Source organism: Bubalus bubalis, chromosome 23 (assembly GCF_019923935.1).
Source record: "Bubalus bubalis isolate 160015118507 breed Murrah chromosome 23, NDDB_SH_1, whole genome shotgun sequence".
In the NCBI taxonomy this organism is placed as follows: domain Eukaryota; kingdom Metazoa; phylum Chordata; class Mammalia; order Artiodactyla; family Bovidae; genus Bubalus; species Bubalus bubalis.
In genome coordinates this window covers 2,899,156-3,043,334 of record NC_059179.1, presented here as the reverse complement: position 1 = coordinate 3,043,334, position 144,179 = coordinate 2,899,156, and the positions used below count along the sequence as shown (strand labels likewise).

General features: G+C 38.1%; 1 pseudogene; it reads left to right on the top strand.

Annotated features, from left to right (window-relative positions):
- The first annotated feature begins 57,133 nt into the window (after window positions 1–57,133).
- LOC102406648 lies at window positions 57,134–113,544 on the top strand (annotated as a pseudogene).
- Window positions 113,545–144,179: the final 30,635 nt, after the last annotated feature.

Genomic DNA, 144,179 nt, shown 5'->3' with positions numbered 1-144,179 from the left:
TGCATTGGCAGGTGGGTTCTTTACAACTAGTGCCATCTTTAGTTTTTTTCATTTCTGTATGTTCTAATTATTTACTGCTGAATAGTAATCCCACACCAAAAAAACTTTCAAATGATAGTCATTTTATCTGAAATTTATTTCTTCAAATACCCTTGACAGTGTTTTTTTTGTGAGGCTGCATTCAGCTATTAGGCCTTTTAGGGGATGAGCTCTGCTGAGTCTCTTAGATGGCTGAGCTTCCTCCTCTTTTCACTGTAGCCCCAGAACCTAATTTTCTCATGAAATCTCTCTTCACTTTGTATCTCCAGTAAGGTATCTGAGTGCAAAAATGTATGCTTCAGGCCTTTTTTTCTCTTAAGCAGAACCTGGACAGTTGTTTTCCCCATATTTTAAGAGTTCAAACAATGCATAAACCCAGTCTAACTTCAAGGGGAGGAGATAAATAGGTCACAAGAGCTAAGATATGCGATTCATTCAGAGCACCAATGCAATATACTTCCAAACTAATTAGTTAGATATGAAATTTTATAAATAAGCTCCAAATCTGAAAATATTTTGGCTTAATATTTGACTTAACATTCTAACACAGCCAACTCGAGATAAAACAACACAATGCTATTATGAAACAATATATGTATTCAATACCATCATCTGTTAATGAACTTAAGTAGTGATCAGAGTGAAGGTAGAAGATATTAACTTCAATGCCTGAATTCATTTCCAATTCCATTTTAAAATTAGATCTCTATATGACTATCAATATTTAATAACACTCCAAACTTAACTTCATGCATCTGAATTGATACACTCTTCTTAATAGAAAAGTAACTAAATTTGCTGTGATGATCAAATAATAATATTCTTATTCTCAGAGTGCACATGGTAATTAAAATCATTACAGTACTGTAGTTCACTAACATAGCTATCAATGAAACAAAATAAAGTAACAGAAAACTTAGGCAGGAGGTCCTTTAATTTGTTTAACTCAGTGACAAATGTAGAATTTTGTTAGAAGTCAAATAGCAAAATCATATTTTTTCTTTACAGATATAAAATAAATGATTAACTCAGGGATTGCAGATATTCTTTCCCTATAAAAGAAATTGTCATTTTCTTCTTAAATTGTTTTGACATCAACTAGCTTTATATGGGGTAGACTTTACATTCAAACACATGAAACCTAAGGCTAGTCATGTGTGTCAGTAAATTTCTTGAGAAAAAATCATCTGGACTTTGAAGCCTCAAGTTTCTTGGATAGATCTGACAAGGGTGACCTCTAAGAACAAAGTTAGAAACAGATTGAACAGGCCAGTGAAGTAATTCCTAACTAAATAGTGAGAGGAAGAGAAATATTGTTCTTAGTTAGAGGAGTTTCACTTGGAATCCAGACAGCAGCATGGTCAGAAAAAGGGACAAAAAAGAGGTCCATCATTGCTGTTTGGGAACTGGTCTTGAATTATTCCAATATCTGTTGAAGAACTTCTGTTCCCTTTTAAGCTTGACATACTGCAATTCAAACCACCTATTGTCTAGCCTCCATGCTTGACCTGCCTTTCTACATTTAAAGAGCCAAACTCTTCTATGAGTCTTCCCTTTTAATATTTTTGGCTCTAACAGTAATCCCGGCAAGTGACAAAACCTAGGAAGGCCACTGTATAGTCCTGTGTGCCCTGTGTGTCCTGCACATCCTGGTGACTTATGACAGAAAGTCCTCATTTCCACTAGAGATTTTTAAGATGAAATAATGCAGTATATTGGGGCGTGGAGACAGCGGGTGCGACCAGCGCACTAAGCGCAGTGGTGGCTGCGACCGGTGCACTAAGCACGGCCAAGAAGAGCTACCCCACGTCCGAGGTCAGGGGCAGAAGCCGGGAGGACCCCATGCCCAAAGGGCGGCAGCCAATTGGAGTTACCCCATGTCCGAGGTCAGGGGCAGCAGCCAAGAGTGCCAGGCTGCAACAGTGCAGGAACGGCCGAGAAGAGCTACCCTGCGTCCAAGGTCAGGGGCAGCGGCCAGGAGTGCCAGGCTGAAACAGCGCAGGAATGGCCGAGAAGAGCTACCGTATGTCCGAGGTCAGGGGCGGTGGCCGAGAGGAGATACCCTGCGAACGAGGTCAGGGGTGACAGCTGGGAGGAGCTACCCCATGCCCCAACACCCGATGCCAGGGGCAGCGACCGGGAGGACCAACCCCACGTCCAAGGAGCCATGGCTGCACGGGCGCAGGAGTGCCTAGAGGAGCTATCCGTCAGGAAGGGCGGCAGTGAGGAGATACCCCCTGTCCAAGGTAAGGAGCAACGGCTGCGCTTTACTGGAGCAGCCATGAAGAGATACCCCACACCCAAGGTAAGAGAAACCCAAGTAAGATGGTAGGTGTTGCAAGAGGGCATCAGAGGGCAGACACACTGAAACCATACTCACAGAAAACTAGTCAATCTAATCACACTAGGACCACAGCCTTGTCTAACTTAATGAAAGTCAGCCATGCCTGTGGGGCAATCCAAGACGGGCAGTCATGGTGAAGAGATCTGACAGAATGTGGTCCACTGGAGAAGGGAATGGCAAACCACTTCAGTATTCTTGCCTTGAGAAACCCATGAACAGTATGAAAAGGCAAAATGATAGGATACTGAAAGAGGAACTCCCCAGGTCAGTATGGGCCCAATATGTTACTGGAGATCAGGGGAGAAATAACTCCAAAAAGAATGAAAGGATGGAGCCAAAGCAAAAACACTACCCAGTTATGGATGTGACTGGTGATAGAAGCAAGGTCCGATGCTGTAAAGAGCAATATTGCATAGGAATCTGGAATGTCAAGTCCATGAATCAAGGCAAATTGGAAGTGGTCAAACAAGAGATGGCAAGAGTGAATGTCCACATTCTAAGAATCAGCGAACTAAAATGGACTAGAATGGGTGAATTTAACTCAGATGACCATTATATCTATGACTGCAGGCAGGAATCCCTCAGAAGAAATGGAGTAGCCATCATGGTCAACAAAAGAGTCTGAAATGCAGTACTTGGATGCAATCTCAAAAACGACAGAATGATCTCTGTTTGTTTCCAAGGCAAACCATTCAATATCACAGTAATCCAAGTCTGTGCTCCAACCAGTAACGCTAAAGAAGCTGAAGTTGAATGGTTCTATGAAGACCTACAAGACCTTTTAGAACTAACACCCAAAAAACATGTCCTTTTCATTATAGGGGACTGGAATGCAAAAGTAGGAAGTCAAGAAATACCTGGACTAACTGGCAAATTTGGCCTTGGAATACAGAATGAAGCAGGGAAAAGACTAATAGAGTTTTGCCAAGAAAATGCACTGGTGATAGCAAACACCCTCTTCCAACAACAAAGAGAGGACTCTACACATGGACATCACCAGATGTTCAACACCGAAATCTGATTGATTATATTCTTTGCAGCCAAAGATGGAGAAGCTCTATACAGTCAACAAAAACAAGACCAGGAGCTGACTGTGGCTCAGATCATGAACTCCTTATTGCCAAATTTAGACTGAAATTTAAGAAAGTAGGGAAAACCACTAGACCATTCAGGTATGATCTAAATCAAATCCCTTATGATTATACAGTGAAAGTGAGAAATAGATTTAAGGGACTAGATCTGATAGATAGAGTGCCTGATGAATTCTGGAATGAGGTCCATGACATTGTACAGGGGACAGGGATCAAGACCATCTCCATGGAAAAGAAACACAAAAAAGCAAAATGGCTGTCTGGGGAGACCTTACAAATAGCTGTGAAAAGAAGAGAAGTGAAAAGCAAAGGAGAAAAGGAAAGACATAAGCATCTGAATGCAGAGTTCCAAAGAATAGCAAGAAGAGATAAGAAAGCCTTCCTCAGCGATCAGTGCAAAGATATAGAGGATAACAACAGAATGGGAAAGACTAGAGATCTCTTCAAGAAAATTAGAGATACCAAGGGGACATTTCATGCAAAGATGGGCTCAATAAAGGACAGAAACGGTATGGACCTAACAGAAGCAGAAGATATTAAGAAGAGAGGGCAAGAATACACAGAAGAACTGTACAAAAAAAGATCACAACCCAGATAATCACGATGGTGTGATCAATTATCTAGAGCCAGACATCCTGGAATGTGAAGTCAAGTGGGCCTTATAAAGCATAACTACTAACAAAGCCAGTGGAGGTGATGGAATTCCAGTTGAGCTATTTCAAATCCTGAAATATGATGCTGAGACAGTGCTGCACTCAACATGCCAGCAAATTTCAAAAACTCAGCAGTGGCCACAGGACTGGAAAAGGTCAGTTTTCATTCCAATCCCAAAGATAGGCAATGCCAAAGAATGCTCAAACTGCTGCACAATTGCACTCATCTCACACGCTAGTCAAGTAATGCTCAAAATTCTCCAAGCCAGGCTTCAGCAATATGTGAACCATGAACTTCCTGATGTTCAAGCTGGTTTTAGAAAAGACAGAGGAACAAGAAATCAAATTACCAACATCCACTGGATCATGGAAAAAGAAAGAGAGTTCCAGAAAAACATCTATTTCTGCTTTATTGACTTTGCCAAAGCGCTTGACTGTGTGGATCACAATAAACTGTGGAAAATTCTGAAAGAGATGAGTATACCAGACCACCTGACCTGCCTCTTGAGAAACCTATATGCAGATCAGGAAACAATAGTTAGAACTGGACATGGAACAACAGACTGGTTCCAAATAGGAAAAGGACTACGTCAAGCCTGTATATTATCACCCTGATTATTTAACTTCTATGCAGAGTATATTATGAGAAACGCTGGACTGGAAGAAACACAAGCTGGAATCAAGATTGCCTGGAGAAATATCAATAACCTCAGATATGCAGATGACACCACCCTTATGGCAGAAAGTGAAGAGGAACTAAAAAGCCTCTTGATGAAAGTGAAAGAGGAGAGTGAAAAAGTTGGCTTAAAGCTCAACATTCAGAAAACGAAGATCATGGCATCCGGTCCCATCACTTCATGGGAAGTAGATAGAGAAACAGTGGAAACAGTGTCAGACTTTATTTTTGGGGGCGTTCCAAAATCACTGCAGATGGTGAGTGCAGCCCTGAAATTAAAATACGCTTACTCCTTGGAAGAAAAGTTATGACCAACTTAGGTAACATTGAAAAGCAGAGACATTAAGTTTGCCAACAAAGGTCCATCTAGTCAAGGCTATGGTTTTTCCAGTGGTCGTGTATGAATGTGAGAGTTGGACTGTGAAGAAGGCTGAGTGCCGAAGAATTGATGCTTTTGAACTGTGGTGTTGGAGAAGACTCTTGAGAGTCCCTGGAACTGCAAGGAGATCCAACCAGTCCATTCTGAAGGAGATCAGCCCTGGGGCTTCTTTGGAAGGAATGATGCTGAGGCTGAAACTCCAATGCTTTGGCCACCTCATGCGAAGATGACTCATTGGAAAAGACTCTGATGCTGGGAGGGATTGAGGGCAGTAAGAGAAGGGGATGACAGTGAATGAGATGGCTGGATGGCATCACTGGCTCGATGGACATGAGTCTTAGTGAACTCTGGGGGTTGGTGATGGACAAGGAGGCCTGGTGTGCTGCGATTCATGGGGTACACGCCTGAGTGATTGAACTGAACTGTATGCAGTATATAGTAAGATCAGGAAATTTTACTGGGGAGAGAGAGAACAAAAATCTCCTTTTATAAAATCTTCAGGGATCACTACTTATACAATTGCTTACTGGTCTGAGAGACTAGATTCCTGGCCTCTGATGATGATTGATGTCTCTTAATCAATCAGTTGGGCTTCCCAGGTGGTACTAGTGGTAAAGAACCCACCTGCCAATGTGGAATACATAAGAGACCAGGGTTTGATCCCTGGTTTGGAAGATCTCCTGGAGAAGGGCATGATAACGCACTCCAGTATTCTTGCTTGGAGAAACCTATACACAGAAAAGCCTGGTGGGCTACAGTCCTTAGGTTTGCAAAGTTAGAGATGACTGAAACGACTTAGCATGTACATTCAATCAATCAATGCTGAATAATGGCAGAAGGAGTAAAAAGGAGCTGTGTTATATTTTCAGGGCTTGCTCCAAGTTTTTATTCTCTGTTTATTTCTTTACCAAGAACCATAATCCCATTGCACATATAAATGGGTCTTATTGATAGATTACTTCTAAGAAAGACCAAAAAAAAAAAAAAAAAAAAAAAAGACAAAGTAACTTAGTAACTTAAAGTCTGTTAGCTAAGGTTTTCAGTCTCAAATAGATCAATAAGCTCCCAAGCCTTAGGAATAACTGTAGTAATGAAAATGTACACAGTGTTCATCATCATATAACCAATACAGTAAATAAACTGTTTGACACATTTTTTTCTGCCTGTTTCCCTTTTACCTACTCTAATACCACCAAAGGTCCAATTTCAGCCAGCTCAATCACTGATCTTTTTTTTAATCTCTCCTACTTCCCATGTTCTAAATCAGTCATTGAATAAATATGTTAAAGGTAAATATAGATATGTAACATTTGTAGATGATAAAAAAAGAAATGTATGCAGTCATCCCATTGTATCCTTGGGGACTGGTTTCAGGAACCCCTTGGATACTAAAATACACAGACACTCAAGTACCTAATATAAAGTGGCAGAGTACAATTGGCCTTCCCTATTCATTAAGGCAGCACTCACAATCAAGGGGCAACTCTCTCTCTCTCTCTTGCTCGCTCTCTCTCTCTCTCTCTCTCTCTCTCTCTCTCTCTATATATATATATATATATATACACACACACACACACACGTATAGATAGATAGATAGATAAAAATACATACATACAGAATTGTGATCTCCTATCTGAGATTTGTTACTCAAAGTAGTGTGGAAACAATTATAGTTTATAGAAATATTGTCTCTCTCCACACCAAAATATTAAACATAAGAATTTCCTACCCTTTCTCTTCATGAAAGGAAGTAATGAGACGAGGGATTTTGTTTTTCTCCACATTCGTTTTTAATTCTTCCACAAGAGAGAAGGGATAATCTGTCTGGTTGATTCCTAATCAACATAAATGGATAGGTCACCATGCTGTGAACCAGAACTCATTTGGAGCACTTTCTCTTTCTTTCTGACTGCTCTTATACTTCCTGCTGCCACCTAAGGCAGACTGGCTCTCCTCATTCTTCTAGTGAGACATGTAAATTGAATTGGCATTCTCTATCGACCTGGTCCTATTTCTCTCATTCTTTCTCAGGCATACCCAAATATGTCTTTGCAAAGATTTAAGAATGAGAAAGAGAGAATAAAAATAATTTAGTCTGAACTATAAAATGTGAATTTTAATTTAACCTTAAGAGTTTTCATTGAAATATCAAACATTTGATCAACCAGCATTTCATTATGGTTTGGTTTGCTACGTTGAAAGACTTTGGTTTCCTATGGTAAAGGTGAAGGAGTGAGAATTTAAGCCTTAACAATGAGGACTTCAGTTAAATTTTTTATCTTCAAGTCAAATAAAATAAAATAGCAATAGAATAATTAAAAGATGACTATAAAGAGATGGATGTGTGACTGATAGTCTAGGTTGCATTCCCAGCAAGCATTCCTCCACTTATAGATTTCCAGTTGCATGCAACTTATATTAGTTAAGTCTTCCCTGTTGGCTCAGATGGTAAAGCATATGCCTACAATGTGGGAGATCCGGGTTCAGTCCCTGGGTTGGGAAGATCCTCTGGAGAAGGAAATTGCAACCCACTCCAGTACTCCTCTTGCCTGGAAAATCCCATGGATGGAGGAGTCCATGGGGTCACAAACAGTTGAACATGACTGAGCGACTTCACTTTATATTAGTTACCCATTTGATTCCATACCAAACTGCAGAAGGAGAGAACACACCAGTTAGAGCATTCCAGTATCCTGGCCAAGGATGACATTTTCAGATTAGACATGAGTCTAAGCTGCTCTAAAAAGAATGAATAAGAGAACTTTTGGTGGTAATACTGATACAAAGGTATCTGTGTCTAAGAGCTTATAGTAACCATCTTGTAATCAGAAGCACAGCCCTCTTTTGAATCAAGCTGCATTGCAGAGGCTGAGCAGAGGGACATAAAGTAACTGAGCTCTTAGAAACATCATTAAATTGTTGGATTATACCAAACATACCTTTGGGTTTTTCGTGTATGTTTTCTCTCTGTATTATTAAATACATGTTCAACATGGTCTGGGTCAGTTTTTTTCTATTACCTTAACCACTACTGTGGAATTGATATGTTTTCAGAGAAGAATGCTTATTGTTCTTCAGATAAGACGAAACCAATATCTCTGATATAGTTGAGTTAGAATCTTTTTCTTTTCTTCAAATATCACCCTCTACTCTTTCAAATTTGTATTGCTATATTGGGAACTGCAAATGTATTATGTTTTTACATAACCTGGCCACAGATAATTGGTCCTGGAGAGAGTTCCTGACCAATGGCAAATTATCTGAGTCATTTTTTTCCCTCCTAACTGGAAATTAAGAAAATTAGTGGTAGTGGAAGCCAAGAGTTATGAACCTCAAGAGCTCTTTATTACTACTTTTCCTGCCATGTATCTGAATGTGCTCAGTAGGAAACTGATACAAAGATGAGTGCAAAGCTGAGAGTGGAATAAGAGTCCTGGCAGAATCAAGCCGATGTTTTCACTGATCCCTGGGGTCTGGTGACATCCTCACTCTTCCCAGTGATGGGAGTAAACAATCCTCACTATGGAATTAAGTTTCCATCATTTGAAACCACAAATACATTGTAAATTATTTAAATGATAATTTTACTCATAGTTCCTCACTACAAATCACAGAAGTGTGATATCTAAAATTTAGATAACAAACTCCTTTCCTTCTTTTTAATACAAAAATTTAAATGACAAAATTTATATACCTGTATATCATTTTAATCTTCACAGTTGGGGAAACAAATACAAGTATGTAAAGGAAATATTCCATGAGAACATTGGGCTGGAGGAAGCACAAGCTGAAATCAAGATTGCCAGGAGAAATATCAATAACCTCAGATATGCAGATGACACCACCCTATGGCAGGAAGTGAAGAGGAACTAAAGAGCCTCCTGATGAAAATGAAAGAGGAGGGGAAAAAGTTGGCTTAAAGCTCAACATTCAGAAAGCTAGGATCATGGTATCCGGTCCATCACTTCATGGCAAATACATGGGGAAACAGTGGAAACAGTGGCTGACTTTATTTTTCTGGTCTCCAAAATCACTGCAGATGGTGACTGCAGCCATGAAGTTAAAAGACGTTTACTCCTTGGAAGGTAAGTTATAACCAACCTAGACAGCATATTAAAAAGCAGAGACATGATTTTGTCAACAAAGGTCCATCTAGTCAAGGCTATGGTTTTTCAGTGGTCATGTATGGATGTGAGAGTTGGACTATAAAGGAAGCTGAGTGCAGAAGAATTTATGCTTTTTCACTGAGGTGTTGGAGAAGACTCTTGCGAGTCCCTTGGACTGCAAGGAGATCCAAACAGTCCATCCAAAAGGAGATCAGTCCTGGTGTTCATTGGAAGGCATGATGTTGAAGCTGCAACTCCAATACTTTGGCCACTTGATGCGAAGAGCTGACTCATTTGAAAAGACCCTGATGCTGGAAAAGATTGAGGGCAGGAGGAGAAGGGGACAACAGAGGATGAGATGGTTGGATGGCAACACCGACTCAATGGACATGGGTTTGGGTGGACTCCAGGAGTTGGTGATGGACAGGGAGGCCTGGTGTGCTGCGGTTCATAGGGTCACAAAGAGTTGGACATGACTGAGCAACTGAACTGAAGTGAACTGAAAGTAAGTATTGCAGTGCTCTATTTTTTTTTCAAGATTTTAAAACCAGTAATAAAGCACTCAAAATATGTTATTTATAAAGTCACCAGAAAACTATGAAGTGAACTACAGAGTTTTGTGGGTACAGTAAGACCATCGATTACTATTCTATGCATAAACATCTAGTATTTACCAAGCATCAGGCAAAACCTTTTTCATAAAGCCATGTATATTTAAGAATGTTTTGCTGAGAGCATTACAACAAAAGCATGAATAGTTTGATCAAAATCACAGAGCACTCAGTTAACTACTTGGAGAAAGGCAAAGTTTGGAGAATGGATATTTATTTACCTAATTCACTTTCAACTTCCTTCTCCAGACTAAAAATAAAATGTGAAAATAACATCTAATGAACAGTGAACTATCAAGTGCGGCAAGTGATTCTTATTCTTTCTTTTTACATGAATATAGTAGTTGATCACATTTTATGACTTTTTTCCCCCCAAAAAATGCTGAGTTGGTGCTTGTTCTTCGAGAAGGAAATGACAACCCACTCCAGTATCCTTGCTTGGAGGATCCCATGGATAGAGGAGCCTCCTGGGCTGCCGTCTATGGGGTCGCACAGAGTCAGACACGACTGAAGCGACTTAGCATGCATGCATGCATTGGAGAGGGAAATGGCAACCCACTCCAGTATTCTTGCCTGGAGAATCCTGTGGACAGAAGAGCCTGGTGAGCTACCGTCTATGGGGTCGCACAGAGTCGGAGACGACTGAAGCGACTTAGCCACAACAGCAGTAGCATGCTTGTTGGCCAAATGTTTTTTAACATAGCATGCACCTTCCTTACATCCTGGTTTATTTGCTCACACTGGGTGGATGTTTTAATAGACTGAAATTTCAATAAATAATTTACCATAAAAAAACTAAACAATGAAATAATAAAAATAAAAATTATCCTAGGATTCGGTAAATATATATAATGTATAGAAACAATTTATTCCTCTCAGAAAATGGTTAATATTATGAGAATTTGTAGGATGAAAAATCTGACCTTAAGATAAAAGTTTAATCCTAATAACTATGCAATTTGAAAACTGAAGTCAACATAGTTTCCTGTCTTTATGTTGGACAACACTCAGAGTGGACATGCTTTCCTATTTATATGTCAAATAATATTGAGAATAAGCAAAATCACTTTTGTTACTTTTCTCAGAAAATACTTGCTCCTGAAAGATAAGACTGTGAACCCACTGAAATAGCTTACTTATCCGGACTAATTGGTTGCTTATCAAGAATTGCTTCAAAACATTTGCTCACTATGCCAACTAATGCAAAGCTATTATGCTATAATTACACAATCTTAACCAATTCTCTTTCCTGAAACACCTTCCTTAAAATCACTAAGGTCTGGCTCTGAAATTTTATGAATATACTTCTCTGATGTTACCCTTCTAGGATACTACTAAGATTCTATCCAGGTAATATTATCCTACTGCAGTAATGCAATATGATTAATACATTTAATTTCAGTCATTCAGTGGTGGATTTTTTTTCTTTTTGTCTTTCTTTCTTTTTCTTTTTTGTAATTGTAGAGTGGTGGTGTTTTTCTTTTGGTCTATCTGTCTTTCTTTGTGTCCGTCTGTCTTTATTTTTGTTGGACTTTTGAGACATTTCAGGTTGATAAACCTGGAGATTTCACTGATATTCAATACAAAATCCTTGTTGCCATGGTTAAAATTTTTCAATACAATTTTTAAAATGTGTGTCCATATAAAAATGTAGCTTTGTAGTTCTTTGACTTCCTGTATTCTACTTTTGTCTTACACAGAAGGAGACAGGGGGTGTGTGGGAAAGGTTTAAATTCATTTAAAGTAGTAATTATTGTGAAAGGCATCCCCAGAGAGAGCTTCCCTGGTTGCTCAATGGTAAAGAATCTGCCTGCACTGTGAAAGACCCAGGTTTGATCCCTGGGTCAGGAAGATCCCCTGGAGAAGGGAATGGCAACCCACTCCAGTATTCTTGCCTGGAGAGTTCCATGGACAGAGGAGCCTGGAGGGCTACGGTCCATGGGGTTGCAAAGAGTTGGACCCAATTGAGCAACCAACTCTGACTGACAGATCCCCAAGGAGGGATAGAAAAAGGGGATTACAGAACTGTTGTTACTACTGTTCTTCCAGTAATTTAGATAAACTTGAATGCCTTTAGAATTGATTCAAAAAGAAGAACATTTTTTGACTTTTCCAATTACGGATTTTATTAACAATTATTAATTATTTCCTTAATTCTATTGCATAAATAAAATGAAAATGGATATAGCTAAAAATCTTCTCCCTAAGTCTACTCTACAAGTTAACTTTCAGATATTGAAATAATCATATGGTTACTACATTAGAAGAATTCTTATCTATAAAGGTGTGCTTTCTAACTACCTTTGTATGGGCCAATTGACCTAACACAATATTTTATTTTGTTACAAAATATTTTAACAGCTTGAAAATTTTCTTAAAACATTAAAAGTCTTGGTTGTTTTAAATATTCTGCCTGTGCCTCAGCCAGAGGTGGTAGGCAAGTACTCTAGCCCCTGTAGCTCCGTGACGATTGACAGGCATGAAAAGTTCATTCAGGGGCTACTCCTTGAATGCCAGACGTTGGTGGCCAGGTCAGAAACAACTGGAGAGACAATTCAAGAGACAACCAAGTCAGGATAAGATTAAACAATGAGGTTTATCTCCTATACAAGGCCAATCTTTTGAGAGTGGGGGGCAATAGCTATCTTATACAATAAATAGAAACAAACACAGACAAACTGTTGGAAGCCGTGTTAGGCATTACTGACAAAATGGAGGCACAGCCTCAACTCCCTCTCTTCATCCCACAGGCACAGTCCCGGGATGAAGGAGTTAGGTTTTGTGATTCTGATTTGTTCTTTCTTTTCTTGGGCTGAGTTGGCTGGAAAGAATGTTAAGGTGCTTATTGTTCTTGAGAGAAGCATGAGAAAGCACAAAGCCTTCTGCAATTGTGCCCAGAAAATAATCTATAAAGTAACCATTGACATTTGTTCAAGGATTTTTACAAAGAATGTCCCAGGATGAGCCGCAGCTTGAGGCCATGGGAAGGACTGTTATCTGACACCTGTTTGTGAGGGAAATATTTATGACAAAGAAGTGTGCTGAGCTTAGGGTTTAGGAATAATTAAGAATAGCTAGAAGCCTTTTTAGGAGATAGTGATCTTAAGATGCTAGGGGCAAACAGGATTTAGAAAGATAAGAAATAAACTGAGGAATGTAGCATGAGTTACAATGTAATCACCAGCTAAGTATAGGACACATAAGAGGAAGTAGATAATAGATAGTAAAACCGATTCTGAGAGAATCACTGAAGCAGGAGGTCTGTTTGTAGGGCAACAATGATTTCTGGAGACAATAAATCTGGGTGGGGGGGGGAGGACTAAAAATGTCAAACGTCTGACCTAATGCTTTTGTCAAAGTATAAAGGAAAACCTGAAGCTTGAAATAAACATGTAGTCCTGTACTTTGAGTCAGAGGCTACACCAGTCCCTGCCGACACCGTTCACCCCTTCAGGCTAATTCCGTGGCTGCTGGAGTGGACTCTGACATCAAGCAAAGTGAAGAAACTGAGGAATATGTCAAAACAAAAGTATAACATGAAATCCCAAAAATGAAAATCAGTAACTAACCTGATAGAGAGTTAAAATTTATGATCATAAAAAGGATTGAACTTGGGAAAACAATAGGTGATCACAAAGACAAATTTATCAAAGATGTAGAAAATATAAGAATGCACAACCAAAGTCAAAGAGCTGAAGAATGCAATAAGTAAATTGAAGAATACACTGGTGGAGTTCAGTAGCAGACCAGATGAAGAAACAAAGAACAGGTGGTTTGGAAGACAGGGCAGTTAAAATCACCCAAACAGAGCAGCAAAAAGGAAAAAAAAAAAAATAATAAAAATAAAAAAAATAAGGTGATGATTGCTTAAGGGACCCTATTTGAAAATAAACAGAATAACTTTCACATACAAGTGTCTCAAACGAGAAGAGTGAGAGAAAGGGGTAAAAACTCATTGGAAGAAATAAACGGCTGAAAACTTTTCTGAAATGAGGAAAAACACAGATATCCAGATCTAGGAAGCAAAGACAGTTCTAACTAGGATGAAACCAAAGAAACTCACACCAAATAACAGAATTTGAAAATAAAATAACAGAATTTGAAACTAAAGAGAGTCTAAAGAGCAGCAAGAATAAAGCAATTTGTTACATAAAAGGGATACCCCATAAGATACCCCAATATTTGATGATCAGAATATTTCTCATCAAAAACTTCACAGGTCATAAAGGAGTGGTATGATATATTTTAAGTGCTGAAAGAAAAAACTATATTATAAGGAAGAATACCCTGCCTGGTAATGTTATAATTAAGAAGTGAAGAAAAGATGAACAGCTTTCCAGACAAACAAAAAATAAAACAGTTCATCACCATTAAACTAACCTTATAAGCAATGTTAGAAAATTTCTTTACCTTGAAAAGAAAATGCACCAATTTATAACAAGAAAACATATAAAAATAAAAATCGCATTGGTGAAAGCAAATATATGCTAAAGGTAGTGAAGTGATCACTTGTAAAGCTAGTATAAAGTTTAAGCCACAAAAAGTAGTTAAAAGAACTATAACCACAAGAATTAGTTCAAGGGACACACACAAAAAAAGATGTAAAATTTTATAATGAAAACAAAATATGTGTTTGTTGAAGGAGAGGGCAAAAATGCTGAGTTTTAAAATGCATTCAAGCATAACTTGCCATAACTGAAGATAGATTGTTATGTGAAAGTCTCATGGGAACTATGAAGCAGACACTTATAGTGGAAACACAAAAGATAAAGAGAAAAGAATAAAACTTATCCAAGAGTAAAACTACAATAATTTCCTCAAACTACAAGAAGAGATAGCAAAATAAAGTAACAGAGAGAAATTGCAAAATAGCCAGAAAACAATTAGCAAAGTAGCAATAAATTCAAACCTATAAACATAATTTAAGTGCAAATGGAATAAATTATTCAATCAAAAGACATAGTGTGGCTAAACGTGTACAAAATAAGGCTCATGTATAAGTTGCCTATGAGTCTTACTTCACTTCAAATCAAAAAACATGCACGGACTGAAAATGCGGAGTGGGAAAAAGTTATTCATTGAAAATGGAAAAAAAAAAAAAAAAGTAGGGTACAAACACTTACATAAAACAAACAGATTTTAAAACAAAGACCGTAACAAGAGACAAAGAAGGACACTACATAATGATAATGGGAATCAATTCAACAAAAAGAAGAAACATTTGGAAATATATATATATATATATATATATATATATACATACATACATACACACACACACACACTCAACATAGTCTTACCAAAGTATATAAAGCAAATATTAGCAAACATAAAGGGAGATGTTGACAAAAACACAAAAAAAGTTAGGTACATTAACACCCACTTGCATCAGTGAACAAATGATCCAGAGAGAAAGTCAAGAAGGAAACATCAGTCTTGAACCAGATGGACTAAATAGACATATATAAAGCATTACATCCCAAAGCAGCAGAATGCACATTCTTCTCAAGTGTACATGGAGCATTCTCCAAGATAGAACATATGCTAATTGCAAAGAATGTACAATAAATTTAAAAAGATTGAAATATCAGTCATATTTTCTGACCACAATGGTATGAAACTAGAAATCAATTACAAGAAAAAAACTGTAAAAATGACAAACATGTGGAGCTTAAACAACATACACTTGAACAACCAATGAGTCACCAAAGAACAAAATTCAACATACATTTATGATAAAAACTCTCCAGAAAGCAGGAATAGAAGGAATATACTTCAACATAATAAAAGCTATATATGACAAACCCACAGCAAACATTATCCTCAATGGTGAAAAATTGAAAGCATTTCCCTTAAAGTCAGGAACAAGACAAGGGAGCCCACTTTCATCACTACTATTCAACATAGTTTTGGCCACAGCAATCAGAGCAGAAAAAGAAATAAAAGGAATCCAAATTGGAAAGAAGAAGCAAAACTCTCACTGTTTGCAGATGACATGGTCCTCTACATAGAAAACCCTAATGACTCCACCAGAAAATTACTAGAGCTAATCAATGAATATAGTAAAGTTGCAGGATATAAAATCAACACACAGAAATCCCTTGCATTCCTATATACTAATAATGAGAAAATAGAAAGAGAAATTAAGGAAACAATTCCATTCACCATTGCAACGAAAAGAATAAAATACTTAGGACTATATCTACCTAAAGAAACTAAAGACGAATATATAGAAAACTATAAAACACTGGTGAAAGAAATCAAAGAGGACACTAATAGATGGAGAAATATACCAAGTTCATGGATTAGAAGAATCAATATAGTGAAAATAAGTATACTACCCAAAGCAATCTATAGATTCAATGCAATCCTTATCAAGCTACCAGTGGTACTTTTCACAGAGCCAGAACAAATAATTTCACAATTTGTATGGAAATACAAAAAAACCTCAAATAGCCAAAGCAATCTTGAGAAAGAAGAATGGAACTGGAGGAATCAACCTACCTGACTTCAGGCTCTACTACAAAGCCACAGTCATCAAGACAGTATGCTACTGGCATAAAGACAGAAATATAGATCAATGGAACAAAACAGAAAGCCCAGAGATAAATCAACGCACTTATGGACACCTTATCTTGGACAAAGGAGGCAAGAATATACAATGGATTAAAGAAAATCTCTTTAACAAGTGGTGCTGGGAAAACTGTCAACCACTTGTAAAAGAATGAAACTAGAACACTTTCTAACACCATACACACAAATAAACTCAAAATGGATTAAAGATCTCAACGTAAGACCAGAAACTATAAAACTGCTAGAGGAGAACATAGGCAAAACACTCTCCGACATAAATCACAGCAGGATCCTCTATGACCCACCTCCCAGAATATTGAAAATAAAAGCAAAAATAAACAAATGGGACCTAATTAAACTTAAAAGCTTCTGCACAACAAAGGAAACTATAAGCAAGGTGAAAAGACAGCGTTCAGAATGGGAGAAAATAATAGCAAATGAAGCAACTGACAAATAATTAATCTCAAGACTATACACGCAACACTTGTAGCTCAATCCCAGAAAAATAAAAGACCCAATCAAAAAATGGGCCAAAGAACTAAACAGACATTTCTCCAAAGAAGACATGCAAATGGCTAACAAACACATGAAAAGATGCTCAACATCACTCATTATCAGAGAAATTCAAATCAAAACCACAATGAGATTCCATCTCATGCCAGTCAGAATGGCTGCTATCCAAAAGTCTACAAGCAATGAATGCTGGAGAGGGCGTGGAGAAAAGGGAACCCTCTTAGACTGTTGGTGGGAATGCCAACTAGTACAGCCACTATGGTGAACAGTGTGGAGATTCCTTAAAAAACTGGAAATAGAGCTGGAAATACAACCCAGCAGTCCCATTGCTGAGCATACACACTAAGGAAACCAGAATTGAAAGAGACCTGTGTACCCCAATGTTCATCACAGCACTGTTTATAATAGACAGGATATGGAAGCAACCTAAATGTCCATCTGTAGACAAATGGATAAGAAAGCTGTGGTACATATACACAATGGAATATTACTCAGCCATTAAAAAGAATACATTTGAATCAGTTCTAATGAGGTGGATGAAACTGGAGTTTATTATACAGAGTGAAGAAAGCCAGAAAGAAAAACACCAATATGTTTACTAACGCATATATATGGAATTTAGAAAGATGGTAACAATAACCCTGTATGTGAGACAGCAAAAGAGATACAGATGTATAGAACAGTCTTTTGGACTTTGTGGGAGAGGATGATGGTGGGATTATTTGGGAGAATGTCATTGAAACACGTATAATAACATATGTGAAGCGAACCGCCAGTCCAGGTTCGATGCATGATACAGGATGCTTGGAACTGGTGCACTGGGATGACCCAGAGGGATGGTATGGAGAGGGAGGTGGGAGGGGGGTTCAGGTTGGGGAACACGTGTATACCCATGGCGGATTCATGTTGATGTATGACCAAACCAATACAATATTGTAAAGTAGTTAGCCTCCAATTAAAATAAATAAATTTATATTAAAAAATAAAAATAAATAAATAAAAAATTGTGATAAAGCACACATACCAGAAAAAAAAAAAGAAAAATATCTTAAGAAACATGAACATGAAAATACAACATAATAAAATCTATGAGAAGCAGCCAAAGCATTTCCAAGAGGGAATTTTACAGGCCTACATCAAGAAGCAAGAAAAATCTTAAATAAGAAATCTAGTATTACTCCAAAAAGAACTAGAAAAACATCAAAGCCCATAGATAATAGAAAGAAGGTGATAGTAAATATCAGAATGGAAATAAGTGAAATGTAGACTATAAAGACAATAGAAAACATCAATGAAACTAAGATTGGTTCTTTGAAATATCAACAAAATTGACAAACCTTTCTTTAGCTAGACTCAATAAGAAAAAAAGAGAGATGGTTGTAAATAATATCAGAAATGGAAGAGGAGAAATTACAACTGGTACCAAGGAAACATAAAGTAGTATAAGAGACTACTATAAATAATTATACACCAACAAATTAGACAATCTAGAAGAAATAGATAAATTCCTAGCAATAAAGATTCTTCTAAGACTGAATCATGAAGAAGTTGAAAATCTCAACAGATGATTACTAGTAAAGAGATTGAGTCAGCTCCTGATATACAATGCCCAGGACCAGAAGGCTTCAGTGGCAAATCCTACTAAACAAAATTTGATAACTATTCTTCTCAAAATTTTCAAAAAACTTGAATAGACATGAATGCTTGCAAACATATTTTGCAAGATCAGCATTACACCAACACTGAAACCAGACAGAGACACAGCAGAAAAGAAAAACTACAGGCTAATATCACTAATAAACATAGATAAAAAATTCAACAAAATATTAACAAACCAAATTCAACAATATATTAAAAATCATACACCATGATCAAGTGGGGCTTATCCCATAAATGCAAGGATGGTTTAATAACTGCAAATCAATCAATGTGATAGAACACATTAATAAAGTGAAGATAAAAATCAAGTTGTTCTCAATAGAGGCAGGAAAAACATTTGATAAAATTCAACATTCATTTTTGATAAAAGCCCTCAACAAAGAAGATATAGATGGAACATATATCAGCATAATATAGGTAAAAGCCCACACCTAATATCATGCACAAAAAGCTGAAAATTTCTTCATTAAGAAGCAAGACAAGGAAGCCCACTCTCATCACTTTTATTCAACACAGTACTGGAACACCTAGTCACAGCAATCATACAAGAGAAAAAAATAAAAGGACTCTAAATTGGAAAGGAAGAAGTAAAACTTCATCAAGGATGACTTGATACACTACAGAAAACCCTAATGACTCCATTTAAAAAAATGTTAGAACTGATAAGTCAATTCAGTAAAGTTGCAACATACAAAATCAATATACAAATATTGGTTGTGTTTTTTTATTTATATTTGCACCACAAGTAATAAAATACTTAGAATAAATTTAACCAAGAAAGTTAAATATCTGTACACTGAGTATCATAAGATATTGATAAAAGAAATTGAGGAAGATACAGATAAATGGAAAGATACATTCTGTTCATGGATTTTGAGAATTAAATTGTAAACATACACATATTACTCAAAGTAACTTACAGATTCAATATAATCTCTATCAAAGTTTCAATAACATTTTTCACAGAACTTGAACAACAATCCTGAAATTTTATGAACCCCCAAAAGATTCCCAAAAGCCCAAGTAATTTTCAGAAAGAATAAGTTTGAAAGCATCATAACCTCAGATTTCAAACTGTATTACAAAGCTACAGCAATCCAAATAGTATCGTATGTACATTAAAATCAGACACATAAGTTAATGGAACAAAATAAAGAGCCCAGAAATAAATCCTCATATATATTTCCAATTAACTAACAACAAAGGAGGCAAGAATACATAATGGAATAAGTACAGTCCTTTAATAAATGGTTGGGAAAAATGGACAGTTTAGATACATAAGAATAAACCTTGATCACTGTCTTACACCATATACAAATTAACTCAAAATAGATGAAAGATTTGAATGTATAACCAGAAATCATAACATAGGCAGTGTTTATATATATACATGTATTATATATATATTCATATATAGTGTTTGGATTTGAAACCAATTGCAAAGGCAACAAAAGCAATAATAAACAAATGGGACTAAATAAATCTAAAGAGTTCTTCACAGTGAGGAAATCTTTAAAAGAACAATCTTTAAAAAAAAAGAAAAGGAAACCTACTGAATGGGAGAGTATATTTGCAAACCATATATCTGATAAAGGATTAATACCCAAAATATATAAAATAAACTCATACAACTTAATAACAGAAAAAAGGTATCTGACTGAAACATGGGCAAGAGATCTGAACACATTTTGTTCAAAGAAGATATATACATGGCCAACAGGCACATGAAAAGATGCTCACCATCACTAATTATTGGGGAAATGCAAATCAATACCACAATGAGATATCACCTCATACCTGCCAGGATGGTTATTATCCAAAGAATAAGAAACAACAAGTGTTGACAAAGATGTGGAGAAAAGGAAACCACTGTGAACTGCTGATGGGAATATAAATTGGTGTAGCCACTTTGGAAAACAGTATGGAGGCTCCTCAAAAAATTAAAAATGGAACTACTGTATAATCTAGCAATTTCACTTCAGAGTATATATCAAGAGAAAATAAAAACATGAATTTGAAAGATATATGTATCTGTATGTTCACTATAGCTTTCATTCCAATAGGAAACAACCTACATGCCACTGATGGATGGATGGATAAAGATAGGATAAAAACAAAGTATGACTCAGCCATTTAAAAAAAAAAAAAGTTTGTCATTCATGACAACACAAGTGGACCTTGAGTGTATTATTCTAAGTGAATAAATCAGACAGAGAGAGAAAAATACATATGATTTTACTTATATGTGGAATCTAAAAAACAAAATAAACATACAAATGAACTCATATATACAGATAAACAGATTGGTGGTTGCCAGAGAAGATGGGTAAGGTTAAGAGGTAGATGATATTGGTGAAAATAATCAATAGGTACAAATTTCAATTATAAAATAAATGTCATGGAGATAAACAGAATGGTGACTATAATCAATAATATGGTACTGCATATTTGAAAGATCTTATCACTATGAAAAAAACTCTGTATCTTTACATGGTGACAAATGATAATTAGACATGGTGGTGATCATTTCTCCATGTATACAAATATCAAGTCATTATGTTGTACACCTGTAACTAATAGACTGCTCTATGTCAATTTATACCTCAATTTTAAAAAGAGGTGAAAAAAAAGAGACAAAAAAAATGTTGGTGATCTTGCATACTAGATTTGCAGTCCCATTCATAAATAGTCAGCTAATATGTGGTGGGTATATATTATTCAATATTCATTGGAAGGACTGGTGCTGAAGCTGAAACTCAATACTCTGGCCACCTGATGTGAAGAGCCAATTCATTGGACATCAGTTTGAGCAAAACATCATTGACTCTATGGACATGAGTGAGCAAACTCCAGAAGATAGTGTAACCAGGAAGCCTGGGATGCTGCATTCCTTGGGGTCACAAAGTCGGACATGACTGAGTGGCTGAACAACAATATACAATGTCAGGCACAAATTTTACATATAATTTAATTTTTAAATTTTGTGAAATTAATCACAATAAACTGGAAAATTCTGAAAAAGATGGGAATACCAGACCACCTGACCTGCCTCTTGAGAAACCTATATGCAGGTCAGGAAGCAACAGTGAGAACTGGACATGGAACAACAGACTGGTTTCAAATAGGAAAAGGAGTGTATCAAGGCTGTATACTGTCACCCTGCTTATTTAACTTATATGCAGAGTACATCATGAGAAACGCTGGACTGGAAGAAGCACAAGCTGGAATCAAGATTGCCGGGAGAAATATCAATTACTTCAGATATGCAGATGACACCACCCTTATGGCAGAAAGTGAAGAGGAACTAAAAAGCCTCTTGATGAAAGTGAAAGAGGAGAGTGAAAAAGTTGACTTAAACTTCAACATTCAGAAAACTAAGATCATGGCATCTGGCCCGATCACTTCGTGGGAAATAGATGGAGAAACAATGAAAACAGTGTCAGATTTTATTTTTGGGGGTTCCAAAATCACTGCAGATGGTGACTGCAGCCATGAAATTAAAAGACGCTTACTCCTTGGAAGAAAGGTTATGACCAACCCAGATAGCATATTTAAAAGCAGAGACATTACTTTGACAACAAAGGTCCTTCTAGTCAAGGCTATGGTTTTTCCAGTGGTCATGTATGGATGTGAGAGTTGGACTGTGAAGAAAGCTGAGTGCTGAAGAATTGACGCTTTTGAACTGTGGTGTTGGAGAAGACTCTTGAGCATCCATTGGACTGCAAGGAGATCCAACCAGTTTATTCTGAAGATCAGCCCTGGGACTTCTTTGGAAGGAATGATGCTAAAGCTGAAACTCCAGTACTTTGGCCACCTCAAGCGAAGAGTTGATTCATTGGAAAAGACTGTGATGCTGGGAGGGATTGAGGGCAGGAGGAGAAGGGGATGACAGAGGATGAGATGGCTAGATGACATCTCTGACTCGATGAACATGCGTCTGAGTGAACTCCAGGAGTTGATGATGGACAGGGAGGCCTGGCGTGCTGCGATTCATGGGGTCGCAAAGAGTCGGACACGACTGAGGGACTGAACTGAACTGAATATCATAATAACCTCAATTGACAGATTGGGAAACTATTACATGGAATAGGTCATGTTAGAAACTTGCCCAATCAAATTTCAGGAATAAACTGAGTAAATCTGACTGTAGATTTCATCTTATAAATCAATCTGTAGTCTTATCTTTTAGATTCCACACGTAAGTATGACAGAGAAAAAAACACTTTATTGAATCTTACCTCTCCCTGTCTATTCTTCTTGAGGTAATGGGCTTAGAAAATAACGATATTTAATGCAATGATGGGCTTCTCTGGTGGCTCAGAGGGTAAAACATCTGCCTACAATGTGGGAGACCAGGTTCGATCCCTAGGTCGGGAAGATCCCCTGGAGAAGGAAATGGCAATCCACTCCAGTACTCTTGCCTGGAAAATCCAATCGACTGATAAGCGTTGTAGGCTACTGTCCATGGGGTCGCAAAGAGTCCGACATGACTGAGCGACTTCACTTTCACTTTCAATGCAATGATTGACAGGCTTATTCACTGATGCTTTCACATGGTACAGCGTTCTCTATGTTCCTAGAATCTCCTAGTTTCCCCCATCTCAGATAACATCTGTTCCTGTTACTTTGTGTTTCCATCCTCTGCCCTCACATTTCTACATTTCTGAAATTGTATTTATTCAGTCCAACTGAGAATCCACTGTAAAATATTATCACTAGTGTTCCCCAAAACCACCCTCAGCCTGAGATTCACTGTACAAACTCACAGAAATCAGAAAAACTATTATATTCATGATTATAGTTTCTTAGAATGAAAGGGTACTGATTAAAATCAGCCCAAGAAAATGGCACATAGTATAGGGCTTCCCTGGTGGCTCAGAGGTTAATGCATCTGCCTGCAATGCAGGAGACCTGGGTTCGATCCCTGGGTCAGGAAGGTCCCCTTGCGAAGGAAATGGCAACCCACTCCAGTATTCTTGCCTGGAGAATCCCATGGACGGAAGAACCTGGTAGGTCCGGGGTCACAAAGAGTCGGACACATCAGAGCGACTTCACTTTCACTTTTATAGGGTTCAGGATAAGGAAAATATTTGTTTCTATTTACTCTCTCCCAGTGAATTCATATGAATAGCACCATATTCTTTCAGCAGTGATGCTGACAGCATACTCTCATAAGCATATAATATTTCCAACCAGAGAAGTTTACCAAGTCTTGGTGTCCAGTGGGACTAGTCATTTAGACATGGAGTGCTCACGTGGTTGATCGATTTACTCAATTGCCAGCCTCTCCTGAGGTCAAACTAACACTGTGTGGCTCAAGGCCTTCACCATAAACCACAATTTTAGCATAAAGCTGGTTAACAGTCTGGCATATCTCAAATTCCCAGGTAAACAACAACTCTTAGCAGGCAGGATATCCCAGGGATTTAGCAGTTATCTCCTAGAGGCTAGTCAAGGGCAAGACCCTTCTTTGGAATGTGCAAAATTCTAACAACCCAAGACTGCTGAGTTAGTCCTCTGCTGCACAAATGTAATTTACTGCATGAGCCACCACCCCCATTATCTCTACCTAAAATAAATTACTTCACTTCTGAAATATCATAGCACTTTATTTCTTATTGTATATGTCTGCAGGCTGAGAAAAATTTCTGTGGTTTAGATTATGAAAAGGAGGAAGTTGGAATGACTATGAGATAAAGAAATAGATGTTAAGCCTTAATTGTGTAATTGAAGGGAGAAACTTGGAGAGAGGATAAATGGCTCATTGGGAAATTTAAGCTGTCTTGCTTCCCATGTAAATTTTAACAAAATTCATTTAAATTACAAGTCCTTGGAGAGGAAGAAGAAATAGGTAAAGGAACATTCTGAGAAAAATGGGATTCAGGCAAAACTCTAACACAGCCAGCCATGTTGATGCTACATATAATGGTTCAAGTAAACTCATGATTTTTCTTTGAATTCTTAATACTTGAGAGAAGATCCTGGTGGCTTAGCGGTAAAGAATCTGCCTGCAATGCAGGAGCTGCAGTAGATGCAGGTTTAATCTCTGAATCAGGAAGATCACCTGAAGGAGGGCATGGCAACCCACTCCAGTATTCTTGCCTGGAGAATCCGCATGGACAGAGGAGCCTGGCAAGCTACAGTTCATGGGGTACCAAAGAGTTGGACATGACTGAGCAAAAACACATACCTAGCATGTTTTTTGGTATACAACTTAATAGCTTTCATCTTATAATTAGGATGTATCAGAAACTATCCTAAAAGTTATATGCAGTGTATAATTTAATACTGTGAGGTAAGAATTTTTACATAGTAAAAAACTGAGGCAACTTAATAAGTACTCAAAATCCAAAACTAATGAGTGGCTTTAAACTTAAGATTGGTACAGTATCAATAATTTTAAATACTAAATAATACTGAGCCTTATATCACTAATTGCTAGATTGTTACACTCAATTAACAATGTGTTGATCAAAAACCTGCTTAAAAGTTGATATTTAAGTTAATTGCTATTTCAGGTCAGATCATAAGGGAAATTTAGACCTTCATATCAGAACATTTTCTTGTTAAAAGCAGAATATTGGGCTAGAATGAGTGACAGGTTTGACTTAGAATATATATTGTCTTTATTAAAATTTGAACTTAAGTTTCAACAAATAAAACATATTCACCCTCATATTGTCATCAATAAGAAGACATAGTAAGTAGTGAAAACTAAGTCATAATTTACTGTTTAGCACAAACAAGAGACCTTCAGCAAGACCATCATTTTCCTGAAAACTGACTGTCAATACTCACTGAGAAGTCATAATGAATAATTTGACTGTTTAATGCAGTGGGAGAACAGTTGGTGGTAAACTCTGAAACAGGAAATAGGTATATATTATCTTCTTCCTTTTACAGTTCTCATCCACTTAACTATTTCTGAGAAATAAGAGATCAGAGCAGAATATACCCACAGACAAAAGAAATCAATTCAAAAATGCAGTGAAGCAAATAGAAAGAAAGCAAAACAATTGATAGGAACTAAAGCAGACTGTTTTGGTCTCCAGGACCAAAGTAATCAAAAAGAAAATAGCTCAGCTGAGAACAGGGACCCCACAAGAGACTGAGCCAGAACTGCCTTTAGTGTTTGAGTGTCTCATGTGGAGGTATGGGTCAACAGCGGTCTTCCACAGGGACAGGGGCTTTGGATACAGCAGACCTGGGAGGCACAGCATGTGGCATAAGTCTTCTTGGAGGAGGTCACCATTAACCCCACCAGGGAGCCACTGAGCAGAAGACCCAAAAACTGGAGAACAATTATAACAAAGAAGTTCTCACACTATTACGAAAGTTCTAGGACCCACAAGAGAATTCCTAACCTCGGGATCTGGCAAAGGGAATGAGAACCCTTAGGGAATTTGACTCTGGAGGCCAGTCGGATTTGATTACAGGACATCCACAGGACTAGGGAAACCGACTATTGGAGGGCACAAACAAAACCTTGTGCATACCCAGACCCAAGAGAATGGAGCAGTGATCCCCACAAGAGATTGATCCAGACTTGCCTGTGAGTGTCCAGGAATCTCTCGCAGAGGTGTGGCTGACAGTGCTTACCATGGGGTCAGGGGCACTGAATACACCTGTGCTGGCATTACCACCATCACCCCTACTATAGTTTGGCCTCAGGACAAACAACAAGGAGGGAACACTCCCACCCATCAACAGAAAATTGGATTAAAGATTTACTGAACTTTGTCTTGCAAATCAGAACAAGACCCAGATTCACCCACAGCAAGTCCCTCCTACCAGGAAGTTTTCACAAGCCTCTGGCTCTTATCCATCTGTTCAGTTCAGTTCAGTCACTCAGTCATGTCTGACTTTTGACCCCATGAACTGCAGCACGCCAGGCCTCCCTGACCATCACCAACTCCTGGAGCTTACTCAAACTCATGTCCTTTGAATTGGTGATGCCATCCAACCATCTCACCTCTGTTGACCCCTTCTCCTTCCACCTTCAATATCTCCCAGCATCAGAGTCTTTTCAAATGAGTCTGTTCTTCACATCAGGTAGCCAAAGTATTGGAGTTTCAGATTCACCATCAGTCCTTCCAATGAATATTCAAGACTGATTTCCTTTAGGATGGACTGGTTGGATGTCTTTGCAGTCCAAGGGACTCTCAAGAGTCTTCTCCAACACCACAGTTCAAAAGCATCAATTCTTCAGTGCTCAGATTTTTTTATAGTCCAACTCTCAAATCCATACATGACTACTAGTAAAACATAGTAGATGGACCTTTGTTGGTAAAAGTAATGGCTGCTTTTTAATATGCTGTCTAGGTTGGTCATAGCTTTTCCTCCAAGGAGCAACTGTCTTTTACTTTCATGGCTGCAGTCACCATCTGCAGGGATTTTTGAGCCCACAAAATAAAGTCTGTCACTGTTTCCACTGTTTCCCCATCTATTTGCCATGAAGTGATGGGACCAGATGCCATGATCTTAGTTTTCTGAACGTTGAGTTTTAAGCCAACTTTTTCACTCTCCACTTTCACTTTCATCAAGAGGCTCTTTAGTTCTTCTTCACTTTCTGCCATAAGGGTGGTGTCATCTGCATATCTGAGGTTATTGATATTTCTCCCAGAAATCTTGATTCCAGCTTGTGCTACATCCAGCCTGGCATTTCTCATGATGTACTCTGCATATAAATTAAAGAAGCAGGGTGACAATATAGAGCCTGGGTATACTCCTTTCTCAATTTGGAACCAGTCTGTTGTTCCATGTCCAGTTCTAAAAGTTGCTTCTTGACCTGCATACAGATTTCTCAAGAGGCAGGTCAGGTGATCTGGTATTCCCTTTTCTTTCAAGTTTTCCACAGTTTGTGGTAATCCACATAGTCAAAGGCTTTGGTGGAGTCAATAAAGCAGAAGTAGATGTTTTTTTCAGGAATTTTCTTATATTTCTGATGATCCAATGGATGCTAACAATTTGATCTCTGGCTCTTCTGCCTTTTCTATATCCAGCTTGAATATCTGGAAACTTATGGTTCACATACTATTGAAGCCTGGCTAGAATTTTGAGCATTGCTTTGCTAGCATGTGAGATGAGTGCAATTGCATGGTAGTTTGAACATTCTTTGGCATTGTCCTTCTTTGGGATTGGAATGAAAACTTTCCAGTCCCGTGGCTCCTGCTGATTTCCAAGTTTGATGGCATATTGAGTGCCACATTTACAGGGCATCATCTTTTAGGATTTGAAATAACTCAACTGGAATTCTATCACCACCACTGGCTTTGTTCCTAGTGATGTTTCCTAAGGCCCACTTGACTTCACATTCCAGGATGTCTGGCTCTAGGTGAGGGATCACACCATGATGGCTATCTGGGTCATAAAGATTTTTTTTTTTTTTTTGGTAGTTCTTCTGTGTATTCTTGCCACTTCTTTTAATATCTTCTGCTTCTGTGAGTTCCATATCATTTCTGTTCTTTATTGTGCCCAGTTTGCATGAAATTTTCCCTTGGTATCTCTAATTTTTTCAAAGAGATCTCTAGTCTTTCCCATTCTATTATTTTCTTCCATTTCTTTGCATTGATCACTTAAGAAAGCTTTCTTATCTCCCCTTGCTATACTTTGGAATTCTGCATTCAAATGGGTATACCTGTCCTTTTCTCCTTTGCCTTTCACTTCTCTTCTTTTCTCAGCTATTTGTAAGGCCTCTACAGACAACCATTTGGCCTTTTTGCATTTCTTTTTCTTTGGGATGGTCTTGATCACTGCCTCTTATACAATGTCTCAAACTTCTGTCCATAGTTCTTCAATCACTCTATCATATCTAGTCCCAGGACTCTATTTGTCACTTCCATTGCATAATCGTAAGGGATTTGATTTAGGTCATAGATTAATGGTCTAGTGGTTTTCCCTACTTTCTTCAATTTAAGTCTGAATTTGGCAATAAGGAGCTCATGATCTGAGCCACAATCAGCTCCCAGTCTTGATTTTGCTGACTGCGTAGAGCTTCTCCATCTTTGGTTGCAAAGAATATAATCAATCTGAAATCAATATTGACCATCTGGTGATGTCCATGTGTAGAGTTTTCTCTTGTGTTGTTGGAAGAGGGTGTTTGCTATGGCCAGTGAGCTCTCTTGGCAAAACTCTGTTATCCTTTGGCCTGCTTCGTTTTGTACTCCAAGGCCAAATTTGCCTGTTACTCCAGGTATCTCCTGACTTCCTACTTTTGCATTCTAGTCCCCTATAATGAAAAGAACATTCTTTTCAGTGTTAGTCCTAGAAGATATGGTAGATCTTGATAGAACCATTCAACTTCAGCTTCTTCAGCATTACTGTTCGTAGCATAAACTAGGATTACTGTGATATTGAATGGTTTGCCTTGGAAACAGAGATCATTCTGTCGTTTTTGAGATTGCATTTAAGTACTCAGACTCTCTTGTTGATTATGATGGCTACTCCATTTAGTCTAAGGGATTCTTGCCCACAGTAGTAGATATAATGGTCATCTGATTTAAATTCACCCATTCTAGTTCGTTTTAGTTCACTGATTCCTGAAATGTCGATGTCCACTCTTGCCATCTCCTTTTTCACCACTTCCAATTTGCCTTGATTCATGGACATAACATTCCAGGTTCCTATGCAATATTGCTCTTTACAGTATCAGACTTTACTTCTGTCACTAGTGATGTCTCCAACTGAGTGTTGTTTTTGCTTTGTCTCTGTCTCTTCATTCTTTCTGGAGTTATTTCAGCACTCATCTCCAGTATTATATTGGGCACCTACCGACCTGGGGAGATCACCTTTCAAAGTCCTGTCTTTTGCCTTTTCATGTTGTTCATGGAGTTCTCAAGGCAAGAATACTGAAGTAGTTTTCCATTTCCTTCTTCAGTGGACCACGTTTTGTCAGAACACTCCACCATCACCTGTCTGTCTTGGGTAGCCCTACACAGCATGGCTTGTAGTTTGATTGAGTTAAATGATGCTGTGGTCCATGTGATCAGTTTGGTTAGTTTTCTGTGATTGTGGTTTTCATTCTGTCTGCCCTCTGATATATAAGGATAAGAGGCTTATAGAAGTTTCCTGATGGGAAGGACTGACTGAGGGGGAAACTGGGTCCTCTTCTGACTGGTGGGGCCATGCTTAGTAAATCTTTATTCCAATTTTCTGTTTATGGCTGGGGCTGTGTTCCTTCCCTGTTGTTTGACCTGAAGCCAAACTATCATGGAAATAATGAAGATAATGGACCATCTTCAAAAGGTATTGTGCATGCGCTGCTGCACTCAGTGCCCTGAACCTGCAGCAGGCCACCCTTGACCCACACCTCTGCCAGAGACTCCTGGACACTCACAGACAAGTCTGAGCCAGTCTCTTGTGGGATTACTGCTCCTTTCTCCTGGGTCCTGTTGCACATAAGGTTCTATTTGTGCCCTTCAAGAGTCTGTTTCCCTAGTCCTGTGTACATTCTGGTGGCCCTATGGTGGGGTTAATGGCGACTTCTGACCCATACTTTCACAGGAGACACTCAAACACAGTTCTGGCTCAGACCTCTGTGAGGTCTCTGGGTCCTGGTACACACAAAGTTTGCTTGAACCCTCTAAGTGTCTCTGCCGGGTAAGGGGTTTGATTCTAAATGTGATTTTGCCCCTCCTACCATCTTTCTTGGGTTTCTCCTTTGCCCTTGGACGTGGAGTATCTATTTTTGGTGAGATCCAACAGTCTCCAGTTGACAGTTGTTCAGCAGTGAGTTATAGTTTTTGAGTTCTCGCAAAAGATGAGCACACGTCCTTCTACTCTGCCATCTAAGGGCAGAAAAAATGAAAACAACAAGCAGAGAAAACTAACCAAACTAATTACATGGATCACAGCCTTGTCTAACTCAGTGAAACTGTGAGCCACTCCAGGTAGGGCACCCAAGACAGACGGGTCACGGTGGGTAGTTCTGACAAAACGTGTTACATTAGAGAAGGGAATGGCAAGCCAATTCAGTGTTCTTGCCTTGAACAGTTTGAAAAGGCAAAAAGATATGACACTGAAAGATGAACTCCCCAGGTCGGTAGGTGCCTAATATGCTACTGGAGAAGAGTGGAGAAATAACTCCAGAAAGAATGAAAAGATGGAGCCAAAGCAAAAACAATTCCCAGTTGTGAATGTAACTGGTGATGTAAGTAAAGTCCAATGCTTTAAAGAACAATATTGCATAGGAACCTAGAATGTTAGGCCCATCAGTTCAGTTTAGTTGCTCAGTCGTGTCAGACTCTTTGCAACCCCATGGACTGCAGCATGACAGGCTTCCCTGTCTGTCACCAACTCCTGTAGCTTGCTCAAACTCATCACTATTGATTCGATGATGCCATCCAACATCTTATCCTCTGTCCTCCCATTCTCCTCCTGCCTTCAGTCTTTCCCAGCCTCAGGGTCTTTTCCAATGAGTCTGTTCTCTGCATCAGGTGAACAAAGTATTGGAGCTTCAGCGTCAGTCCTTCCAATGAATATTCAGGACTGAAAAGTTGGGAGGAAAATGGAAACAGTGAAAGACTGCATTTTCTTGGGATCGAAAATCACTGCAGATGGTGACTGCAGCCATGAAATTACAAGACACTCGCTCCTTGGAAGAAAGGCTATAACTAACCTAGACAGCATATTAAAAAGCAGAGACATTACTTTGCCAACAAAGGTTTGTATAATTAAAGCTATGGTTTTTCTAGTAGTCATGTATGGATGTGAGAGTTGGACCATAAAGAAAGCTGAGTCCTGAAGAATTGATGCTTTTGAACTGTGGTGTTGAAGAAGACTCTCAAGAGTCCCTTGAACTGCAAAGAGATCAAATCAATTAGATCCATGAATCAAGGTAAATTGGAAGTGGTCAAACAGGAAAGGACAAGGGTGAACATTGACATTTTAGGAATCAGTGAACTAAAATGGACCGGAATGGGCAAATTTAATTCAGATGACTATTATATCTACTACTGTGGGCAAGAATCCCTTAAAAGAAAAAGAGTCGCCCTCATAGTCAACAAAAGAGTCCAAAATGGCAATATCTGGGTGCAATCTCAAAAATAACAGAATGAACTCTGCTCATTTCCAAGGCAAACCATTCGAGGTCACAGTAATACTACTCTATACCCCAACCACTAATGCTGAAGAAGTTGAAGTTGAACGTTTTTATGATGACCTACAAGCCTTTTAGAACTAACACCAAAAATAGATGTTCTTTTCATCATAGGTAACTAGAATGCAAATGTAGGAAGCCAAGAGATATCTGGAATAACAGTCAAGTTTCGCCTTGGAGTACAAATTGAATTAGGGCAAAGGCTCATAGAGTTTTGCCAAGAGAAGGCATTGGTCATAGCAAACATCTGCATCCAACAATACAAGAGACAACTCCACACATGGTCAATAGGTAAATCATTTTATTTATTTATTTATTTATTTTTTGTAGCCAAAGATGGAGAAGCTTTATACAGTCAGCAAAAACAAGACTGGGACCTAACTGGGCTCAGTTCATGAACACCTTACTGCAAATTTGAGACTTATATTGAAGAAAACAGGGAAAACCATTAGACCACTCAAAATCAAATGTCCTAAATCAAATCCCTTTCAATTACACAGTGGAAATAACAAATACATTCAAGGGATTAGATCTGATAGACAGAGTGCCTGAAGAACAATGGACAGAGGTTCATGACATTGTGCAGGAGGCAGTGACCAAGACCATCTGAAAGAAAAAGAAATGCAAAAAGACAAAATGGTTGTCTGAGGAGGCCTTATAAATAGCTGAGAAAAGAAGAGAAGCAAAAGGCAACGAGAAAAGGAAATATATATCCATCTGAATGCAGAGTTCCAAAGAATAGAAAGAAGAGATAAAAAAAAAAGGCTTCCTCAATGATAAATGTAAAGAAATCAAGGGAAATAATAGACTGGGAAAGACTAGAGATCTCTTTAAGAAAACTAGAGATACCAAGGGAACATTTCATGCAAAGATGGGCACAATAAAAATTAGAAACGATGTGGACCTAACAGAAGCAGAAGATATTAAGAAGACGTGGCAAGAATACACAGAATAGCTATACAGAAAAGATCTTCATGACCCAGATAACTACGATAGTGTGATCACTCACCTACAGCCAGACATCCTGGAATGGGAAGTCAAGGGTGCCTTAGGAAGCATCACTATGAACAAAGCTAGAGGAGGTGATAAAATTCCAGTTTAGTTATTTCAAATCTTAAAAGATGATGCCTGGCAAATGCTGCATTCAATATGCCATTAGATTTGGAAAACTCAGCAGTGGCCACGGGATAGAAAAAAAGATCATTTTTCATTCCAGTCCCAAAGAAGGGCAATGCAAAAGAATGTTCAAACTACTGCACAATTGCACTCATCTCACATGCTAGCAAAGTAATGCTCAAAATTTTCCAAGCAAGGCTTCAACAGTACATGAACTGAGAATTTCCAGATATTCAAGCTGCATTTAGAAAAGGTAGAGGAACCAAAGGTCAAATTGTCAACATCCGTTGGATCATCAAAAAAGTAAGAGAGTTCCAGAAAAACACCTACTTCTACTTTATTAACTATGCCAAAACTTTTAAGTATGTGGATGGCAACAAACTCTGGACAATTCTTAAAGAGAAGGGAATACCTGACTTGCCTCCTGAGAAATCTGTATGCAGGTCAAGAAGGAACAGTTAGAACAGGACATGGAACAACAGACTGGTTTCAAATTGGGAAAGGAGTACGTCAAAGCTGTAGACTGTCACCTTGTTTATTTAGTTTATATGTAAAGTACATCATGTGAAATGCTGGGCTGGATGAAGCACAAGCTGGAATTAAGACTGCTGGGAGAAATATCAATAACGTCATATATGCAGATGACACCATCTTTATGGCAGAAAGTAAAGAAGAACTAAAGAGCCTCTTGATGAAAGTGAAAGAGGATGATGAAAAAGCTGGCTTAAAACTCAACATTCAAAAAAGGAAGATATAAGTATCCAGTCCTATCACTTCATAGCAAATAGATGAGGAAACAATGGAAACAGTGACAGACCTCACCTTCTTGGACTCCAAAATCACTGAAGACTCAGAATTAAAAGACTCTTAATCCTTGGAAGCAAAGCTATGATAAACCTAGTGAGCATATTAAGAAGCAGAGACATCACTTTGCTGAAAAAGGTCTGTCTATTCAAAGCTATGTTTTTTCCAGTAGTTATATAGGTATGTTAGAGTTGGACCATAAAGAAAGCTGAGAGCTGAAGATATGATGCTTTTGAACTGTGGTGCTGGAGAAGACTATTGAGAGCCCCTTGCACAGCAAGATGATCAAATCAGTCAGTAGTAATAGATATGAACCCTGAATATTCATTGCAAAGATTGATGCTGAAGCTAAAGCTCCAATACTTTGGCCACCTGATGGGAAGAACTGACTCATTGGGAAAGACCCTAATATTGGGAAAGATTGAGAGAGAGGAAAAGGGGGCAACAGAAGATGGGATGGTTGGATGACATCATTGACTCAATAGACATTAGTGTGAGCACTCTGGGAGATAGTGAAGTACAGGGAAGCCTGGCATGCTGCAGTCCATGTTGTCACAAAGAGTCACACATGACTGAGTAACTGAGCAAGAATAAAACAAGATTTAAGTATATGAAGAAAACAATTTATTCCTAAATCTCAAAATCTTAGAATATTGAACTCAAAGATAACTAAAACTAATCCATTACAGGCTCTTACGGTATCTCTCAGTCTTCTGGTCAAATGTTTTCTCACACTGACACCTTTATTAATGATTCTATTCCAAAAAATTATTTTTCTTTTATGGTTTGATGTAACTATCCATATAATGGAAATATGTCTCACGTGTTGTCCTAAAAATGAGAATTTTCTGCTAAACACTGGCCTGTACAAAATTTAAACTATTGAAAGTTTATGAATAGACCTGGAGATTTGGAGAGAATGCCTAATTATCTGCCTTAACTCTGAACAACTGCAGTAAAAGTAGACTTGCATGACAATTCTCTATATTGCAGAGATCCCTACTTTATTGGAGAAAATAGAGCAAGTTAAGGAGTTTATGATCGGAGCCACAGTCAGCTCCCAGTCTTGTTTTTGGTGACTGTATAGAGCTTCTCCATTTTTGGCTGCAAAGATTATATCAATCTGATTTTGGTGTTGACCATCTGGTGATGTCCATGTGTAGAGTCCTCTCTTTGTTGTTGGAAGAGGGTGTTTGCTATGACCAGTGCGTTCTCTTGGCAAAACTCTAATTAGTCTTTTCCCTGCTTCATCCCATATTCCAAGGCCAAATTTGCCTGTTACTCTAGGTGTTTCTTGACTTCCTACTTTTGCATTGCAATCCCCTATAATGAAAAGGACATCTTTTTTTTGGTGTTAGTTCTCAAAGGTCTTGTAGGTCTTCATAGAACCGTTCAACTTCAGCTTCTTCAGCACTACTGGTTGGGGCATAGACTTGGATTACTGTGATATTGAATGGTTTGCCTTGGAAATCAACAGAGATCATTCTGTCATTTTTGAGATTGCATCCAAGTATTGCATCTCAGACTCTTTTGTTGACCATGATGGCTACTCCATGTCTTCTAAGGGATTCCTGCCCGCAGTAGTAGATATAATGGTCATCTGAGATAAATTCACCCATTCTGGTCTATTTTAGTTCTCTGATTCCTAGAATGTTGATGTTCAATCTTGCCATGTCCTGTTTGACCACTTCCAATTGGCCTTGATTCATGGACCTAACATTCTAGGTTCCTACTCAATACTGGTCTTTACCGCATTGGACCTTGCTTCTATCACCAGTCACATGCACAAGTGGGTATTGGTTTTGCTTTGGCTCCATCCCTTCATTCTTTCTAGACTTATTTCTTCAGTGATCTCCAGTAGCATATTGGGCACCTACTGACCTGGGGAGTTCCTCTTTCAGTATCCTATCATTTTGCCTTTTCATACTGTTCATGGGGTTCTCAAGGCAAGAATACTGAGGTGGTTTGCCATTCCCTTCTCCAGTGGACCACATTCTGTTGGACTTCTCCACCATGACCCGCCCCTCTTGGGTGGCCCCATATGGCATGGCTTAGTTTCATTGAGTTAGACAAGGCTGTGGTCTGTGTGATTAGAATGAGTAGTTTTCTGTGATTATGGTTTCAGTGTGTCTGCCCTCTGATGCCCTCTCTTAACACCTATCATCTTACTTGGGTTTCTCTTACCATGGACGTTGGCTATCTCCTCATCGCCACCCCTCCTGACCTTGAATGTAGAGTAGCTCCTCTTGGCCCTCCTGTGCCTGCATAGCCACTGCTCCTTGGACGTGGGGTTGCTCTTCCCGGCCACCACCCATGACCTTGGGCATGGGGTAGCTCCACCCAGCCGCTGCCTCTGGCCTCAGGCAGCGGGAAGCTCCTCCTGGCCACCGCCCCTGACCTCAGATGTGGGGTTGCTGCTTTCAGCCATTCCTGTGTTGCTGCAGCCTGGTACTCCCAAGCACCACCCCTGACCTCAGACATGGGGTAGCTCCCAGACATAAATTGAAGAAAGTAGGGAAAACCAGTAGACCATTCAGGTATGGCCTAAATCAAATCCCTTATGATTATACAGTGGAAGTGAGAAATAGATTTAAGGAACTATATCTGATAGATAGAGTGCCTGAAGAACTATGGATGGAGGTCCGTGACATTGTACAGGAGACAGGGATCAAGACCATCCCCATGGAAAAGAAATGCAAGAAAGAAAAATGGCTGTCTGGGGAAGTTTTACAAATAGCTGTGAAAAGAAGGGAAGTGAAAAGCAAAGGAGAAAAGGAAAGATATAAGCATCTGAATGCAGAGTTCCAAAGAATAGCAAGAAGAGTTAAGAAAGCCTTCCTCAGTGATCAATGCATAGAAATAGAGGGAAAAAAAGAAAATGGGAAAGACTAGAGATCTCTTCAAGAAAATTAGAAATACCAAGGGAACATTTCATGCAAAAATGAGCTAGATAAAGGACAGAAATGGTATGGACCTAACAGAAGCAGAAGATATTAAGAAGAGGTGGCAAGAATACACAGAACTGTACAAAAAAGATCTTCATGACCCAGATAATCAAGACAGTGTGATCACTCACCTAAAGCCAGATATCCTGGAATGTGAAGTCAAGTGGGCCTTAGAAAGCATCATTACAAACAAAGTTAGTGGAGGTGATGGAATTCCAGTTGAGCTATTTCAAATCCTGAAAGATGATGTTGTGAAAGTGCTGCACTCAATATGCCAGCACATTTAGAAAGCTCTCCAGTGGCCACAGGACTGGAAAAGATCCGTTTTCATTCCAATCCCAAAGAAAGGCAATGGCAAAGAATGTTCAAACTACTGCACAATGGCACTCATCTCACACACTAGTAAAGTAATGCTCAAAATTTTCCAAGCCAGGCTTCAGCAATATGTGAATCATGAACTTCCAGATGTTCAAGCTGGTTTTAGAAAAGGCAGAGGAACCAGAGATCAAATTGCCAACATCCGCTGGATCATCGAAAAAGCAAGAAAGTTCCAGAAAAACATCTATTTCTGCTTTATTGACTATGCCAAAGCATTTAACTGTGTGGATCACCATAAACTGTGGAAAATTCTGAAAGAGATGGGAATACCAGACCACCTGACCTGCCTCTTGAGAAACCTATATGCAGGTCAGGAAGCAACAGTTAGAACTGGACATGGAACAACTGACTGGTGCAAAGTAGGAAAAGGAGTACGTCAAGTCTGTGTATTGTCACCCTGCTTATTTAACTTATATGCAGAGTACATCATGAGAAATGCTGGGCTGGAAGAAGCACAAGCTGGAATCAAGATTGCCGGAGAAATATCAATAAATTCAGATATGCAGATGACACCACCCTTATGACACAAAGTGAAGAGGATCTAAAAAGCCTCTTGATGAAAATGAAAGAGGAGAGTGAAATAATTGGCTTAAAGTTCAACATTGAGAAACACAAGATCATGGCATCTGGTCCCATCACTTCATGGGAAATAGATGGGGAAACAGTGGAAACAGTGTCAGACTTTATTTTGCGGGGCTCCAAAATCACTGCAGATGGTGACTGCAGCCATGAAATTAAAAGTCACTTATTCCTTGGAAGGAAAGTTATGGCCAACCTAGATAGCATATTCAAAAGCAGAGCCATTACTTTGCCAACAAAGGTCCGTCTAGTCAAAGGTATGGTTTTTCCAGTGGTCATGTATGGATGTGAGAGTTGGACTGTGAAGAGAGCTGAGGGCCAAAGAATTGATGCTTTTTAACTATGGTGTTGCAGAAGACTCTTGAGAGTCCCTTGGATGGCAAGGAGATCCAACCAGTCCATTCTAAAGGAGATCAGTCCTGGATGTTCTTTGGAAGGAATGATGCTAAAGCTGAAACTCCAGTACTTTGGCCTCTTCATGTAAAGAGTTGACACTTTGGAAAAGACTCTGATGCTGGGATGGATTGGGGGCAGGAGGATGCCAGAGTCCAACTGCAGCAGCCACGGAATCAGCCGGAAGGGGTGAGTGGTGTCAGCAGATAATGTACCCTCTGACTCAAAGTACGGGACTACATGTTTATTTCAGGCTTCAGGTTTTCTTTTATACTTTGACAAAAGCATTAGGTTTTTAGTCCCCCCACCCCCACCCAGATTTATTCTCTCCAGAAATCATTGTTGCCCTACGAATAGAGTTCCTGCTTCAGCGATTCTCTCAGAATCAGCTTTACTATTCTCTACTTCCTCTTATGTGTCCTACACTTAACTTGTGATTACATTGTAACTCATGCTACATTACTCAGTTCATTTCTTATTTTTCTAAATCCTGTTTGCCCCTGGCATCTTAAGATCACTATCTCCTAAAAAGGCTTCTAGCTATTAATATCTCTACAATTCCTAATCTCTATAAGCTATAGTAAAATATGCTAACACTACAACATCTATTAAACTTTTAGCTTCTAACTATTCTTAATTACTCCTAAATCCTAAACTCAGAAAACTTCTTTTGCCATAAACATTTCCCTCACAAACAGGTCTCAGATAACAATCCTTCCCATGGCCTTAAGCTGCAGCCTACGTGGTCATCGTGGAACATTCTTTGTAAAGACCCTTGAACAAATGTCAATGGTTACTTTATAGATTATTTTCTGGGCACAATTGCAGAAGGCTTTGTGCTTTCTCATGCTTCTCTCAAGAACAATAAGCATTTTAACATTCTTCCCAGCCAACTAAACCAAAGAAAGGAAAGAACAAGTCAGAATCACAAGACCTAACTCCTTCATCTCGGGACCGTGCCTGTGGGATGAAGAGAGGGGGTTGGTTGAGGCTGTGCCTCCATTTTGTCAGTAATGCCTAATGCGGCTCCTGACATCTCCCCCTTTTTTTATTTTTTAGAGCATAACTATGAAACTCAGTAGATAAAGCAGAAACACTTCAATTGAGTATTCTGAAAAGTCACGGGGCTAATACACAAATCAGAACCAACAGGCATAACCACATGGCCGCATTAATCATTATTGTAGAAAAGGATCCATGGGAAAGATACCCCTCCAGATTTTTAAAAAGGGAATTAGAAAGCTGCCGGGGACCAGCCCCGGCTGATCCAGGGTATTCGAAGGAGAGACGGCTAGGCGAGGGTCAGGGAATAACTGCTTAATTACACTTTAATTAAGGATACAAAGAGTAATAGAATAAGGATAGCTCAGTGAGGAAATTCAGTGGAGAAAAGCGGCTGAAATAAGGATAGCTCAGTAGGAAAATTCAGTGGAGAAAAGAAGCTGAGTGGCTTGGTTTACGCAGAAAATCAATATAACCCGTGACACCAGGTTAGCTCTGACCACGGAGGCCGCAGGCGCCCTCTCGAATAGCGGAAGGTGCCCCACCTTAGACACCTTCTCGAGTGGGTCTTAGAAGCCCAGGCAAATAAATGGTCGCAGAGGACATCCGCGCTCCAGATGGACGCTCAGCTGGAATTTGGGAGAGATAGTGACATGGGGAGACCAAGTTTCAGTGAACAAGGCCCGCACTTTATTTTCCAAAGTAGTTTTTATACCTTAAGGTATGCATAGAGGATAATGGGGGAAGGGGTAGAGTCATGCAGCAAGCCAGGCTTTCTTCCTGCAAACTTATCATATGCAAAAGTTCAGGTGATTGACATCATCTTCTGGCCCGGAGGCCTGTTAACATTTTAAGAAACTTATCTTTCTCTAAAGGTGATTATTCCAAAGTCAGGCGCCAGCCTTCCAAAAAGCATTGGACAAAGCGGCATTTTACATTTCTATACACCCATTATATCAATCAATACACTGCCAAGGACACAGTAGGTAAGGAGTATGGAGACTTAGCAGCAAACATTGGCCCAACAAGTGAAAAACCCTTCACCAATACATTTTCTAATCAATCTTTTAACTACTCAAAGGAATCTGTGTTTAGGCAGTTTAGAACATCTCCTGCCTCTCACAGTTGGGAGGCTCTGAACAATCACACGTGGCCGGAAAAACCTATTCAGGCAGGCTAGAGGATTTCCAAAGGAGTTTGTAGGTTAAACACTGTCACACCCAGGAATTATTAACTGGAGCTGTAAGCTAACTCTTTTTCCAGAGGGAGGTAGTGGGAGACAGCCCCCCGTAAAGTCAGAGGTGTAGGTGAAAGCACAAAGCAGAAAGCAGGCAGACTCTGGTTTTGGGGGTAGATGCTCGAGAATTTCCAGGGGGACTCCTGAGGCTCGATCCCGCCTTTGCGTATGCCGAGCCTCCTTCCTCATGACCTTTGTCATGGGCGGAGTGCTCACGCTGGCTCCCGGAAGTGATAGAATTCCAGTTGAGCTATTACAGATCCTCACTCAATATGCAATATGCCGGCTCCCAGCAGAAAGCCATTGAGAGGAAAAGTCAGACTCCGCCTGCTTCATACTCTGAATATCTTGATGTAACTTAGAAATATAATACTAAAATCTGAATGATTCCAGACGCCTAAAATATGATTCCTAATACGTCCCAAAGACTGTATGGAATCATTCACTTGGAGGTGGATAACGCACATCCATTTAAATTCAGCGTGGCACCTTAAAGACAACTTGATTTTTAAATATATAATCTCTTGCCCTATAAGCAGGACTGCTTCTTCTAAAGCATTGGCCTTATATTCTATTTTCCTATCTATAATTTCCTGTGTAGTAAGAGCTATGGAGACATTTTTGGACAGCTGATCAACAAAGGAGGCAGCATGCACTTCTTTTGACAGTGCAACAGCAGAAACCATAACTGAAGCAATTATGGCAATCAAGGCAGTTATTCCCACAATCAGAGCTGCAATGAATCTCTTAGGTTGAGAAATTAAGCCATTAAATTCATACAAAACTTTCAATGCATAATCATCAAACCATTGTCCCTCTAATTTTACAGGAACCATCAAATATGGTGGTTGCTTTACAATCATCACAGCCTTATAATTAGTATAATCATTCCCATCAACACAATTTGATATAAAACAATTCACACATTCGACATTATAAACAGTTTCTCCTTAAAAAACTCCCAAATCATTCCGATTTCTGGCCAACAAAAAGGCATAGGGAGAATGTATGCAGACCCGTACAATATATCTTTGTTCATTTAAAGGTCTATGTAAAGTCACAGGTGCCATAGCAGCCAATGCTCTCCATAATTCAGGCTGCATGGGACCTGTCCATTGAAACTCACTAAAGGAGGAACCCATCCATTAACATGCCACCTAGTAATTGCTAAAGGATAAGGGATGAATGAATCATTCCATAGGGAGCTATAAGGTTCTTCAAAAATCAAGTTCAATCATTGATCTGAAAGATAGGGGCACCCCCATTTGGTCAGAAAATGTCTGGTGGCAACAATGGGAATAAATAACTTTATGGCGTACATGCATTCTCTCCAATGAGGAAAGCCAGAAATTCTGCTATGCTTTCCCAGGCCTGTAGTCCTTGTTCATCAGAATCCAGAGGCGGGAGTGCACAGCTCAGAAAGTCCTTTAAATGAGGGGCTGCCTGTTTTATGGCACCGTATAGTTTTTCTTGTGCCCCTGGCATCAGCAGCTGTAAGGACCAAAAGTCTCTCTTGCCATTGCTTCTCGGAGGATCAGTAAGCATGCCTTTCAAGGAAGTGCTAACACATCCATTCAAAACCAGAGCTGATCCTTGTAAGGAGGAAGGTATGGCAAAGCAAATAGGTGGATAAACGAACACACCTGAGAAATTGAAGGGAACACTGACCACTGCTTTAGCATTATTAGGATAGATGGAAGCCCCGCCCAAAAGATGAGTATCATTAACAAAGACACAAATGGGCTCATTCATCCAATCAACAGACTGGAAAAAAGGTAGATCAGGCAAATAGGCCCAATTTCTGCGCTGAACCTTTTCTGCGCTGGAAGGCCTTGGCTGATAAGCCAGCACAACAAGCATAGCCACAAACATTCCCATAGGAGTGGTCTCATGTCTCCCCCTTTCTATTAATTCTTCAGCCTGCTGAGCGAGATGTTTCAGCTGGCCCCCTATTGGCACCCTGCTGGAAGTAGTTGTTTGAGTACTATGATGGCAATGAGATGGAGCAGAATACGGTTGGACTCGATCAGCATGTCTCTCCTGAAGTGCCAGGTGCCTGAAGCGATGTACTAGCGGTGAAGCCTCAGGTGAAGGATCACTCGCCCTTTGGCTTCTCCTTGGCTCCCTCAGGTCCGGACTTGACGAGCTTCTGATCTCCCCATCTTTCCTTGGTCCCGGACTCCAGGACTCCGGGGATCTCAGTGACCTCAGGGGTCTTCGTGATCTTAGAGATCTCATGGGATTGGACATGTTGAATCAGTCTGTCAGGAATCCAAACAGGAGAAGTGGAATCCTGTGGAAACACACAAGCATACCCTCTCCTGCAAGTTAACAGCACATCTGGCCCTTTCCACTCTCCGGAAAGGAGGTCCTTCCACTTGACCAGGGGCCAAGTCATAGCCCCTTCAGGAATCCAGTGTCTTGTCATTGCAGTCTGCCCCTGTGTGTCCACATTTAAATGATTAATTACAAACAAAGCATGGTGTAGAACATGATGCGGAGAGGAATACTTAAATTCTCCCTGCCTTAATTTAGCTATCTGATTTTTTAAAGTCTGGTGCGCCCTTTCCACTATGGCTTGGCCTTAGGGATAATAAGGTATTCCTGTTGAATGCACTATAGAAAATTGTTGACAAAATCTCTTAAAAGCTGCAGAAGTATAAGCTGAGGCATTATCTGTTTTTATCTGTTCAGGGAGTCCTATTTGGGAAAAGCATTGAAACAAGTGTTGAATTGCATCTTTTGCTGCTTCACCTGATCTAGCAGAGGCTGTAATAACATGAGAAAAGGTATCCACAGTAACATGTACAAAGGAAAGTTTTCCAAAGCCTGGGGTATGAGTGATGTCCATTTGCCAGACAGCATTAGGCCTAAGGCCTCGGGGATTTACTCCTAACAGTTTAGATGGATTAATTGTTGGGCAATTTGGACATAACCTAACTATTTGTCTAGCTGCCTCCCTAGGGATATGACATTCATACCTTTAACCAGTTGCATTTTGACGGTGAATTTTGTGAGAATTTTTGACCTTGTCAATCTTTTCATGTAAGTTTAAAGCAATTACTTTAGTTAATGCATCTGCCAAAGCATTTCCTTCATGTAAAGGGCCGGGCAAGCCAGAATGGGCTCTAATATGTCCCACAAAATATTTCTTATCTCTATGCTTAATCTCCTTCTGTAAATCAAATAAGAAGGAAAAGATGGTAGTCTTATTCTCCAGAATATTAGCAGTCTCAATATGAGGAAACAACCCTACAATATATCGGGAGTCAGTTAAAAGATTGAAGGTACTGTCTCTCAAATGTTGAAAAGCCCAAATAACTGCTCTTAACTCATCTCTCTGGGCAGATATCTGTTCAGTTACCTGAACATGGGATTTCCCATTAATAATTGTGACTGCTTTACACAGAGGAACCATCAGTGAAAACTAAAACTGCCCCTTCCAAAGGTTGAATAGAAAATTTCCTTGGAAAAATCACAGAATGTGTTTTCAAAAAATGCAAAAGTGGGTTTGAGGGCAAATGAAACAAAATTTGACCCCTGAAATCTATCAGGGAAACTTGCCAATCATCACTATTTTGTAAAAGAAATTGCAGTTGATCATTATTAAATGGAATCACTATATTTGCTACTTCCTTTCCAAAAAGTTCCACACTTCTTTTTCTACCTTTTATAGTTAATTGTGCCATCAAGCTGGGATAAGACAAAACTATTTTTCTTGGGGTCACTGGTAGATGGAGCCATTCCAATGGGCCTTCTTGCCACAAGCACCCTGTAGGTGTATGTTCTGTGGTGAGAATAATTAAATCCCATCCTCTGGTAATATTAATCCTAATTAACTGATCATTCGGAGAAGGCAATGGTACCCCACTCCAGTAGTTTTGCCTGGCAAATCCCATGGACCGAGGAGCCTGGTAGGCTGCAGTCCATTGGGTTGCTAAGAGTCGGACACGACTGAGCAACTTCACTTTCACTTTTCACTTTCATGCATTGGAGAAGGAAATGGCAACCCACTCCAGTGTTCTTGCCTGGAGAATCCCAGGGACGGCAGAGCCTGGTGGGCTACCGTCTATGGGGTTGCACAGAGTCGGACACGACTGAAGCGACTTAGAAGTAGCAACCGATCATTCAAAGCCTCATCCACTTTAACAAGAGCCGACTCCACCTCACTAGTCAATATTCTCTTAGAACTGGGATCACGATCGCCTTTTACGCAATCAATAAGAGGCTTTAAATCTGCAGTAGTCAGTTTTAAATGTGGGTGTATCCACTTAATATCTCGTAATTATTTCTGGAAATCATTTAAAGTTAGTAAATGATCTCTCTGCAGCTGCAAAGGGACATGACTCACAGTATGGGTATTTAACACCCTCCCTAAATAAGAAAAAGGAGGATTTACTTGTATCTTATCTGGAGCTATCTTCAAACCCCAGTTTTCCAAGGCCTCAATCAATTCAGATAAGATTTGTTGCAACAAGGCTCTATCCTTATGGGCAGCCAAAATATCATGCATGTAATGTATCAAATATAGATCTTTATACTTTCCTCTAACATTCTGCACAGCTTGATCCACAAATTTCTGACACAAGGTGGGGCTATTTTTCATTCCCTGAGGCAAAACCTTCCATTGAAACCTTCTATAGGGCTGTTTAAAATTAGCTGAAGGGAGACTGAAAGCAAACTGTTTCCAATCCTGAACAGCCAGGGGGATGGTGATGAAACAATCCTGTAGATCTATAACTATCACATTATATTGAAAGGGCACAGCTACTGGGGAAGAGAGACCCGGCTGAAGGGCCCCCATGTCTTCCATAGTTGCCTTTATAGCTCTTAAATCTTGTAACAATCTCCATTTTCCTTATTTCTTCTTAATGACAAAAATAGGAGTATTCCAAGGGCTATTAGAAGGCTCTATATGGCCGGCTGCCTGTTGTCCCATAATTAAATCCTCAGCTGCGTGCAGCTTTTCAGCTGTTAAGGGCCATTGCTCAGCCCATACCAGATCATCAGATTTCCAGGTAATAGGGTCGACAGCAAGAGCAACAGCCCCTAGGATAAATTTGAATATCCTAAACCTCCTCTATTCTTGTTAGGAACCGTTTCTAATGGAGAAGCAATTCCCTGCTGATTTTTACCAAGCCCCTTGTCAGGATTATACCTCATTTGCAGCATTTGGTTAGTAACCTTTTCATCTGGGCTGTATAAAAGCATTCCCATCCGAGATAACAATCTATCTCCCATAAAGAAAAAGGTAGTGAAGGAAACACATATGGATAAAAGGTGCCTTGTGCCCCCTACTCATCTGACCATGTCAAAATTTGTGAGCTCTTATCAACCGAGGGAACTGACCTTATTTCCACCAAGCCAGCATTGGTCAAATGTGTCACCCAGGATGAGGGCCAATCTTTTCCAGCAATGCAAGAGACATCTGCTCCAGTATCCAACAGCCCTGACATTCTATTTCCTTGAATTAAAAGATCTTTCAAAGGCCTGGAAGCTGTAATTTCCTGTACCCAAAAGACTAGATCACTAGATCTAAATCCTCTGGGGCCCCTAGCTTGAGAAGACAAGGTTCTTCTTGTCTGATAATAAGGTAAAAGCAAAAGCTGTGTTATTCTTTGACCTTTATTAATTTGCACAGTTTTGGCAGGCAGTGAGATCAAAACTTTAATTTCCCCAGTATAATCAGAATCTACTACACCAGACACCACCAAAATTCCTTGAAGGGAAAGCGAGCTACGCCCCAGCACAAGTCCTATAATGCCTTCAGGTAGGGGGCCAGCCATGCCCATTGGAATCGGAGTAATCGGTACATCAGGGCTTAATATTATTGCGGTGGTGGAACTCAGGTCCAGTCCTGTGCTACCTGGGGTTGCTCGGAGGAGTTCTGAGATCGAACAAAGGGAATAAAGGGATTCAACGTGATTGCCCCTATTATTGTCTGGGTCCAGGGCTGCCCCTGCTGCCCATTTCCCTGAAACTGGGAAAAATTACTTCCTTGTACTTGGGGGGTTAGTGTAGTCCCATCCTTATGGAATTTAGATCTACAGTCTTTGGCCCAAAGGTACCCCTTCTGGCATCGGGGGCAAGGTGTCTTTGGAGGGTTAGTTTTAGTCTGTATTGGCACGGCTTGTTGTCCCTGCTTGGCAGGACATTGCCGGCAAAAATGCCCCATTTGGCCACAAGAGAAACAGTTTTTATTTGTAGAATCATTTCCATTAGGATTAATCTTTTTTCTCATTCCCTGAATAACTTGGGCAGCAGTTTCTCCCCTCAAAGCTGTGGCTAAGGCAATCCCCTGCATAAAGGAAGTTCCTACTTCCTGGCAGGTCTGTATGTACCTAAGTCCAAAGACTTCCTTTACTTCTAACAGGTCTAAGCAATGCCTGACAGGTAGAATTGGCATTCTCATAAGCCAATTGTTTAAGAACTATCTCTGCTGGCTCAGTACTCTTAATAGTTCTTTCTACAGCAGTTTTCAATCTGGCCACAAAGTCTTCATATCTCTCATCAGGTCCCTGTTTGATATTCCATGCCAAGATAACTTTCCATTTGAAGGGGGCAAAAATTTCCATGCCATAATCCGATTAAGTGCTTCTTTAGACAACCTTGCTTAGGCTATGTTGATTCATATTCTCTGTCTCCTTTTAATGCCGCAGATCACACTGTCCTTAGCTGTGCATCATTAGAGGTTTTGGTTTCTGCTGACTGTAGTCTAGCCAACTTACCATACTCTGCCAACCTCAGGAGGAACTCTCTTCCAGGAAGGCAAGCCTTTGTCACCGTTCTCCAATCATATGGTGTCATCCACCTTCCAGCCAAGGCATCTAGCAGGGTGAGTGTATAGGGGGAGGTAGACCCATAATCTGGAGAAGGCAATGGCACCCCACTCCAGTATTCTTGCCTGGAAAATCCCATGGATGGAGGAGCCTGGTAGGCTGCAGTCCACGGGGTCGCGAAGAGTCCGACACTACTGAGCGACTTCACTTTCACTTTTAACTTTTCATGCATTGGAGAAGGAAATGGCAACCCACTCCAATGTTCTTGCCTGGAGAATCCCAGGGACGGCAGAGCCTGGTGGGCTGCCGTCTATGGGGTCGCACAGAGTCAGATACGACTGAAGTGACTTAGCAGCAGTAGCAGCAGACCCATAATCATGACAAGCTTGTTTAAGCTCTTTCAGTAGCTTATATGGGACCAGTTCCCATTTTCCCTCTTCCTCGCTTCCCCCTTCTGTTTTGGTAATTCCAAGTCCCCCTGTTGTTCTGCTTCTCTTCTAGCCTGGGTGAGGCCCCCCTGAGGAGGTTTTCTCTGAGGAGCATGCTCTGCATATTGTGTATGCATCTGCTTCAAAAGCTCCTTTGTTTCAGAAAACTCTTTATTTTCCTCAGCCTCAAGCAATGCTCTGGGAGGTTTGGGGGGCAAAGTGGGGAACTCCTGGGCCCTGGGAGGCACAAATGGAGGCAGCAGTGATCGCCTTAAATTGGAAAGTGATGGATAAATTTCTAAAGGTTTGCATATAGGAGGCGGGGCTTCGCTAGGGCGCCCAACCACAGTGTCCTGCAAGTCCTCCCTCTCCTCCAGAGGTAGAGCACAGTCTCCCTCCTGTTTTTGTCAATGGCAGAAAACATGATCTGCTCAGAAGGCCGAGACCCACCATCCACCGCTGTAGCCTCTCCCATAGGCTGTCTGACAGCTTCATGCCGAGGGTCCAGGACATCCCTGATCATATTCCACAGAGCAAAAGCATCCATAGGAAACTTTTCTGGCCCATGCAAAGTATAAAACAAATGTAACTGGTCTCCAACCTTAGTCCAGGTTTCTAGATTTACGGTGCCCTCCTCAGGAAACCATGGGCATTGCTCTTGGACAAAAATTAGAAATTTAGAAAGTCTTCCTGTGCTTACCCTAATACCTCTATGGGCTAGCATGTGAAGTAATATTTCAATAAACATTTGTCTATTCTTGGACACAGAGAGACCCATTTTCCTAGAGAATATTCTTAATCCTTCTGTACCCTCCTCACCCTGCCTAAACTGCAGAGGTACAATCCTAACCACTCTGCATTGCAGTCAAGAAGTTACTTGCCCTTCGGATGCCCCATGTTGAGTGCTACTTGCCAGAGTCCAGCTCCAGCAGCCAAGGAATCAGCCTGAAGGGGTGAGCGGTGTCGGTGGATAATGATGTAGCCTCTGACTCAAGGTGCAGGGCTACATGTTTATTTCAAGCTTCAGGTTTTCTTTTATACTTTGACAAAAGCATTAGGTCAGAGGTTTGACATTTTCAGTTTTCGCCACCCAGATCTATTGTCTCCAGAAATCATTGTTGCCCTACATACAGAGCTCCTGCTTCAGCGATTCTCTCAGAATAGGCTTTACTATCTATTATCTACTTCCTCTTATGTGTCCTATACTTAGCTGGTGATTACATTGTAACTCATGCTACATTCCTCAGTTTATTTTTATCTTTCTAAATCCTGTTTGCCCCTAGCATCTTAAGATCACTATCTCCTAAAAAGGCTTCTAGCTATTCTTAATTATTCCTAAATCCTAAGCTCAGCACACTCCTTTTGCCATAAATATTTCCCTCAAAAACAGGTCTCAGATAACAGTCCTTCCCATGGCCTCAAGCTGCGGCTCATCCTGGGACATTCTTTGTAAAAATCCTTGAACAAATGTCAATGGTTACTTTATAGATTATTTTCTGGGCACAATTGCAGAAGGCTTGGTGCTTTCTCATGCTTCTCTCAAGAACAATAAGCACCTTAACATTCTTTCCAGCCAACTCAACCGAAGAAAGGAAAGAACAAGTCAGAATCACAAAACCTAACTCCTTCATCCCGGGACTGTGCCTGTGGGATGAAGAGAGGGAGTTGAGGCTGTGCCTCCATTTTGTCAGTAATGCCTAACACAGCTCCCAACAGTTTGACTCTCTGTGTTTGTTTCTATTTATTGTGTAAGATAGCTATTGCCCCCCACTCTCAAAAGATTGGCCTTGTATAGGAGATAAACCTCATTGTTTAATCTTATCCTGACTTGGTTGTCTCTTGAATTCTCTCTCCAGTTGTTTCTGACCTGGCCACCAACATCTGGCATTCAAGGAGTAGCCCCTGTATGAACTTTTCATGCCTGTCAATCGTCATGGAGCTACAGGGGCTAGAGCACTTGCCTACCACCTCTAGCTGAGGCACAAGCAGAATATTTAAAACAACCAAGACTTTTAATGTTTTAAGAAAATTTTCAAGCTGTTAAAATATTTTGTAACGAAATACAATATTGTGTTAGGTCAACTGGCCCATAGAAAGGTAATTAGAAAGTACCCTTTTATAGATAAGAATTCTTCTACTGTAGTAACCATATGACTATTTCAATATCTGAAAGTTAACTTGTAGAGTAGACTTAAGGAGAAGATTTTTAACTATATCCATTTTCATTTTATTGATGCAATAGAATTAAGGAAATAATTAACAATTGTTAATAAAATCCATAATTGGAAAAGTCAAAAAAAAACTGTTCTTCTTTTTGAATCAATTCTAAAGGCATTCAAGTTTATCTAAATTACTGGAAGAACAGTAGTAAAAACAGTTCTGTAATCCCCTTTTTCTATCCCTCCTTGGGGATCTGTCAGTCAGAGTTGGTTGCTCAAATGGGTCCAACTCTTTGCAACCCCATGGACCGTAGCCCTCCAGGCTCCTCTGTCCATGGAACTCTCCAGGCAAGAATACTGGAGTGGGTTGCCATTCCCTTCTCCAGGGGATCTTCCTGACTCAGGGATCAAACCTGGGTCTTTCGCAGTGCAGGCAGATTCTTTACCATTGAGCAACCAGGGAAGCTCTCTCTGGGGATGCCTCTCACAATAATTACTACTTTAAATAAATTAAAACCTTTCCCACACACCCCCTGTCTCCTACGTAAGACGAAAGTAGAATACAGGAAGTCAAAGAACTACAAAGCTACATTTTTATATGGACACACATTTTAAAAATTGTATTGAAAAATTTTAACCATGGCAACAAGGACTTTGTATTGAATATCAGTGAAATCTCCAGGTTTGTCAACCTGAAATGTCTCAAAAGTTCAACAAAAATAAAGACAGACAGACACAAGGAAAGACAGACCAAGAGAAAAACACCACCATTCTACAACTACAAAAAAAAAAAAAAAAAAAAAAAAGAAAGAAAAAAAGAAAAAAAATCCACCACTGAATGACTGAAATTAAATGTATTAATCATATTGCATTACTGCAGTAGGATAATATTACCTGGATAGAATCTTAGTAGTATCCTAGAAGGGTAACATCAGAGAAGTATATTCATAAAATTTCAGAGCCAGACTTTAGTGATTTTAAGGAAAGTGTTTCAAGAAAGAGAATTGGTTGAGATTGTGTAATTATAGCATAATAGCTTTGCATTAGTTGGCATAGTGAGCAAATGTTTTGAAGCAATTCTTGATAAGCAACCAATTAGTCCGGATAAGTAAGCTATTTCAGTGGGTTCACAGTCTTATCTTTCAGGAGCAAGTATTTTCTGAGAAAAGTAACAAAAGTGATTTTGCTTATTCTCAATATTATTTGACATATAAATAGGAAAGCATGTCCACTCTGAGTGTTGTCCAACATAAAGACAGGAAACTATGTTGACTTCAGTTTTCAAATTGCATAGTTATTAGGATTAAACTTTTATCTTAAGGTCAGATTTTTCATCCTACAAATTCTCATAATATTAACCATTTTCTGAGAGGAATAAATTGTTTCTATACATTATATATATTTATCGAATCCTAGGATAATTTTTATTTTTATTATTTCATTGTTTAGTTTTTTATGGTAAATTATTTATTGAAATTTCAGTCTATTAAAACATCCACCCAGTGTGAGCAAATAAACCAGGATGTAAGGAAGGTGCATGCTATGTTAAAAACATTTGGCCAACAAGCATGCTACTGCTGCTGCGGCTAAGTCGCTTCAGTCGTGTCCGACTCTGTGCGACCCCATAGATGGTAGCTCACCAGGCTCCTCTGTCCACAGGATTCTCCAGGCAAGAATACTGGAGTGGGTTGCCATTTCCCTCTCCAATGCATGCATGCATGCTAAGTCGCTTCAGTCGTGTCTGACTCTGTGCGACCCCATAGACGGCAGCCCAGGAGGCTCCTCTCTCCATGAGGTCCTCCAAGCAAGGATACTGGAGTGGGTTGTCATTTCCTTCTCGAAGAACAAGCACCAACTCAGCATTTTTTGCGGGGAAAAAAGTCATAAAATGTGATCAACTACTATATTCATGTAAAAAGAAAGAATAAGAATCACTTGCCGCACTTGATAGTTCACTGTTCATTAGATGTTATTTTCACATTTTATTTTTAGTCTGGAGAAGGAAGTTGAAAGTGAATTAGGTAAATAAATATCCATTCTCCAAACTTTGCCTTTCTCCAAGTAGTTAACTGAGTGCTCTGTGATTTTGATCAAACTATTCATGCTTTTGTTGTAATGCTCTCAGCAAAACATTCTTATATATACATGGCTTTATGAAAAAGGTTTTGCCTGATGCTTGGTAAATACTTGATGTTTATGATAGAGTAGTAATAGTAAGAATCTGCCTACAGTGCTGGAGAATTAAGAGACTCAGGTTCCATCCCTGAGTAGGGAAGATCCCTTGGAGGAGGGCATGGCAACCCACTCCAGAATTCTTGCCTGGAGAATCCCGTGGACAGAGGAGGTTGACTTGCTGCAGTCCACAGGGTCGCAAATAGTCAGGCATGACTGAAGCAACTTAGTATGCATGCATATGGACCCTGGACTTGATTTACTGAATCCAATTTTTCATAGTTGTCTTTGAGAATTCACTTTCATATGAAGCAATTTACTTTTTAAAATTATCACTGTAAGCAGAATATAGCAAGTTGTGAAATGATTTAATAAAAAAATATTGACTGATGAATTCAACTAATTAAATCAATTAGCTTTGTGTGAGAATGGTTATATCTCAGTCTATGATACTCATTAATCTAAAGAAATAATATATGCACTGAAGTACTTCAGCGACTTAGAAAAGACATCAGTGATTAGGGATGGATATTGCATATGATGCATATGATCAAATTGCCCACAAATATGCTAACAAGTGTATGGTATTTATTATTTGTTTAGGCTTCTCTGTGACCTGAGTTAAGTATCTCTCCAGCTCTCCATTTTGCTTTGTTGTCACTCCAGTCACGCCAATTAATTCTTTACTCCCAGCACCACCTGGGAAGCCCAAAACTTTTAGGCATACTTCTAAGTATGCTTAAAAATAAAAAAAGTATATAGAAGGAAAGTGACAAATTTGATTTAAAGCCCAATTTAGGTTTTTAATTCTAAAATAGAGACAGGTAGTGAGAGCCAATGTTTCAGAGGTAAGCCCAAGAGGAAAAAATTTAGAAACTGACTTAAGCCAATAAATAATTAGAAGGAATTATTAAATAGTATTATAGAAATGTGTGGCAGATTTTATGCAATTTAGCCCCCATTATATATAGTTTAAGCACTTCTCTGCTAGCTCAGCTGGTAAAGAATCTGTCTGCAATGTGGCAGGCCTGGGTTCAATCCCTGGGTTGGGAATATCCCCTGGAGAAGGGCATGGCAACCCACTTCAGTATTCTTGCCTGTAGATTCCCTATGGACAGGAGTCTGGCGGACTACAGTCTATGGGGTTACAAAGAGTAGGACTTGACTGAGCGACTAAGCACAGCACAGTATATATAATTTAAAGAGAGAAGAGCCAGCCGGATGAACAAAACCTTGTTAAAATATGACTTTCAAAAGTTAAAGAACACGATTCCCTTAAAAAATATAAGCCTGTATCAAAGATTTACTTAAATCACTAATGAGGTAGCCAGCTAGAAGAAAATGCTTGTTAGAAAGAGTGTAACTGACTCGATGGATGTGAGTCTGAGTGAACTCCGGGAGTTGATGATGGACAGAGAGGCCTGGCTGCTGCGATTCGTGGGGTCACTAAGAGTTGGACACGACTGAGCGACTGAACTGACCTGAAGAGAAATAAAGTTATTTATAGACACTGGAACAAGATTGATGCTTAGATTCAAAGCTGGCTACGGTTTGACTGTAATAAAACTATAACTCTGGAATTATCTTTTCATTGGGCATAAATCATTTGCATGTCTATGGGACAAAATCCATTTGATGTCTTATTGTATGTAGATTATTTGCATCACTGTAATTTTTATGAAAGTGAAAGTGAAGTCGTTCAGTCGTGTCCGACCCTTTGCAACCCCATGGACAGTAGCCTACCAGGCTCCTCTGACCATGGGATTTTCCATGGCAAGAGTACTGCAGTGGGTTGTCATTTCCTTCTCCAATTTTTATGAAAGTTAATATCAACTTTTAAAGAGTTGTAAAACATCTTATCCCGTAGTAAACAGTAAGTGAAATAAACGTGCATACTCCTAAAGAGATAAATAATCTTCAAATGAGACTATTAGACCCATGTAGCAAGTGCCAGTTAAACACTGGAAGGGCACAAACTCATCCTTTTGCTTTATTTCCAAATTTTTGAAACTTTTGTTTTCTTAACATGTTGACAATGCCAAGCATGAATAAATAATCACTAAATGTTCAAACACTGCCTAATATAAAATATTCCTTTTCCTCTACACAAGATATGAGGTATTTTCAAGAAGCATCTCTTTTATCTAAATTTTAAGACAGTAACACTTTAGTCATTACATTTGGGTATTTGAAAGTGAAAGTAAAAGTGGCTCATTCGTGTCTGATTCTTTGTGACCCCATGGACTGTCCATGGAATTCTCCAAGACAGAATACTGGGGTAGGTAGCCTTTTGGGTATTTAGGCTCCTCTCCAAAATTATCATTTTACAGGATAATTTAAAATTGTAACAATAGATAAGTCATTTAAAAGAGATATTTTCATATCTTTAGCATTTACTACTTTCAATTTTCTACTAAGAACATGTATTCTTTTAAATTGTCTCCTTCGGAAGATAAAAAAAAAAAACAAAAAAACTGTAATAGCATTTTAGAAAAAAATACAAAGCAGCCTAAAGTCACAGTGCAGGATTTATTGCCTTTAATTAAAACATTAACTACAGTAATAGAATTGTATTATCACTGACTTAATGCATCTCTTATGAGTACCACACCAACATACACTATACTTAGTGGAATGTTTAAATGCTTTAGGCTCAGGCAAGATATTCAAAATTGCAACAGCTCTTGTAAGAGTCAACTTACAATGGTGGAGAAGTGATATGGTTTTATTTATGCTATAATTTATAATTTTCAACTTTCCCTAAAAACATGATGATAGAGAAGACATAGTGACTTTTAAACAAATATGTGGAAGACTGACAAAATGTTCTGTAGCCCTAATGATCCAAGAAGCAAGAGAATTAAAATTTAATTGTGACTACCATAACTGTTCATTGAGTCAAAATCCTAGATAAAAGAATGAATACATATCACTGTTGCATTTAAATTTATTTGCAAAGCAAAATTTAAAACAACAAAGATGACCAAGTATAAAATATTCTTATCCTTCACAGCATCTGAAGAGTCAAGGAATAGTATCAAACTATTGAAAGTGGATATTTGATCAGAGGAAGAATATAAATAATTGTTTGGAAGCAAAATATTTTTCTTTTCCTCAGAGACCTGTATTTTCAAGTATCTTGAAAACAACATTTCACCTTTAAAATAAAATTATCTCCAGGTCAGGATCAGAGAATAGGCCTTTGGATAAAGGAGTACTGCTTTTTTCCCCTATAATTTAAGTGAAAGAAGCAAAAGGTGTTCCTTTGCCTCCATGACATACTTTTCAGACCACCAAGATTAGGGCTTTTCACACAGAAACTTACAGTCCAGACTTTATAGTAATAAATGTAATTTTAGCACTCTGTTTACATGTAGAAAGGATGGTCCATTCCATCATTAACAATGTTATTATTGACTAAAGGAGTACACACACACACACCATGAGTTTAGGAAAATGTGCAAAATTTGTCTTTGTGGTAAGTTTGTGCATATTTTCAAAAACCATACTAAATTCACATTGGACTGAGGGTTTAGTAGCAGAATATCTATTCCATTCATCTCCTTCCTCAGCCTTTCAGCAAATGAATTGTCAGCCTTTTATTTTTGTTAGGTTTTAGTATGCAGGTTTGATATTATAGTTTTATATATATATATATATATATATATATATATATATATATATATACACACACACACACACATATAAGACCCTAATGCTAGGAAGGATTGGGGGCAGGAGGAGAAGGGGACGACAGAGGATGAGATGGCTGGATGGCATCACCAACTCGATGGACATGAGTTTGGGTAAACCCTGGGAGTTGGTGATGGACAGTGAGGTCTAGCATGCTGTGATTCATGGGGTCGCAAAGAGTAGGACACGACTGAGCGACTGAACTGGTATATATATATACACACATACACATGTATATACACATGTGTGGTTGTGTGTGGGAATGGGGGTGGTTTTGGGGAGAAGATGTGTGAAGAGTATGGGATTTCCTATAGAAGTTCCACTATAGGCTGATACTTCATTTGCTTCTCTTTACTAGAAACATTTAACAGTCAAGTAATAAAAAATGTGGATATTAGGATATTCACTAAAATTCTTTCTATGCCATCAAAATCAGCAAATAGCTGTTTTTGTGTTGGAATATATTTATGTATTTCAAGAACTTTGGCTATGTTCCCAATAGTTGGACCTTATTCTACTATTCCTGTCCTACACAGTCTTTATAATATCTACCTCCAGCTCTCAGAATCTGTACTTGAGGCTCGATCCCGCCTTTGCGTATGCCGAGCCTCCTTCAGCATCCGGCATATTGCATATTGAGTGAGGATCTGGAATAGCTCAACTGGAATTCTATCACTGCCGGGAGCCAGCATGTACTCATTTCTAACATCTTATGGAAAAACTTGAATGAACATTTTGGTCAACCCAATAGAATCATTTCCACTTTACCCTCAAGTTTTCTTAATAAATATGCTAGTTTGGTCATTTATCAGCAGATCTACAGAGTAAACAAGGAACAGCAAATGTAAGATTTCATGATGATCTCTCTGCAGGGATGGACCTTGACTATGTTTTAAAACTCATCCAAAAGTACCTCACTAGGTGAACCAATGTTTCCCAGGTGTCTCAATGGTAAAGAATCTGCCTGCCAATGCAGGAGACATGGGTTCGACTCCTGGGTCAGGAAGATCCCATGGAGGAGGGCATGGCAACCCACCTTAGTATTCTTGCCTGAAGAATCCCATTAAAAGAGGAACCTGGTGGCCTATGATTCATAGAGTCAGACACAACTGAAGTGATTTAGCATGCATGCATGCAAGGAGAATGAATATTTGTATCATAAATAGTGTGACATTAATGCCATGGTGACCAAAGGAAACTAGTCTATCTTTCTGAAGTTATCTTACCATTTCTAGATGTATTTGCCATTTCCCTGAAGAAGGAAATGGCAACCCACTCCAGTATTATTGCCTGGGAAATCCCATAGACAGAGAAGCCTGGTGGGCCACAGTCCATGGGATTGCAAAGAGTCAGACACAACTTAGTGACTAAACAACAACAACGAGGTGAACCAGTGTAGCCTGTTATCCTTTCCATATGAGTCGGGAGCGGGAGTTGCAGGGGGCAGGAATTGGATTTAGACCACTGATACGAACTTTAGTTCAAGCTGACTGATTTTAAACGATTTTAGAGCTTATGTCCTAAAGATTTGGAAAAAGTGAGCAGAGTGCCTGGCTTAGAAAATGGATCAAATAGAAATTGGAAAAGGGAGAAATGTTTCCTCTCCCTGCAGTTGCTTTTCTCTTTCTAGATGGCTTGGCCTATGAAGATTTTATCTTTCTTTTATCTACCTTTTATGGAGTAAGTCTATATAGTAACATGAACCGAGATGTCAGAAAATCTCAACGTCAAGCATAAAATAAACGGTAGAATTTTGGTGCTTTCATTTATGCTATTTTTTATATTCATACATACATATCATATTTGCTGTGTATGAGATTGCCAACCTATAAGGTTCATTTTAAAAATTATAATATTTGCATCCCTGTGGCATAGGAGGATAAATTATTTTGAATTTATTTTTTATATGAAAAATTTGGAACATCTCAAATAGAATTTTTCTTGGATCTTGTTCAAAAGTCTGTTTGTATTTGAATCTAGCTCCTTCACCTGCCATTTCTGTTACCTTGGGCACAAAGTCATTTAACAGGTTGTTTAAACTTTCTGTTCCTCAGTTTCTTTCAATGCAAAATGAGGATAATAGTAACTCCTATGACATAGAGTTACGAGAATTAAACAGAGATAACATTTGCAAAGAGGTTTAAACAATGCCAAGTACATAGTTAAAGACATACAAAGGGTTGATGGATAAAATTTTCAAATTTGAAGAAGTTAATAAAATTGTCAGAAGCTTTCATTAAATCTTTATCATAAAATATTAACTTTTTAATTTAAAACTGAAGGAAATTGATTATAACCTGAGAGACAGTCTTTCAGAAAACTCTGATGACTGTTCCATTCATTAGAGGTCAAAGCACAGCTTTATTGATATAAACTTTTGAGAGAAAGGGTTGTAAATCAAATAATGCATTGGCAGTTTATACAATCCAGAACTGTATGTACAAAGTGAGCAATAGGTCATTGTGACTCCTTGCAAGATTAAGAAAGAAAGTTATCTCTTAAAGAGATGTAGTTAACACAGATGTGCAACATATACTAAAGGGAAAGGAGGAGATCCAAAGAGACAGAAAAAAATTATGTTTAAATTTTTCTTATCTCTCCATATGAATTTTATTTCATCAATACAATGATTTGCCTGTGGAAGACTCATATTTCCTAACATATATTCAAGGAAAAGAATTTTGAAATATTTAACTGGAAGAGGGTTTGCAAGATGGAAATAAAAATGGATTGCTGCTTGTATACCAAAAAGAAAAAAAAAGCATTCTGGGATTATAGCATGAAATTAGATTAGTAAGATTTACATTCAAATGAAGGAAGCAGAGTTTTTCTCACATGACCTCATTATTTTCTCACCAGCTTAAGAAATAATACAGAAACAAACTGCTGGATATTAAGGAGTTGCTGTAGAATCAAACTGCCTGTAATCAACTCAAAGCAGTAGGTACTAAACAGGTGCTTTCAACAAATGGAAATGTAAAGCACTACATTATGTATGTATAACATAGTATGTGAACTGTTTTTAAAAAACAAAATTTTTTCAAACTGTTGGTAGGAAAAAAAAAATACAACAAAGGAGCAGAGTTTCAGTTTTATTCAGGGACTTTACTGAGACTAGCTTGGAAAATAGCCTCTTAGTAGCTCCAAGGGGAGACAGCCAAAGAAATAGAAAAATAACCAGTATACATGTATGAGTTTTTTGGCTGGGGGATACACCTAATTAATCATATATATCGGTAAAAATTACTGCTAGTTACAAAAAACTAGCTATCTCAAGTATTATTTTAATGTTTTCCTATGTATGAGAAGATGCAAGAATCTAGGATCATTGAAATTCTTCCTTAGTTGTGCCTTAATTATGTAGAGATCCATGATTCCCAAACACAGACTGCTTCATCCTAGTTTCCTCCATCCTGAATTCCCCTCAGGGCACACTGTCAGTGGGTGACTGCACTGGGTTAGAATTAATCCTTTATCCTTTGTTTAACTGGATGTTTAACTGGATGATGAAGGAGACTTTTCTCTTCTTGTTTACAATGCAATCAATAAATATATTTTAAGAATATTTATTTATTTTACTGCACTGGATCTTAGTTGTGGCATATGGGATATGGGATCTAGTTCCCTGACCAGGGATTGAACCTGTGGCCCCCCTGCACTGGAAGTGCAGAGCTCCAGCCACTGGACAAACAAGGAAGTCCCAAACAAATGCATTTTTAAAGTATATGATCAAGGCAATGAAAGATAGAACAAAAAAGAAAAATTGTAAGAAATCTACTCTAATTAAATTTCATTAAAATAAGCTAAGTCTAATTTAGGCTTTTAGTCTTTTAATTTCAGATTTCACTGTAGTTAAAAATTGTATGTTTGCTTAAATCATTGCTTTTATCTTTGATAATTTGGTCAAGACATCTTGAGGAAGAAGAAGTTGATGTAATACATTTAGGTTAAACAAGAAGATTATAGAGTCAGGCTATCCTTGTTTCAAATTCTGCTTTCAAAACTTACTATAATAGTTCTATGCCCTTGAATAAGCCACTTATCCTATTTTTGTCACAATTTTCTTGTATAAAAATGGGAATATTTTCTAAAATATTAAAAGAGATAATGCAGGCATATGAAGAACCTAGGATGTACCAAGTATGTTGTGGCACTCAATAAATATAATACAATTTTTACATATACATTACAATTTTGTCATAGAAAAATGCCAGTACTTCCAAAAAAATTAAAACATAACCATTCATTTTAAATTGTGCCCTGCTAAGCTGCTAAGTCACTTCAGTCATGTCCGACTCTGTGCGACCCCATAGATGGCAGTCCACCAGGTTCCCCCATCCCTGGGATTCTCAGGGCAAGAACACCGAAGTGGGTTGCCATTTCCTTCTCCAATGCATGAAAGGAAAAGTGAAAGTGAAGTCGCTCAGTCATGTCTGACTCTTAGCAACCCCATGGACTGCAGCCTACCAGGCTCCTTCATCCATGGGATTTTCCAGGCGAGAGTACTGGAGTGGGTTGCCATTGCCATCTCCTAATTGTGCCCTAGAATACTATAAATATTTTTTTTCTAAAAGTTTATGAATTTGCTTTTTTTTTAAAAATCTGATGCATGGCCAGTCTGCTTATAATTACCACTTTGACAGATGAATACAGTATTGAGAGTATTTTTTTTCCCCTATTTAACTCTGGAATGAATTAAATACCTATTCATCATATCTATTCATACACTTTCTGGATTGTAATTCACCTATCATTCAGGTGTCTCTCATCCTTGGAGCACATACTTCTGACAGTGTCAGGTGCTCTTGGAGATGCAGCCTAGAATTCCTAGTCTTCTAATGAGCTAGTGGATGAGGGGGTAAAGGGAAGAAAATCTTTTCAGATGTGAAGTGTTGAGGTCATTGGCTTCACCATCATATGCAGAAACCAATATATCTCATCCTGGTATCAGTGGGATCATGAATCAAGTAAATGATTTAAAATAATCATATAATTTTGAAATACCACCTCACCCACAACCATCAGCCTGGGCACTTGTGTATATGCATGTCCATGTGAGCACACATACACACACACACACACTCACACACTTGAGTGTAACTCTCTGTCATGAAGAATTAAGGGAAATTAAATTTTTCTACCTGAACACACTAAGTCTGGAAAGACTACAACATTTTTAAGATATTAAAGAGTCAAAATATTCTCTTTCACTTCATTACTTTAACTGGAGTGATTAGACTGTAGCCATATTACTTGATACACTGGCAGAGCTAGACTATGACTTTTAAGCAAAGGTCAGTCCTAAATGCAATAGGATAAAAAGCTAGGTACGTGGTGTAACTTGAAAGACACAATGAGAAACTGCTCTCCCAATCTGTTCAACATTGTAACTGAAATTTCATCATCCAAGCTTCATTCTCTGAATTTCTAGGGATAATAAAAATGCATGGAGTTCTTTAAATGTTAAAATAAAACACCATTCATCATGTTTTTTTGTGTGGTCAAGAACAAGAAAACACTTTACAACAATGAGATCAAACTGTGTAGTGATAATATACAAGATAGAAACTTTTGAAAAATAAATGTACCACCAAACTCAAAGCTAGTCACATTTAGGTTATTTATTTATTATTTGCATAGGAGTTATAGTGAGACCTATTAAGAATCAAGAAGGCATGAAAAGGGAATCATAAGAAGAAGGGAATTTCTGAAAAGGGAGGGAGAACAATATCTGTAGCCCAACTTTGCCATGTATATAATTTTGCCTGTAGGAACCTGGCAAGCTACAGTCCATGGGGTCGCAAAGAGTCGGAAACAACTGAGTGACTAAGCACACACATACATAAGCTATTGCCTTTATATATAAATTTTATATATAAGTAGAGCATATAAGCATGGTGAATATATGGTCCCCATTCTTCCAGCAAACATATGATCAAAAGTGTGGTGGTGGTGGTTTAATCATGACCTACTCTTGAGACCCTGTGGACTGTAACCTGCCAGGCTCCTCTGTCCATGAAATTTCCCAGGCAAGAATGCTGGAGTGGGTTGTCATTTCCTTCTCCAGGGTGTCTTCTCAACCCCGGGATCAAACTTGTGTCCCTTGCATTGTAGGCAATCTTCTGCATTGCATGCAGATTCTTTACTGTTGAGCCACCAGGGATTCCTAGTTACATGCATAGGCTCTGATAAAACTCTAGTACAAGTGTAGAGTAGAATTACCTTTACCATAACAATAAAATGTATTTACTACATTCACCCTGAAAGCAAAACAACTTTAACAGCCTATGTTATATCTTCTCAAAGGATTATTTCAAATACTCCTGAAACATTTACAATGTAAATAAAGGCAAAAAATGGCTGTGTTGGGAACTGAGAAGACTTAGAAATCTATTCTTTCTAGAAATGTTAATGTATCCTCTTAATAAGATCCATGTTTCATTGGTCTTAGACATATCACCGAGACTTTAGAAAACATTGACATGTTCACTAAAAATGTATAGTTTTAGGTAATTGTTTGCAGCTTGTTTTCACTTTCCTAGTGCCACTCCACTCACACTAGTAATTAAAACTTGAGTTCTGAAGGCTTTTTTTCCTGAGACCAGGCTGAGAAAAGTAAAAGAGAAATGAAACTGAAAGCTTACAAGCAAGGAAACAGTGTGATCCATAACTAAAGTTGAATTCCTGACTATTTTTCAACATGTGTTTTTGAAGAAAAAACAAGTTTAAAACTTCTCTGATTTATTTTCAAAAAGAAAACATCCATTAAATATAGTACACATTTACTTATTTTATAAAGACCAGTCTGGTTTTTCAAACTACAAATTTGACTAAATGAGAACTCTGAAAGGAGAGGCTGGGAGTTGGGAGTTCCTCTTGATCATATGACATTGCCTAGAGTTGGGTTTATGGTGAGAGTGTGTCTCAGCCTTTCTTATGCATTTCAGTGTGGGTATTTTCTTGTGTGCCTGATGTGTAGGAATTATGCAGCTAGTGTCTGGATTCCTTTCAAAGAAAACTTCTCTGGGTGCAGCTGTAGGTTTGATGTGTCCATGGGAGGTGGTGACTTCAGGTTCCTATGTTGCCATCATGGAACAGAACCTCTCACATAGCCTGGAAAAGTTAGGAGGACCACCTCCTGTATATCAGGAAGACATGCTAACTATTAAGGTCCACTGTCACAGAATAAACTTAAATCGTGTTGAGTAGAGGCCATTGCTTCCCATCTCCTGAGATTATGGTTCATCTTGGGGAGATCATCAGCTCAAGATTCTTAGAAACTACTATCAAGCCTTACATCTAAATATTTTCACTGACTTTAACACTTAACTGTAATTGGTAGCCATACCTTGGAAGCCAATCACATCTTTATTATTTTATTACTGTGACTTCTTGTCAAAATATTTCTGGGTAGCTTGAAATGTATGGCAGCAACCTGTGAGTGATCTTGAATTTGCATACTGTCCCTTCAAAAGTTAATCAATAGTCAATCTGAGAAAGAAATGGAAAATTTTTTTTTGAGATAACTTGATTATAGCTTGGGAAGACAGTCTTTCAGAAAACTCTGAAAACTGTTCTGCCTGTTAGAGGTCAATGCATAATTATATGTTTTGTTTTTTTTTTTTTTTACACTAAAGATGATACGTCACATGAATTATTGACAGTTTACAGAATCCAGATCTGCATATACAAAGCAAGTACTGGGTCATCATGACCTCTTACAGCAGCAGCAGTCCCCAGCCATTCTGGCATCAGGGCCTGGTTTATGGAAGATGATTGTTCCATGGACTGGGGTAGGGGGCAGTGGTTCAGGTGGTAATGCAAGTGATGTGGAATGGCAGATAAAACTTGGCTAGCTTGCCCAGCACAAACCTCCTGCTGTTCACCTGATGTCTAGGGTGGTGCAGGAGTTGGGGACCCCTGACTTACAGAATTAAGATGGAAGGTTATTTCCTTGGGAGGTCTGATTAATGCAGATGCACAATATACACTAATGAGGGAGGAGGAAGCTCAAACATAAAAAGCACTATGTTTAATTTTTCATGTCTTGCTATAAAATATGAATTTTATTTTATCAATAAGTTTGCCAACATTGGGAAGAAATCAAGTAAATTCCACAAGAGAAGCATCCTGTAAAATATCTGACTCAATACTGAAAGAGGAGTCAAATAATCTGTTAGAAAAGGTAAAGTTGTGACTTACTTGGAATCACAATTGACAGGAACTAATACTGAGGAAGGGATTTGATTATGTCTTTGAAGAGGGAACAAGGAAGTGTGGGGAAAAGAGGAGCTGGAAATAAGAAGATATGGGCAGAAATGAAAGATTGAGACCATCAAAGATGAAACATCAACTAATTTATTGTCTATCTATCTAGTTTCATCTAGGGTTCCACCTCTCCTTTCTTTACTGTTCTGGTTGAAGAGGCTTTCCTAGGGACCCAAAATGTGTAATGATGATAAAGAGAGGTAGATTATGACTGTCACAAGGCTTTGGATAATTTGATGAAGCACAAGGACTTTTTTTTTTTGTATGCAAAAATGACCATCATTATGTACTACAAAGACGAACACAAAATAAAGGATGTCACGTAACATAAATGTATAACTTTGTTTAAAGAATTAAAGGCAATTCATTCTAAAGATCTAACCTAGGTCTCATTAAATACAGACTGAGGCATAGATGGACTTATTTCCACAATTTCTATTTAATTTTTCAAGAGAGATTCGAATGACGTGAAAAAAAAAAAAAAAAAGATAAAAAGGAGAACCTCTCTAACACTTATTTTGTGAGTCAAGATTTGTATCTGAATTTGTGTTTAACAGAAAAATAATAGTATATATGTGAAATTTTTATGCTACAGACATTTTCAAAGAATATAACTTATATAACCAAATAAATTTTGTTGTTTTAAATAAGTGTACATGGGTGACTCTACACACAAATTATTAACCATATAAAGTGGTTAAAATTTAAAATTTTATTTTAACACAAAACAAAAAAATCTTAAGAATATTCTTTCTATGTTTCAGAATCTTACTGTTACTTTAAAGTGTAGCTCCTCCATAGATCTATGGAGCATTGATAGAGGTTTCCTCTCTGATTTTCAGTTCTCTCTCTCTCTCTCGCTCACACACACACACCATGTATATCTGTAGCACCCTCACACTACTTATAATAAAATGAAATGACTCTATGGTAGTGTTAGTCGCTCAGTTGTGTCCAACTCTTTGTGGCTCCATGGACTGTAGCCTGCCAGGCTTCTCTGTTCATGGAATTCTCCAGGCAAGAATACTGTAGTGAGTAGTGATTCCCTTCCCCAAGGGATCTTCCTAACCCAGGGACTGAACCTAGGTCTCCTGCATTGCAGGCAGATTCTTTACTGCCTGAGCAACCAGGGTAGCCCCCAAATGACACTTTAGTGCACTGTTATCTTGAAACAAGACTGCCTGGGCTAAAATCCTGAATCTACTATATATTATCTCTGTGGCATTTATCATGTGGCTTCAATTTTTTTGTGCCTCAGGCTATTCCTTTGTAAACTGTGAATTGTAATAGTATAACTTCCATAAAATGTAGTAGTGAAAAATCGAACTAATACATAAAAGTTATTGAAAATAGTATCTAAAATACTATAAACAATAAATGTTAATCATTATATTACTATATTATTAGGTATAGTACCATTGTTAATATATCTACTTATGTGCACTGAAAAGGATGAAAACTAACACTGACTAAATATTAGTTGAGTAAAAGATTCTGTTTTATGTGCTCTCATGCTTTATTCACGTTCTCTTATAAATAGTCACTAAGAAATAAAGTTTGTCTATATTTCAAGTTATATGTGAGGATCACAGATGTACTTCCACATATGTAAATGTTCAAATAATGGAACAGAGATACTATCTAGTTGGAATATGAACAATAAGAAAAATTTGATATATTTTAAAATTTTCACTCTCATATTACACAGAATGCTAATAAGCTACTAATTTTATTTCTCTTAATTTTTATCCATTTCTCTCTATATATATCTTAATGATATATAAAAATATATAGTAAGAGAAATGGGAAATATGGTAATATCAGTAATAAGCACTTCCTGCATGCTCAGCACTCTAGTTAGTTATTTTCAGCATTGTGTTATTTAATTTAGTAACACTCTCTAGACTATTACCAATCACTTATTGGTGCTTAAAGGCAAGGAAACTGAGGCTTAGAGAGTAAGTCATTTATATAATGATACATAAAAAGTACCGAAGCCATGATTCGAATCCAGGCTTTTTAACATCAAAGCCCAAATTCGTAAGCATAAGACAAATCTAAATGTTTACATTCTAAGACAGTAAGTAGCACAAACCCTAAATTCTCCACCTCTGAATTGTATTGTGAAATTAGACAATAGCTGTAAGGAGTCAACTGAAAGCTTCATGGAAAAAATGCCCTATTTTGAAAGCAACCTCTCTTCTAAATAATCTCAAAAAGGACAAGCAGTTGTTCAGTGTACACTTTGTCAGTCCTTTAAAAAAATATGTCATGCCTGGATTCAGTAGGCCTTCAATTGCACTAAAAAGTACAGGATATAGAAACTGTTTTAAAATTCTTATTGCTCTTAAAAAACAAACCATATTTTAATAGGATGGAACTTGTCACTTACAAGGGAAATTTTCCAGCATACATTTCTTCTTGTCACAATGCAGCTCTCTCTTTTGTTCTAGTATTTCAGAAAACTATCTGTAGGCAAATGAGAACTGGGGGACCAGGGCAGGATTGGTATTAAGAGGGAGGCAGTCAAATCCCATCCCAATCTCTTCATTTCAGTCAGCATTTTGCTTCAAAGTATGACTGAGATCATTGAAATATGATTATTGTAATGCTAGACTCATCTGAAGCAAGATCAGCTTTACTAAGAAAACCAAATTCTTTACAGGAAAAGAGACATATTAATGAACATCGAACCCTTGATATCAAAGGAATTAAGTGATAACTCAAATGACTTGAAAATTCAGTGATTAAGGTATGTAAGTACTGTAAGTACTATCTTCATCTTTACGGCTTTTGTGAACTATACCACTTCAAAGCCAAGGAGGAAGTGGGCACTTTTTCTCTTTGCCAAAGATTAACCTCATTTTGTCTTCATCTCCTTCATCCAAAAAAGGTATTGCTCATATCACTAATGGTAACTTCTGAATATCAGACACTGTGGCAAATTTGAATCATTACTCAGATAAAGTGTCCCTTTCTACTCTGCTGTGACCATAAATAAATGTTAATTTTAACCCTTAGAAATTTTGTCTGAAATTTAAGAAAAACAGGGAATTTCTAGTATTTGAATGTTCTTCTCAGTGAAATACTCTTTATACCATAGCTTCTGGCTCCTAGAGTAAAATGCACATGACCATCTGATCTCAGAACTATATTTCCATGAAGAGCAGTCACAAAGCAGTGTTGTGTGATTAAACCAATGTTTTCAGACCACCAACAACAATTTCAGTTTATAATATGAACATATTTTGTCTCAAACACTGGACATATTGCTGCTTTGTTTATCTCCGTCTCTCCAAAACACTTCCTGCTTCATTAAGGTAGATAATAAAAACAACAACAAAAAATATTTTTAGCTATTGTCTCCTCACATTTCTCCTTGACCATCTACTTTGCCAATTCCTCAGGGAATAAGATTAAGTCATCTAGATTTTACTGGTTGCATTTATCCCATTATTCACCTCAGAGACTTCACTACCTCAAACCAGAGCTGGCCCTAAAGCATGAACTTCTGTTCATACCCTACTATGATAAGCTTTACTCCTTCACCACTAAATGCAGATATCTGAGTACCTCCATATACATATTTGGCATCATTAAAACTATGCACTTTAGTTTGAAGCTCATATATGCATAGTGATCCATCATATCAATCAAGTCTGAAAGCCAAGTCCTTATTGCCTATAAGAACAATAGAAATGTTACACAAAACTAATTCAAAATGTTTTTTATTTCATTCCATGATTTGTGCATATTTTACCAACCTTTTGTTTACTGAGGAATCAGAAAAGACTGGGGGGGAGGGAAAAGAAGTGTAGGTTGGTCTGCTTCTCTCTTTCCTTCTATATTATTAATTTCAACATAAGTTGGTTAATGAAGGAAAGTAACATGAGACAGTGTCTTATATTTTTTACCTTTTCATACTGCTCTTTGGTTTTTCAAGGCAAGAATACTGAGGTGGTTTGTCATTCCCTTCTCCAGTGGACCACATTTTGTCAGAACTCTCCACCATGACCCATCCATCTTGGGTGGTCCTACATGGCATGGCTCATAGTTTCATTGAGTTTGCCAAGCTTTGAGCCATGTGATCAGTTTGATTAGTTTTCTGTGATTATGGTTTTCATTCTGTCTGCCCTCTGCCAGATAAGAGTAAGAGGCTTATTGAAACTTCCTGGTGGGAGAGAGTGACTGGGGGAACTGAGTCTTGTTCTGATGGGTGGGGCCATGCTCAGTTCAGTTCAGTTCAGTTCAGATGCTCAGTCATGTCCCACACTTTGTGACTCCATGGACTGCACCACTCCAGGCCTCCTTGTCAATCATCAACTCCCAGAGTTTACTCTAACTCCTGTCCATTGGTCAATGATGCCATCCAACCATCTCATCCTCTGTTGTCTCCTTCTCCTCCTGCCTTCAATCTTTCCCAACATCAGGGTCTTTTCAAAAGAGTCAGCTCTTCGCATCAGGTGGCCAAAGTATTGGAATTTCAGCTTCAGCATCAGTCCTTCCAATGAACATTCAGGACTGATTTCCTTTAGGATGGACTGGTTGGATCTCCTTGCAGTCCAAAGGACTTTCAAGAGTCTTCTCCAACACCACAGTTCAAAAGCATCAGTTCTTTGGTGCTCAGCTTTCTTTGTTGGGCCAGGCTCAGTAAATCTTGAATCCACTTTTCTGTTGATGGGTAGGGCTGTGTTCCCTCCCTGTTGTTTGACTTGAGACCAAACTATGGTAGAGATAATGAAGAGAATGGCCACCTCCTTGAAAAGGTCCTGTGCATGCACTGATGCACTCAGTGCCCTGACCCTGCAGCAGGCCACCACCAAACCAGGCCTCCAACAGAGACTCCTGGACACTCACAGGAAAGTTTGGGTCAGTCTCTTAGGGGGTGAAATAGCTGAAAAAAGAAGAGAAGTGTAAGGCAAAGGAGAAAATGAAAGATATGCATTTGAATGCAGAGTTCCAAAGAATGGCAGAGAGAGATAAGAAAGCCTTCTTAAGTGATCAAGGAAAAGAAATAGAGGAAAATAATAGAATGGGAAAGACTAGAGATCTCTTCAAGAAAACTAGAGATACCAAGGAAACATTTCATGCAAAGATGGGCACAATGAAGGACAGAAATGGTATGGAACTAACAGAAGCAGAAGATATTAAAAAGAGATGGGAAGAAGACATGGAAGAACTATACAAAAAAGGTCTTCATGACCCAGATAACCACCATGGTGTTATCACCTACCTAGAGCCAGACATCCTGGAATGGGAAGTCAAATGGGCCTTAGAAAGCATCACTATAAACAAAGCTAGTGGAAGTGATGGAATTCCAGTTAAAGTATTTCAAATCCTAAAATATGATGCTGTGAAAGTGCTGCACTCAATATGCCAGCAAATTTGGAAAACTCAGCAGTGGCCATAGGACTGGAAGAGGTCAGTTTTCATTCCAATCCCAAAGAAAAGCAATGCCAAAGAATGCTCAAACTACTGCACAAGTGCACTTATCTCACATGTTAGCAAAGTAATGCTCAAAATTCTGCAAGCTAGGCTTCAGCAGTACATGAGCTGTGAGCTTCCAAATGTTCAAGCTGGTTTTAGAAAAGGCAGAGGAACCAGAGATGAAATAGCCAACATCCATTGGATCATTGAAAAAGCGAGAGTTCCAGAAAAACACCTTCTGCTTTATTGACTATGCCAAAGCCTTTGACTGTGTGGCTCACACAAACTGTGGAAAATTCTGAAAGAGATGGAAATACCAGGCCATCTCACCTGCCTCCTGAGAAATTTGTATGCAGGTCAAGAAAAAACAGAACTGGACATGGAGCAACATACTGGTTCCAAATCGAGAAAGGAGTACATCAAGGCTCTATATTGTCACCCTGCTTATTTAACTTATATGCAGAGTATATAATATGAAATGCTGGGCTGTAATCAAGATTGCCAGGATAAATATCAATAACCTCAGATATGCAGATGACACCATTCATATGGCAGAAAATGAAGAAGAACTAAAGAGTCTCTTGAGGAAAGTGAAAAAGTTGACTTAAAACTCAACTAAGATCATGGCATCTTGTCCCATCACTTCATGGCAAATAGATGGGAAACATTGGAAACAGTGACAGACTTTATTTTGGGGGGCTCAAAAATCCCTGCAGATGGTGACTGCAGCCATGAAATTTAAAAGCAGAGACATTATTTTGCCAACAAAGGTCCATTTAGTAAAAGCTATGGTTTTTCCAATAGTCATGTATGGATGTGAGAGTTGGAGTATAAAGAAGGCTGAGGGCCGAAGAATTGATGCTTTGAACTGTGGCGTTGGAGAAGACTCTTGAGAGTCCCTTGGACTGCAAGGAGATCCAACCAGTCAATCCTAAAGGAAATCAGTCCCGAATATTCATTGGAAGGACTGATGCTGAAGCTGAAACTCTAATGCTTTTGCCACCTGATGTGAAGAACTGACTCATTGGAAAAGACCCTGGTGCTGGGAAAAAATGAAGGTGGGAGAAGAAAGGGATGACAGAAGATGAGATGATTGGATGGCATCACTGACTCGATGGACATTAGTCTGAGCAAGCTCTGGGAGTTGGTGATGGACAGGGAAGCCTGGCATGCTGTAGTCCACGGGTTGCAAAGAGTCAGATATGATTGAAGAACTGAACTGACTGAACTGAGCATGAGTCAAAAAGACATGATAGTCTTCTTTTGTCATTCATGTTTCTTAGAATATGATGAACATTTTTGCATTCAAAAGAAGTGAGTGCTGGGTTGAATTGAAAGCAGGACTTATTAGGGCTTTCTGTTGGACCATAAGGAATTCTGAGTGCTAAAGAATTGATGCTTTCAAATTGTGGTGCTGGAGATGACTCTTGAGAGTCCCTTCAATGGTAAGGAGATCAAATCTATCAATACTAAAGGAAATCAACCCTTTCAAGTGATGGAAGGACTTATGCTAAAGCTGAAGCTCCAATACTTCGGCCACCTGATGTGAAAAGCCAACTCATTAGAAAAGATCCTGATGCTGGGAAAGATTGAAGGCAAAAGGAGAAAGGGGAAGCAGAGAATGAAATTGTTAGATAACATCACTGAAATGGATATGAAGTTGAGCAAACTCTGGAAGATAGTGAAGAACAGTGAAGCTTGGGTACTGCAGTCGATGGGCTTACAAAGAGTCAGACATGACTTCATGACTGGAACAACAACAATCAGGGTTGTCCACACCCTCATTTAGTCAGTTATATATGAAATATGGGCTTCCCAGGTGGCTCAGTGGTAAAGAATTCTCCTACCAAGCAGGGGACACAGGAAATTTGAGTTCGATCGCTGGGTCAGGAAGATCCCCTGGAGTAGGAAATTGCAACCCACTCCAGTATTCTTGCCTGAGAAATTCCATGGACAGGGTAGCCTGGCCGTCTGCAGTCCATGGGGTAAGAAAGAGTAGGACATGACTAAGTGACTGAGCATGCATGAGTACATATGTAACATATTGTATCTCATATAAGCTTTAATCCCCAATAAGATGGTATTTGGAGATGCAGCTTTTGGGGAACAGAGTGAAATGTATCATGAAGATGTGATTCTCATGATGGGACTAGTACCTTTACAAGAACAGGAAAAGGCGAAGGTCTGTGTGTCTTTCTGCTACAGAAGGACACAGCTAGAAGGCAAAAATCTCTAAGTCCGAATCCTCTCTAGAACCTGATCCTGCTGGCTTCCTGATTTCATGACTATAGCCAGCAGAACTGTTAGATAATTTTTTTCTATTGTTTAAGCAGAGTTTCCCTGGTGCCCCCATCCAACCTCAGTCCATAGTATTTTGTTATAATAGCCTTATTGGAAAAAGACACATGCTTACCTTGTACTCAGTTGTTCAATTGTTCAGTAGTGTCCGAATCTTTACAACCGCATGGACTGCAGAAGCCAGGCTTCCCTGTCCATCACCATTTCCCGGAGCTTGCTCAAACTCATGTCCATTGAGTCGGTGATGCAATGCAACCATCTCATCCTCTGTTGTCACCTTCTCCTCCTGCCTTCAATCTTTCCCAGCATCAGGATCTTTTCTAATAAATTGGTCTTTCACATAAGGTGGCCAAAGTATTGGAGTTTCAGCTTCAACATCAGTCCTTCCAATGAACACCCAGGACTGATCTCCTTTAGGATGGACTGGTTGGATCTCCCTGCAACCAAGGGACTCTCAAGAGTCTTCTCGAAAACCACAGTTCAAATGCATCAATTCTTTGGTACTCAGCCTTCTTTATGGTCCAACTCTTACACCCATACATGACTAATGGAGAAATCATAGCTTTGACTATAGGGACCTTTGTCAGCAAAGTGATGTCTCTGCTTTTTAATACACTGTCTAGGTTGGGCATAGCTTTTTTCCCGAGGAGCAAGAGTTTTTTAATTTTATAGCTGCAGTCACCATCTGCAGTGATTTTGAAGCCCAAGAAAATAAAATCTGTTGGTTTTTTTTTTTTCCCATTGTTTCCCCATCAATTTGCCATGAAGTGATGGGACCAGATGCCATGATCCTAGTTTTTTGAATGTTGAGTTTTAAGGCAGCTTTTTCAGTTTCCTCTTTCACTTTCATCAAGAGACTCTTAAGTTCCTCTTCACTTTCTGCCATAAGGGTGGTCTCATCTCCATATCTGAGGTTAATCAGTTGGGTGCTTCTAAACTCCCAAGTGTTTTGGTACAATGAAGCTGTAAGCTCATGGGACGTTGCAAACACTATGTGCATATGGAACAGTAGGGATCAGGGAGTACACATATTGCATACATCTAATACGCTCACTCAATGATCCCTTGTTCTATCGACTTTGCTTAAAAAACATAAATTTAAATAATTTCAATGAGCATTAACCAAATTTAGAGCCCTAAGTGTGTGGGGGCTTATGTGACTGCACAGGTTGCATAATCATGAAGTTGGCCCTGAGTGTTATCACTTGTATATGGAACTGGAGAATATCAAGAACTATCTTGAAGGAAACACTGATATATACCTAGAATATTAATATTATGTGTCAGGATAAAAACTATCCCAAAATAAATAATGGTAAAAATTAGGGTCATTTTAAGAGGAAGTATTTTTGAATCACATTTTAATAAAGTGTATTAGGTAATTCTACCAAAAGTAGAAACATATATAGTATTTGAGAAAGTCATTTAAAAATATTTGTATATTAAAAGTACTTATAGTGAAATACTGTATATTTATTTCTAACAACTATTCCTATTATACATTTTTCACCCAGGCACCTTCTATAATTCTTTGTCATTAACTGATTTCACCCAACTTTACGGTGACCTGAAAATAATGTGTTTTGGGGAGGAAAGTCTCAATTTAATAAACAGATAAATAAGGTATACAATATAAACATATAGGTCTTAGTGTTTTTCTAAAGCTTTAGTTCAGATAACATGTTTTATAAATCCATGTAATGTATATTATGCACCCATTTAAGCCTCACTTTTATCTTTTTCTGTTCCTCTAATAACAGTCTGAACTCTTTACTCTCAGAAGGTAAATTATTTAGTTCTGTGGTTAGCTCTGCATGCCTTATCATTGTCCTTAGCTTAATCTAGGTTCTAAATAAATGACTGATTCAATTAATTATTTTTATTTTATATCATTTGAAGCCTAATCATATGACCTTTAAGCATTATTTTAAGATAATGATCTTTTATTCATTAAATTACTTTTCTGCAATTTTATTTGCATTTGTTAATCATTGTACACTCTTTTATTTATGAAGTTATCTTTTCTGTTTATAAAATCATAATGACAATAATATAAAAAAACAATAACCCCATCATTAAGCAGATGACAATTTTTTTTTTTTCCTGATCATTTGACATATTTGGGATTGGTTACAGTCAACTTACCTAATTAAAAAACTGAGCAAACTTTAAAATAAAATAATAGATGTTTTTGCATGAGCAACAGTTTCTAGGAATTGATATTTCTCAAAGACCAGATGAGAATTGTAGTTAATCGTTGTTACAAAAAAACTAAGTATCTTTGCTTTGTCCACAGAAAGTTTCAAAGAAATATTCATCAAAAAAGGGAGAAGGGAGAAAGAGGTTAATAAATCATGTATAGTCCCAAACAAAGCTAAAAAAAAAAAACAAAAAACAAAAAACAAAACAAAACAAAAAAAACAGAAAAAATAAAAGTCAGAGCTAGAAAGATCAAATAAATGGAGATTGACAATTGAGATATAAATCTGGAGAAAAAAAATAACTTCACAGCTCTTATGCCTTGATGAGAAGGGAAGTATTCAGATCATAAGCCTGTGGAATTTTAACCGGTCTTTTGAAAATGAGCTTATAAGTGGAAAAGCAATAACAAAAGAGACCTAAAAATGAAATAATATAACTCATGCAAAACTGGTTTTGGAAATGCACTCAAAACTCATTTTTCTGTTCATGTTCTGTGATGCTAGAAATATTTTAGCTCACATTTCCCAGTTTCAAAATATTTTTGGTCATTTGTACTTACTACACAGTAATCATGATTGTTCATTCCATGTCACTTACTATAGGAGTAAGAATATTTGTTTTTAAGGGCTGTCTTCTTTTTATTTTTTTTTAATTTTTATTATTTAAAAAAAAATAAATAAAGGGGTAGAATGTAATTTCAGTAGTTTCCCAAAGTTTGTACAAAACTTATTTTTAATCTAAAATTTTGATTTAAATTAAATTTAAAAGAAATAAAATTAACAATGAAAAAAAAAAGGGGGGGGGTGGCTCTCTTCAATACAGTACTGAGTCATTTTTTGAGTGGAGCTAATCTACCAGGATGCCAAGAGAATATCTGAAAAGAACCCTTTTGTTACTTCCAAATGATTTGGCATCAATAATATAATTTAGACATCAATATAACTTAGACATCACTCAAAATGTATTCTTGAACCATCTGAATTTCTGTTATCTGTCTGCTTTAATTCCCATCCCTAGCTTCCCTCCTAGACAGCTTTTGTCTACATTAAAGTCATTACTATTCAATGGTTCTCAGTATTCAATATTCAGCTTGTTTCTTATCTCAACTCATGCTTGATTCTGCTGGTCCAGCCTACCTTTTGCTTCCTCATTAGAGCTCTAATGTCATTTGTTAACAATTGATCAACAGGATCCAACAACCAACAGTACCGGAACTCATCCAGTACCTCCCTTGCAGATCAAGCAACTTGACCATTAGAGTGCCATTGATATTTAGTAATGTACTTCCATTGTACACACTTTTGATTTCCAAGTAAATAGTCCAGTGACAGAAATGTATGTCTTGAGAGTAGTAAGAAACAGAAAATGCTCTGCTTCTACTTTTAGTGTCTAGGAGTTTATTTACAATTGTGGCTAAGGTTGTCTCTTAAAACCTAAAGTCGCTTTTCTACTCCAGTCTCACTCAGAGTTTTATTAAAGCTTAAATCCTTATTATGATCCACAAGATTCTATATTATCTTGTCTTCTATCACCAATCTGAAACTATTTTCCACTGCTCTTCTTCAGTCTAGCCAAAAAAGATTCTTTGATGTCCTTTGTACACATAATACACACTGTTATATTAAGACCTTTATATTTAATATTTTCTTTGTCTCAAATGCTTCTCTCACAGTTGCCCTACAGATGGCTCCCAGTTTCAAGTCTTTCAGGACTTCCATCAAATACCATCTCTATATGGCATTCTGTGGTCCTCTAATCTCTGGTCTGCAATCATTTTTATTTCTCCTTCCTTTTTTTGTGTTCATACTATTTATAACCAAGTAATACCCTATATATTTTATTTACCTGTCTTTTCCCCCCATATACACTATGTTTTAAAAATTCAATTATAATTGCTTTACACTGTTGTGTTAATTTCTGCTGCACAACCAAGTGAATCAACTATATGCATACATATATCCCCTTCCTCTTGGACCTCCCTTCCCCCATCCCACCTATCTAGATCACCACAGAGCACTGAACTGAGCTCCCTGCATTATACATCAGGTTCCCACTAGCTGTTTTACACATGGCAATGCACATATAGCAATCCCTATCTCTGAATTAATTTCAGCACTCTTCCTCCCCACCCATGTCCACCAGTCCATTCTCTATATCTGCATCTCTATTCCTGCTTCCAAACAGGTTCATTTGTACCATTTTTCTAAATAGGAAAAAGAGTACATCAAGGCTGTATATTGTCACCCTGCTTATTTAACTTATATGCAGAGTACATCATGAGAAACGCTGGGCTGGAAGAAGCACGAGCTGGAATCGAGATTGTTGGGAGAAATATTAATAACCTCAGATATGCAGATGACACCACCCTTATGGCAGAAAGTGAAGAAGAACTAAAAAGCCTCTTGATGAAAGTGAAAGAGGAGAGTGAAAAAGTTGGCTTAAAACTCAACATTCAGAAAACTAAGATCATGGCATCTGGTCCCATCACTTCATGGGAAATAGATGGGGAAACAGTGGAAACACTGTCAGACTTTATTTTTCTGGGCTCCAAAATCACTGCAGATGGTGACTGCAGCCATGAAATTAAAAGATATTTACTCTTTGGAAGGAAAGTTATGAACAACCTAGACAGCATATTAAAAAGCAGAGACATTACTTTGCCAACAAAGGTCCGTCTTGACAAGGCTATGGTTTTTCCAGTGGTCATGTATGGATGTGAGAGCTGGACTCTAAAGAAAGCTTAGCACTGAAGAATTGATGCTTTTGAACTGTGGTGTTGGAGAAGACTCTTGAGAGTCCCTTGGACTGCAAGGAGATCCAGCTAGTCCATTCTAAAGGAGATCAGTCCTGGGTGTTCATTGGAAGGCATGATGTTGAAGCTGCAACTCCAATACTTTGGCCACCTGATGCGAAGAGCTGACTTATTTGAAAAGACCCTGATGCTGGGAAAGATTGAGGGCAGGAGGAGAAGGGGGTAACAGAGAATTTGATGGTTTAATGGCATCACTGACTCAATGGACATGAGTTTTGGTAAACTCTGGGAATTGGTGATGGACAGGGAGGCCTGGCATGCTGTGGTTCATGGGGTCGCAAAGAATTGGACAAAACTGAGTGACTGAGCTGAACTGAATAGATGAATATCCAATTTAAAAAGTTGGATTTCCATCTACTATTTGTACACAAAGCTCCTGGAAATATTTTAGTAATATACAATGTGGTCTGGCTTATAATTTAGTAATGGCTGTTCTGAAGAAATTTCACACAAATAATGTCACAAGCTTTGTCACCAGAGCGTAGTTGAATATACGCAGCATTGTTTCCAATAATAGACTTGCTTGTTTATTAATTTAGCTGAAGTAAAGAAAGATATTAAAGTTCAATTTCCAAAACATTCTTCCTATTATTTTTTTTCCTCCCCATGATGGGTTGAGGAGTCCTATAGAAACCACTAGATTCACTGGGGTTAAAGACTAATCCTTCAGAAAATAATACCTCTAATTCATGAATCAATAAGGGCTGCCATTTACCCTTTATCTCCTGTCCACCCATGAGAAAGGTATATCCAATAAAGCAGGAACTTGCTGGGAGGGAGGATGTGCAGAAGACTATATGTAGAAATTGTGAAAAAGGGCTGAAAAGGAAAAACAATCTTGAGTACAATCATGAGTGTGATCAAGTTGTCTTCTGGCCTAGTTATAGTGACTTATAGCACAGTCTTGGGTGTAAAAAAATAGAGGAAACAGACATCAAAGAATTGCATCTTTAGTTCTATATATAAAATAGTTTAAAAATAAAAAAGCACATGTAGGAACTCACATAATAGGAGAATACACTTCTCTTTTTAGTAATATTATGTCTAGAATGTGTAGAACTCAGGCAAAGAATTGCTCTTCCAAATTCAGAAACAGGAAATTCTCATATTGCTGTAATAGAGGAGTCAACATGAATGATGTGAACATTACCTCAGTAGAAATTTCTTGCCAGACAGTGAGTGAATAATGATCTGAGTACAGAGAAGAAGTAGTAAACAATAAATGAAGAAAATAAAAAAAAAAAAGAGTCAAAGCTATTTGCAAGCACACATGAAGTATTTCAGTCACTGTCCTAAATTTGAAAAGATAAATGTGATTCTGATGTTTCTAGCTAATTTTGTTTGGAAATGATGAGCTTGGGACTTACAATATTACAAGCTATTATTCTAAGCATCTTGTAAGAAGCAATCCAAGAGACAGAAAAAAGGCATGGAATCACACTGAAGTATAATGATGACCAGGAAAGGGTGTAGGAGAAAAACAAAAGCAAACTTCTCTTAGCTTGTTTTCTGAGTGATTTATCTTCTAGGTGGTGTATCAATTCACAAGATGATTCTGAGGCTCCATAGTTAAAAATGAAGATTTACAACAAGGTTTCAATAAATCTAGCTGCCTTTTTTCAAAAAAACATCTGCCTTAACTGCTGAATCTGAAAATAAATTGAACTTTGTTCTAAGTTCTTGTCATAGATCTATTTAGTTATACCTTCCAGTCCTCCAAACTAATTATCATCAACCATAAAATTCAACTTTTGTCATGCCTGATGATTTAGCATGCATTAATTTTTGTATTGAGTAAATTATCTCATCCTTTGAGATGAAACAATTTAGTATCAGAAACAAAGACTTTTCTCAAGTGACTTTTTAATACCTGTGCCTGGATGATTCTTGTACTTATAATTTCCACCATAATATTCATTTATCTGCAGAAATCTGGTTTATTTTATGCATTTTACATGGAGAGAGATTGAAAAATTAATCACTTTAACATATGTATCTTTATTGGATATTGTGATGCTATCTGTTACTCTTCAAGAGACATATCAGGAAATAGGTGAAGTACCAAATAATAAATACACAGTAACTTTCAATGTGCTAGATATGGAGTGAATGTAAGTTGTGAAGTAGAATGGTAGGAATGAAAAGGCAAAAGTATTTGTAATCATTTTTTTTTAAAACAGTGAAAAAACAAGAATTTAGAAAATTGTGGTTATAGATATTTAGGAGTTGTTTGTTTTTTGTCTCCCATATTGATTTCTCACTTAACTTAGGTGAAATAAGAATGTGTTATCTTATACTTGTATCCTTAGGCTCAAAACTAATGGAAAATTATATTTATTGAAATGATTAAAAAAATATATGCAATAAGTATAATTAAGCATGTAAGGCACTTCAAAGTCTGAAGGAGAAAATGAAATATGTATACAATCTCTACAGGAATAGTCAACTGAAGAGAATATCTTCTATTTCTGGCCATAGACTTGCCTTATCATTAGATTAGTCAATAAAGGGAGGAAGAGAATCTTCATATTTGCCCTCTATTACCCTAGTGCCATTAATTTTTAAAAGTCCACCTCAAATGTTTACATGAGTTGAAACTCCCTGATTACTACATCATCCCTACCTCTTTCAGTTTACATTTTATTTTGTAACCACTACACTTAGACTTTCTTAAAATTATGAGACTACACACAAACTTGAAGACAGATAACCTGAAGAATGTGTCCTTGAAATTTATAAAAATCCACTGTCCATTCGACTTTATAGACTATTTTTACAAAACTATGAAAAGCAAATTTTACATTCCTGTTACCATAGACTGACTATTGAGCTTCCTGTTTATTTTTTAATGTTTAATCCCACTTGGAAAGGACAATACATAAATCTGAATAAATGGGAGAGACAATAAATAAATTGAAATAATTGCTTAAACATTTGTGAAAAATATGTGCTTTTATTCTTTTTTAGGTTTAACAAGATTGTGTTTTTAAGTAGCCTTCAATTCATAAATAAGTTAGTAGTATTTTCAAGTATAGTCATCTTTCCATTATACAGAAACATATATATAACCTCTAGTGTTTTTTTTTTTTGTTGTTGTTGTTTGTTTGTTTAATTAAAAAAAAAACGATTTGGCAATGTGGCAAATATACACGTTAGTAGAAAGCAAGTCTGAATTTCTTACATATCAAGTATTAACTCATGCTAAAAATAAACTTTGGGAAAGGAGAGAAATGGGGCAATTGTTAGACTCCTTCACATCTGAATGCTGTCACTTTGCAACAGTTAGTGCACCCTTTCAGAAGCAGAACTTTCATCTATAGACTTAGAGTTGTCATCACAGTCCAAATTCTGATCAAATTCTGATTTTAAATTTCTCATGCTCTGACCAACAGCTGCTATTTCTGGTGGTCTCGGTACTTCTGGGTAACAGCACTGTCACTTCGGCATCAATATTTTCTCTTGCAAGTTGATGGGAAAGAATTCTTTTAAATATAAGAGATTTTGTTTTTAACTAAGCTTGCTGGGAAAAATATCAATAACCTCAGATATGCAGATGACACCACCCTTATGGCAGAAAGTGAAGAAGAACTAAAGAGCCTCTTAATGAAAGTGAAAGAGGAGAGTGAAAAAGTTGGCTTAAAACTCAACATTCAGAAAATGAAGATCATGGCATCTGGTCCCATCACTTCATAGGAAATAGATGGAGAAACAGTGAAAACAGTGTCAGACTTTATTTTTCTGGGCTCCAAAATCACTGCAGATGGTGATTGCAGCCATGAAATTAAAAGATGCTTACTCCTTGGAAGGTAAGCTATGACGAACCTAGATAGCATATTAAAAAGTAGAGACATTACTTTGTCAACAAAGGTCCATCTAATCAAGGCTATGGTTTTTCCAGTAGTCATGTATGGATGTGAGAGTTGGACTATAAAGAAAGCTGAGTGCAGAAGAATTGATGCTTTTGAACTATGGTGTTGGAGAAGACTCTTGAGAGTCCCTTGGACTGCAAGCAGATCCAACTAGTCCATCCTAAAGGAGATCAGTCCTGGGTGTTCATTGGAAGGCATGATGTTGAAGCTGCAACTCCAATACTTTGGCCACCTGATGCGAAGAGCTGACTTATTTGAAAAGACCCTGATGCTGGGAAAGATTGAGGGCAGGAGGAGAAGGGGACGACAGAGGATGAGATGGTTAGATGGCATCACCGACTCGATGGACATGGGTTTGGGTGGACTCCAGGAGTCAGTAATGGACAGGGAGGCCTAGCATGCTGTGGTTCATGGGGTCACAAAGAATCAGAGACAACTGAATGACTGAACTGAGCTACACCATCTCTGTCCCTGCTGAGATTTACAGTGGCTGGCAGACAGTTCTTGTGATTCCTTAGCGCACGTTAAATTTCATTTGTATCCAAGATTCCATTATGTTGTCTCCTTAAGAACTTGGCCCCATATTCTTTAATTTAATGAACTAATTTTTCTGTTAATGCATATTTCAAGATAATAAATAAGTATGTATAATGGGCAATTATTACTGCTGTGTCTAGCTCCTTTCTGTAGCAGAATTTTTGTTTCTTAGGAACAAAAATTTTAGTTTCCTAGGAACGTGATACAAAGTCAAAAGGGGGGAAAAATCCTACTTCTTTGAATGTTCATCTGCAAAGTTCTAGCTTTACTGTCTAAAGCTGCAGAAAACAGGCCAATTCTCTTTGAGCTCATTGGTCAAAAGCCCATTTTTCATGTGGCTAGATTATAAAAAAGACAATTTTCTGAATGAACTTCCATAGTTTTTCCCCAGATGAAATTCTCTCCTTCCTCCCTTCCTCCCTGTCCTTCTTCCAGCTCTCACTGGATTTAGCTGTAAGGACATGGTGAAGGAAAATATTGAAAAAAGCTTTCAAACTACTTATAAGCCAACCTGAAAGTTAGACAACAAAAATATTACAGAAATCTCAAAAGCTGATAAAACCACATGATCTGATTTGAATTGTTGTAAATTGTATAAATATCTGACAAAAAGAAGCATATTTAGCTAATTTGGTCTTTTGAAAAATTTGTCAAATCAGCAAAGTGGATTTTGTTGGAATGAATTAGGTGAATACAACTATAAAAAATCTGAGTTGCAAGGAATAATGAAAGTTGAGGAATTGGAGCAGGGAGGTGATAGTGGGCTGGCAACTGGGTAAATTGGAAAGTTTCAGGAGTGGTAAAAGTGGAGACAAAGCTAAATTAAGTAGGATAATGGTCACATATCTCCCAGATTTCCTGGTAAACAAACTCAAACTCTTCTTTGCCTCTGGAGAAGTTCTCCTTTAAGATCAAGTGAAGTAAGATAGAAGCAGAGTCCTCAGTTGTGAAGCAGAAAACCTTAAAATCAATTGCTCAACTTAGCTCCTTTACCCTCATCTCTGAGCTTCCTCTTAACTACATTTTATGTTTATTCCCCAGTTCCCATTTTCACACTTCCCTTTTATGTATCCTACTGTAAGAATATTATCTAAAGCATTTGTATATTAATCAACAATGTTATTTACATGGCTTCTGTGCCCAGTTGCTCAGTTGTGTCTGACTCTTTGCCACCCTATGGACTGTAACCCTCCAGGCTCCTCTGTCCATGAAATTTTCCAGGCAAGAATACTGGAATGGGTTGCTGTTTCCTTCTTTAGGGGCTTTTCCAACTCAGGGATTGAACCCAGTTCTCTTATATCCAGTGCTTTGGCAGACAGATTCTTTACTGTTGAGCCTCCTGGGAATATATGGCTTGTACTACTAAGAAGCTTGCCCATATCTTGCCCTTGGTTTCATATAACTCACCACGACTTCCCAGCCTGAGGTCTTCCCATGCTTTCAGTTTGGGACATCTGGGAGCACATGACTAATATTTTTATGCCATAATTCCAAGATTATTAATTCATAACATAAGATAAAACAGGGATAAAAAGAGCAATTACTATGATGCATTAGATAAGAAGAGGTGGCAATATAAATATATCTGATTATCTCATGGGAACATATGACTCATAGGAATGTGCAGCTTCCATGCCCTCTCTTTATGGAATTAGAATTGTCACCCTTCCAGCACAATAATGTGTTCATCAAGCAGGAAGCTATGCTAAACTTTGCTATTCAGAGTTTTTAAATGGGATTTCATTATGTAGGTGTGATGCATTGATTAAATCATTGGCCACAATATTTAACTCAATCTTCAGCTCCTTAGGGCTTCCCTGGTGGCTCAGAGGTTAAAGCATCTGCCTGCAATGTGGGAGACCTGGGTTCAATTCCTGGGTCGGGAAGATCCCCTGGAGAAGGAAATGACAACCCACTCCAGTATTCTTGCCTGGAGAATCCCATGGACGGAAGAGCCTGGTAGGCTGCAGTCCACGGGGTCACTAAGAGTCGGACATGACTGAGTGACTTCACTTTCACTTTCATGCATTGGAGAAGGAAATGGCAACTCACTCCAGTGTTCTTGCCTGGAGAATCCCAGGGGTGGGGGAGCCTCGTGGACTGCCATCTATGGGGTTGCACAGAATCGGACAGGACTGAAGCAACTTAGCAGCAGCAGCAGTTCTGGTTTCAATATGAACTCTGTCCCTTCCTCAGTGTATGACCTCGGCGAGTTAACTACACTTCCAATGGTTTAATTTTCTCCCCTGAAAAATAAGGATAAAAGGCCTATCTCACTATAATGAAAACTGCTAGCTAATATATGTAAATTGCTCCGTACTTCTGTTATTCCTATATTTCTATCTAATTATCCAGGAGAAATAGAAAAAGGATGTGAATAGGTGATCTGGCTGGGAAAGTAAAAAATATTTAACTAAAAACAACAAATATAAGCTATTGTGCATGCATGCTCAGTCGCTCAGTTTTGTCCGACTCTTTGCAACCCCATAGACTGTAGCCTGCAAGTCTCCTTTGTCCAGGGATTATCCCAGCAAGAATACTGGAGTGGGTTGCCACTTCCTTCTCCAGGGGATCTTCCTAACTTAGGGATCAAACCTATGTCTCCTGTGGCTCCTGCATCCATGGGATTTTCCAGGCAAGAGTACTGGAGTGGGTCGCCATTGCCTTCTCCGGAAACCAGAACTAGCTGAGCTCAAATCATACATAGAGTAAGGGTTAGACTTAGGTGGTCCATTCCTCCCAGGGCTCTTAAAGGGAGGCTGCTTTAGTGATTACATCAAAACCCAAAACAAGGAGTTTTCAAAATGCCAGGCTTCTCTGTCCCTGGGATTCTCCAGGCAAGAATATTGGACTGGGTAGCCATTCCCTTCTCCAGGGGATCTTCCAGACCCAAGGATCAAACTAGAGTCTCCTGAATTGTAGGCAGATTCTTTACCATCTGAGCCACCAGGGAAATCCTATGTTTCACAGACATCCACCTCCAGCTGAAGGTCAATTATCCAGTGTATGCTGCCACGTAGAGACACATGCTGTGGTTAAAGATGAGTTGCACCCAAGCACTTTAGTTTCTTGGGGAACAAAAGTAAATACTTAGTGCTGCAACTCTGCTTATAATAGAGACACTGTTTTGACACTGAGAAAATGTCCATTAGCTTCTTTTTGGCTATAAAACAATGAAGCACAATGTGGAGCACAATGACCCAGAAAGAAAAGGAATGAATTTGACTTAAATCTACCTTGATAAGGTGGCAGATTTAGACATGTTTCTGAGTCAGAGATAGTGCATTTGAAACATATATTATTTTTTGATACTTTTCCAGGCACTTCTTAAATGGACTTCCATTAAAACTTTCAAAATCCCCCATGTCTATATGTTGCAAAATTGCCATATACTTTCTGAAACAATAATCTGAAAAGTTTGAATGTGCTCTGTTTTGAGCCATTAAAACACATTCAAATCTCAGAGTTCCAGTTTCAGGTTATTACTTAGAGAATTCTGGTTTTAATAACATGTGCCCTTGAAAGGAAAATAGTGTATGATTTGTGTTATTTCTTCTCTCTTCAAACAGCGATGATGCTAGTTGGAGTTAATAAATGTTATTTCAGTTCAGTTCAGTCACTTAGTCCTGTGCGACTCTTTGCGACCCCATGAATAGCAGAGCTCAAGGCCTCCCTGTCCATCGCTAATTCCCGGAGTTCAATCAAACTCACGTCCATCGAGTTGGTGATGCCATCCAGCCATCTTGTCCTTTGTCGTCCCCTTCTCCTCCTGCCCCCAATTCCTCCCAGCATCAGAATCTTTTCCAATGAGTTAACTCTTCGCATGAGGTGGCCAAAGTACTGGTGTTTCACCTTTAGCATCATTCCTTCCAAAGAACACCCAGGACCGATCCCATTTAGAATGGACTGGTTGGATCTCCTTGCAGTCCAAGGGACTCTCAAGAGTCTTCTCCAACACCACAGTTAAAAAGCATCAATTCTTCAGCGCTCAGCTTTCTTCACAGTCCAACATTCACATCCATACATGACCTCTGGAAAAACCATAGCCTTGACAAGACAGACCTTTGTTGGCAAAGTAATGTCTCTGCTTTTTAATATGCTGTCCAAGTTGGTCATAACTTTCCTCCCAAGGAGTAAGTGTCTTTTAATTTCATGGCTGCAATCACCATCTGCAGTGATTTTGGAGCCCCAAACAACAAAGTCTGACACTGTTTCCACTGTTTCCCATCTATTTCCCATGAAGTGACGGGACCAGATGCCATGATCTTCGTTTTCTGAATGTTGAGTTTTAAGCCAACTTTTTCACTCTCCTGTTTCACTTTCATCAAGAGGCTTTTTAGTTCCTCTTCACTTTCTGCCATAAGGGTGGTGTCATCTGCGCATCTGAGGTTTTCGATATTTCTCCAGCAATCTTGATTCCAGCTTGTGCTTCTTCCTGCCCAGGGTTTCTCATGATGTACTCTGCATTTAAGTTAAATAAGCAGGGTGACAATATACAGCCTTGACATACTCCTTTTTCTATTTGGAACCAGTCTGTTGTTCCATGTCCAGTTCTAGCTGTTGCTTCCTGAGGTTGCGTATAGGTTTCTTAAGAGGCAGGTCAGGTGGTCTGGTATACCCATCTCTTTCAGAATTTTCCACAGTTTACTGTGATCCACACAGTCAAAGCCTTTGGCATAGTCAATAAATCAGAAATAGATGTTTTTCTGGAACTCTCTTGCTTTTTCTATGATCCAGCGGATGTTGGCAATTTGATCTCTGATTTCTCTGCCTTTTCGAAAACCAGCTTGAACATCTGGAAGTTCATGGTTCACGTATCGCTGAAGCCTGGCTTGGAGAATTTTCAGCATTACTTTACTAGCATGTGAGATGAGTGCAATTGTTCAGTAGTTTGAGCATTCTTTGGCATTGCCTTTCTTTGGGATTGGAATGAAAACTGACCTTTTCCAGTCCTGTGGCCACTGCTAAGTTTTCCAAATTTGCTGGCATATTGAGTGCAGCACTTTCACAGCATCATCTTTCAGGATTTGGAATAGCTCAACTGGAATTCCATCACCTCCACTAGCTTTGTTCGTAGTGATGCTTTCTAAGGCCCACTTGACTTCACATTCCAGGATGTCTGGCTCTAGGTCAGTGATCACACCATCGTGATTATCTGGGTCGTGAAGATCTTTTTTGTACAGTTCTTCTGTATATGCTTGTCACCTCTTCTTAATATCTTCTGCTTCTGTTAGGTCCATACCATTTCTGTCTTTTATCAAGCCCATCTTTGCATGAAATGTTGCCTTAGTCTCTAATTTTCTTGAAGAGATCTCTAGTCTTTCCCATTCTGTTGTTTTCCTCTATTTCTTTGTCTTCTTGCTATTCTTTGGAACTCTGCATTCAGATGTTTATATCTTTCCTTTTCCTTTGCTTTTCGCTTCTCTTCTTTTCACAGCTATTTTTAAGGCCTCCCCAGACAGCCATCTTGCTTTTTTTCATTTCTTTTCCATGGGGATAGTCTTGATCCCTGTCTCCTGTACAATGTCATGAACCACGGTCCATAGTTCATCAGGCACTCTATCCATCAGATCTAGTTCCTTAAATATATTTCTCTCTTCCACTGTATAATCATAAGGGATTTGATTTAGGTCATACCTGAATGGTCTAGTGGTTTTCCCTACTTTCTTCAATTTTTGTCTCAATTTGGCAATAAGGAATTTATGATCTGAGCCACATTCAGCTCCCAGTCTTGTTTTTGCTAACTGTATAGAGCTTCTCCTGGAGAAGGCAATGGCACCCCACTCCAGTACTTTTGCCTAGAAAATCCCATGGACAGAGGAGCCTGGTAGGCTGCAGTCCATGGCGTCACTAGAGTCGGACATGACTGAGAGACTTGACTTTCACTTTTCACTTTCATGCATTGGCGAAGGAAATGGCAACCGACTCCAGTGTTCTTGCCTGGAGAATCCTAGGGACGGGAAAGCCTGGTGGGTTGCCATCTATGGGGTCGCACAGAGTCGTACACGACTGAAGCGACGTAGCAGCAGCAGCAGCAGCTTAGAGCTTCTCCATCTTTAACTACAAAGAATATAATCAATCTGATTTTGGTGTTGACCATCTGGTGAAGTCCATGTATAGAGTCTTCTCTTGTGTTGTTGGAAGATGGTGTTTGCTATGACCAGTGTGTTCTCTTGGCAAAATTTTATTAGCCTTTGCCCTGCTTCATTCCATACTCTAAGGCCAAATTTGCCTGTTACTCCAGGTGTTTCTTGACTTCCTACTTTTGCACTCTAGTCCCCTATAATGAAAAGGACATCTTTCTTGGATGTTAGTTCTAAAAGGTCTTATAGGTCTTCATAGAACTGTTCAATTTCAGCTTCTTCAGCATTACTGGTTGGGGCATAGACTTGGATTACTGTTACATTGAATAGTTTGCCTTGGAAATGAACAGAGATCATTTTGTTGTTTTTGAGATTGCATTCAAGTACTGCATTTTGGACTCTTGTTGACCATGATGGCTACTCCATTTCTTGTAAGGGATTCCTGCCTACAGTAGTAGATATAATGGTCATCTAATTTAAATTCACCCATTCCAGTCCATTTTAGTTTGCCAATTACTTAACAAGTATCAAAATGTCACATACTTTTATATTTACTCCATCCAACTGGGAACATGGTTATCCTTGTTAGTGATGTTCACTGACTGTGAGGTTGGCAAGCAGCAGCATTAGCATTACCTAGAAATTTGCTAGAAATGCAAATACCTGAGGTTCACCCCAGACTGAATCAGAATCTCTAGGTTTGGAACCCAGAAAGCAGTGTTTTCTGTGAATAATTCTGATGGAAGCTAAAGTTTGAGCATGAGCATATCACCTTAGTTTATTCTTTGAGATTAAACACTCAATACACAATCTAATCCACAAATTTATCTGAGTTTAATATCAGTAACATTGTAAGTCCTGAACACAGTCATAGCAACAATATTACACTAGCAGAAATATCTCTCTCATAGTCATGTCATCTTGTAAATACCTACAATAGCAAAGCAGGAGATTAGTAAATTTTATACTAAAAATAGACCAAAAACATCAGAGAATAAAGACAAACTTTACTTATCAGATGTGGAAGGTAAGCAGCTGAATAGAAATACTAAAAGAAAAAGAAGATGGAAAATACATGATAAGAGAGTGAATGATCTTGTTTCAGAAGTCTTTGTTTTTTTTTTTTTTTTTTTTTTTTTTTCCTTATAGGCTCTTTATATATGGAAAAATAAAAGGAATGTGCCAGAAGCATTTTGAGGCAGAGGAGATCTTTCTTACTTCTATTTTCCTTCACAACACTGGTTACATCTCTGATAAAAGGGCAAACTAAGTTTGATGTTATTGATTAAAGCAAACCTGTTTTATAAATTTATCTTCTCACTACCTTCCTATCTTAGCTGATCTGTGTGTGCATTGCCAGGGTCCAGCTCCGGCTGATCCAGGGTATTCGAAGCAGGGACGGCATCGGCGAGGATCAGGATACAATAGCTTCAATTAGATATTAATTAAAGATATAAAGAGTAATAGAATAAGGATAGCTCAGTAGGAAAATTCAGTGGAGAAAAGAGGCTGAGTAGCTTGGTTTATGCGGGGGACCAATAAAACTTCAAGACAAGAAGCTTGCACCACTTACGTAGGCCGCAGGCGTCCTTCCATTCTCCCGAAGGAGAGGAGACACTGAGGCCTCCCCGGTCAGATCTTAGAAGCCCAGGCATAAGTAGTAAGCATGGCGGGTTCCGCACTCCAGATGGAGACTCAGCCAGAGTGAGAGAGAGAGAAGAGACATGGGGAGACCAGTCTTTTGAGGAACTGATCCCAATTCTTTATTTTCCATGGTCTACTTTTATACACTGAGATGTTATGCAAAAGTCACGCGGGGTCAGTAGTCCTGACTTTTATCAAAGTCAGGTGCTTCATACAAATGTATACAGAGGTCTTAGGGTTGTTACATCATCTTCTGGCTAGGGGGCCTGCTGACAATTTATGACCCTCTCCTTGTGACAGTGGTCAGTCAACCAGGACACTTATTTCTCCAGGGGTGATTAGTCTTAAAACAAACGCCACCCAAATAAAGTTACATTCCTATAGGGTGAGGGTATAGTGGGTTTTAGTTAAGGAAAGAATTTACTTAGCCTAAGGTCTAACGTGATTTATATCAAAGGTTAATACTTATTTCTTCTATATATTCATTAATGTGTGTAAGGGCAGGGGATGTGGAGACTTAGCAACAAACATTGGCTCAACAAATGAAAAACCCTTCACCAATACAATTTCTAATCAGCCCATTATACTTATACTAATAATTTTCTAACTTTTCTAAAGAACCTGTTTTTAGAAGGTTTAAAGCATCTCGTGCCTCTCACGGTTGGGAGGCTGTGAGCAATCACGTGTGGCCACACAAGCCTATCAGGCAGGCTAGAGAACCTTCAGAGGAGTTTGTAGGTTGAAACACTCCTATCACGCCCAGGAATTATTATTAACTGGAGCTCTAAGTTAACTCCTTCTCCGAAAGAGGTGGTGGGGGACAGCCCCCCGTAAAGTCAGAGGTGTAGGTGAGAGCACAAAGTAGTAAAGTAGGCAGGCTCTGGTTATGGGGGTAGATGCTCGAGGATTTCCAGGGGGACTCCTGAGGCTCGATCCCGCCTTTGCGTATGTCGAGCCTCCTTCCTCACGACCTTTGCCATGGGCGGAGTGCCTCACGCCGGCCCCCAACAGTGCATGCTCAGTCCTGTCTGACTCTTTGTGACCCCATGGCAATAGCCCACCAGGCTCCTATGTCTATGGAATTTTCTAGGCAAGAATACTTGAGTGGGTTGTCATTTCCTACTCCAGGGGTTCTTCCCAATCCAGAGATTGAACCCACATTTTGGCTTCACCTGTAATGCAGGCGGATTGCCCCTAGGGCCACCTGGGAAGCTCTATCTTAGTTGATGCTGCTGCTGCTAAGTCGCTTCAGTTGTGTTCAACTCTGTGTGACCCCATAGATGACAGCCCACCAGGCTAGATGATAGACTTATTTAAATGTTTCTCTTAAAAAATAAATGCAAATAAACAAAATCACTTTCTTCTATTGTGACATCTCTTACAGTTACTAGCTCTCTGACCTTTCCATCAACTAAACATCTTGAAAAGTTTAAGATTGCTTTCACATTCCTGGATCCTCTCCTCCTGGTCCTAGCTGCTGCAATCTGTTTCCTTTCCATTGTATTCTACTGACTGTGCACTTTCCAAGGAGATTTTATTCACCAAATCCCATGGCAATGTTTGACCATTGTCTTTTTTACCTTCTCCAAGGAGTTTCACATTTTTGAATACTTCTTCCTTCTTTAAACTTTATTCCTTTAGTTTCTCCTTAATTTCCCTTTATTATGGATTTGTGATGGCTTTTTAATAATTTTTCATAAATATATTTTCCTCTACTCACTTTTCAATATTTTAGGTTTCTTTGATTTTTTGCTCCCATGACTTGTTATGTTCTTGTTGATTGAGTGAACTCATTTGTTTTTCAATTACCATTATGTACTCAGAATTTCTCAGTCACTGTAACTGGCCCAGAACTGCCTTTTTACAGATTGTTTTCTCCAGCTGCTTACTGTAGAAATTCTGATTCTCAGATATTATAATTCATTGTATTCTAAAATTATCTTATTGTCTACCCCCTACCCAATGAATCCCCTTCTCCTCATGTATAGTTGTCTTGTCTTGTCTACTTTTACAATTATGAAATCTGAGACACTTACTAGATTATCCTCTTTTCATCATTACTTAATTCCAATGAGTAATTGAGTCATCCATCTTCTGTGTAACACATACTTCATTTTTTTTTTTCTTAGTACTGCATTATACCCCATCTAACTACCTTTATGTATTTCTGGGTCCCCATCACAGACAGCTTAGACTATTACTTTAGCTTCCTCACCGGCTATTTCACAAGGGTATTTGACACAACCTTAACATATATATATATATATATATTTTTTTTTTTTTTTTTGCTTAAGATGCTTCAAATAGTTTGATATTGTTCAAAGTATTAATATTAAGACTTTTAACTAGACATACATATATATTCATAACACAATATGTAGCTATTTTCTATCCTAAACTCTGCCATTATCCTTCAAATACTATTATTTGGCTATAGAAAAATGCTCTTTACAATTTATACAATGCCTTCCTTCTGTGATTTTACCAATGGCATATTTCTTTCAAATTTCTGATCTTTCCTTCCTTTTTTTTCCTGGTTAATTTTAACATCTTCAACACACAGTTCAAAAATCATTCTTATTAAGGTCTTTTTCAATCTTCTTAGATAAGGGAAATATTCTTATAAACACATTTTATATACTTTCACTTGAAATGCATCCTTGAGTTCAAACTTTTTATTTACATGTCTTCCTCCTTCAGACTGCAAATTGTTCTACATCTGAAATTCTGTCTTATCCACCATTGTATCTATAGTACAGTAAATGATTCCTAACATAAAAATAGCACTCACAGTCTAGTAGAAGAGGTATACATATACATAAGAAATCACTACAAAAGGTACAAGTGTTGCAGTACAGGTGTATACAAGGTTCATTATTAGCAAGAAGAAGAAATTAATCCACTATTCTTGAGAAGGTCAAGTTCAGTCCTATAGAGAATAAATGCCTTGAAATTGTTTTGAGGGATACCTAGGATTTAAGCTGGAGAAAGAAAATGGAAAAGCTTTCCAAGAAGAAATAGCAGATACAGAGACATAGAGTAATGAAACCATATCCCAAAAAAGAAACATTTGTAAATTTTGTATAGTTGGAACAAAAGCTATGAGCATAAGAGGAGCAAGAGAAAAATCTGGAGAGGTAAACAATACCTAGATTTCTGATGTCCAATTAGACTGATGAGAGATTCATCGAAGAGGTAGTGAGAAGTTACTGAGGGGTTTAAGAAGGATAGAAACATTTGCTGAGATTTGGGGTTTGGAAGGATCATTCTGGTAGCAGTATGGGGAATGAAGCTGAGATGGGTAAGACTAGAGGTAGAAAAATCAGAAGATTATACCCTGATGGAGGCTTGAGCCAAGGCACTAGAAGGTAAACAATAGTAATGAAAAGAAAAAAATAGATATAATTCTAGATATTTTACATATATAATCTCAATGAACAGTTTAACCCACCAAGGGAGATGGCAGTGTTATCTTCACTTAACAAGTTGGGAATCAGGAAGCAAAAAGAAGTTTAAGTAAGTTTTCTAACATTAGACAATAAATCACTTAATCTAGAGTCAAATCTAGTTCATTTTCAGAACTAGATATTGCTAAAATCAAAGATTGTTATTGCTTATTAGATTCAGAGAATAATCACTGTAAAAAGTCCAAGATGCCTCCTAAGTTTCTGATTTGTGTAAATGGTGGTGATGTTAACTCAGCTAGAAAACATAGGATAAAAGATAGCTGTGTATGCATGTGTGTGTGCATGTCCATGAACTTAGTCTTAGTGGTAGTAGGGGTCATGTAGTTGTAAAACGCCTTTGGTTTTAATTAGATAAAGCTTGAAATATGTGTGTGCTATCCTGATGGAGATTTCAACCCAAACAGTTGCATATATGATTCCATACTGAGGAGAAAGAAATGGATCAAACAGATATATTTGGGATGGAAGTTATCAGGTACATAATTGAAAGCTATGCATATGGATGTTATGAATTTAATTTGGGCTTTCATATCTCTGAACTTTCTCTTCTCAAGGACAGTAATAGCCTCATAATTGCCAAATTAAATTATCATTTCCCATTCATTATGTTGTTTGACTTATTTATAAACTATATTGTCTGACTAATCAAATTCATTCAGATTCAAACAACTCTCTGGAAAAACTGAGATATGGATTAAGGTAATAATAACCAGTTACAGCCTTATACAAAGCTACCTATCTTGGAATAATCTGCCATGTCTGGGCACCTTCACAGGTAAAGACCTATGAAGGCATTCAAATGGGAGTTTGCTATCTCTTCTATGGCAAGCCCGGAAACTAGTCTATAAGAAGTCATGTAAGGGTTACATGTTGAAAACACAGATTTAAGTGACAGCTGGGACTGAGGAGGAAAAAGAGACTGGAAAAACTGAACTAGGTATAGCATTGAACCTTCAATTACAATCATCCTATGTGATGATAAATACAGCTTTGGTGCAAATAAATATAGGTATCTGAAGTGACATAGTCCAGGAAATGGAGGGGTCTGGGTGGCAAAACTTAGTTAAACCATTCATTCACTCCTCAGTTTTATTTACTGCCAATTGTGTTTCAGATACAGTGCTAACCTTACCAATAAAATACACATGAGAGACTTTTCCAGACTCCATCTAATTTATTATCTCTTGAAGGAGATGAAAATAATCAAATAATTATCAAAATTATTTAATAACATCTTGATTCATTCTATAGAGGAAAAAAAGAGGGTACTGTGAGACATTATAATACAAAAGTCTAATTTGTGTGTGTGTGTGTTTGTGTGTGTCTGTGTGTGTTATGTGTGCAAGAGAGAAAGATTGAAATTCAGTGTACTTGAGAAGGAGATGTTGCATAAAAGCTTCACCAAGTAAGAGACATAATCTGGAATTTGAAGAATGATATGTTAAATAGATAAAGGTTAGGAAAGGTGAATTCAAGGGAAAATAAATAAAAGTCGAATACTGCACTAAATTAATGTGTTTCTTGTATTAAATCTATCTAGGTTCTCTGTACAGTCTTTTTAAATCATGATTGCTGCTAGGAGATCAGTTTTCTGACACTGTCATTGCAGGTTGGTAGGACTTAAATACAATAAACCATCATGGGAATGAATGCTTTCAGGAACTAAGATGCCAGGCTCCCATACCCAATAGAAAATGCTAAGGTCTGAAATTAAGACAAAGGCTCAGATTTTTGGACTGGTAGTAATAAGCATCCTAAAATAATCTTTGTCTTGATAAGAACATCTGTGTTTGGTGTATCTGAGCTAAAGCTTAGAGGCATCAGTGACTCTTGCTAAAAGGCTTTAGAGACTCAGGAATTGACCACTGAGTTGTAATATAAAATTATTTTGAGGAACTAGCTTAGGAAACAGAAAAAGTTTTTTTCATATGCTTACATAAAGAATAAAAAACTTAATTAAAGTTTATAAATCTTTCATTTCATTCTAATATTTAGGAAACCAGTCCTAAATATTCATTGCAAGGACTGATACTGAAGCTGAAACTCTAATACTTTGGCCACCTGATGCAAAGAACTGAATCATTTGAAAAGATCCTGATGCTGGGAAAGATTGAAGGTGGGAGGAGAAGGGGATGACAGAGGATGAGATGGTTAGATGGCATCACCGACTCGATGGACATGGGTTTGAGTAAACTCCGGGAGTTGGTGATGGACAGGAGGCCTGGCGTGCTGCAGTCCAAGGGGTCACAAAGAGTTGGACACACCTGAGAGACTGAACTGAACTGAACTGAACTGTCATAATCAGAGAATCTAATCTGTTTTAATATTTGGAAATTTATGAGTAGACATTTCCTAATTTTTCATTATTTTTAGGCTAAATTTTTCTGCTCTGTACTTTTTGTTTTGATTCTATATTCTTCCACAGTAGATCTCTGGTATGAAATTTGAATACTTGAAAATGCCCTCTGAACCAAAAGAAAAATGCCCTGTAAATCTGTTTGTAAAGGAATACATTTAGATAAATCTCATATTACTTATTAATTGGTGACTATTCTGTGTTTTCATTGCTTTTTGAACTTGGAAGCTAAATTTTGTCTTACTGAATTATCAGAAGTGGAAAATAGTGTAGCTTTGAAAGAAGGAATGAGGAATGGGTTCCACAAACCGTCTATGTTAGGACACCTAGGTTCGTCTTCTTGTTCAATTAAACTTTTTTAATATAAATTTATTTATTTTAATTGGAGGTTAATCACTTTACAATATTGTTTTGGTTTTGTCATACATCAACATAAATCCGCCACAGGTATACATGTGTTCCCCATCCTGAACCCCCTCCCCCCTCCCTCCCCATACCATCCCTCTGGGTCGTCTCAGTGCCTCAGCCCCAAGCATCCAGTATTATGCATTGAACCTGGACTGGCGCTCGTTTCACATATGATATTATATATGCTTCAATGCCATTCTCCCAAATCATCCCACCCTCTCCCTCTCCCACAGAGTCCAAAAGACTGTTCTATACATCTGTGTCTTTTTTGCAGTTAGCATACAGGGTTATTGTTACCATCTTTCTAAATTCCATATATATGTGTTAGTATACTGTATTGGTGTTTTTCTTTCTGGCTTACTTCACTCTGTATAATAGGCTCCAGTTTCATCCACCTCATTAGAACTGATTCAAATGTATTCTTTTTAATGGCTGAGTAATACTCCATTGTGTATATGTACCACAGCTTTCTTATACATTCATCTGATGATGGACATCTAGGTTGCTTCCATGTCCTGGCTATTATAAACAGTGCTGCGATGAACATGGGGGTACACGTATCTCTTTCAATTCTGGTTTGCTTGGTGTGTATACCTAGCAGTGGGATTGCTGGATCATAAGGCAGTTCTATTTCCAGTTTTTTAAGGAATCTCCACACTGTTCTCCATAGTGGCTGTACTAGTTTGCATTCCCACCAACAGTGTAAGAGGGTTCCCTTTTCTCCACACCCTCTCCAGCATTTATTGTTTGTAGATTTTGGATCACGGCCATTCTGACTGGTGTGAAATGGTACCTCATAGTGGTTTTGATTTGCATTTCTCTGATAATGAGTGATGTTGAGCATCTTTTCATGTGTTTGTTAGCCATCTGTATGTCTTCTTTGGAGAAATATCTACTTAGTTCTTTAGTCCATTTTTTGATTGGGTCATTTATTTTTCTGGAATTGAGCTGCAGGAGTTGCTTGTATATTTTGAGATTAGTTGTTTGTCAGTTGCTTCATTTGCTAATATTTTCTCCCATTCTGAAGGCTGTCTTTTCACCTTGCTTATAGATTCCTTTGATGTGCAAAAGCTTTTAAGTTTAATTAGGTCCCATTTGTTTATTTTTGCTTTTATTTCCGATATTCTGGGAGGTGGGTCATAGAGGATCCTGCTGTGATGTATGTCGGAGAGTGTTTTGCCTATGTTCCCCTCTAGCAGTTTTATAGTTTCTGGTCTTACTTTTAGATATTTAATCCATTTTGAGTTTATTTTGGGTATGGTGTTAGAAAGTGTTCTAGTTTCATTCTTTTACAAGTGGTTGACCAGTTTTCTCAGCACCAGTTGTTAAAGAGATTGTCTTTAATCCATTGTATATTCTTTCCTCCTTTGTCAAAGATAAGGTGTCTATAAGTGTGTGGATTTATCTCTGTGCTTTGTATTTTGTTCCATTGATCTATATTTCTGTCTTTGTGCCAGTACCATACTCTCTTGATGACTGTGGCTTTGTAGTAGAGCCTGAAATCAGGTAGGTTGATTCCTCCAGTTCCATTCTTCTTTCTCAAGATCGCTTTGGCTATTCGAGGTTTTTTGTATTTCCATACAAATGGTGAAATTATTTGTTCTAGTTCTGTGAAAAATACCATTAGTAGTTTGATAGGGATTGCATTGAATCTATAAATTGCTTTGGATAGTATACTTATTTTCACTATATTGATTCTTCCAATCCATGAACATGGTATATTTCTCCATCTGTTAGTGTCCTCTTTGATTTCTTTCACCAGTGTTTTATAGTTTTCTATATATAGGTCTTTAGTTTCTTTAGGTAGATACATTCCTAAGTATTTTATTCTTTTCATTGCAATGGTGAATGGAATTGTTTCCTTAATTTCTCTTTCTATTTTCTCATTATTAGTATATAGGAATGCAAGGGATTTCTGTGTGTTGATTTTATATCCTGCAATTTTACTATATTCATTGATTAGCTCTAGTAATTTTCTGGTGGAGTCTTTAGGGTTTTCTATGTAGAGGATCTTGTCATCTGCAAACAGTGAGAGTTTTACTTCTTCTTTTCCAATTTGAATTCCTTTTACTTCTTTTTCTGCTCTGATTGCTGTGGCCAAAACTTCCAAAAGTATGTTGAATAGTAATGGTGAAAGTGGGCACCCTTGTCTTGTTCCTGACTTTAGAGGAAATGCTTTCAATTTTTCACCATTGAGGATAATGTTTGCTGTGGGTTTGTCATATATAGCTTTTATTATGTTGAGGTATGTCCTTCTATTCCTGCTTTCTGGAGAGTTTTTTTTTTTTTTTATCATAAATGGATGTTGAATTTTGTCAAAGGCTTTCTCTCCATCTATTGAGATAATCATACGGTTTTTATTTTTCAATTTGTTAACGTGGTGTATTACATTGATTGATTTGAAGATATTGAAGAATCCTTGCATCCCTGGGATAAAGCCCACTTGGTCATGGTGTATGATCTTTTTAATGTGTTGTTGGATTCTGATTGCTAGAATTTTGTTAAGGATGTTTGCATCTATGTTCATCAGTGATATTGGCCTGTAGTTTTTCTTTTTTTGTGGGATCTTTGTCAGGTGTTGGTACTAGGGTGATGGTGGCCTCATAGAATGAGTTTGGAAATTTACCTTCCTCTGCAATTTTCTGGAAGAGTTTGAGTAGGATAGGTATTAACTCTTCTTTAAATTTTTGGTAGAATTCAGCTGTGAAGCCATCTGGACCTGGGCTTTTGTTTGCTGGAAGATTTCTGATTACAGTTTTGATTTCCGTGCTTGTGATGGGTCTGTTAAGATTTTCTATTTCTTCCTGGTTCAGTTTTGGAAAGTTGTATTTTGCTAAGAATTTGTCCATTTCTTCCATGTTGTCCATTTTATTGGCATATACTTGCTGATAGTAGTTTCTTATGATCCTTTGTATTTCTGTGTTGTCTGTTGTGATCTCTCCATTTTCATTTCTACTTTTATTGATTTGATTTTTTCCCCTTTGTTTCTTGATGAGTCTGGCTAATGGTTTGTCAATTTTATTTATCCTTTCAAAGAACCAGCTTTTGGCTTTGCTCATTTTTGCTATGGTCTCTTTTGTTCTTTTGCATTTGTTTCTGCCCTAATTTTTAAGATTTCTTTCCTTCTACTAACCCTGGGGTTTTTCATTTCTTCCTTTCTAGTTGCTTTAGGTATAGAGTTAGGTTATTTATTTGACTTTTTTCTTGTTTCTTGAGGTATGCCTGTATTGCTATGAACTTTCCCCTTAGCACTGCTTTTACAGTGTCCCACAGGTTTTGGGTTGTTGTGTTTTCATTTCCATTTGTTGCTATGCAAATTTTGATTTCTTTTTCGATTTCTTCTGTGATTTGTTGGTTATTCAGCAGCGTGTTGTTCAGCCTCCACATGCTGAAATTTTTAATAGTTTTTCTCCTGTAATTGAGATCTAATCTTACCACATTGTGGTCAGAAAAGATGCTTGGAATGATTTCAATTTTTTGAATATACCAAGGCTAGTTTTATGGCCCAGGATGTGATCTATCCTGGAGAAAGTTCCGTGTGCACTTGAGAAAAAGGTGAAGTTCATTGTTTTGGGATGAAATGTCCTATAGATATCAATTAGGTCTAACTGGTCTATTGTATTGTTTAAAGTTTGTGTTTCCTTGTTAATTTTCTGTTTAGTTGATCTATCCATAGATGTGAGTGGGGTATTAAAGTCTCCCACTATTATTGTGTTATTGTTAATCTCCACTTTCATAGTTGTTAGCATTTGTCTTACATATTGTGATGCTCCTATGTTGGGTGCATATATATTTATAATTGTTATATCTTCTTCTTGGATTGATCCTTTGATCACTATGTAGTGACCTTTTTTGTCTCTTTTCACATCCTTTGTTTTAAAGTCTATTTTATCTGATATGAGTATTGCTACTCCTGCTTTCTTTTGGTCTCTATTTGCATGGAAAATCTTTTTCCAGCCCTTCATTCTCAGTCTGTATGTGTCCCCTGTTTTGAGGTGGGTCTCTTGTAGACAAAATATATAGGGGTCTTGTTTTTGTATCTTTTCAGCCAATCTTTGTCTTTTGGTTGGGGCATTCAACTCATTTACATTTAAGATAATTATTGATAAGCATGATCCCATTGCCATTTACTTTATTGTTTTGGGTTCGAGTTTATACACCCTTTTTGTGTTTCCTGTCTAGAGAATATCCTTTAGCATTTGTTGGAGAGCTGGTTTGGTGGTGCTGAATTCTCTCAGCTTTTGCTTGTCTGTGAAGCTTTTGATTTCTCCTTCATATTTGAATGAGATCCTTTCTGGGTACAATCATCTGGGCTGTAGGTTATTTTCTTTCATCACTTTAAGTACGTCTTGCCATTCCCTCCTGGCTTGAAGAGTTTCTATGGAAAGATCAGCTGTTATCCTTATGGGAATCCCCTTGTGTGTTATTTGTTGTTTTTCCCTGGCTGCTTTTAATATTTGTTCTTTGTGTTTGATCTTTGTTAATTTGATTAATATGTGTCTTGGGGTGTTTTCGCCTTGGGTTAATCCTGTTTGGGACTCTCTGGGTTTCTTGGACTTGGGTGATTATTTCCTTCCCCATTTTAGGGAAGTTTTCTACTATTATCTCCTCAAGTATTTTCTCATGGTCTTTCTTTTTGTCTTCTTCTTCTGGGACTCCTGTGATTCGAATGTTGGGACGTTTAACACTGTCCTGGAGGTCTCTGAGATTGTCCTCATTTCTTTTAATTCTTTTTTCTTTTTTCCTCTCTGATTCATTTATTTCTACCATTCTATCTTCTAATGCACTAATCTTATCTTCTTCCTCTGTTATTTTACTATTTGTTGCCTCCAGAGTGTTTTTGATCTCATTTATTGCATTATTAATTATATATTGACTCTTTTTTTTTTCTTCTAGGTCCTTGTTAAACCTTTCTTGCATCTTCTCAGTCCTTGTCTCCAGGCAGTTTATCTGTTATTCCATTTTGATTTCCAGATTTTGGATCAATTTCATTATCATTATTCAGAATTCTTTATCAGGTAGATTCCCTATCTCTTCCTCTTTTGTTTGGTTTGGTGGACATTTATCCTTTTCCTTTACCTGCTGGGTATTCCTCTGTCTCTTCATCTTGTTTATATTCTGAGTTTGGGGTGTCCTTTCTGTATTCTGGCAGTTTGTGGAGTTATCTTTATTGTGGAGTTTCCTCGCTGTATGTGTGTTTGTACAGGTGGCTTTGTCAAGGTTTCTTGGTTAGGGAAGCTAGTGTCAATGTTCTGTGGGTGGAGCTGGATTTCTTCTCTCTGGAGTGCAATGAAGTGTCCAGTAATGAGTTATGAGATGTCTATGATTTTGTAGTAACTTTGGGAAGCCTGTATATTGGAGCTCAGTGCTGTGTTCCTGTGTTGCTGGAGAATTTGCTTGGTATGTCTTGCTCTGGAACTTGTTGGCCCTTGTGTGGTGCTTGGTTTCAGTGTAGGTATGGAGGCATTTGATGAGCTCCTGTCAATTAATGTTCCCTGGAGTCAGGGTTTGGACTTCAGTCTCCTGCTTCCAGTTATAGGTTTTATTTTTACAGTAGTCTTAAAACTTCTCCTTCTATATAGCACCATTGATAAAACATCTAGGTTAAAGAATAAAAGTTTCTCCACCATGAGTGTCACCCAGGGAGATTCACAGTGTTACATGGAGAAGAGAAGAGGGAGGAGGCAGTTAGAGGTGACCTGAATGAGATGAGGTGGAATCAACAGAGGAGAGAGCAGGCTAGCCAGTAATCACTTCCTTATGTGCACTCCACAACTGGACCGGTCAGAGATGTTCACCGAGCTATACAGAGAAGAGAAAAGGGAGGAAGGAGACAGAGATTGCAAGGAGGATAAAAGTGGGGACTGAAAAGGAGAGAGACAGATCCAGCAAGTAATCAGTTCCCTAAGTGTTCTCCACCGTCTGGAACACACAGAAGTTTACAGAGTTGGGTAGAGTAGAGAGGGGTTAGGGAGGAAACACAGGTGACCTGGTGGAGAAAAAGGAGAGTCCAAAGGGGGAGAGAGCAGTCAAGCCAGTAATCTCACTCCCACGTAAGAAATGGGTACTGAAGATTGGGTTCTTAAAGGTACAAAATTGGTAACAAATACCTAAAAGCAAAACTTAAAAATCTAGAGTAGAGTTTGGAATTTCAAAAGTACAATGTTAAAGAAAAGAAGAAAAAGAAAGAGAGAAAAAGAAAGGAAAAAACAAAAACAAAAACAAAGTCACAAAAAATATAAAGAAAATATAGGTACAAAATTGATAACAAATACCAAAAAGCAAAAGTTAAAAATCTAGAGTAGAGTTTGGAATTTCAAAAATACAATGTTAAAGAAAAGAAGAAGAAAAAGAAAGAGGAAAAAAAGTCAAAAAATTATAAAGAAAATATAGATACAAAATTGATAACAAATACCAAAAAGCATAAATTAAAAATCTAGAGTAGAGTTTAGAATTTCAGAAATACAGTATTAAAGAAAAGAAGAAGAGAAAGAAAGAAAAGAAAGTCACAAAAATTATTAAAAAAAATATATAGGTACAAAATTGATAAGAAATACCAAAAAGCTAAAATCTAGACTAGAGTTTGGAATTTCAAAAATACAATGTTAAGGAAAAGAATTAAAAAAAAGAAAGAAAGAAAGAGAAAAAGAAAAAAACAAGGTCACAAAAATTATAAAAAATATATATGAAGTTTGCTTTTAAAAAAAATAGGTTCTTTTTTTTTTTGCAAAGTAATAGTAGGTCATAAAAGTGAAAATTAAAGGAGTAATAGAGGACTTAAAAATTAAAAAAAAATTAAAAAAAAGAAAGAAAGATCATAAAAATAGTAAAAATGTATCTAGGACTTTCTCTGGTGTTGTTGTGCGTATTGTGGGGTCAGTTCATTTTGGCTAGTTCCTTGGTCCGGCTTATATTTCTCAAGATCTATAGGCCCCTTCCTATGTATTCAGTACTAACGACAGGGTTTTAATCTATTGCCTGTCGCTTCCAAGGCGGTACCCTCTGTTATAGCTTCTTCTGTTGGCTGGTCTCTTCAGTGTCTGATTTCTGCCCTGATACAAAGGGGGCGGTGGTGGACACTTTTTTTTTTTTTTTTTAGGCTCACTTGTTCAGTCACGCTCTGGGGAGGGAGGGACGCTGCAAACAAATAACACTGGCGTGTGCTTGCAGTGCCTTAACCACACTGGCCCTGCCCCCCCTCACAGCATGTGTACCCTCCCTGCCCACACTGCTCAGGCTCTAGGTTGCTCCCCTGGGAACCATCTGCAGCCGGCCCTGGGCTGCATGCACCTCCCAGGTCCAAGCCACTCAGGTTCAGGCACTCGGGTAGTCCTCAGAGTCTCAGACTCGGTTGGGCCTGCATTTTGTGCCCTTCCCAGGTCCAAGCAGCTCAGGTGATGAGGTGTTTGGCAAGCGTGGTTGCTGCAACTTATCGCCTCTCCGCCGCTCGATTTTCTGGGTGTACAACTGGTGCAAGCGTGGTTGCTGCAACTTATCGCCTCTCCGCCGCTTGATTTTCTGGGTGTACAACTGGTGCACCTTCTCAGGCGGATGTTGATCATCCAGAAACCCAAGAAGTCTTAGTTAGCAAAGAAGCCTGCTTACAGTTTTGTAGATAATGTCTCTCTGGGGCTGCGATTGCCCTCTTCCGGCTCTGGCTGCCTGTCACCAGAGGGGGATGGTCTGCAGCCAGCTATCTCTGTTCAGTCCTTTGTTCTGTGTGTGCAGGCCTGGCAGTGTCTTAGGTTAGGGCTGGCTTTTCGCGTGGTAGTTATCCCACAGTCTGGTTTGCTACCCCAAATTAGTTCACTCAGATAGTGCTCAGGGTATTCAGGCCAGGTCCTTACCCTAAGCGATGCAGCCCACGCAGCGCCTCCCTGCCCAGCCCCTGCTTGCTAATGGCGGATGCAGGCGTCTGCGCTGCTTTTCCACTGTGGGGAGTTACCGTAGGGCTCGCAATCTGCGGGTTTTAATTGTTTATTTATTTTTTCTCCCTGTTATATTGCCCTCTGTGCTTCCAAGTCTCACCACAGACTTGGCAGTGAGAGGGGTTCCTGGTGTTTGGAAACTTCTCTCTTTCTAAGATGCCCTTCCTGGGACAGAGTTCCATCCCTCCCTCTTTTGTCTCTTTTTTTGTCTTTTATATGTTTTCCTACCTCCTTTCGAAGACAATGGGTTGCTTTTCTGGGCACCTGATGTCCTCTGCTGGCATTCAGAAGTTGTTTTGTGGAATTTACTCAGCATTTAAATGTTCTTTTGATGAATTTGTGGGGGAGAAAGTGGTCTCCCCGTCCTATTCCTCCACCATCTTAGCTCCTCCTCCCAGGGTAATGATTTCTACATCCTTAAAATTTTGGAGTCATGGACTCTGGTAGATGTTATAAATTGCTTATTGTTTGTTTGTTTAGTCACTAAGTGGTGTCTGATTGTTTGTGACCCCCTGGACTCTAGTCCACTAGGCTTCTGTGTCCATGGGAATTCCCAGCCAAGAATGCTAGAGTGGGTTGTTGCTTCCTTCACCAAGTGATCTTCCCAACCTAGGGATTCAACCTGAGTGTCCTGCACTGGCAGGTATTTGAAATATGAGGGATCTGTGGAGTCTATGTTAAGAACCCCTAGTGAAGCTGCAATTCTCATTTTTGGTTAGAACTAGAATCATCTAGGAAGGATTAAAAAAGCAAACAAACAAACAAAACAAAATGAAAGAATCACTCTAGGTAGGTTAGTCAGAATCTCTAGATAAGATATCAATATGAGCAGTTTATTTTTTTTAAGACTATCAGATGATTCTAAAGTGCATTTATAGCTGAGAAACACTAAGCTACAGAAGCATTTTTCTAACTTCATGTGCTTACAAACTACCTGAGTAGTATGATAAAACACATAATCTGATAAAATGGGTTTGGGATGGAGCCTAGAATTCTGTATTCTAACTCTCAGCTATTGATAATTCTAGTGTTTTTGGTCCATGATGAACAGTTGTTCTAAAAACAAACAAACAAACAAACAAAAAATGGCCAAGTAATCACTGACTTCATTGCAGTGAATATTTTAAATTAGTTTATCTGTATCCAAAGGCAGAGTCTCTTAAACTTGTCATATATAGGAAGGGTTTTTTTTTTTTTTTTTTTTTTTTTACTTTTATTTTACTCTTTTTTCTAGCGTCCTTATGCACATAAAGTTCAGTAAAATAAAATTTTTACTCGCTGAGTTTCTCTTCTGATGATTAGTTTTGTTGATTTCATTTATTTATGGAGATTGCTAAGAATTTGTATGGGTAGAGGAACTGATTATTAAAAAATGACCCCCTGCAGGATCCTCTTGTTAAACAGACAACTCAATCAATGTTATAAGCCAACCAGAGGTAACAGATTCAAGTAAATACTCAACTAAAAATCAAAATATACATTTTTCTCAAGTGAATATGGTAGAACAGATGTTAGTCTACGAAGCAAGTCTCAACAAATGTGAAAAGATTGAAATCATACAAAATATCAATACAAACAATACAAAAAATAATGGAATGAACCTAGAAATAGCAAAATGAAAACAGACATTTTTCACAAATATGTAGAAATTAAACAACACACTCCAAAATAACTTACCAACAATAGTCTAAAAGAAAATCATAAGAAAAAATAGAAAATGCTTTAAGATAAATTAAATGAAATCACAGCATATCACTATCATGGAATGTAATGAAAGCAGTGCTATAAGACTCTCAAGAACTACAATAAAGGAAAAGAAAGATCTCAACTCAATAAAATAGCTTTATACTTTAGGATCTAGCAAAAGGAGTGCAAACACAACCCAAAGTCAGGAGAAGAAAGGGGATAACAAATATTAGAGTGTAAATCAGTTAAATACCAAATCGAAAAAGAATCTTTGAAACCCACAGCTGGTTGAATTGATTAACAGAATAGACAAATTGTAGTTAGACTAACTTAGAAAAATCAAGAAAATATACAGACAAAAATCAGGGGAAAAAAGTGGAAATAAGACTACTAATGTGACAGAAATTGCAAAGACAATAAAAGAACATTGTGTATAATCATTTCTCAACAAATTATATAGCCTAGATGCAGTGGACAAACCGCTGCTGCTGCTGCTGCTAAGTCGCTTAAGTCGTGTCCAACTATGTGCGACCCCATAGATGGCAGCCCACCAGGCTCCCCCGTCCCTGGGATTCTCCAGGCAAGAACACTGGGGTGGGTTGCCATTTCCTTCTCCAATGCATGAAAGTGAAAAGTGAAAGGGAAGTCACTCAGTTGTGTCTGACTCTTCACGACCCCATGGACAGCAGCCCACCAGGTTCCTCCATCGATGAGATTTTCCAGGCAAGAGTGCTGGAGTGGAGTGCCATCGCCTTCTCTGGGAAAAACCCCTAGACACACACAAATTACCAGAACCAACTCAAGGAGAAATAGAAAATCTGATCTCATCTGTACAGATTATTTCAGTAATAAAAAAATAACTAAAAAACAACAAAAAGGCCAGGACAAGATGGCTTCACTGATGAATTCTGCCAAAGCTTTAAAGAAGAATCAACATTAAATTTTTGTAAACTCTCCCAAACAGTAGAAGAAGGTTGAACACTTCCTCTTCCTATGAATCCAGCATTACCTTGATAACAATGACAGATAAAGATGCACAAGAAAAATATTTACAGACCTTTATCCTTATGGACATCACCAAATGATCAACACTGAAATCAGATTGATTATATTCTTTGCAGCCAAAGATGAAGAAGCTCTATCCAGTCAGCAAAAACAAGACCAGGAGCTGACTGTGGCTCAGACCATGAACTCCTTATTGCCAAATTCAGACTTAAATTGAAGAAAGGAGGGAAAACCACTAGACCATTCAGGTATGACCTAAATCAAATCCCATATGATTATACAGTGGAAGTGAGAAATAGATTTAAGGGCCTAGATCTGATAGATAGAGTGCCTGACGAACTATGGAATGAGGTTCGTGACATTGTACAGGAGACAGAGATCAAGACCATCCCCATGGAAAAGAAATGCAAAAAAGCAAAATGGCTGTCTGGGGAGGCCTTACAAATAGCTGTGAAAAGAAGAGAAGTGAAAAGCAAAGGAGAAAAGGAAAGATATAAACATCTGAATGCAGAGTTCCAAACAATAGGAAGAAGAGATAAGAAAGCCTTCCTCAGTGATCAATGCAAAGAAATAGAGGAAAACAACAGAATGGGAAAGAGTAGAGATCTCTTCAAGAAAATCAGAGACACCAAAGGAACATATCATGCAAAGATGGGCTCGACAAAGGACAGAAATGGTATGGACCTAACAGAAGCAGAAGATATTAAGAAGAGATGGCAAGAATACACAGAAGAACTGTACAAAAAAAGATCTTCACGATCCAGATAATCACAATGGTGTGATCATTCATCTAGAGCCAGACATCCTGGAATGTGAAGTCAAGTGGGCCTTAGAAAGCATCACTAAGAGCAAAGCTAGTGGAGGTCTTGGAATTCCAGTTGAGCTATTTCAAATCCTGAAAGATGATGCTGTGAAAGTGCTGCCCTCAATATGCGAGCAAATTTGGAAAACTCAGCAGTGGCCACAGGACTGGAAAAGGTCAGTTTTCATTCCAATCCTAAAGAAAGGCAATGCCAAAGAATGTTCAAACTACCGTACAATTGCACTCATCTCACACGCTAGTAAAGTAATGCTCAAAATTCTCCAAGCCAGGCTTCAGCAATATGTGAACCGTGAACTTCCAGATGTTCAAGCTGGTTTTAGAAAAGGCAGAGGAACCAGAGATCAAATTGCCAACATCCGCTGGATCATGGAAAAAGCAAGAGAGTTCGAGAAAAACATCTATTTCTGCTTTATTGACTATGCCAAAGCCTTTGACTGTGTGGATCACAATAAAGTGTGGAAAATTCTGAAAGAGATGGGAATACCAGACCACCTGATCTGCCTCTTGAGAAATTTGTATGTAGGTCAGGAAGCAACAGTTAGAACTGGATATGGAACAACACACTGGTTCCAATAGGAAAAGGAGTTCGTCAACGCTGTGTATTGTCACCCTGCTTATTTAACTTATATACATAGTACATCATGAGAAACGCTGGGCAGGAAGAAGCACAAGCTGGAATCAAGATTGCCGGGAGAAATATCAATAACCTCAGATATGCAGATGACACCACCCTTATAGCAGAAAGTGAAGAAGAACTAAAGAGTCTTTTGATGAGTGTGAAAGAGGAGAGTGAAAAAGTTGGCTTAAAGCTCAACATTCAGAAAACGAAGATCATGGCATCCAGTCCCATCACTTCATGGGAAATAGATGGGGAAACAGTGGAAACAGTGTCAGACTTTATTTTGGGGGGCTCTAAAATCACTACAGATGGTGACTGCAGCCATGAAATTAAGACGCTTACTCCTTGGAAGCAAAGTTATGACCAACCTAGACAGCATATTCAAAAGCAAAGACATTACTTTGCCAATAAAGTCCGTGTTGTCAAGGCTATGGTTTTTCCTGTGGTCATGTATGGATGTGAGAGTTGCACTGTGAAGAAGGCTGAGCGCTGAAGAATTGGTGCTTTTGAACTGTGGTGTTGGAGAAGACTCTTGAGAGTCCCTTGGACTGCACGGAGATCCCACCGGTCCATTCTGAGGGAGATCAGCCCTGGGATTTCTTTGGCAGGAATGATGCTAAAGCTGAAACTCCAGTACTTTGGCCACCTCATGTGAAGTGTTGACTCATTGAATAGACTCTGATTCTGGGAGGGATTGGGGGAAAGAGGAGAAGGGGACGACAGAGGATGAGATGACTGGATGGCATCACTGACTCGATGGACGTGAGTCTGAGTGAACTCCGGGAGTTGGTGATGGACAGGGAGGCCTGGCGTGCTGCAATTCATGGTGTCACAAAGAGTCGAACACAACTGAGCAACTGATCCGATCTGATCTGATCTGATCCTTTTTGAATATAGATGTAAAAATTCTCAACAAAATGCTATCAAACTGCATCCATTTCCTCTGCCACAATTCTGGGTCTAGGAGTTGTCTTCTCTATACAAAAGTAACTTCACAGTTTCAAAACTAGTTTCTCTGCATCTATTACTGCCATCTTCAAAACACTCCTCAGTGTAGCCAAAAGGTATATCTGTTCAAGTTACTCCCATGAATAAAATTCTCCAAGAACTTTCCATTTTAAGATAAAGTACAAAATTCTTATTTTAATAAATATCTAGTCCATGTATGATATAGTCCCCATTGACCAGACTTCTATGGAATCATTTTTTTCCTTCCTTTCCACTCCTCTTTATTCCCTCTCAAAAGCACTTTCTGCTGATGCTTGTTCAAATATGCTAGGTTTTACATACTGTAAGACCAATTCTTAGGCAGAGTTTCCTGCCAAGCAAACTGAACTTACAAGCAAAACGAACTCTAACTTTACTGGCCCCCTCTCAGCCTTAAATATTTATTGTTAATACTTAAAGAGCCCAGCCCTGTGAGGAAGGAAGGGTAAATACTAGCTTCTCTCTTGAATAAACCCTAGAATCCACTCTATTTCACTTGTTATACAACAAACAAATATATTTTTTAAACAAATATTCAGCAGCTAAGAGGGAGATGACTTGAAAGTGCAATAAAATTACTTTTACTTTTACTTTGTAAAAATCTATGAGCAATTTACTAAATTAGTCAACATCAATAGTTTTTGCTGTGCATCTATTTTTTGCCAGAATAATAACCATCACTCTTTGAGGGACTACTGTTACCAGCCACTCTGCTCAATAGTTTATATGGATTTTTCCAGTTAATACTTTCAAATGAGGTAAATATTATCATTCCCATATTATAACTGGCAGGCAAGGAACTTTACAAAACACATGGTGGAAACAGAACTCAAATTCTGATAGTAGGTCTTTTATCAAGTCTTTTCTTGTCTTCCCAATTGAGTAAATTCCCTCTCTGTATATGGATGATTATATTATGATGAAACTGAACTATCTCAGCTCTTTTAATAATGTCAATATCCTTATAATAGTGTTCACTTCCCTATATCCTCCCACTATCACTATACCAAGAGAATGATGTCCACCTATGTTGATCCTTAGGATAGGTACTGTGTTTTGAGAGTGAATCTTGCAAAATATTTCAATAAAATGTGTATTTCTATATGAATGCAGATTTCATATATGGAACATCAATTTGCTGTTCTGTAGACAACCAAAACTCAACAAGTTTAACAAGTTTAAAAAGTTGCTCTAAAAAGACTCAACAAATTCTCAGCCAAGAGGAGTACCTTTGTCTCAAATTTTCCATTTTCTTATAATCAAATAGAGTGAGGCAAATATATCTTCTACTTGTCCTTTCTGTTCTTCTTCTTCAGTGTGTATATGATGTCTCTCTTAATCAGTTTTGAAAAATATATTCTGGAATAGATACCAATTATGATATTAATTTAAAATTGTACCCAAGTATCATTGCACCAAGTATCATGGCACAGTTGGTAAAGAATCCACCTGCCAATGCAGGAGACACAAGAGACATGGCTTTGATCCCTGGGTAAGGAAGATCCCCTGGAGTAGGAAGTGGCAACCCACTCCAGTAGTCTTGACTGGAAAATTCCATGGACAGAGGAGCCTGGTGAGTTACAGTCCAAGGGTTTGAATAGAGTCTGACATGACTGAGCATACACAAACCATTGTTATTATTTGCATCCATATATTTAATTTGTGCCATATATTTAGAATTCAAATTCCCCTCACTTAACATACATATTTGAGCATAATGTTATTAACAACTGGATCTTTAAATTAAAATAAAAGTCATTGTGTTACTATTAAGAACATGTATTCAGAGGGCTGATCTTTTTATTCCCCATAATGGATTTTAATAAATAAACGGCTTCTTTTTTGGCCTCTCTTTATGAACACATTCAGAATTCACTACTTATCCTGTGATTTAGTCATATATTCTAAAATAAAGTACTTCATTATTTCTGATATATTAAGGATTGCTGCTACTGCTGCTGCTGCTAAGTCGCATCAGTCATGTCCAACTCCGTGCGACCCCATAGACAGCACCCAACAGGCTCCTCCGTCCCTGGGATTCTCTGGGCAAGAATACTGGAGTGGGTTGCCATTTCTTTCTCCATATTAGGGATTAAGCTGCATTTAATAATGATTGATTATGAAATTTTTTCTTCTTTCAAAAATATTGATCAGTACAGATATTTTTCACTCTACATGTCTGAGATTCCCTTGGTACATTAATTCATTAATGACTCCTCCTAAAGGTAATAGCAAAATAAATCATCTGGCACTGAGAAAGACATTTTATATTAGTACTTATACTTCATTTTCATTATTTATCTCAGTATTTATGAAAGTTTCATACTTTCATGCACTTAATTGCTTTGTTGGTATAATTTATATATTCAATAAACATTATTATCAATTAAATGTTCAGATGAAGAAGAGAGTAAAAATTGATGTAGAAAAGTTCAACATAGTAGTAAGTGATTTTAGTATTTTTCTAATTGCATAGAACATTAAACTTCATTAAAAAGGAATTTGGAGCATATTTTTGAACTTGAATTTCTCACTCCTCAAATATCCCAAATGAAGTATTTTTAACTGATTAGGTTATAGGCATTCAACAACTAAAATAATTCAAGTACTATTAAATTGCTAGTTTGAAAAAACAGAAGAGACTCAAAGTTAAAATCAGATACAAATAAAAAGATTCAACTTAAAAAATTCATATAACTAATTTATAAACCAGGACATTGATGCACAGGTATAAATGTAATGGAGGTGTTCTTCAAATATGAACACTTAACAAAATGTTTTTGCATTGCCACTAAAGTTTTTGAAAGGACCTGACATTTTTGTAGGGGTTTTCAATGATTAGGTCTCTTTTACTTTATCTAAATCTAGTAATTTTCATATGGCAGGATTCTAGACAATTCTTATCCACTGTAACAAAGAATAATGATCTTACAAATTCAGTCATGCATCTGTAGCTGCATTCACCAATTTATTAAATAAACATTTATTGAGCAACTCCTGTGTCATACTTTTAAGTATAACTGGATATATGAAAAAAATAGTGACACGGTCTCTCCTTTTGTGATTTATTTAAGGCTGTATAAATTTAAATGTATTTCATATATCTTAGGGATAGCTCTGTTATAGAAACCAACAAATAGCATAGGATGACCATTAAGTCACTAATTTTCAATTTGTCCCACAAAACCTTTTTATAGAAAGTACAACAGAAGTAATTCTAACTCATCTTAAGTTCAACCTCTCTTTCTCTGGCAATAAGCCTGAGGAGCTATGAGACTGTTAAGAGTCAGAAACTGAAAAAGAATAAGAGGAAAAAGTAAAGGATTTGGATAATATAAGAACAAGATAACTCAATCTTAGAAACTTAACTTGAAATAAAGAATTCAGTATTTTAAACAAATAAGAAAAAAAAAATTATTAAACATTTAGTACCAGCTACATTTCAAGCACCTCCTTTATATATATTATTTTAAAACTTATAACTATATCAAATAAAATATTATCACACTTGTTTTATTGTGAGAAACATTAAGCTTAGAAAGATTAAACTATGACAAAACAAAAAATCTATACCTTTTTCTGATTCCAAATCCTAATATACAACCTCTAAAATATTTATCTAGTCTTCAATAAAATAATACATACACCACCCCTTCTCAAGAAATGTATGTGTGAGATAAAGAATTTATACCTTTTAATTTTATTATCATGAACCATATACAATTTCTTGCACATCAAACACTTAAAACAAGCAAAAGAGTTAATAACTGATGGTAAAAATCTAACAGTTTCTCCATTTTTAAATGTAATTGATTTGACTGAATTTTATATCATTTAATTTTTAACAACGAATGTGTTTAATAACTGGTTTGCAAAAGTCTTGAAAATTTAGCAGTTGGCTTTTATGAGTGCATATGACATGGTTCTGCATGTGGCTATGACATTCAGTTCAGTCAGTTCAGTTACTCAGTCGTGTCTGACTGTTTGCAACCCCATGAATCGCAGCACGCCAGGCCTCCCTGTCCATCACCATCTCCCTGAGTTTACTCAAACTCATGTCCATCGAGTTGGTGATGCCATTCAGCCATCTCATACTCTATCAACCCCTTCTCCTCATGCCCCCAATCCCTTCCAGCATCAGGGTCTTTTCCAATGAGTCAACTCTTCGCATGAAGTGACCAATGTATTGGGGTTTCAGCTTCAGCATTAGTCCTTCGAATAAACACCCAGGACTGATCTCCTTCAGAATGGATTGGTTGGATCTCCTTGCAGTCCAAGGGACTCTCAAGAGTCTTCTCCAACACCACAGTGAAAAGGCATCAATTCTTTGGCGCTCAGCTTTCTTCATAGTTCAACTTTCACATCCATACATGACCACTGGAAAAACCATAGCCTTGACTAGATGGACCTTTGTTGGCAAAGTAATGTCTCTGCTTTTGAATATACTATCTAGTTTTGTCCTAACTTTCCTTCCAAGGAGTAAGCATCTTTTAATTTCATGGCTGCAATCACCATGTGCTTTTGGAACCCCCGAAAAAATATAGTCTGACACTGTTTCCATTGTTTCCCCATCTATTTCTCATGAAGTGATGGGAACGGATGCCATGATCTTAGTTTTCTGAATGTTGAGTTTTAAGCCAACTTTTTCACTCTCCACTTTCACTTTCATCAAAAGGCTTTTTAGTTAGCAGATCCTTAACTGGCTTTCTTCCCTTCCACATCTCATTTTCCCACTTTCTCACTGTGCTTCCTAAAAACATATCCCATATAAACTGCTGCTATTGCTGCTGCTAAGTCACTTCAGTCGTGTCCGACTCTGTGTGACCCCATAGACGGCAGCTCACCAGGCTCCCCTGTCCCTGGAATGCTCCAGGCAAGAATACTGGAGTGGGTTGCCATTTCCTTCTCCAATGCATGAAAGTGAAAAATGAAAGTGAAGTCACTCAGTCGTGTCCAACTCCTAGCAACCCCATGGTCTGCAGCCTACCAGGCTCCTCTGTCCATGGGATTTTCCAAGCAAGAGTACTGGAGTGGTGTGCCATTGCCTTCTCCACCCATATAAACTATATGTGCCTAAATCTTGGCTTTAGTGTCTACTTTAGGGTTATGCATCCAGACCCTCTGCTACAAGAAAACCTCCACCAAAATACAGCTCACGCTGATTCCTATAACTTTAGGTATAATCCTAAATTCTTATTATGATGTGAAGTTTAATTTCCTTGTAACGGTGTTTGCTGCTCTTGGTATTTTAGTTACAACCCTTTATCAAGTGTGGGTAGGAGCCAAACAGCATGAATTGCAAGTAAACTCGATGCAGCTGCTGTACTACCAGGCCCCCATGTCATCTGCCATGTTGCTGGTCACTGTGCCCTTCTTTAAGCCAGTGTTTGCAGAAGGAGGAATATTTGGTTCCTGGTCAGTCTCTGCTTTGCTGATGGTCCTGCTGTCTGGAGTAATAGCTTTCATGGTGAACTTGTCGATTTATTGGATCATTGGAAACACTTCACCAGTCACCTATAACATATTTGGACACTTCAAGTTCTGCATTACTTTATTTGGAGATATGTTTTATTCAAGGATCCATTGTCAATTAATCAGGGTCTTGGCATGTTATGTACATTATTTGGCATTCTTGTCTATACTCATTTTAAACTCAGTGAACAAGAAGTAAGTAAGAGTAAATTGGTGCAACGTCCTTAATTATGTTTTTGTAGAGAAAAAGTTGCCTGAAGACAACAAAAAAACTATTAGGTGGGCAAGTTACTTTCAAGGAAGAGATGAAAATTATGTTGCAAAATTCATTAAGTGATCATTTACAAAAAAGCCATGCAAAAGAAATTTTATTCATAAATATGGCTTACTTGGGAATTTTCTGATGGTCCAGCAGTTGAGATGCCATAATTTCGCTGCCAAGGGTGCAGGCTCAGTCCCTGGTCAGGAAGCTAAGATCCCACAAGCTGTGTGGCATGACCAAATAATAATAATAATAAAATTAATTAAAAAGTAAAATAAATAGAACTTTCTCTTTTACAGTACCTTGTAAGAAAAACTTTATCCTCTAGAGCATGGCTCATGCTTCTTTTCAAAGGTTATTTTATGAAGTATATAAGATGGCTTGGTTATATCAAATGAAGTACATGAAATTAAAGTTTTATAATGGTGACAAAGAAATTCAGATCACCGTACCACAAATGTGTAATGGCTTTTAAGGAAGGACACGCAGGATTCCTCGACTTGCTCATAGCTGGTCCCCAATATGAGTTCTGTTATTGGAGAAGGCAGTGGCACCCACTCCAGTACTCTTGCCTGGAAAATCCCATGGACGGAGGAGCCTGGTAGGCTGCAGTCCATGCGGTCGCTAAGAGTTGGACACAACTAGGCAACTTCACTTTCACTTTTCACTTTCATGCATTGGAGAAGGAAATGGCAACCCACTCCAGTGTTCTTTCCTGGAGAATCCCAGGGACGGGGGAGCCTGGTGGGCTTCCGTCTATGGGGTCACACAGAGTCGGACACGACTGAAGTGACTTAGCATAAACTGAACAGAGTCCAAGAAATCTTTAGCACATACCCAAATTTTAGACTTTTCTGTATGAAAATTACCTGAGAGGCAGCTATTCTATTGTGCCATAAGAAATAAAGGCTTCCCAGGTGGCACTAGGGAACCCACCTGCCAATGCAGGAGCCATAAGAAAAGCAGGTTGGATCCCTGAGTCAGGAAGATCCCTGGAGAAGGGCATGGTAACCCACTCCAGTATTCTTGGGTGGAGAATCCCATGACTTTACAGATGAAGTCTGGCAGCCTACAATCCATGGGGTTCCAGAGTCATACATGACTAAAGTGACTTAGAACAACAAGAAATATGATAGTATTAATATTAATAGCTAATATTTATAAGAGCAAGTACTCTGTGCCAAGCACTGAGCCAAACTTTTGATATAGATTTGGTCCTCAGACAAACTATATGAGATAAGTACTATTTTTACTCCTGTTTACAGTTGAGAAAACTAAGACTTAGAGTCATGAAATTATGTGTCCAAAGTTATGAAGTTAGCAAGTGGCTAACTCCATTCTGGCTATTTAGCTCTGACAGGTAGAAGAACAGAAGGTGTGGCATTAGTAAAGACAATACTATTTATTTATGGATTGGGAAGAAAGTGATTTTAGGATTTTAACTTTCCTCAGTGAACAAATATATCAACTAGGTTTGAGCATAGTTTATATACATAGCATTTATCTATGCTCTGTGGTAGAAAGCATAAAGTTATCACATGCTGTGCAGGATAAAGTTAACTAATGACAAAGAAAAGTAAAGGATTCTCCTAGCAATTGGGAATTAGTGTAAAAATATGTCAAAATTTTAATAGGTAAAGGAAGCAAAATGTAGATAGTATGTAGAGGTGCAGTCAGAACAAAGCAATCAAGACCAAAAGAAAATTGAAATATTCATTCAAACAGTGGTTCGAGACTCAGAGCTGGACCACTTAGCATGCTATTTTAATGAGGAAAATAAAAATGTTTGCACTCTTCAACTAAGTAAAAAGCAGATTTAGTCTTGAAATATATTATTTTCCTATTTTAATTCTTGCTAGAACAGCATTGAAAATACACCATTTTTATGTACTATTAATAAGAAAAAATAAAAAAAAACATTTTAAATATGATGCAACTAAAGTGTCATCAATAACAAAACATATATAGATTGTTAGAGATGTTAAAGTATAAAAAGTGTTTTTATAAATAATGGGATATGGAATCTGAACATCTTAAAAGTCTTTGGTTACCCTCATCACTCATATTCAACATTTTGCTGAAACTCTTAGCTAATGCAATAAGATCAACAAAAAAAATTAATGGTGTAAAGATAGGTGTAAAGTAATGCTCAAAATTCTCCACACAGGCTTCAGCAATACGTGAATCGTGAGCTTCCAGATATTCAAGTTGGTTTTAGAAAATGCAGAGGAACCAGAGATCAAATTGCCAACATCTGCTGGATCATCGAAAAAGCAAGAGAGTTCCAGAAAAAAACGTCTATTTCTTCTTTATTGACTATGCCAAAGCCTTTGACTGTGTGGATCACAATAAACTATGGAAAATTCTGAAAAAGATGGGAATACCAGACCACTTGAACTGCCTCTTGAGAAACCTGTATGCAGGTCAGGAAGCAACAGCTAGAACTGGACATGGAACAAAAGACTGGTTCCAAATAGGAAAAGGAGTATGTCAAGGCTGTATATTGTCACCCTGCTTATTTAACTTATATTCAGAGTACTCCAGTATTCTGCCCTGGAGAATTCCAAGGACTATACAGTCCATGGGTTGCAAAGAGTCAGATATGACTTAGTGACTTTCACTTTACTTCCTACTTATTATTATTATTTTTTTTTAATGGGCAAAAGATCTGAATGGACCTTCAGGAATGCTCAGTTCAGTTCAGTTCAGTTGCTTAGTCATGTCCGACTCTTTGCGACCCCATGAATCACAGCACGCCAGGCCTCCCTGTCCATCATCAACTCCCAGAGTTCACTCAGACTCACGTCCATTGAGTCAGTGATGCCATCCAGCCATCTTATCCTCTGTCGTCCCTTTCTCCTCCTGCCCCCAATCCCTCCCAGCATCAGAGTCTTTTCCAATGAGTCAACTCTTCGCATGAGGTGGCCAAAGTACTGGAGTTTCAGCTTTAGCATCATTCCTTCCAAAGAAATCCCAGGGCTGATCTCCTTCGGAATGGACTGGTTGGATCTCCTTGCAGTCCAAGGGACTCTCTTCTTCAACACCACTGTTCAAAAGCATCAATTCTTTGGCACTCATCTTTCTTCACAGTCCAACTCTCACATCCATACATGACCACTGGAAAAACCATAGCCTTGCCTAGAGGGACTATTGTTGGTAAAGTAATGTCTTTGCTTTTTAATATGCTATCTAGGTTGGTCATAACTTTTCTTCCAAGGAGTAAGCATCTTTTAATTTCATTACTGCAGCTGAATCAGATTATGGTCTACCAATAATTTATTCCCTATAGTGATATTAGAAACAGGATAAGCCTTCTCTTAAAACTAGATACCATAATGATAATTCAAGTTTGGGTTAGTTAATTCTTAATAGTGTGCCCTTTCTTTCCATTTCTCCTTTCATTTTTCAAATATATTTAAGATGATTAAAATTCAGCTGAGAAGAATAAAAATATAAGTAGAACATTTTTAAAACTAAATCATTTAGATACTCAAACATGACTGAAGAAAGTAATTGTATGCATGAATCTGCTTTCTTCTAATGCCTTTTTACAAAGTTTTCAAAACAAAACAACACAACACAACCCTGAAATTGGTTTCTGAAGGCAGTAAAGTGAGTAACATTTATCCAGTGACAAAGAAAATAGTTTTCTGAAAATTTTTGAACCCATTTTTCTAAATAATTTTAGTGGTCTGCTTTGTTATTGTTATATTGTTTTGCTATCTCTGGGTAGAGGAAAGTTATAGCATTCTAAACCCTAGAATTGCATCAGTTTCGAAGATGAAATATCGTTGTGAAAGAATGTTTTAAAGATATCTTTTGATTATGTGATACTGAAGGGAGAAATCAACAAACAATGCATTAAACAACTGAATCTTCAACAAAGCTGTTTTGCAAATGAACGATTATAATACGCTCTATTTTTTAGCTGCTGCTGCTGCAGCTAATTCACTTCAGTCGTGTCCGACTCTGTGCGACCCCCATAGACGGCAGCCCACCAGGATCCCCCATCCCTAGGGTTCTCCAGGCAAGAACACTGGAGTGGGTTGCCATTTCCTTCTCCAATGCATGAAGGTGAAAAGTGAAAGTGAAGACGCTCAGTCGTGTCTGACTCTTAGCGACTCCATGGACTGCAGCCCACCAAGCCTTCTCCGTCCATGGGATTTTCCAGCCAAGAGGACTGGAGTGGGGTGCCATTGCTTTCTTCTAATCAGGTATATTACAAGAAAAACCTTCCGTAATAGAAACTCTACAACTTTTAAGTAAAAGTGAAATTAGTCAGTAGCTCTGTCATGTCCGACTCTTGGTTATCCCATGGACTGTAGGCCGCCAGGCTGTTCTGTCCATGGAATTCTCCAGGCAAGAATACTGAATGAATTACCACCACATTCTCCAGGGATTCTTCCCAATCCACAGATAGAATCCATCTCCCGCACTGCAGGCTGATTCTTTACCATTTGAGCCTCCTGGGAAGACCACTCTATGTAAATAATAGTAAAATTTTATATAGATACACTGTATATACATATTATATATATTTGTATCTCTTAAACAAAAGCATTCATTAACCTGGAGGTACAGTGTTAAAATTGTACCTGAAGGTACAGAGAGATATTTATTTGCTACATGAGAGAATCTATTCATAAATTTTCATATTTTCTTATATCTTTGATCACATTAACTAATTAATGATATTTTTACCATGTCACATAATTTCAGAAAGATTATTAACTCATCTAAATCATAAAATATCAGAATCTGAAAAAAAAGTATTTGATGGGACCTAAAGAATGTCTATGTTAACTTCTAATTAAACTTACAGTTTAGCATATCTCTACTGGTTTCATTTTATAACCAGAAATCCATGGCACTGCAATCGCCTCATTCCATATTTACTTACTTCCAATTATGAATTTTCTTTTACACTGATGCAAACAAACTATGTGCCTTTAAGATTTGGCCTATTGGTCCTACTGATGCATTTCAGAATGAATTGAAATAAGTTAAGTCTATCATTAACTCAGTGATGAATATTTGACTACCATTATATCTTTTATGTTTCTCTAACCTTCAAGAATTATTTTCCCCCAAAGTTTTTGGGAAGATCACTTCGAGAAGGAAATGGCAACCCAGTCCAGTATTCTTGCCTTGAAAATCCCATGGAAGGAGGATCCTGGCTGGCAACAGTCCATGGGTCACAAAGAGTCGGACATGACTGAATAACTTCACTTTCACTTTCAAAGTTTCTCTTGCATATAATTTATTCAAAATATGAATATAGATGTACACAGACGATAAGAATCAGGTGAACAGTGATAATGGCAAAACAAAGATATAAAAAATATATCAACATGGGAAACTTGATAGAGGCTTATGTAAATTTCAAAATTAGAGCTAGATATTGGCTTCTGCTGGATCATAGAAAAAGTAAGAGAGTTCCAGAAAAACATCTATTTCTGTTTTATTGACTATGCCAAAGCCTTTGACTGTGTGGATCACAATAAACTGTGGAAAATTCTGAAAGAGATGGGAATACTAGACCACGTGACCTGCCTCTTGAGAAACCTATATGCAGGTCAGGAAGCAACAGCTAGACTGGACATGGAACAACAGACTGGTTCCAAATACGAAAAGGAATATGTCAAGGCTGTATATTGTCGCTCTGTTTATTTAACTTATATGCAGAATACATCATGAGAAAGGCTGGGCTGGAGGAAGCACAAGCTGGAATCAAGATTGCCAGGAGAAATATCAATAACCTCAGATATGCAGATGACACCACCCTTATGTCAGAAAGTGAAGAACTAAAAAGCCTCTTGATGAAAGTGGAAGAGGAGAGTGAAAAATTTGGCTTAAAGCTCAACATTCAGAAAACGAAGATCATGGCATCCGGTCCCATCACTTCATTGGAAATAGATGGGGAAACAGTGGAAACAGTGTCAGACTTTATTTTTCTGGGATCCAAAATCACCATTAGATGGTAGATGGTGATGGTGATTTTTCATGGTAGAAGTAGATGGTGACTGCAGCCAGGAAATTAAAAGATGCTTACTCCTTGGAAGGAAAGTTATGACTGACCTAGAGAGCACATTAAAAAGCAGAGATATTACTGTGCCAACAAATCTCCGTCTAGTCATGGCTATGGGTTTTCCAGTAGTCATGCATGGATGTGAGAGTTGGACTGTGAAGAAAGCTGAGTGCCAAAGAATTGATGCTTTTGAACTGTGGTGTTGGAGAAGACTCTTGAGAGTCCCTTGGACTGCAAGGAGATCCAACCAGTCCATTCTGAAGGAGATCAGTCCTGGGTAGTCAATGGAAAGACTGATGCTGAGGCTGAAACTCCAGTACTTTGACCACCTCATGTGAAGAGTTGACTCATTGGAAAAGACCCTGATGCTGGGAGGGATTGGGGGCAGGAGGAGAAGGGGATGACAGAGGATGAGATGTCTGGATGATATCACTGACTCGATGCACATGAGTTTGAGTAAACTCCGGGAATTGGTGATGGACAGGGAGGCCTGGCATGCTGTGATTCATGCACAGGCAGAGAGTTGGACAGGACTGAGAGACTGAACTGAACTGATTGGTTTCATGATTGTACTATTGGTAGGATACACTTAATAGCATCTGCATTAAAAATTTGGTATGTGTTTACAGCATAATTTAAAAATTAACAAAGCTAATTCTAATTGAAGTTTAGGAGAGTGATGATAAACTAATATATATACCAAAATCAAAACTGGGGTATTTGGAATAAATGAGATAATTTAACTGTGTTTAATTCTCAATTCTTACCACTCACAAATATACGTCTTGACCTTATGGTGAGAAAACCTGGAGTCTGCTCTCATTTCACTTTCCCAACTTCCACTTTTCTCTACAATAACTCTAAGTTCACTTCAGTTCTGTCGCTCAATCATGTACGACTCTTTGCAACCCCATGAACCACAGCATGTCAGGCCTCTCTGTCCATCACCAAGTCCAAGAGAATACTCAAACCCATGTCCATTGAGTCGGTGATGCCATCCAACCACCTCATCCTCTGTCGTCCCCTTCTCCTCCTGCCCTCGATCATTCCCAGCATCAGGGTCTTCTCAAATTAGTCAGCTCATCATATCAGGTGGCCAAAATATTGTAGTTTCAGTTTCAACATCAGTCCTTCCAATGAACACCCAGGACTGATCTCCTTTAGAATGGACTGGTTGGATCTCCTTGCAATCCAAGGGACTCTCAAGAGTCTTCTCCAACACCACAGTTCAAAAGCATCAATTCTTCAGTGCTAAGCTTTCTTCACAGTCCAACTCTCACATCCATGCATGACTACTGGAAAAACCATAGTCTTGACTAGAAGGACCTTTGTTGACAAAGTAATGTCTCTGCTTTTTAATATGCTAAGTTGGTCATAACTTTCCTTCCAAGGAGTAAGCATCTTTTAATTTCATGGCTACAGTCACCATCTGCAGTGATTTGGAGCCCAGAAAAATAAAGTCAGCCACTGTTTCCACTGTTTCCCCATCTATTTCCCATGAAGTGATGGGACCAGATGCCATGATCTTAGTTTTCTGAATGTTGAGCTTTAAGCCAACTTTTGTACTCTCCTCTTTCACTTTTATCAAAAGGCTTTTTAGTTCTTCTTCACTTCCAGCCATAAGGGTGGTGTCATCTGCATATCTGAGGTTATTGATATTTCTCCCGGCAATCTTGATTCCAGCTTGTGCTTCATTCAGCCTGGCATTTCTCATGATGTACTCTGCATATAAGTTAAATAAGCAGGGTGACAATATACAGCCTTGACATACTCCTTTTCCTATTTGGAACCAGTCTGTTGTTCCATGTCCAGTTCTAACTGTTGCTTCCTGACCTGCATACAGGTTTCTCAAGAGGAAGGTCCGGTGGTCTGGTATTCCCATTTCCTTCAGAATTTTCCACAGTTTATTGTGATCCATACAGTCAAATGCTTTGGCATAGTCAATAAAGCAGAAATAGATGTTTTTCTGGAACTCTCTTGCTTTTTCTATGATCCAGCCGGTGTTGACAATTTGGTCTCTGGTTCCTCTGCCTTTTCTAAAACCAGCTTGAACATCTGGACATTCTCGGTTCATGTATTGCTGAAACCTGGCTTGGAGAATTTTGAGCATTACTATACTTGTGTGTGAGATGAATGCAATTGTGCGGTAGTTTGAGGATTCTTTGGCATTGCCTTTCTTTGGGATTGGAATGAAAACTGACCTTTGCCAGTCCTGTGGCCACTGCTGAGTTTTCCAAATTTGCTGACATATTGAATGCAGCACTTACACAGCGTCATCTTTTAGGATTTGAAATAGCTCAACTGGGATAATTCTCATAGTGCTGTAAAACATAATTTATATAATAATGTGAAAATTCTTTGAAAGTTTTACACACATATAAAAAGTTTATTGTCGTTGTCTTTTTATGAGTTCAAAAGTTTCCAAATAAGTATTGAAAACTTACATTTAGGACTTAGATTAGCATGATTATGATGTCACACAGTCATCAACACCTTAACTTGGGAGAAGAACATGTTTCCTATATGTTTTATTCTGAATAATGTTTAGAGAAAACTTTTTTGATAAACCTAAACCTTTGTCTCAGAATTAAGGACTCTGGAAAATCCTGGCAAAATGGCTAAAACTTTCCTACAAAGGTGTTTCTTAGTCTTAGAGTCCTAGAAAAAAATGTTATCCAGGTCCATTTCTTTGCTTTCCTCAGAGACTGAGTTTTCCAGGATAAAGTAACATTGCTTCTTCATTCATTTTAAACTTAGCTGATGAGCTTGGCAGTATGTAATTGAACAGAAAAATTGCTGAAGTCTATAAATAATGTATCTATGGTGCGAAATTTGTTGCTTGAGGATGTCTTTTTCTGCTGCTGCTGCTAAGTCACTTCAGTTGTGTCTGACTCTGTGGGACCCCATAGACAGCAGCCTACCAGGCTCCGCCTTCCCTGGGATTCTTCAGGCAAGATCACTGGAGTAGGTTTCTATTTCTTTCTTTTTCTACTGAAAAATAATAGTTAAAAATAATTTGAATGGTATCTCTCAGCAATTTTATTTTATAAGGCACACGTGTACAGTTTTATTTGTGATTATGCAAAAAATGCTCATGTTATGGACACACAGATAATGACATTGAGAGCATCCGAAAACATTTAGAAACCTTATTGTTTAAAGCATCTGCTTTGGAATAAGAGTGGAGCAATTACATATCTTCTCTACAATATTTTACAGGAGCCATATTTCTAGATCTAAACTTGCACAAAGCCTAGTATACTACCTTGTACATTGTAGTTGCTTGGTATATACGGCTGATTCAATTTTTTTTTTTTAATTTTTATTTTTGTTTTAAATACTTTAAAACTCTATTTGATTTAAAAATTTGTACCCTCTATTTGCCTTTAAAACATCATTTTTTAATGATTAAATGTCAGATATAATACATCTCTAAGAGTGCAATCTCTAGAATTTGGCAAGTTTAAATATAAAGACAATATTATTAAAAAAAATAGTATAAGAATGATCTGCAGACTCTTTCAGGCTGTGCAAATCTGAATACTCCCTTCAGTAAACTTAAAGCTGGCCTTATAAATATGCATTTTGAAAAAGCACCTCAGGTGATTTCAATGCTTATGCCAGCAGAATTTGAAAAACAGTTTCTGAAGGTTTTCTATTCCTTTCAGGATATAGTAAAGAATTAAACCTTTTTCTTTTAAGATTTCACAATAACCTAACTAGAAAATTAATTATTAATTAAATGCAGAGCTGAATAATTTTGAATCATTAAATGCACATACAGTCTATATCTGTTCAGACTCTTTGGAAATGAGTGCATTTAAAATTAATATTTTATTATTTTTAAAAGTAGGAATTGTAAATATTTTAAATTGAAAACAACAAATACTCTAAACTGACAGTTTAAATGTGCTATTTTACAGAGGTTGAAGAAACAGGTGAAATCTAAACCTTGGTATAGTTCTCACATATTAGACTTTGTTTTTATTTCCCCCTTTAATGACTTTTGAAAACATTTGGATGCTTCTTTTTCTAGTCAATCCCAATAAGAGATGCTGCTGCTAAGTAAATGAATTACAGAGAGTCAGTTTCAAAAAGCCTATGTGTCTAATGGACATGGATAAATAACAATTTCCTGTTGATATTCTCTTGCTTCTTATTTGGATCCTGAAAATGTTGAAGACTAGAGTGCCTCCACACTCTTAGAGTTCAAAAAGTCTTTAAAACCTTGAACCTTTCAAACTTTTCTAGCACTCCTGAAACTTGGCATTGGCAATTTCCTGTTTGAACCCCCTGTAAACCACTAATCAGCTTGGTCCTCAGCATATATTTAACTCACTAATCCTCAGTTTTGCCAAGTATAGAAAACTTATGATAATATCTCCTGTTGCTTGGGGTCACAGTAATAAGATGCTTAAGTACTCAATAGAGCATACGGAGTACATGAGACATTTATTATTGTTAAGTGTTACTGTTACCCACATACTATCTGGATCTGACGCTGGAATGGGGCATGAGTTCAGTGGCAGGGTTGAAGTGATGGTACGGAAACTGAATGGAGAAACTGCCATCCTTCCTGTCCTAGGGTTTTTTTTTTTTTTTTTTTTTTCATTATTTATTTATTTATTGTTTTAATTTTACAATATTGTATTGGTTTTGCCATATATCAACTGTCCTAGGTTTTAATAACTGTCTTTCTCTTTTCAATCTGTGCCATTAATTTGTATTTCATAGACAGTTTTTGATATTCTTCACATTTATTTTTCTAGCTTTGATTTTCTGGAGGTTTAGTTCCCTAGGAATTTTAAGTATGGATGATAGCATACAGCATCTGCTTGTTTCTTAAATCCTACAGTACATACTGCTATTTTAAAATTATGTTCTGGTAATGAAGGAAAGTTACATGGCTCAAAATAGCCTGGAGTTAAAACTCCCCTCCAGACCCTCCCCCAAATTCTATGCAAAACAAAGAATTGTCTCACCCAAAGTGGGGAAAAATTTAAAAAAAGGACATTAAGGTTGATTACGCCCAGCTCCCAGCCAGTTCAGCCTTTGGCTGATCTCCAGAACTCCTTGCCCCAGCCATTTAAGAAGTAACTACCCCGAACAACCTTGGAGAAGAACAGGCCCCCTTAAGACAGTAGCTTTCCACATATATGCATATATATTTACTCTTTTCTTGGGTTAGTGCAGCAGCTCACTAATCTGACTACTGCCCCTTCTCATCTCATTAAAGGTGATCTGTTCCTGTAAAGTGCTGGTCTCATTCTTTTTCTGATTTCTCTAACTCTGTACCCTACAGGTAATCCTAGGGTAAATGCATATGTATTTCATATATTCTTTATTGATTTAACAATATTTCTTATGTTTCTTTTGTTATATAAATTTATTTATTTTAATTGGAGGTTAATTACTTTAATATATATATATATATATATATATATATATATATATATATTCCCCCCCCCAGGGAAAATCTTGATTTTTTTAAATTTATTTATTTTTTAGTTTTAATTTTATTTTATTTTTAAACTTTACAATATTGTATTAGTTTTGCCAAATATCAAAATGAATCCACCACAGGTATACATGTGTTCCCCATCCTGAACCCTCCTCCCTCCCTATACCATCCCTCTGGGTCGTCCCAGTGCACCAGCCCCAAGCATCCAGTATCATGCATCGAACCTGGACTGGCGACTCGTTTCATACATGATATTATACATGTTTCAATGCCATTCTCCCAAATCTTCCCACCCTCTCCCTCTCCAACAGAGTCCATAAGACTGTTCTATACATCAGTGTCTCTTTTACAATATTGTATTGGTTTTGCCATATATCAACATGAATCCACCATGGGTATACACGTGTTTCCCATCCTGAACCCCCCTCCCACCTCCCTCCCTGTACCATCACTCTGGGTCATCCCAGTGCACCAGCCCCATGCATCTTGTGTTTCTTACATTAGTTAGTGTTAGTTGCTCAGTCAGGTTCAACTCTTTGAAATCCCATGGAATGTATCCTGCTAGGCTTCTCTGTTCATGGAATTTTCCAGGCAAGAATACTGGACTGGGTAGCATTCCTTCTCCAGGGGATTGTCCTGACCCAGGGAAGGAACCTAAGTATCCTACATTTCAGGCAGGTTCTTTACCATTTGAACCAGCAGGGAAGCCCAAGACACCACAATTGTTTGGCCTTAAAAAATATTTTCATATGAAAAATTGGGACCCCCAGATGAGCCATAACTAATTTTCCCCCTTTAACCTTGTAGCATAATATGACTAAAATGAAAGTAGTAACCAAACTTTATGCATGTCTTTTCCCTATACCATTATTATCTTCTTCTTCACAGTATCCTTTCTAATACAATGACATTCAGATTCTAAAATCAATTTTTGTGATAGCTTCCCTTTTTGTTCTGGCACAGAAGCATGCTATAGTGTCTTCTCAACACTCTTTGCTGTTAAATCTTTCTTTCCTGCAATACAGCTTCAGGAACTTTGTGTTTCAGCCTGCCTGCTGTGATATTTCTGAATTTCCAGGTGCTTGGAACGGGTAATAGTTGACTCACCTGAGTGAGAAGTAAACTAAATATATTAATAGATTTAAAATCTTCATAAAAAAGGTACAATAGAAAATGCATGAATGATTTACATGTTTAGTCTCTTCTACTTTGTGAAAGTTAAGACAAATTATTTTATCTCTTTGGATGTCTGTTTCTGTTTTATTCTTTTAAATTAAAAATTAAGAAGTATTTCATCAAGGGTTAATTCAGTTCAGCCTCTTCAGTGGCAACAGCTAACAATTACTGAAAGTTTGTTATGTGCCATATGACGTTTTTGTTGTTATCCTGCAGTCACTAAGTTGTGTCCGACTCCTTTGCAACCCCTGTAGCCCATCAGGCTCCTCTCTCCAGGGAATCTTCCCCACCCAGGGATTGAACCCTCTTTCCTGCGTTGGCAGGAGGATTCTTTGCTACTGAACTACCAGGAAAGGTCACTCTCTGCCCTAAGTGTTGATTGCTCATTTTTCTCTTTGAGATCTCATGAAGGAGCATGATAAATCACATAATGTAATTTGCCCAACATCATCCAATTAGTATGTCCTGAAACTTGCATTTGAAAATAGGTATGTTTAACTCTAAAACAACTATTTAATGTGTTCATGACATTACCTCATGCAGTGGAGCCTGGAGAGTGAAATTCAGAGATGGAACAAAGACTGTCTCTGGTCGCTCAACGTTGACAATTGAGTGAGGCACCTTCTGATTTCAAAATTTATTGTTTAGATAACTTTTCTCCTGTAGTTAAGATGTGATATTTTTAAATCAGAAGGAAAGTAGACATAATTTTTTAAATCGCAATTTAAGAGAAAATGGAAGCTTTAGGAAGTCTTTTAAAAAATCATAATCAGTTACAAAGAAACACTTTGTAGAAATGTTGATCATTTCAGTTCAGTTCAGTCGCTCAGTCATGAACGACTCTTTGCGACCCCATGAATCGCAGCACACCAGGCCTCCCTGTCCATCACCAACTCCCAGAGTTCACTCAGACTCATCCATCAAGTCAGTGATGCCATCCAGCCATCTCATCCTCTGTCGTCCCCTTCTCCTCCTGCCCCCAATCCCTCCCAGCATCAGAGTCTTTTCCAATGAGTCAACGCTTCGCATGAGGTGGCCAAAGTGCTGGAGTTTCAGCTTTAGCATCATTCCTTCCAAAGAAATCCCAGGGCTGATCTCCTTCAGAATGGACTAGTTGGATCTCCTTGCAGTCCAAGGGACTCTCAAGAGTCTTCTCCAACACCACAGTTCAAAAGCATCAATTCTTCGTTGCTCAGCTTTCTTCACAGTCCAACTCTGTAATAATGGGCTAATTCATTCAATGTTTACTTTGTTAGATAATTATACTGCATAATAATTGTTTGCCTTTGATTTACTCATAAATGTGGTGAAACTACCACTGTCTACACAGATTTTTCTTACTTATGTACATTTACAAAAAAGTAGGATATTACTTTGTTAATGAATTATATAATGGAACAAAGAACTGAAAAGACAGATTTACTGAGCACTAAATACTTTTACTACTCAAAGACTTTTCAAAATATTTATTTAGAAGAATTATGCAAATCAAACTTTGTTGTTTGGGAAATTTTGCTTTCTATAAGATCCATAATGTATAAATGACACAAGCCTAAAGCTTTCCAAATTTTATTCATTCACTTAGTTCTTAATAAATGGTGAGCTCACAAATACCTGAGTCCCCACCCACCCACCAAAGTTAAATACTCTTTTAATTTTTTTTTCTTTCTTTCTTTATTTATTTTTACTTTACAATATTGTATTGGTTTTGTCAAACATCAACATGCATCCGTCACGGGTGTACATGTGTTCCCCATCCTGAACCCCCCCTCCAACCTCCCTCCCCATACCATCCCTCTGGGTCATCCCACTGCATCAGTCCCAAGCTTCCTGTATCCTGCATCGAACCTGGACTGGCGATTCGTTTCTTATATGATATTATACATGTTTTAATGCCATTCTCCCAAATCATCCCCCCACTCTCTCTCCCACAGAGTCCAAAAGACTGTTCTATACATCTGTGTCTCTTTTGCTGTCTCACATACAGGGTTGTCATTACCATCTTTCTAAATTCCATTTATATGCGTTAGTATACCGTATTGGTGCTTTTCTTTCTGGCTTACTTCACTCTGTATAATAGTCTCCAGTTTCATCGATCTCATTAGAACTGATTCAAATGCATTCTTTTTAATGGCTGAGTAGTACTCCATTGTGTATATGTACCACAGCTTTCTTATTCATTCATCTGCTGATGGACATCTAGGTTGCTTCCATATCCTGGCTGTTATAAACAGTGCTGCGATGAACGTTGGGGTACACATGTCTCTTTCAATTCTGGTTTCCTCATTGTGTATGCCCAGCAGTGGGATTGCTGGGTCGTGTGGCAGTTCTATTTCCAGTTTTTTAAGGAATCTCCACACTGTTCTCCATAGTGGCTGTACTAGTTTGCATTCCCACCAACAGTGTAAGAGGGTTCCCTTTTCTCCACACCCTCTCCAGCATTTATTGCTTGTAGACTTTTGGATCGCAGCCATTCTGACTGGTATGAAATGGTACCTCATTGTGGTTTTGATTTGCACTTCTCTGATAATGAGTAATGTTGAGCATCTTTTCATGTGTTTGTTAGCCATCTGTATGTCTTCTTTGGAGAAATGTCTATTTAGTTCTTTGGCCCATTTTTTGATTGGGTTGTTTATTTTTCTGGAATTGAGCTGTAGGAGTTGCTTGTATATTTTTGAGATTAGTTGTTTGTCAGTTGCTTCATTTGCTATTATTTTCTCCCATTCTGAAGGCTGTCTTTTCACCTTGCTTATAGTTTCTTTTGTTGTGCAGAAGCTTTTAATTTTAATTTAAAATTTATTTAAAAAATATTCCATGGAATCTATTTACATTTCAAAATAATTTAAAATCTTTTCCCTCATACTTAGAATCATAGTTTTCTAGGGTTTTGTACTCTAGTCAACAATTCTTCTATACAAGCTTTAGTTATGACCACAGAAGAAAAAATATGTACAAATATTTTTAGGATAATTGTCCAAAGTCACCCAATTAGTATGTTCAAACAAAAATTATGTATAATACAGTATCGCATTATTTCTAATAATAAAATATGAAACACAACTGTACCCAATAAAACAACAATAATAAGCAAAGGAAATCAACCTGTAAGCTCTGAAGAAATATAGCAATATAGGAATACTTAAGCAATCGTGATACCATAATGATATATAACAATGAGATATTATGGAGCCAGTAAAAATGATTTCAGGTTGTTTAAGGTAGCACTGTCCAGTAGAACTTTCTTCAATGATGGAATGTTCTATATCTGTACTGCCCATTACAGTAGCCGATAGTCACATGCTTATTAAATCTTTGAAATGTGACTAGTGTAACTGAGTATTTAATTGCATATAGTTCTAATGAATTGCAATTTAAGTATTCAGAATTCATATAAAATCATGTATCATGTTTGAACTTACAAAATAATAAAAGTAAAGAAAAAGTGGAAAACACTTATTGATGTAGAAAAATAAAATTAGTGTACCTATAGTAAATCACATTAGATATATTAACATACACAAAACACAGAAACGTGTAGGCTCTCCTTTCTCTCACTTGTAACACTTGCTTCTATTTAAAATATTGAGAGAGCAAATGGAAATCATATTATTTTCAATTATTTCAGGAATGGAAAAGTATTTGAAAAGTACTTAAATTAAACTCATTTTATAAACTATATTTGTCTATTATAGCAAGATTATACTCATACTGTTTTATTTCTTGTATTTCAAAAAAAAAAATTGGTAGATGAGTATTCATGGAGATTTCCTGGTGCCTTAGCAGTAAAGAATCCATCTTCACTGCAGAAGCTGCAGGAGTTCAGTTCAGTTCAGTCACTCAGTGGTGTCTGACTCTTTGCAACCCTATGAACCGCAGCACACCAGGCCTCCTTGACCATCACCAACAACCAGTCTACCGAAACCCATGTCCATTGAGCCGGTGATGCCATCCAACAATCTCATCCTTTGTTGTCCCCTTCTTCTCCCCCCTTCAATCTTTCACAGCATCAGGGTCCTCTCAAATGAGTCAGCTCTTTGCATCATGTGGACAAAGTATGGGAGTTTCAGCTTCAGCATCAGTCCTTCCAATGAATATTTGGAACTGATTTCATTTAGCATTGACTGATTGGATCTCCTTGCAGTCCAAGGGACTTTCAAGAGTCTTCTCCAACATGACAGTGCAAAAGCATCTCTCACATCCATACATGACTATTGGAAAAACCACAGCCTTGACTAGACAGCAATCTTGATTCCAGCTTGTGCTTCCCCAAGCCCAGAATTTCTCATTATGTACTCTGCATATAAGTTAAATAAGTAGGGTGATACTTAATGCAGAGTACATCATGAGAAATGCTGGGTTGGAGGAAGCACAAGCTGGAATCAAGATTTCTGGGAGAAATATCAATAACCTCAGATATGCAGATGACACCACCCTTACGGCAGAAAGTGAAGAAGAACTAAAGAGCCTCTTGATGAAAGTGAAAGAGGAGAGTGAAAAAATTGGCTTAAAGCTCAACATTCAGAAAACTAAGATCATGGCATCCAGTCCCATCACTTCATGGGAAACAAATGGGGAAAGAGTGGAAACAGTGTCAGACTTTAATTTTTGCAGCTCCAAAATAACTGCAGATGGTGATTGCAGCCATGAAATTAAAAGACGCCAGAGGGATGGAATGGGGAGGGAGGAGGGAGGAGGGTTCAGGATGGGGAACACATGTATACCTGTGGTGGATTCATTTTGATATTTGGCAAAACTAATACAATTATGTAAAGTTTAAAAATAAAATAAAATTAAAAAAAAAAAAAAAGACGCTTACTCCTTGGAAGGAAAGTTATGGTCAACCTAGACAGCATATTAAAAAGCAGAGACATTACTTTGTCAACAAAGGTCCATCTAGTCAAGGCTATGGTTTTTCCAGTGGTCATGTATGGATGTGAGAGTTGGACTATAAAGAAAGCTGAGTGCTAAAGAATTGATGCTTTTTCACTGTTGTGTTGGAGAAGACTCTTGAGAGCCCCTTGGACTGCAAGGAGGTCGAACCAGTCCATCCTAAAGGAGATCAGTCCTGAGTGTTCATTGGAAGGACTGATGTTGAAGCTGCAACTCCAATACTTTGTCCACCTGATGCAAAGAGCTGACTCATTTGAAAAGACCCTGATGCAGGCAAAGATTGAGGGCAGAAGGAGAAGGGGGTGACAGAGGATGAGATGGTTGGATGGCCTCACCGACTCAATGGACATGGGTTTGGGTGGACTCTGGAGTTGGCGATGGGCAGGGAGGCCTGGCGTGCTGCGATTCATGGGGTCGCAAAGAGTCAGACACAATTGAGAGACTGAACTGAACTGACGTGACTAGACGGACCTTTGTTGACAAAGTAATGTCTCTGCTTTTTAATATGTTGTTTACTTTGGTCATAAATTTCCTTCCAATTTTAATTTAATCTTTTTTTATTTCTTGGCTTTTATTTTACTGACTATAGTCGCCATCTGCAGTGATTTTGGAAACCAGAAAAATAAAGTCTGACACTGTTTCCACTGTTTCCCCATCTATTTCCCATGAAGTGATGGGACCGGATGCCATGATCTTAGATTTCTGAATGTTGAATTTTAAGCCAACTTTTTCACTTTCCTTTCACTTTCATCAATTGGCTCTTTAGTTCTTATTCACTTTCTGCCATAAGGGTGGTGTCATCTGCATATCTGAGGTTATTGATATTTCTCCCGGCAATCTTGATTCCAGCTTGTGCTTCTTCCTGCCCAGCGTTTCTCATGATGTATTCTGCATATAAGTTAAATAAGCAGGGTGACAATATACAGCCTTGACGAACTCCTTTTCCTATTTGGAACCAGTCTGTTTTTCCATGTCCAGTTCTAACTGTTTCTTCCTGACCTGCATACAAAATTTTCAAGAGGCAGGTCAGGTGGTCTAGTATTCCCATCTCTTTCAGAATTCTCCACAGTTTATTGTGATCCACACAATCAAAGGCTTTGGCATAGTCAATAAAGCAGAAATAGATGTTTTTCTGGAACTCTCTTGCTTTTTTCCATGATCCAGAAGATGTTGGCAATTTCATCTCTGGTTCCTTTGCCTTTTCTAAAACCAGCTTGTACATATGGAAGTTCACGGATCACGTATTGCTGAAGCCTGGCTTGGAGAATTTTGAGCATTACTTTTCTAGCGTGTGAGATGAGTGCAATTGTGCAGTTGTTTGAGGATTCTTTGGCATTGCCTTTCTTTGGGATTGGAATGAAAACGGACCTTTTCCAGTCCTGTGGCCACTGCTGAGTTTTCCAAATTTGCTGGCATATTGAGTGCAGCACTTTCACAGCATCATGTTTCAGGATTTGAAATAGCTCAACTGGAATTCCATCACTGCCACTGGCTTTGTTCATAGTGATGCTTCCTAAGGCCCACTTGATTTCACATTCCAGAATGCCACAGGAGACTAAGGTTCTATCTCTGGATTGAGAAGGTCGTTTGGAGGAGGGCATGGCAACCCACTCCAGCATTCTTACCTAGAGCATCCCATGGGCAGAGGAGACTGGTGGTTTACAGTCCTTAGGGTTGCAAAGATTTAGACACAACTGAAGTTACTTATGGCAGAAAATGAAGAGAAACTAAAAAGCCTCTTGATGAAAGTGAAAGAGGAGAGTGAAAAAGATGGCTTAAATTTCAACATTCAGAAAATGAAGATCATGGCATCTGGTCCCATCACTTCATGGGAAATAGATGGGGAAACAGTGGAAACAGGGTCAGACTTTATTTTGGGGGGCTGCAAAATCACTGCAGATGGTGATTGCAGCCATGAAATTAAAATTGCTTATTCCTTGGAAGGAAAGTTATGACCAACCTAGACAGCATATTCAAAAACAGAGACATTACTTTGCCAACAAAAGTCCGTCTAGTCAAGGCTATGGCTTTTCCAGTAGTCATGTATGGATGTGAGAGTTGGACCGTGAAGAAAGCTGAGCGACAAAGAATTGATGCTTTTGAACTGTAGTGTTGGAGAAGACTCTTGAGAGTCCCTTGGACTGCAAGGAGATCCAACCAGTCCATTCTAAAGGAGATCAGTCCTGGGTGTTCTTTAGAAGCTGAAACTCCAGTACTTTGGCCATCTCATGCAAAGAGTTGACTATTGGAAAAGACTCTGATGCTGGGAGGGATTGGCGGCAGGAGGGAAAGGGGACGACAGAGCATGAGATATCTGCATGGCATCACTGACTCGATGGACATGATTTGAGTGAACTGAGGGAGTGGTGATGGACACGGAGGCCTGGCGTGCAGCAATTCATGGGGTCGCAAAGACTTGGACACGACTGAGCGACTGAACTGCCCTGAACTGAATTGAAGTGACTTACCACGAATAGATATGCACAGTCACTTGACTCATTCGTTGAAATAAGAGTACAGTAAGTTAATCATATCTCCTAGTGATAATGACCATTTGTAAAGTACTGTTTTCAGAAATTCTTGTATGACAGTACAGGACCCTCTAACAGATCAGCTATGACAAGAAGTGAAAACTTATTTTTGGAAAGCCACAATTTGTTTTAGTCCCTCAGTGATGAATTTTTCAATTTTGTTATATTGTACTTCTGACTGTTTCTAATTTCCAATCCATGGTGAAAGATTGATATTTTAGAGAATGAACATCTCCTAGTGCTAACAATGAACCAATACAATGAAATATAACAAAACAGATAGTCAATTACAAAACAGAATGGTGTTTTTCTCTATACCAAAATCTTCCCAGTGATTGAATAACATCAGAGACTTGCAATGTTTTATGGTCTGTGAATAGTTTATAGCCTGTTCTGTGATTTAACAACACATTTGATTTTTTTCCTTTGTATAAGATTCCTCCTTGATTGCTATGTTTTCCATCTCTGATTCTGCTTTAGGTATAGATTTTCAGTAATGTCCATACTTGTAGACTTATGAATACATATCTTGATAAACAGCTGGGTTATAAATATTTGTTGTGAGTTATTTTTGACTTTGTTTATTAAGAGTTAAGATTTTAGGTCCAAATTAGTATTATGTTTTCTTAAATCGACAGAACAAACCTGTAACCAGGATATTTCAAGGAGAAGTTGAATATAACATAATCCACACAGTTTCTCTCTTCCTTTGTACCCTTTCAAGGCCACATAGATTAAAAGTTACATCTTCAGAGATAATTAAGTGTCATCACAATTTCTTAGCAACTGTACACTTAAAAATATATATAACAAATTCTGTCCTCCCATCAACTTTGTGTACATTAACAGGCTAAATAGTATTCACTAGACAATATTTAGTTCAGTTCAGTTCAGTCACTCAGTCATGTCCGACTCTTTGCGACCCCATGAATCGCAGCACACCAGGCCTCCTTGTCCATCACCATCTCCCGGAGTTCACTCAAATTCACGTCCATTGAGTCGGTGATGTTATCCAGCCATCTCATCCTCTGTCGTCCCCTTCTCCTCCTGTCCCCAATCCCTCCCAGCATTAAAGCCTTTTCCAATGAGTCAACTCTTCGCATGAGGTGGCCAAAGTATTGAAGTTTCAGCTTCAACATCAGTCCTTCCAAGAAATCCCAGGGCTGATCTCCTTCAGAATGGACTGGTTGGATTTCCTTGCAGTCCAAGGGACTCTCAAGAGTCTTTTCCAACACCACAATTCAAAAGCATCAATTCTTCGGCGCTCAGCCTTCTTCACACTCCAACTCTCACATCCATACATGACCACAGGAAAAACCATAGCCTTGACTAGACGGACTTTTATTGGCAAAGTAATGTCTCTGCTTTTGAATATGCTATCTAGGTTGGTCATAACTTTCCTTGCAAGGAGTAAGCGTCTTTTAATCTCATGGCTGCAGTCACCATCTGCAGTGATTTTGGAGCCTCCCAAAAATAAAGTCTGACACTGTTTCCACTGTTTCCCTAGCTATTTCCCATGAAGTGATGGGACCGGATGCCATGATCTTCGTTTTCTGAATGTTAAGCTTTAAGCCAACTTTTTCACTCTCCTCTTTCACCTTCATCAAGAGGCTTTTTAGTTTCCTCTTCACTTTCTGCCATAAGGGTGGTGTCATCTGCATATCTGAGGTTATTGATATTTCTCCCAGCAATCTTGATTCCAGCTTGTGCTTCTTCCAGCCCAGTGTTTCTCATGATGTACTCTGCATATAAGTTAAATAAGCAGGGTGACAATATACAGCCTTGACAAACTCCTTTTCCTATTTGGAACCAGTCTGTTGTTCCGTGTCCAGTTCTAACTGTTGCTTCCTGACCTGCATACAGATTTCTCAAAAGGCAGGTCAGGTGGTCTACTTTAAACAACTGAGGCAAAGGAAAATCCTTGAAAGTTGTGTGGAAAAAAAAAAGTAATTTTAAGTATTACCAGTCACTTTCAACATGAACATTCTTTGTGCAAATGATTTTCCTCAGGCTCAAATAGGAAAATCCACCCACACACCTCAGTGCCTTCAAGAAAAAACAATGACTAAGAAAAACACAAAAAGCTTTCGAAGCTCAAAACATGGCAATAGCTTTGAGACAAAACACATTCTAAGTCTGAGCATCATGAGGTAAATTTCTATCTTAGTAAATTAGACAGAAAAATATATGATCTTATTCTTTTCACCTTCCTCTCTTTCCAGCATAAGTATATAAAATTAAATAAAATTATATAAACTTGGGAAAGTAAAAAAAAAAAAAAGGTATAAATATAAAGGAAGCAAAGTGATAAATTAGAACTTTCAGGTATCATTTTGTGAAGGAAATTTTCATCCTGCCCACTGTTCAGATTATGTCCTGGTGAGGGGATATACTACAATTCTAACACAGTTTAAATATTCTGACATATGAGTTAGAACCCTGTCTTGCTTCGCAAGCAGCTTCATAGTCATTCCCTGTAGGGATTTATGGGATAAATCATATCTAAAGTGAGATTAACCAAGACATCCAAAAAAGTTTTTTTTTTTCCCAGAAATTCATGAGAGAACAGCTGAATTTCCCTAGACTTCCAAGATTACGGATGTTAGAAAAGACCAAAGTCAGCAGACCTGAACATATTGTACAGCTGTGACAAGAAGTAGCTTGGTTTATATAGATCAGGACTTAGGTCTTTCAGAGGATGCCATGTATGGAGAGTCCCAATGGTGAGAACAAGACTGGGGGATGTACTAATCTCAGGATATCATGCCACTGACAGACACCAACAGTTGATCAGACATACAACTAATACTATGACAATAGAGATGCCACCCAAGAAACAGTGAATGAGGAGGAAAGGAGAACCCTTTAAGAAATACCTTGAAATTTAAAATATGTAACCTGGCATAAACCCGGATTAGGGCTTCCCTAGTGGCTCAGATGTTAGAGTCACCTGCAATCTGCCTGCAATGCAGGAGACTTGGGTTTGATCCCTGGGTTGGGAAGATTCCTTGAAGAAGGGAATGGCTACCCACTCTAGTATTCTTGCCTGGAAAATGCCATGGATAGAGGAGCTTGGCGGGCTACAATCTGTGGAGTTGTTGAGTCAGACATGACTGAGCAACTAACACTTACACATTCACTTTAAAACCTAAATTAGTCACATCAAGCAGAATAGGCAAAAAATACTAAATTCAATATTGAACATTGTGAAGTTATATATATATATTTTGCCAATGAATAGAAACTTTGAAAATTTCTTAGAGAAATCATGTGTTAACTTTATTCCTTCTGGAAATGACCTTAGAGAATTAATCCAAACTTCTCATTTAACCTCTCAGGATACCTGGAGAGCTTGACTCACTCCCAAAGTAACAATACATATCAAAGTAATGAGTGGTAGAGCTAAGGCCAAAATCCTTCATCTTGCTTTCCAGTTCTTCCTGCTACACCTCAGTCTTTCCATAAGTATTAAGCTATCATTTATGAATGTACTGTGTGTTTGACAGATTGAGTATCAATGACATGTTATTCTTGTCTTTAAGGGATATTTAAAAATAGCAATGTGTTAGGAGTAACTTTTGCCTCTGGGTTTGCTGGAGGCAAATTAAGGCCATTTTTATTATTAAATTAACACAACTCAAAGAAAATCATTCCTTTAGAAATCACCTTTGAAGATTTTATTGCCAACCTGTTTATTATGTGTTAAAACTAGATAGGAAAATCACTGCCTTCAACTCAAATTTACACGGAGCTCATCTGACTTTAAAGTTTATCTTGTGAAATATAACATTTTTAGAAGAGAAATATACTGCAATTAGAAACAAATTGTACACTACACCTTTTTCTCCTTTATTTTTAATATAAGTGCCTTAAAAAACATCTAGTTCAAAGCTTGGCTTTCAAATGATTGCTCTAGGCAAGACAGAATAGAAGCTAATTTTATTTTCTTCATCTGAATTTTTGTTACAATATTGTGTTCTTTGTTATAAAAGAATAGACAAGGAAGTATACAAAATATCTTCTGAGTTCTGTTTTTTGTTTTGTGTTTAAACTTTGTTATTAATTTTGATAATGTGACTGAAGATTTATATTTATAAAATTTTATATATTTATAGGTTAGGAAATTACTGTAAGCTGTTTTTCTTAGAATTTTAATGTGTATAAAAGGGAAAAAATAAAATTGGATGAAACATAGCATGAAACAAAAGTATGCAGTTTATAACAAGCATGTTTTAAATATCAAGACCCTAATTGGTTGAAACTACAAAGATTCAAAATTAAATTCAATATAAAAATAACACAACACAAAACAAAGTTGATGTGGATAAATAGTGTGTTCCAAAGGCTAACTGTTTTCTATGTTATGTTGGGAAAAGATATAGCAAAATACAAATCAAGATTTCATAAGTGGAAGGGAAAGATATCAGGATTTCTGTATTGTTTATAGAATTTTTTTGCAGCTGGTAATTGAAATTTTAATTGAAACTTCAAAATAGTTTGTAGCATGTATAGGTCATTTAAACTCTTGGTTGTTTTGATATGTCTTTTAAGTGTAAGACTGGTGAACATGCAACCACACAGACTCTTCGTGACCCCACTTTCACTTTTCACTTTCATGCATTGAAGAAGGAAATGGCAACCCACTCCAGTGTTCTTACCTGGAGAATCCCAGGGACGGCAGAGCCTGGTGGGCTGCCGTCTATGGGGTCGCACAGAGTCGGATATGACTGATGCGACTTAGCAGCAGCAGCAACCATATTAATTTACCATATAGGGAACTGGAATGCAAAAGTAGGAAGTCAAGAGATACCTGGAGTAACAGGCAAATTTGGCCTTGGAATACAAAACAAAGCAAGGCAAAGGCTAACAGTTTTGCCAAGAGAACCCACTGGTCATATCAACCTTGGTCTTCCAACAACACAAGAGATGCTGTGCAAGTGCTGCCCTCAATATACTAGCAAATTTGGAAAACTCAGCAGTGGCCACAGGACTGGAGGAGGTCAGTTTTCATTCCAATTCCAAAGAAAGCCAATGCCACAACAGTTCAAACAATCACACAATTGGACTCATCTCATAAGCTAGCAAAGTAATGCTCAAAATTCTCCAAGCCAGGCTTCAACAGTATGTGAACCATGAACTTCCAGATGTTCCAGCTGGATTTAAAAAAGGCAGAGGAACCAGAGATCAAATTGCCAACACCCATTGGATTACTGAAAAAGCATGAGAATTCCAGAAAAACATCTGCTTCTACTTTATTGACTACACCAAAGCCTTTGACTGTGTGGATCACAACAAACTGTGGACAATTCTGAAAGAGATGGGAATACCAAACCACCTGACCTGCCTCCTGGGTAATCTGTATGCAGGTCAAGAAGCAACAGTTAGAACTAGACATAAAACAACAGACAGGTTTCAAATCAGGAAAGGAGTTTATCAAGGCTGTATATTGTCACCCTGCTTACTTAACTTATATGCAGAGTACATCATGAGAAATGCCAGGCTGAATGAAGCACAAGCTGGAATCAAGATTGCCAGGTGAAATATTAATAACCTCAGATATGCTGATGATACCACCTTTATGGCAAAAAGTGAAGAAAAACTGAAGAGCCTCTTGATGAATGTGAAAGAGGAGAGGGAAGAATGTTGGCTTAAAACTCAACATTCAGATCAGGGCATCCAATCCCATCACTTCATGGCAAATAGATGGGGAAACAATGAAACTCTTAGAGACTTTATCTTTTTCAGCTCCAAAATCACTGCAGCCGGTGACTGCAGCAAATGCAATTAAAAGACAGTTGCTCCTTGGAGGAAAAGCTATGACCAACCTAGACAACATGTTAAAAACCAGAGACATTTACTTTGCTGACAAAGGTCTGTCCAGTCAAAGCTATGGTTTTTCCAGTAGTTATGTATGGGTGTGAGATTTGGACTATAAAGAAAGCTGAATGCTGAAGAATTGATGCTTTTGAACTGTGGTGTTGGAGAAGACTCTTGAGAGACTCTTGGACTGTAAGGAGATCCAACCAGTCAATGCTAAAGGAAATCAGTCCCGAATATTAATTGGAAGGGCTGATGCTGAAGCTGAAACTCCAATACTTTGGCCACCTTATGCTATGAACTAACATTTGAAAAGACCCTGATGATGGGAAAGATTGAAGTTGGGAGGAGAAGGGGTCAACATAGGTTGAGATGGTTGGATGGCATCCCTGACTCTATGGACATGAGTTTGAGTAATCTCCGATAGTTGGTGCTGGAGAGGAAAGTCTGGCATGTTGCAGTCCATGGGGTGGCAAAGAGTCGGACATGACTGAACGACTGAACTGAACGGATGTATGGATTTGAGAGTTGAAATATAAAAATAGCTGAGTGCCAAAGAATTGATGTTTTTGAACTGTGGTGTTGGAGAAGACTCTCAAGAGTCCCTTGGACTGCAAGGAGGCCAAACGTGTCCATCCTAAAGGAAATCAATCCTGACTATCCATTGCAAGGACTGATGCTGAAGCTGAAACTCCAATACTTTGGCCACCTGATGCAAAGAGCTGACTCATTGGAAAAGACCTTGATGCTGGGAAAGATTGAAGGTTAGGGGAGAAGGGGTCGACATAGGATGAGATGGTTGGATGGCATCACTGACTTGATGGCCATGGGTTTTAGTAAGCTCCAGGAGTTAGTGTTGGACAGGAAAGCCTGGCGTGCTGCAGTCCATGGGGTTGCAAAGAGTAAGACAGGACTGAGTGACTGAAATGAACTGAACTAAACCATATTAATTGTGCTTCCCAGGGGTTGCTGGTGATAAAGAACCCTCCTGCTAATGCAGGAGACTTAAGAGACTGGGTTTGATCCCTGGGTCAAGTAGATCCCCTGGAGGAGGGCATGGCAACACACTCAAGTATTCTTGCCTGAAGAATCCATGGACAGAGGATCCTGGTGGCCTATAGTCTATAGGGTCACAAAGAATCAAACATGAATAAAATGATTTAGCATGCATGCATCATATTAATTAAAGGAGATAAAACCTATGATCATCTCTTCTGATTAATATGATAAAACTCACCATCTTTTCCTGATAAAACTGTCAACAAACAAGCAATTAAAAAAAAAAAAAAACTTGTGTAATCTTAAAAAAAGTATATTTAAAATAAAAAGTACAGCTAAAATCATTCAGAATGGTGAAATATTGCGTGTGAGTTTGTGTGTGCTGTTATATCTGACTTTTGTGATACCTTGAACTGTAGCCTCTCATGCTCCTCTGTCTTTGGAATTTTCCAGGCAAGAATATGGAGTGGGTTTCCCATTTCCTATTCCAAAATATTGAAATTTCTACCCTTAAATTGGACTACAGCCTTGTCTAACTCAGCAAAACTATGAGTCATGCCATGTATGGTCACCCAAGAGAGGCAGGTCATGGTGGAGAGTTCTGACAAAACATGGCCCACTGGAGAAGGGAATGGCAAACCACTTCAGTATTCTTGCCTTGAGAAGCCCTTGAACACTACAAAAAGGCAAAAAGATAGGACACTGAAAGATGAACTCCCCGGATCAGTAGGTGCCCAATATAATACTGGAGATCAGTGGAGAAATAACTCTAGAAAGAATGAAAGGATGGAGCCAAAGCAAAAACAACACCCAGTTGTGGATGTCCGTGGTGACGGAAGTAAAGTCCAATACTGTAAAGAGCAATATTGCATAGGAACCTGGAATGTTAGGTTCATGAATCAAGGCAAATTGAAAGTGGTCAAACAGGAGATGGCAAGAGTGAACATCTACATTTTAGGAATCAGTGAACTAAAATGGACTGGAATGGGTGAATTTAACTCACATGACCATTATGTCTACTACTGTGAGCAAGAATGCCTTAGAAGAAATGGAGTACTCATCATGGTCAACAAAAGAGTCTGAAATGTAGTACTTGAATGCAATCTCAAAAACGACAGAATGATCTCCGTTCATTTCCAAAGCAAACCATTCAATATCACAGTAATCCAAGTCTATGCCCCAACCAGTAATGCTGAAGAAGCTGAAGCTGAATGGGTCTATGAAGGCCTATAAGACCTTCTAGAACTAACACCCCAAAAATATATATTTTTTTTATAGGGGACTGGAATGCAAAAGTAGGAAGTCAAGAAACACCTGGAGTAACAGGCAACTTTGGCCTTGGAGTACAAAACGAAGCAGATCAAAGGCTAACAGAGTTTTGCCAAGAGGACCCACTGCTCATAGCAAATACCCTCTTCCAACAGTACAAGAGAAGACTCTACACATGGACATCACCAGATGGCCAACCCTAAAATCAGATTGATTATATTATTTGCAGCCAAAGATGGAGAAGCACTATACAGTCAGCAAAAACAAGACCAGGAGCTGACTGTGGCTCAGACCACGAACTCCTTATTGCCAAATTCAGATTTACATTGAAGAAAGTAGGGAAAACCACTAGACCATTCAGGTGTGACCTAAATCAAATCCCTTATGATTATACAGTGGAAGTGACAAATGAATTCAAGGGATTAGATCTGACAGACTGAGTGCCTGAAGAACTATGGATGGAGATTCATGACATTGTACAAGAGTCAGGGGTCAAAGTCATCCCCAAGAAAAAGAAATGCAAATAGGCAAAATGGTTGCCTGAGGAGGCCTTACAAATAGCTGAGAAAAGAAGCAAAGAAAAAAGCAAAGGAGAAAAGGCAAGCTATACCCATTTGAAAGCAGAGTTCCAAAGACTAGCAGCAGGGTCTTTTCCAAGGAGTCAGCTCTTTGTCTCAGGTGGCCAAAATTCTGGAACTTCAGCCTCAGCATCAGTCCTTCCCATGAATATTCAGGATTGATCTCCTTTTACTGGTTTGATCTCCTCACAGTCCAAGGGATTCTTAAGAGTCTCCTCCAGTACCACAATTTAAAAGCATCAATTCTTTGGCACTCAACTTCTTTATGGTCCCACTCCTACATCTGTACATGACTACTGGCAAAAAACAAAGCTTTGACTATATGGACCTTTGCTGGCAAAGCGGTGCTTACTTTTTAATATACTGTCTATGTTTGTTTTAGCTTTCCTTCCAAGGAACAAGCATCTTTTAATTTCATGGCTGCAGTCACTGTCCACAGTGATTTTGGAGCCCCCCAAAATAAATTCTGTAATTTCTTTCACTTTTTCCCCTTTTATTTGCCATGAAGTGACGGGACCAGATGCCATGATCTTAGTTTTTTGACTGTTGAGTTTCAAGCCAGCTTTTTCACTCTTCTTTCACTCTCATCAAGAAGTTTCTTAGTTCCTCTTCTCTTTCTACCATTAGAGTGGTGTTAATATGCATATCTGAAATTGTTGATATTTCTCCTGGCAATCTTGATTGAAGCTTGTCATTCACCCAACCTGGCATTTCACGTGCTGTACTCTACATATAAGTTAAATAAACAGGACAACAATATGCAGTCTTATCTACTCCTTTCCCAATTTGGAACCAGTAGTTGTTCCATGTCTGGTTCTAACTGTTGTTTCTTGTAGTTGATATAATAGTCTTCTGAATTAAATCTATCTAATCCCATCCACTTTAGTTCACTGATTCCTAAAACATACATGTTCACACTTGCCATCTCCTGCTTGACCACATTCAATTTGCCTTGATTCATAGACCTTACATTCCAGGTTTCTATGCAATATTGCTCTTTATAGCATCTAACTTTACTTTCACCATCAGATATCTTGACAACAAAGCATCATTTTCACTTTGGCCTGGCCACTTCATTCTTTCTGGGGGTTTTAGTAGTTGCCCTCTGTTCTTCTCCAGTAGCATACTGGATGCCTTCCAACCTGGAGTGCTCATCTTCTAGAGTCATATCTGTTTACCTTTTCTTACAGTCCAAGTAGTTCTCCAGGCAAGAATACTGGGGTGGTTTGCCATTTTCTTCCCCAGTGTATCACATTTTGTCAGAACTCTTCACTATGACCTGTATGTCTTGGGAGACCCTGCACAGCCTGGCTCATAGCTTCATTGAGTTATGTAAGCCCCTTTGCCATGACAAGGCTGTGATCTGTGAAGGGGTTCTTTATATGTACTGGATTTGCATAGCTAAGTCTTGTTTTAACCCAGGCTCAACTGTATGAATATCTTAAGCAATCACAAGTAATGATATATTTGTAAATAAAATATTTTTTAGTTGCAAATATTTAATTTACAGCAAGCCTGGATAAATATAAGTTCTTAATTTATACTGATTCACATGATAACAAAAATCAAACAACATTCTTTTGAATAGTAATTCCAGAAGAGCTATAAGTTTAAAATATACCACCTCTTTTTGAACAAACAAGGATTTTTGAAGAACAAACTTTGTCCAGTTTATGTGAGGAATAAAAAGAAAAGGTGACTTAGTGAAGGAAAGCTATAATCTCTTACCGTTAAAAAAAATAATAATACAAAAACAGAGATCAAACTGATATACTCATATACTTAATGACCTACTTGGCAATAGAAAATAGTGATGACATAATAAAAACATTTGCTTATAGCCCATTTAAAA